Source organism: Pseudopipra pipra, chromosome W, assembly GCF_036250125.1.
Source record: "Pseudopipra pipra isolate bDixPip1 chromosome W, bDixPip1.hap1, whole genome shotgun sequence".
Classification (NCBI taxonomy): Eukaryota; Metazoa; Chordata; class Aves; order Passeriformes; family Pipridae; genus Pseudopipra; species Pseudopipra pipra.
In genome coordinates, this window is record NC_087580.1 from 8,579,633 (window position 1) to 8,717,387 (window position 137,755).

Below are 137,755 nucleotides of genomic sequence, written 5' to 3' on the forward strand. Positions count from 1 at the left end.
ATCCTGCACCACGTCTGGCCGCCATTTAACGCAGCCTGATTGGAGAATGTGATCGATGAAACGAGGCTATAATTTGGGTTACAAGGAAATAAAAGGTTTATTAATGCCAATCTTCTAACAGATTCCCCATTTATTTTTTAAAGGCTCTTACATCTCCAGAGCTGAGGAGCACAGACACAAATCCTATCCCTCCTTGTCTTCCTGTCAGAGCTGTTTCTCTGAGGGGATATAGTTGTGATTGTGGGAGGGGGTGAGGAAGCCTTGCTCTTCCCCAATCCCATCTTCTGGGGTGCCTTCTCGCTCTCTCTCATGCACTCAAACCACAAACGCTTCCCCCTGTTCGTGGCCCGCTCCCTCGCGGGCTACAGGAACCGCACTACTTAGGAGTCCTCACTCGCTTCGTTCTCAGAGAACGTCTCACACAGGCACACCCCAGGACCCCCTCCCAACCGCCAAGGGGGCTTGCAACACTCACCTCTCCCTAGATGAGTCTTCGCTCTTTGCGGCAGCACCACCCGGGGCACAGGAGCGGACCTCCCCAACCGGACAGACCCACAGCTGCCTCGCCCTTGATCAGCTGCCGCCCGCAAACCGAGCCTACCAAAATTACCTGTCCGAGCTCCTCCCTGAGCTGGATGTTGTCCAGACCCACATGTGGAGATTACAGAGATCTGCAGAAAACCTTCTTTTTGCTTGCTTGGCCTTAATAAATTGGTCGGTATGAAGAGTCTGAATAATAGAATCTCCCCAGGGCTGTCCAAAAATGGGACGGGGGCACCCTCCCCAGAGAGTGGTTCTACCACTCGGGTCTTCATCCGAGTCACGGCACCAATTGAGATCGATGAAACGAGACCATAATTCGGTTTGCAAGGTAAAAAAAAAATTATTAATGCCAACAAGCAAAAACGGCCAGCCGGGCGACTTGGAGGAAACCTCAGTTCCTGCCACAGTCCGTAAAAGGGAACAGAAACAGCACCGGTTATACCCTCTGTTGACACCTCCCCCCAAAGTCATGTCGTTGGTTCATTGGTGGGGGTCTCGCGGGCTGCCTTCTGCTTGGTTCCCTCTTCGCGGGCCAACCTGTGGTTGGTTCCTCCGTTCGCGGGCAGTCGCCGTTGCTGAGGGGTGTCCACCAATAATTTTAGTCATTAGTTTCTATGAGGCCGTGGTCCTGGAAATTTCCATGAGGATGACATCTGATCACCAGACTCCTCGTGGTTTGCCCCTCCATATTAGTCTTTATTAGTATGCTTGAGACAAACGTCTCCAAAAATACTAAGTCATTCTTGCGTTGTGTTCTGCAGCTTACAAAACTTGTGGTTAGGTATTTCACAACATGTTAACTTATGTGTCTAACAAAACAGTCAACATAATATAACAACTTAATTAACTCTTTTCTATTTTGATCAGCAAATTTCTTCAGGTCACTTATAACATGAATTTTCTATTCTTTTCACAATGCCCCCAACATAGGCCAAATCTGATATAATATTAATCCCTTCGTCTTTGAAAATTTCAAAGGCATGAACAACTGCTGACAATTCCACGATTTGAGGAGAACCTTGGGCTTTATGAATATTTTGTTGCCAATTGCCATTTTCTTGTCAGACGATTACAGCATTTCCAGTTCTCCCCGACACATTGGTAAACAATATTTTAGTATCTTTTATTGGTATGTCTGATGGCATAATTTTTAATTTGACAGGAATTGGGATCAACCTCTGTAAAAATTGGCATGCTGGGAGGTGGAATTTGATTTCTCCCGGGTAGCCCACGATGGCAATCTGGAAATTGGTGGAATTCTGCATCAGTTGTTCCAGCTGTTCGGAAGTCAGTGGAAGGTAAATGAAATCTGGCTCTTCCCCACTGAGTTCCGAACACCTGGTTTGTCCTTGAAAAATTAGTTTTCCAATCATTTCTGCTAGTGTAACAATGGTTTTTGAAAATTGATGCGGGAGGAATATCCACTCCCACAAACAGAAGTCTTCAGTGTCTGCAGAAAATTGGCCTAATATGGCCAGTGGCTGTGTTCCCCAACGACAGTCAAGGAAGATGGCAGTCCCTCCATGTTTCTGTTTCTTTGTCTCTCAGCTATCTTCTCGACTGTGGAAAGGGCTTTCTCTGTGTCAGGAGTTAGGGTTCTGGGGAAGGACAAGTCTGCATCTCCCTTAAGCAACTCAAATAGGGGGTGCAAATCACCAGTTGTGATCCCCAATACCGATTGGATCCAGTTGATCGCTCCTAATGGTTTTTGGAGGTCATTTAAATTTTGGACTTCCTTATTAATCACAATTGATTGAGGTTTGATGGATTTAGATATAATTTGGAGTCCGAGGTACCTCCAGGGTGCTTCCCTCTGTACCTTTTCAGGGGATACTTCCAATCCTTGGGAATTCAGAGCTGAAATTGTCGAATTGAAAGTCTTCTCTACCACCACTTCTGTTTTGGCGCAGATCAATACATCGTCCATATAATGGAAGATGATTGACTGCGGGAATTCCCGTCTGATAGGTTCCAGCACCTTTGCCGCAAACATTTGGCATAGTGTTGGGGAATTTTTCATCCCCTGGGGAAGCACCTTCCATTGGAACCTGCGGTGAGGTTCACAAGCGTTGATGGCTGGGACTGAGAACGCGAATTTGACCGAATCAGCCGGATTAAGGTAAATGTGGAAAAAGCAGTCCTTTATGTCAATTACCACTAGGGGCCATTCAGCAGGGAGCATAGATGGAGATGGCATTCCCTGCTGGAGGGCTCCCATCGGTTCCAGGACTTCGTTCACTTTGCGCAGGTCCTGGAGAAATCTCAGGAGCCTGAGGATTTTTGTATCACAAACACTGGAGTGTTCCAGGGACTGGTGGAAGACTCCCAGGTGTCCTTTGGCCAATTCTTGATTAACCAGATAATTTAGGATTTGCAGCTTCATTTTGGGTGGGGGCCACTGATCCACCCAAACAGGGGTTTCAGTTTTCCAGTTTAGTTTGGGCAGCTGCACCTGCTCAGTGACCCCCCCCTAAAAATTTTCTTTTGTCTTCAAACTTAACTGCCATTGTTCCATGGCGTCCCATCCCCACAGTGTTATCGGAATGTTCAATACAAACAGTTGAAAGGATGCAGGCCTGCCCTCCGGCCCGTACACCATAACAATTTCTTTACTCCTGACCGGGTGTTGTGAGCCTCCTACTCTGCTTACACGTGTGTCTGTGGACTGGGCCGGCCAACCGGACAGCAAGTCCTTTGCTGCCAGAATGGTTACGTCCGCCCCTGTGTCCAAAAGCCCTTCCACCTTAATTTTCTGGGGATGTCTTGGCTCTGGAAAATAAATTAAACATTTTAGGAGAGGTTGAGAAGACTTCACTGAGGTCACCCAATTGGCTTCCTTCAGAGTCTCACTCCTCCCCTCCTCGTCCTTGGGCATCACACCAGTCAGGGCGTCAGTGGAGATCATTTTAGCGACCGGGAACCGATCTTCCAGCTGTAGGGGCGGAAGTATGACAGGCAAACACACGGCAATGTTATCATTAGCAAGACCCGTCAGGAGAGGTGGAACCACCATGACACCTCTCGACACTGCCGAGAAATGGGACACTGTTAAATATGTCTCTTCTGGGTGAAGGTTTGCAGATGGCCTAACCCTGGCCAACTGCTCGTACGAACTGAGGTGGGTTGAGGGATGGACAACTGTTAAAATGATCCAGTCCAAGGGGGTGCACTGTTGCTTTATAGGGACTGGGACCGGTGGGGGCTCCTGTATTACGGGGTAACTGGGCGCGGTGTCGGGCGCAGGACGGAGCGCAGCTGAGGGGATGCTTTTGTCGTCGCTCCCCCCTGAGCGCTCTGCTCCCCGTTTCCCGAGTGCTCACAAGAGCACAGGCGGAGGTCCGGCAGCAAACTAAAGGTGACTTTTCTTTTCAGTCCCAGGAATTTTCTTGGGGGAAGGAACTCGCCGTTGATATTAGTTAACGATTCACAGCTGGAGGACCAATGGCGGCTGCCACGACCCGCGGGAAAAGGAATAGGATCGGGCACTGCGAATCAGGGTCTTGACACAGTAGAGGTCGAGGAGCAATGCCAATCTTTATTAGGGAAACAGTAACTTATATAGGGTAGACTCAAGGGCGGAGTTTGGGCTAAGGAGGAGCATAAGACTGGCAACTCAGGGATGAACATGATTGGGTAACTGGGTAAGGAGGGGAGGAGTTTAGGGTGTAACTGGGGAAATGGGCCAATGGCAACTACCTCTGCACTGCACCAAACATCAGCCAATGGCAGGCAGAGGAGTGGGAAAACAGGGTTAAGGCGGGAAAACTGTGAGGGGAAGAAGGAGACAATATGGAGGGTGGAATTTTAAAACAACAACTGGGGGTATACACAACCATATAACAGTATAACAATAAACTGGGGAAAACTGGGGATAACAAGGAAAACTGTCCAGTCCGGTATAAGGTCAAATCCAGTAAATATAAGTCCATTTTGGTGAGGTTGTGTCTTATTCGGGTTTGTAGATTTGTCTCCAGGTTTGAAACTGCTTCCACTTGTCAGTGTGTTCCCCAGCATCTCCCCCTTCCTTGTTTTGTTTCACAGCAGCGATGTTGGCGGTAATAGAAGACATCAGCGTCTTTCTTAAATAGAAAATCAAACAGGGTAAAACGGTACACAGTGAAATCAAGCCAAAAAGGGATATAAGGCATAAAATGACAAGTTTCCGGGACCAATTGGGTAAATTTGGTAGTTTCAGCCAATCGAAGAGGTTACCGAGCCCTTCGCTTTTGTCCTGATGAAGTTCTCGGACCAGGGCCTTTAGCTGGTTAATGCTTTGATGAATAGATTCGGCATGATCCGAGAAATTCATGCAGCACATCCCCTCAAATTCCTGGCACCCGTGACCGTGTGCCAGGAGAAGGAAATCTATAGCTGCTCGATTTTGCAAACTTACCTCTTTTAACTTCTGAGTATCCGCCAGCAGGCCCTCAATTGCTTGTGTTGTTGCGTTTGCCTCCTTGGTTAACCGGCACCCAAGGTGCGTGAGCAAGGAGAGAGCATGTGCTGTCCCTATCCCGGGGATAGGGAAGGATGCCCAGAAGTTTTTCACCCTGGACCAGATGTGAATGTTTGAGTCACAGTCCTCTGGGAAGGGCAGAGGAGTGGGCCAATACTGTGGCCTTCCAACATTCATATGTGGTGCAGGGAGAGAATTTTGGAGTAGAATTTGTGGGGGAGTACTTTTGGGTCTAGGCTGGGGTTTAGGGACTGCGGGTTTAGATCCAGGAAATCGAAGGGGTGCACCCATCGCAAATGAGAGGGACCTCTTAACTCGATTTTTTGAGAGGACAAATTGATTTTGCAACTGAAACTTCGCTGGGTTGAATAGAGCTAATTTTCCTACCGTGCAGGGACCCCCTTCCGGATAGGCCCGAATGCCAGGCCACGCCCGATCTCCGCACAGCAGGAAATACCCTTTTGGAAGTCGCATGTTTCTGGGCACATGCTCCGTTGGTATGGTGGTGGCCAACGAGTTATTGCACCACGGCGAAGTGGTCCCTCGGTAGATGGATCTATAGGCAGTCACGTTGTGGGGGGTGAACAAAACCGGCTGGGTATACCTATGGAAGATAACACAAGTCATAGTAGGTAAGGAACCGAGGAGGTCAATTTCTTGAAATGGGATGTCGACAAAGGTAAGTGCTGAGATTGCTTGTGCTAAGTTGGGGGAATTAAGTGGAAGGGGTCCTCTGACCCGAGTTTGAGATAGAAACATATCCCATTCAGCTGGAGTAATTGGGATTCCCACAAGGCATGTCCTGAATGGACTGCCTGCGCTGGTCAAGGCCAGGCACAAGGTGTCCGTGCCGGTGGCCTTGGCCAGCGTTACCCATAGATTTTCAGTGGGTTGACTCATCCACTCTCGCAGAGGTGTCATGCCTCAGAGAGGGATGAGTCCGAGGATGATGACGCTGGAGATCACAACGGAACGAAGTGGATACATGATGGTTCTTGCGCAGCTCAGTCATGGTGAATCTTTACTCTCTTGGCTGGGACCCACTTTGGCCCGTCTGGACCTGAAATACAGGCGTAGCCTTTCCCCCAGGTGATCAAGGGGAAAGGGCCCGTCCATGTTTCGGTTAGTGGGTCCCGGTACATGATCTTACCCTTCTGAGAGGTTACTGCGGTAGAACTTAATCCGAAATGGCGACCTGCTGGACTTCTGTTTGCGTGAGTGTCTTGTTCCTCCAGCATATTCAAAAAATTTAAAACATACATAATTTTATCTAATTTCTCTTGGGGGGACAGGCCAATACTCCCCCTTTTTTGTTTTTTTCAGCAAATTTTTAACATTTTGGTGGGCACGTTCCACTATACCCTCCCCCGTGGGATTGTGAGGGATCCCGGTGGTATGGTGTACTCCCCACTGTTCAAAGAACCGTTTCGTGTCCGCAGACACGTAGGAGGGCCCGTTGTCTGTTTTTATTTGCTTTGGGACACCCATCCTCGCGAATGCGGACAGAAAGTGTCTTTACATCACGGCTCTTCTCACCAACATGCGCAGTGGCTACGATCATTTTTGAGAAGGTGTCAATAGACACATGCACATATTTTAGTCTGCCAAATTCAGGGATGTGCGTGACATCTGATTGCCAGATTTCTAACGCCGAAAGACCTCTCGGATTGGTTCCTTCCGGGACGACTGGCGTGACAATCTGACAATCAGGGCACGTTTTCAAAATTTCCCTTGCTTGCGATAATTTGAGGCCAAATTGTTTTTGTAGCGACCGTGCATTCTGGTGGAAAAACTCGTGAGAAATTTTTGCTTGTTGGTGTAAATTGGGAGTAACCACCATACCTGCCAGATGGTCGGCAAGCTGGTTTCCCTCCGCCACAGGACCTGGTAGAGTGGTGTGTGACCTGGTGTGGACAATGAAGAAGCCAAATTGTCTGTTCTGGATTAAAAATAACAATTTAGTCAGCAATTCAAATAAATTCCGATTGCACACGTCTTTTAGATACGAATTTTCAATGCGCTTGACCACACCAACAACATAGGCCTAATCTGAGACTATATTAATTGGCTCACCACTAAAAATTTGGAAAGCTCGCACAACTGCTGAAAGTTCCACAATTTGGGGAGAACCTTGTACCTTATGTATATCATGTTGCCAATTATCACCGCATTGCCAGTTCTCCCAGAGCCATCGGTAAATATGGTTTTAGCATCTTTTATGGGTAGATCCGATTGAACAATTTTTAGCTTTAGCGGAATTTTGATTAATCTCTGGATAAATGGGCACGCCGGGAGGTGTAGCCAAATTTCTCCCGGGTAGCCCCCGATGGCAATTTGAAAATCGATGGAAGTTTGCAGCAGTTGTTCTAGGTGTTCGGAAGTCAGTGGGAGGTAAATAAAATCCGGCTACTCACCACTGAGTTCTAAACACCTAGTGCGGGCTTTAAATATTATCTTGCCAATCATTTCTGAGATGGTGGTGATCGTCTTACCGAATTGGTGCGGGAGGAATATCCACTCCCACAAGCAGAAGTCCTTTTTATGACCAGTAAACTGGCCTAGAAGGCCGAGAGGCTGTCTTTCTTCTCTTATAATTACCAAGGAGGATGGCAGTCCCTCCGTCCTCCTTATACGATTGTCTTTCAGATACCTTCTTTTCAACAGTGGATAGGGTCCTCATGGCATCTGGTGTTAAACGACGAGGGGAGGACAGATCAGCATCTCCTCGGAGCAGCTTGAACAGTGGGTGCAAATCATCGGTTGTGATCCCCAGCACAGGTCGGATCCAATTGATCGCACCCAGTAGTTTTTGGAGGTTGTTTAATGTCTGGACTCGTTTGTCAATCTCGATGGCCTGAGGCCTGATGGTTCTTTGTGTAATTTTGAGTCCAAGATACTTCCAAGGTGCTTCCCTTTAAACTTTCTCAGGGGATACTTCCAATCCTTTATCTTTTAGAGCCAAAATAGTTGAATTTAGGGTCTTATCTACTGCCAGTTGGGATTTGGCACATATCAACACATCATCCATATAATGGAAGATGATTGATTGCGGGTATTTCTGCCGAATTGGACGCAACACCTCTGCCACATACATCTGACAGAGTGTTGGGGAGTTTTTCATCCCCTGGGGGAGCACCTTCCACTGGAACCTGCGGTGGGGTTCGCAAGCGTTGATGGCAGGGACAGAAAATGCAAATCGGACCGAATCAGCCGAATTTAAATATATTTGAAAAAAGCAGTCCTTAATATCAATGACCACTAGGGGCCATTCAGCAGGGAGCATAGATGGAGATGACATTCCCTGCAGGAGGGCTCCCATTGGTTCCAGGACTTCATTTACTTTTCGCAGGTCCTGAAGAAATCTCCAGGAACCTGAGGATTTTTGGATGACAAACACTGGAGTGTTCCAGGGACTGGTGGAAGACTCCAGGTGTCCTTTGGCCAATTCCTGATTCACTAAATTGTTTAGAATCTGCAGCTTTTTGCGAGGTAGGGGCCACTGATCAACCCAAACTGGCACATCAGTTTTCCAGCTCAGTTTGGGGAGCTGCTTCACTTCAGTGACCCCACCTAAAAATTTTCTTCAGGAGACAGGGTTCTCAAAGAGAGCTCCCACTGCTCCATAGCGTCCCGTCCCCACAGTGTGATTGGTATATTCAAAATGTATGGTTGGAGGGATGCTGGTCTGCCCTCCGGCCCATAAACAGTGAGTACCTCCTTACTTCTGACCGGGTACTGGGTCCCCCCCACACCGCTAACTTGCACATAAGCTGTTTGTGCGGGCCACCCGTGCGGCCAGTCCCTGGAGGCAACGATGGTAACGTCCGCTCCCGTGTCCAAGAGACCTTCTGCTTTGACTCGCTGCGGATGTCTCGGCTGTGAATAATAGATTAAACAATAGAGGGCGAGAGGATTCAGCGGTAGTTGACCATAGGACTTCCTTGTTGTCCTTCCTCCTCTGCTCCTTGTCGAAGGACAGCGCACGCAGCAAGTCGTCCATAGAGATCATCTTGGCCACGGGAAAGCGGTCCTCCAGCTGCACAGGGGGGTTTGAACATATAAACAGACAGCGATGTTAGTGCCTGTAAGTCCAGTCAGAAGGGTAGGTACCACCATAATGCCCTTATCCGCTGCTGAGAAATGTGAAGTGACCAAGTAAGTAGCGTCAGGGTCAGCTGTTGTTGATGGTTCGACTCTGGCAAGTTGTTCATATGAGCTGAGGTGAAGGGAGGGGTGAACAGCCGACAGGATGACCCAGGGGAGTGGAGAACACTGACTCGCCACCGGGACCGGGTCAGGGAGCGGCCGCCGAATCACGGGGTAGCTGGACGCGATGGCTGGCGCAGAATCGAGCGCACGTGGGGGGCAACTTGTGTCATCGCACTCCCCCGAGCGCTCAGCTCCCCGTTTCCTGACGGCCCACACTCACATGACCGAAGGTCCGGCAGTGACGAGAAGGTCACTCGCTTTCGCAACCTAGGTGAACGGCGCGGAGGGAGAGGCTCTCCGTTGATATTTGTGAGGGATCGGCAACTGGAAGTCCAGTGCCGTCCCTTCCCGCACCTGCGACATAAAGTGTTGGGTAAGTCAGGGGTAGATTGAGAGAACTTCGGACAATGTTTTTTAAAGTGTCCCTTCTCCCCGCACTCGAAACAATGATTGGGACCAGAGAAAGCGTCAGCCATCAGACGTGCTTTATGGGAGTTCGATCCTATATTTTTGCACGCCTCTATCATGTCTAGTAGAGTGGGATCTTTTAGAAGCTTAAGTGCTTTTTGGCAGTCCTCATTAGCCTTTTCGATAACCAATTTATTAAACAATATTTCCTGGCATTCTTTCTGAGGAACTTGCCGGGCAATAGCCTCTTTCAACTGAGTTATAAATTCTGTGAATGGTTCTTTTACGCCCTGATTAATCGAGGTAAAGGAGGGGGTCGGCACATAAGCGTCGGCCACCTTCTTTATGGCCTCTAATGCCAATTCTTTAGATTTATCTAACAATTTAGGGTCTAATCGTGCTTGATCCCCTCTACGAGCGTAATCTCCCTCACCATAAAGCATGTCTGGCTTGCCATAGGGGGATACCTCGCCTCTCCATTCGGTCATTCACCCAGGTCACTACTCGCTTTTTCCGCTCCGCCTCAAAGACTGAGACCTGTACGGTTGTCAGTAATCCTCCCATCACCGCCCGTACATCGAATGGAATTAATGTGTACGCTGAGAAAAAGGACTCGAGTAACCCAGTGGTAAAGGGGGCGCCCAACCCATACTCCACGATAACTTTCTTTATGTCTTTTAACATGGGGTATGAAATTGGACGCCATTCTGGTGGTTTGCCCTCTTCATAATATACAGGAAAGGCCCTTAAGAACTCTGTGTCTTTGGTGGATGCTGCCTCTTCCCGGAAGGCTCTCCAGATATCCGGAGCGTCAGATGGTTCCTCCCAGGAGTGTGGCACCCAGTGATAATCGGAGTGGGGGTACTGGCAGGCGGAGTAGGCCTCGGTGGCCTGGGCCTTATGGGCGTGGCCATCTTGGCGGATGTTACCTTGGGCCTTTGCCCTTGCCCCGCCCACTGCACCCCGTGGTTTCCGGGAGGGAGAAGGTTCTGGGGAGGAGACTGGAGTGGCGGAAGTGGGCGTGGAGGAAGGCGTGTCTGGGGAGAGGCTCCATGCGCGCGTATACGGGGGCGGAGGCGGCGCTGTGGGTGGAGCTACGAGAGCCCGCCTCCGCTTTTCCCGCGTCGATTTTTCCCGCGAAACCCGGGGCCCCGCCTCCTCGACGCCATCTCGAGATCGACGCGATCCTTTTCTTCGCGCCCTCCCACCATCTTGGGACTCGCTGTCCGTCTCCCGCCCGCCATTTTGTGCGTTGGAGCCGATGTCCTTCTTTTCCCTCCCGCCATTTTGGTGGAAACTTGCAGTGTCCTTATCCGAGTGAAGAGTGTCCGTATCAGTATTTTTAGTGTCCTTGTCCGTGTCTGGTTTGTTCTCTTCTATTAACTTGGAGGATTCAGCGCCTTGGTTGTTATTGCTGATGTTCTTGTTCATCATCTGGTGCTGAAGCACCATCAGAACAAGCCTCCAGGCTATCAGCGCCTCCTTAGCAAGCCGGTCACCCTTGCCGCTCTCTCGCCATAGCTGGAATCCGATGGCTTGCCACTTATCAAATGTCGTGTTGTCATTAACTTGGTGACCATGACAGTCAAGCCATCTGGCGAGGGCTTTCGCTGATTTCTTATCCAGCGGGTGACCGTGTTCTATCACAAAGTCTTTGAGGCGGCGGTAGACAAATTTCTGGGAGGTGGAAAGTGTGAGCCCCATGATGTTAATTGGGTTTCTCACCACACTTCCGGATGTTATTCCTCCCTTTTTAGTTTTGATTACGGGGATGAGGTGTTGGGTGAGGGTGTTAGGGATGTCCCCTGCAGCTCACCTTTCCAGGCGTGCGACCCGTGCGACTCGATGGAAGTCCACAGCCGTCAGCTATGCAGAGGAGGGTCGGCGGGACGAGCTCCGCTCCTGGAGTCGTCTGAGCCCAGCAGCAGCACAGGAGTTCTCCTGATACAGGAGACCTCTACTGTGCCCCACGTTGGGCGCCACTTGCCACGACCCGCGGGAAAAGGAATAGGATCGGGCACTGCAAATCAGGGTCTTGACACAGTAGAGGTTGAGGAGCAATGCCAAACTTTATTAGGGAAACAGTAACTTATATAGGGTAGGTTTAGGGGTGGAGTCTGGGCTAGGGAGGAGCATAGGACTGACAACTCAGGGATGAATGTGATTGGGTAACTGGGTAAGGAGGGGAGGAGTTTAGGGTGTAACTGGGGAAATGGGCCAATGGCAGCTACCTCTGCACTGCACCAAACATCAGCCAATGGCAGGCAGAGGAGCGGGAAAACAGGGTTAAGGCGGGAAAACTGTGAGGGGAAGAAGGAGACAATATGGAGGATAATTTTAAAAACAACAACTGGGGGTACACACAATCATATAACAATATAGCAATAAACTGGGGAAAAGTGGGGTAAAACTGTCAAGTTCGGGGAATGTCACATCCAGTATAACAGTGTCCAATCCCGTATAAAAATGTCCATTTATGGGTCATAAATCTTTCTCCAAGCTTCATATTTTTGCCACTCCGTCTCTTCTCCTCTGATATAGATAAAATGAGGCTATAATTTCGATTGCAAGGTAAAAAGGTTTATTAATGCTAACAAGCAAAAGCGGCCAGCCGGGCGACCGGGGGAAACCCTTGCTCCACCACAGTCAGCAAAATGGGGAACCGAAACAGCAGCAATTATACCCTTGGTTGACACCACCCCCCCTGAGTCATGTCAGTAGTCCATTGGTTGGGGGTTCGCAAGCTGCTCCCTGTTTGGTTCCTCTTTCGCGGGCAGATCTGTGGTTGGTCCTTCTAATCCCGGGAGTCGGCCGTTGCTGAGGGGCTTCCACCAATGAGGTTAAAGTTATTAGTCTCTATGAGGTCGTGGTTCTGGAACTTTCCATAGGGTGATGTCATCTAGTCACAAGACTCCTCATGACTCCTCATGGCTTGCCCCTTTACATTAGTCCATATCAATATGCCTGTAACAAACAACTTCAAAAACACTGAATTACTCTGCGTTGTGTTCTGCAATAGTCAAATTTATGGTTAAGGATTCCATAATCACTCTACTCATAACTTTTAATAACATAACAACTTAATTAACCCATTTCTTGAACAGCAAATTTCCTTGGTTTACTTATAACATCCTCCAACAGTCCTCCTCATCTCCATGGTTTTCATTTTCAGTGTCAGAGAGATTGTTTTTATTTTCTCTGACTGAGTCTGGTGTAAATGACTCGTAAACTTCTGGAAGTAAAGCCAATTTATCCCCTTGTATTAAAGATTGAGTGGCCTGCCAGTTCTCTATCTCCTTTGAGCTAGAGAACTCTAACTGTTGCAATTCAGTTTCATCTGATGTTGTTACTAAGGGACTTGATGTTTCATCTGATTTGGCTACAAAAGGTTTCCAATCATTAGGATCAGTTTGAGTGGCTGTTGGTACATGCATAAGCCTCATCAACCAGCCCATTTTGTCAGTTTATGTAGTTTGTCCATCCAAGTGAGAGATGACAAGGTTAACAGTACCCCTCAATATCTGTCAACCTGTGCCCAACTTGAGCCCGTGGGCAAGGTTCTGGGTAAATAACTTCTGTAAGTTATTACCAAAAATTTGTATCACTTTCGTTTGATTACTCTCGCTGGGCAGTGACTCCAGACGATAGGGAGAGAGAGGCTTTAACCCCTCCTCCGAACTGGGGCCGAGGCCGACTTAGTTACCTGTGAAGGGCATCCAGCGGGACCACGAGGAGGTGCGACCACTGCGGCTGAGCCCAGTCAGTAACTCTGCTCCCACCTTAGGAGAGCGATAGTTACTCCGCCGTTTACCTGCACTTCACTGAATTTCTTCCCTTTGCCATGGAGAGCTCTGGGCAGAAATCCCAGCGCGTCAGCCCCCGCCGTGGGCCTTGGCGAGGCTTGGCTTTGATTAAACAGTCGGATTGCCCTGGTCCGCACCAGTTCCTGGTGCTGAGCCCTGGCCAAGGTCCCCTCTGGGGACCCTCCCCCACCTGAACCGTGGAGCTGATGTGTCCCCACCGGGCAGAGAGGGAACCCTCCAGACCCAGAGGGTCCACCCTGGGGTGGAGCTGGCACGAGTAAATTGGGATAATGAGTGATTGGTCACTCAGAAATCTGAACATGAAATAACACGTTCTTTAGAAGATCTGGTGAAGGAATTGTACTTTCAGTTAAATGAGGAGAAGGAAGAAGAGATGCAGGTAGAGGGGCTGCTGCTGGTGAGCACCGTGTTGGAAAGCTTCCCCCAGAGCTTTGGAATGCACATGAGAGAGAATCCGAGGGAAGAATTGCAGGGTGTAGAACCTGTGACTCAGACCTTCTGTGTTCAGTGGAGGAGTTTGGGAGATGGTGAATGAGTGTTAATCTGATAAAGAGCAAAACCTAACGTTTGCATTGACAGCTGATGACGAGGAAGTAACATTACGACCCTTAATTAAAACTGAAACCACAAACGATTGTCAGGGTCAGCAAACTGCTACTAAAATGGTGCCACTAAATGGTGCTACTAAAACGGCTACGGAGATGTGAAGGTCTGGCCATAAATGAGGTGAGATTGAAATCTGGCCAGTATTAAAGCAGTGGGATGCTGAGAGACCAGGTGTGCTTCCCGGGTAGCAAAGAGTTAAAATCACTGCAGTAAACAGAGCAAGTGGGATCTGCCAAACTGCTGAGGTGACTTTATGGCTCCTGGTTGAAAAGTGGAAATCTGGTAATCTTAACCCTAAAGGAAACACAGGGACTGTGCTCTCACAGTGCTGGGGTTTGCTGCAACACCAAACAGAATTTCTGAAGTTACAGCTAATTTGGCTCCACTGACAGCTGCAGCATTAAGTGTTGCAAACCCAGGAGCCACAGTAGCAGCACACCCGTGCTTCAGCCCTGGAGGAGTGGTCTCAGCCTTCCCTCCTAATTCTCCTCCCGGGCAGTTTATTACAGACAGTTGAATACCAATGCTTGGCCTTTAACAGCTGCTCTGCCAACCAGAGGGGACCCCCCTGAAAAATAGGGGAAGTTTGTGTTGTTTTCTCTTTCCAGGAAAGCCAGCACTGCCCCCACTGAAGATGAGAGGAAGGAGTTGCAAGCAGGGCAGCTGCCAGCGGATTTCCCCGAGAAGGCTCACAGCCAGCCAAGATGGGATAATCATTTTTCCCTTAGGCCCTTTGAACTTTGGTTACTTGCTGCTTGAGTAGCATCCTGCCAGACAAGACATTCATTCTTCTTTTTAAGGATTGGTCTATATTAGGCCAAATTTTCCCTTTCTTTTCCTAGGAACCTGCTGACAGGTGAGACCCAGCTGCCTGAAACCGATGGAACTTTTAACTGCCCCATAATTGCTTGTGCTGTCAGTTTATTAAAGTTTGTGATTTGTTTGTGTTTCCATGGCAAGCAACTTGTTGAGAACTAAAAATATTAGGAGGATTATATAAGACAAACCATTCTGTGTATTGCCAGTTTGATTTTTGCTAAGTTTATTTTGTCTTTTTACTAAAAAGAATGAGGTGGGGAAAGCTTTTGTCTTATGGACCTATAAGTTTGTCTCAGAAAACTCAATCAAATTTAGCCTGGGAGTTGGTACAAGAATTTATGCCTATTTGGAATCCTATAAATGTGTATTAACCTTCCCATTCTGCTTCAGAAGGATTTAGATTTATTATGATTTGGCTCAATTTTTCAGAGATGTTAATGAGTGAACTAAATAATCTTAACAGAAGAAAACATTACATGGAAATGGTTGAGTCCCCCTTCCTAAACCAGAATGAGGGACGGCCATGGACTGCAGAGGGGACATGGATAAAATACAGGAAGGTCTTTTACCAGCTCTCAAGACCTGTAACCAGTTTTGGAAACACTTGTATTCTCACTTGAACGTGTCTGATGTACTGTTGGGTTTCCTACCCTGTGTCCTAGGCAGGTTTTTTACTTTGCATCTCTCATTTATGCTAATCAATATGGTAACTCTAGTCCACTGTGCACCCCACATGCTTCTAAACTTTGGGTGCAATTTACTGTAGCAGCAATTGTAAAGGAATGTGATGAGGGGAATTTGCCCACTAAAATTAAAAAAATGAAAAAGGAAAAGCACCTGGGGATAATACAGTTAAATTTGAAGGGGAATTAATTTCATTTATGACCCCAACAGTAAAGCCACAGCTTTTTGTTTTGTGTCAGGACTAAATCACGGCAGAGCTCTCCCCTGTGCTCTGTCCCCTGAGAATGGAGCATAGGCCTGATGTAAAGATGTGCTTATATGAACACTCTTTTATATTTTGTATGAGGACTTTGTACACCAAAAGTTAATTTTTCATGGTGTGTAGAATTACCCAGTGGGGCAGGAACGTTGCCTAGAAATTCTTCCAACTCGATGTGGATGTGGCCAAGAGAGAACCCTGTTTTAAAGCCTCTGAACTGTATGAACACACCTCCTTACAAACCCAGTCACACTTGTTCTGGTGTGCAAAGGGAACCAATTTACTGGGAGACCTGGAGATGCCCTTTGAGTCTTGGCTGAAAAACACGTGTCTTATATGTGAGGTGTGTTTGTTGGGGATCCCCCTCGATGGGATTGAAAAATCAGAACTTGCTGTGGAATTCTGGGACTCATTTCAAGCCCCAGATGTACTTGAGAGACCCCTGGACTTGCAAGACAAGCAGCTCTGGTGCCCCACTTGGGTCAGCTTGGGGTGTTCCTGACTCCTCACTCTGCTCTGAGGTGGGGGTAGTGCTGCCATCCCTTTGCCCAAATCGTGTCTCTCCTTACCCGTGGGCAGGAAGGACAGGGCAGGAACTGAGTTGTCCTGAACAAAGCTGAGACTGGATCACTGACACACGTGCCCCAGATTATTATACAGTCAGGCAAAGGATAGATTTTCATCTTTGGGTATTTTTTACACCTCCTCTAGTTCTAACACACCACCAGTGGGCCTTGGAAAGTACCCCAGGGCAGGTGCATGCCCTCAGTAATTGGTCCAGGTGTGTGTTCAGAGAGCTGAACTTGGGAGTCCAGCAGGTGTCAAAACTGGCTTTACAAAATGGGTTGGCGTTAGATATGTTACTGTTAAAGGAACAGGGGGTGTGTGGAATGTTAAATCTTACTGAATGTTGTATTGCCATTCACAATGTAACAGCATCAATTGAAAAAACCTGAACCAAAACGAAAGCAATGGCTGATCCAACCTCAGAACTTTTGCAATCACTCCAACCCAAGGACTGGCTTCAAGGAACTGGCCCCAGTTCCTGGCTGATGTCCATGTTCTAATCCTTGGGACTGGCGGGGTGGGGGCAGTGGCTGATGAGGGTTGGGTTGATGGTTGCAATTGGATTTACATTTTTCATGATTGGAACAGCTGATGTCCGTGGTATGATTACTCTTGTTGTTGTTTCTGCTGTTTGTGTCTTTTCTGCTCTGTCTTGTCTACGTGCACATCACCCTGATGGAAAACCCGTGAACTGAGGAAAAGTCCCTGGCAGAGAGTGTTTGAGCCATGGGGTGGGGTAAGGACTTCAGTGCAGTTCCCTCTGTCCAAACCCTGTCAAAGCACAGAAGGAACTTGCTGTAAGAGAAGCCACTGCACAAAAAATCCCCCCTGTGCAGACTGTGAGAACTTGAGATGAGCCCAGAAGGGAGGAATGTGCAAGAGGAAAGAGCTCATGCCAGGCAGGTGGTGAGGCAGATCTGGGGAACCTCCTCCTTCCTGCATCTCAGCAAAAATTCCCCCTGTGGCAGCCTGGGGGAAAGGAAACAACTGCTCACACATGTGCCATCCCAAGTAATGGGAATGGGATCTGGGCCCCTTTTAAAGTCCAGGAGTTCAAGTAAGGCAGTAAAACTTAGGAGACTGATGTATCTCACCATACTCAGCCATAAGGTTCACATCTGCAGCGGACACTTTTATAGCATGGAGGCAAGAGGTACCTGCACTACCACTTCATGAGGTAAAGATGACTGACTGTAGTCAGGGGGGGGCTGTGGCAGGGGGGCCTACCCCGAGAAGGCCCAGAAGCCATCAGAAAATGCCCACAGTGCAGGCTCTCATGCAAGCTGGCTGTGGTGAGTTCTGGTGGTGCCACGGTGGTGGGTTTTGGTGTTGAATGAGGCTAAAACCAGCCTGGTTCACCAAACTCCAAACACATCCTGCTTTTTGAAGTTGGGTGTGGCAGATAAGCTGGTGGCTGGCCTGTAAATTTGTGACTAGCAGTCAATCACTTTATACTATAAAAGTCCAGTCCACTTCTCTGCAGTCAGGTTCTTCAAACATAGCCCTTCTTGGGGTGTATGTGTGGAGATTCCTCCCTTGGGCTGGGGACCCCCAAGGATACTCCTTGAGGTTGAGCAAAAGAGTTCTCCCCACAAGCGTTGGTATGGGTGAGTTACATCCAATCTCTACTTAATGATTATTTCCCTTCTGCTACCTTGAATATAATTGCTTCAGTAACTGCTTCAATAGAGTGCACTATCCTATCCTACCCTGTACTAGTAGTAGTCTTAGCCTTTATATTGTGTAGTAAATATGATTAAGATCTTCTCTCTGTTCACCTGTTGATTTGTCTGATCATTTGTATCAATAAATGATTCATTTTATAGAAATAGTCTCACTTTGTCATCATTCAAACCTGCAGGACAGAAGTGGTTCAATCCCACCTCTGTAATTCCTCAGATTTAAACCATTGACATGATCCGAGGCTAAGATTGGATCCAGGCACACCGAGACTCCTCTCTGAGAAGGACTTTAGAAAGCAAGGGGGTCCTTTGTGCCCCTTGTGACTCCCCAGCAGGGCTTCTGTAATCAATGTTGTCTGAGCCTTCCACTCCCACCCGTGACAGCGATCCGGGGGTGTCTCGGCCCTCCTGGTCTTGGAGCCAGAGGAGCTGCTCCCAGGGCTGCTCTCAGTGCTGCTCCTCGTGCAGAAGGAGCTGTGTCATGGCAGTGCCAGCCCTGAGGACGTGCTGCTTGTCCTGGAAAGGGAAAGGAGAGGCTCTGCTGGGAGGGCTGAAGGTCGGTCTGTCCTCCCTGCTGGGAGGGGTTTCCCTTTGCCTTCTGGCCTGCAGGAGAAGGGCTCCCTGGAGAGCAGAGAAAGCAGCATTTCCCCATGCTGGCCTCCCAGGCCTCCCTGCAGAAGGAGCCCAGGACTGGGCTGTGTCCCTCCAGGGAGCCCCCAGCCTCGGGCACGGTGCTGGCAGGCTCCTGGCTTGGGGTGCTTTGTCACCCAGACGGCCCTTCCCAGCCCCCCTCTCCTCACGTGCCACCAGGCACAGATGGACCCACGGACGTGGCCATCCCAGCTGTGGCCCAAGGCGTGGGAAGCAGCAGCTCTCTCCTCTCCTCCTGGCAGCCCAGCCAATTGACCAGCACGTAATGGAAGAGGGGGTAAATGTCTTCACAGAGCTGCACTTCCCGGCTGCCAGGGAAGGGGTGTTGCTCCTGGGTGACATATTGACCCCTTTGGACCATTGTTTCACAACTGTGCCAGGAGAAGAGAAAAGGGAACACTCGAGAGTCTGCAGTGAGGAAGGTTCCTTGCACCCTCCCCCAAGCCAAGCTTTCTGGGCAGTTCCAGGCTCAGCCCAGGACCAGCTCTGGATCCAAGCTCAGCCTGTGCCCTGAGGTATCTGGATTCAAACCCCTGGCTGTTTCTCTCCTCCTCCCCATTGCACCTTTTCCTCCTAAGTGGCTGTTCCCCTCCAGCCTCTTCCACTGCACCCCTGCACTTCCTCTCCCAATATTCACCCTTTTAACCCTAAAGCAAAGCCAGGGAACAAAGCCATGGGAAGGGACCCGGCAGTTCCTCCACCCCAGCACTGGGGAAGAGACCCTGCAGCTCCTCCACAGCAGCACTGCCACATCCTGCCCACAGAAACCTCCCAGGCTTCCCCCGCTCCTCCTGCTCACTCACAGCAGTTGGGGATCTCCAAAGCCTGACCTTGCAGCAGGCTGACACTCCCCATGTTCCCTCTGAGATCACAGGGAGGCATCCAAGGTCACTCCAGCCCCATCCCCGGGATCCCGGCCAAGGAGCCGACACTCAGCACTGCAGACGGGCACAGGATCCGGCCCCTCCACACCCGACTGGGCACAGCAGGGCGAGAGCGGCGTTCCCAGGAAGGGGATGCACCGGGGGCTGCGGAGAAGGCAGAGACAGGCACTGAGAGGAGTAGGGAGAGACACAGGAGGCTGGGGCTGTTCCCTGGCAAGGCTGGGGCTGCTGGGCCATGAGGGATGAGCTGGTGGGTGTGGGGAGAGCTGTCTTCCTAAGGGGACCCAGAGGAGCCCTTGAGGCAAATGAGGAGGACAGAGGGGGGCAGAGACCCTGCAGGTTTTTCCCAGCGGGTTCCCACCCTGCAGGAACTGGGATTGGGCTGGTAAGGCAGAGCAGCCGGCTGGCCCTGGCTCAGAGCAAGGAGGCACAGCAACTTCGTACCCCCAGTCCAACAGGGAGCTTTTGGGAAAGGGGAGGGATCTCCCCATGACCGCAGACCCCTGCCCAGACCAGGGGGCCGAGAGTGCCGTGCCGGAGCTGCGGCCACTTTGCCCAAGGTGAGGAGCACAGCCTCACCAGGGCCCTTCCCCGTGGCCTTCAGGTGGCTCTGGAGCTTGGACAGAGCACAGTGGGAGCAGGAGTGGGCCAGAGCCACCCAGATGTCACTCACAGCTGCCATCACATCATCTGTCACCCCCTGAACAAGCACCACGGGACAAGCTCGTGGCTTCCATTATCTGGTGGTTTGACACTGTAATGGAACTACAGTGCTATTTTTTCCTATCATGGGTCCTTTTTCCTGTCATGTACATGCTTTGCCCATGGAAATAGGGAAGGTCTCCTTCCCAGGATGAAGCCATCCCAAATGTCCCATTGCTCTGGTGGCAACTCATGGAAGTTGTTCATTTCTGCAGCTTTAGTTGCAAGCTGTTTCCTTCCACCTCTGCCTTGGGCTGCTGAGGCTGCACCAGCAGCTCCACTGTGCAGGGAACAGAGGCTCTTTGGCTCTTTGGTCCCTTAAGTCTCAGCTCATTTGCATCTTCCTCTGGAAACCACCCTCACAAAACCTCCTATTGATGCATAGATAGCACATAACAGTGACAATGGGAAGCTGATGTCCAGTTAAAAATTCAGACTTCCCGGAGCTGGGGACTGTCACTTCTTAACTTCATTTTACTACCCCTTGTTTCCCTCACCTGCTGGAACACTCTCAGCATGCTGTCTCTTATTATACCCAGAGCTATTCTGGGGTTAGGTTGCCAGCTTTTGGGCAAAGCTCTATTCTAACTGAGAAAGTTTTGGGTAGTCCCATTTCTGGAGAAAATTTATTTATTCTAGGATTCTATGATTGATGAGGGTTTCCTTTCTTCAGACCTTATAGGTTATGTCCTGACTTCCTTCTATTTCTTTTTTGGACCCAATGAATCCTGCTTTTTGCCAGCTGGGGTCCTATCTGTGCAGGTACTACTGAATATGGAACAGTTCTCCTCTAGTTGGGGGGGGGGGCTGTTTTGTTTTGTTTTGTTTTGTTTTGTTTTTTTAATTAATTTCTTAGCAGCTGTATCAGGGAGAGTTTGGAAGGAACAAAACCAATATTTATTAGCAAGAGGTGGCCAACAAAAGGAAAAAACCCAAGAGAGAGGAAGGAGGAAAAAAATAAGCCCTCAGTACAACTCCCCCAGTCCCCCAGGTGTTGTTTCTGAAGTTATCTCACCGCCCCAGAATGCCCAGAATTGCCCAGAGCAGAAGCTGCCATTTGGGACAGTCGGCAGGCTCACAAGGTCGCAGCGTCCCCGCAACAGGCAACGTTGTCCTTTCAGGTGAAGCTTGTGTCTGCCGAGCACGAGCCATCTGCTTTTTACCCAATTAATTGGTGAGGTCTGCCTGGGCAGGTGTGGCCAGCACTGCCTAGCCAGAGGCCTTCAGTCCCTCCCAACATTCTAGAAGTGGTGCCCCTTCTGCGCATGCGTGTGTCCTTTGGAATTCCCCCCACACTTGCACACTGTACTTCAGGGGGTCTTTTCTAAATGAGTCTGGGGGCATACTTCATCACCCTCCTCTTCACTTTCTTCTTCAAATGCCCTTGGAAGGCCATCAGCCAATAATAAGACACCAATTAATTGTAGTTTGTACAAAACGCCTCCTTCAAGGTCCAAGTTCCCGTTTCTCAGTGCTTGTTTTCTCCTAACTGGGCAGGAAAAGGAGAGACTGTCCCAGGTGGCTGGGCCAAAAACAGACCAAAAGTATCAACATCTAACACAACCCTGATACATCCGCAAAGAAAAAGGGAAATTTCTTCAGCCTGTTTGTGGTCCATTGTAGCGTCCCTCCCCTGAGAAAGCTGGTGCAGAACTTGTGGTCCTTCCAACACTTGGTGTTGTCACTGGGGCAAAGTGGGACAAGATGTGTTTGAAAGTTTCTTCCTGCCCTGCTGTGTGCTGCTTGTTGCCTGGTGGAGCAGCAGAGCAGAAATTCACTGTTGGCATCTGGCAAAGCAGCAGGAGAGAGCAGTTGTGAGGGGAAGGGGGGTGAGGTGTCTGCTCTTCAAGAGGGACAAGACAAAGGAGTTGAGGAATTGTTGGGAACTCTGGCCTGGCAGGCTTGGAGCGCTGGGTGGGCATTTCTTGAGAGCTGTGGTGGCCCCACTTCGTCCTGAGCCTCATTTGATGGCAGTGTGTCCAGAGGCAGCCCGGCTCCAGGCTGAAGCAAAAAGCCAGAGCGGGTGATGCGGGAGCTGCTCCAGCGCCTACCGCAGCCTGCGGCCCGGTGGGAGCGTCCCGGGCCCTGCCCCGGGGCGCCCTGAGGCGGGGCAGTGCCCACTCCTGCCGGCCGCCCTCACAAGGCCCAGGCCGCCTCCTTCCCACAAGGCCCAGCAGGGCCGCCCTCACACCTGGCCCGCCCTGCCCTGTCCCGCCCGGCCCCACCCTGCCCCGTGGCCTCTGTCACACCCCACGCTGACGTGCTGAGCCTTCCACCAGCCATTGTGACGCCACAGGCGCCAGTCGGGCACGGCTTTGTTGGTGCCCGCAGCCGGCGCCCAGAGCTGCTGTAGCCTCTCGGGGAGCAGCAGCACATCCCGCTCGGGGAGCATTGCGCGCCTGCATCGCCGTCTTGGCAGCTGCAGGCCACGACCACTGCGCAGGGCGACCTCGTCTGCCTTGTGCTTCATACCCTGTGCCCGTCCTTATTCTCGTCCCCTTTGTCACCCTCCCCCTAAACCTCGCCCTGTCCCATTCCTCATCCCCACTTGGCTCCCGGCAGCCCGCCGGGGCCTTCTTGCCCTTCCTGCTGCTGGGAGCTCCAAGCAGGGCCATGCCGTGGCTTCTGAGCAAGAAGCGACGGCAGTCGCCCTCCAGCAGCCCCAGTGGGCAGCCCTGGGCTGCCACCAGCTCCAGCAGCGCCTCCCAGCTCCGGGAGCAGGGGCTGGGCAGGCTGCACCGCGCGGCCGCCCGCGGTGACCTGGGCTGGCTGAGGCGCTGGCGCTGGTACGTCAAGGTAGTCGGCATCGACAGGCCAGACCAGGAGATGCGGTGAGTTCTGGGCCACGCTGATGGCACACCTTGGCTGCTCCTGAGCCAAGCTGCAGTAGTCCTCGGCAGCCCTCTCTTAGGGACAAGGCTTGAAAAGTGACATTTGCCCTGTCAGCTGGGACAGGGAACTCTTGAGCTTTTCACTGCTCGGAGCTGCCGGCCGGGCTCCAGCGCTGCTGCAAACGCGTGTTGCCCACCTGCCCCTTGGCCGTGCTCTCTCTGCAGGGCTGTTCTGCAGCTGCTCAGCCCTCACCTGTTCTCTTCTGCCCTCTGGCTCATCAGGGCAGGGTTGCAGCAGCAGCAGCAGCAGCAGCAGCAGCAGCAGGAGGAGCAGAGTCCAGGCAGGGTCCCCAGGGTGCTGGGTAGAGACACAGCTTGGGCTCGTCCTTTGTCTGTCTGGGTTAAGAGTGTCCGTTTAATTTTTAGGACACCTCTACATCTGGCTTCAGCCAATGGCCATGCAGATGTCGTCAGATATCTGCTAAGAAAGAACAGCCAGCCCAACCTCGCTGACAACTTCAAGAGAACAGCCCTGATGAAGGTGTGTGGAATGCCTTCTGAGCTTGGAGGTGGGGCTCAGTGCTGGGGTGTTAAAGGGGAGGTGTCTGGCAGGATTCCTTGCAGGGCAGGGCCATAGAAACACGCCTATTGCAATGGGCAGGGCACAGCCTCTGTTAGCTGATCTTTGAAGATGGTCTTCTATGGCAGCACTCAGGAGCTGAGGGAGTTGTGACAGAGGGGGATGGAAAAGTTGGAAGTCTTTCCCTTTTGGTGTGTTGTTGCCAGGCAGTCCAGCAGGAGCAGGAAGAATGTGTTGCTGTTCTGCTGGAACACGGTGCCGACCCCAATCTGGCAGACGCTGAGGGCAACACTGCCCTTCACCTGGCTGTCCTCTCTAAAAACACAGCTGTAGCAGGGCTGTTACTGGAGCATCATGCCAACAGTGATGCTCAGAACCAGGTAACCTTGGCACGTGGCTAAAGCTGCTCTTTCCAACAGCTGCAGAGCTTGTCTGTGTCTTTCTAATGGGGATTCTTTCTCCTTTTAGTGGGGATTTACCCCTTTCAAACTTGCAGCCTTGCAACAGCACGAGGAGATTCTGGAGTGCCTTGTGAACAAAGCAGCTGACAGGCCTGCTCAAGCCCAGGGGGAAAGGTGAGGGCTTTGTCAAAACAGCCCCCGGGTGTTCTGGGTAGTCTGCAAGTGTGACCCAGACGAGGGGCGTGGCAATGAGCTGGGAAAAAGAAGGAGCAGCCCCGTGGAAGCAGTTCCCCGTGGGACTGGTGAATGCAGGTCTGCCCTTGGCTGCTCTCGTACCTCAGGGGATCTCGTCCTTTGCCCGCTGAGGTCTGCAAGAAAGCCTTGTCTGTGGTGCCCTCCCCACACCCAGAGCCAGAGCCCCGGGGAAACTTGCCAGTAGCTCAGCAGCGTGGCTGCTCTGCAGGCCAGGGGGGTTTAAGGCACGGCAGAGTTGGGGCGTTCAGTGCTCTGAAGGGAAGCGTTGGGGGAAAGAGAAGCAACACTGTCCCAGGGGACACGAGGGGCTCCGAGCACAGAAGGAGAAAACTTCCTGCCATGGAGATGGTCAGGGGGTCGAAGGGCTTGCCCTGGGAGTTTGTGCAGCTGCATCTGGGGGCACTTTGAAGAGCAGTGCAAGGAGCCCTGAACAGCACGGCCTGAGCTGGTAGTTGAGGCTGCTTTAGGGAGGCCCCTTGGAAGAGAAATTCTCCAATGCTTCCATGGACTTGGCTTTGCGTTCCCGGAGCTTGTAGGAAAGGGGGGAAGAGCTGTTTTGGGAGCAAGCAGGGGAAAACTGATGCAGGATCATGTCGCTGAAAGTGTCGGAACGGCCAAAGCGACACGAAAAAAGGTTCCAGCAAAGTTTATTCCAAGAAAAAAGCAGGGACCGCCGGGGCTGCTGCGCAGCCCCTTAAGTACAGTTTTTGAACACACGTAATGCACACGGATAGGACAGTTCAAACTTTCACACCAGAATTCTTACAGCTAATAGGTGCATTTTCTAAACTCTACTTTCTCACAACAACTTTGCTCTTTCTCAAAACAGCCCGGTTCTTTCCCACAACAGTCCCGAGCACCTGCTCTTATTTTTCTCTCATGTTGATGTTCTTCCCAACTACTCTCATTCAAAACAGGTCCTTGTTCTCATGAGACAGTGTTCTCTGTTCCCACAGGACAGCTTCTTCAGGATGCATCAGTATGTTGTCAGGATCAGGGCCTCCATTTTCAGTCCTCTCTTTCAGTCCATCTCAGGGGTATACTTTGATCTGGTCAACATCTATTGCTTCGTCAGTATGTGCCAAGGTGCTGACAGACCCACTGTCACCCGTGACAATTCCCCCTTTTTTGTATTTGTGCGACAAAGATGGCCTTAACAGTCTGCTGCAGGGCCCTTTGCAACAGGCTGATCAAACAGGGCATCATTAATAGCACAACTACAATAATTACCAAAATCAGCAATCCTGTTTTTATGATGGATAACAGCCAACCAGACAAACCCCATTTACCAAACAACTTATTTAACCAATCCCATCCATCATCAATTTGTAATTTGCGGACACCTTCTTTCAAAAGCTGAATGCTTCTGTGTATGAATTCACTATAGTCCAACAAATTCATGCAACACATTCCTTCAAAATCTTGACACTCCTGTAAAGTACTTTTAAGTCTACACACATATATATCTACACAGTTTCTCTCTCTCACACCATCTCTTTTCAGTCATTCATTGGTGGCCACCTCAGTCACACTTCACTCACGCATAGCTGGAATTTCTATTATACTTTTACATTTTAATTACACACTTTACATTTTAAGTAGTTATTGGCTGTGTACTTCTCAGTGTGTCATCTTTGGCAGTCACGTCCAACAACCGTACCTGGCTTGAAAAGGAGTACATACAAGGAATATAAGGCCTAACAAGTTTAAATGAGATCTACTCCAATTTAGCATCTGTTTATGCACCTGCATGGTCTCTTTCCCCCCCTTTTTGTATTTTAAAATGTTCATTTGATGTGTAAAATGTTTTCTTGACAACAATTTGTCTTATAAGTGAGTTAGGAATCTCTGCATAATTTTCTTAGCTCTGGAAAACCAGCAAATTACATCACTTGTCCTTACAGTTTTTTAAAACTTCCTAAATTGTGGAGAATTAAACCAATGTCTGAGTTACATGAGTAATGTGTGATTGGCAGCAACACATGATTTCTGGCTATAGTCGGTACCTAGAAAAATGAATAAATAAATCACTATTACAGTCTGCTAATACAGCTTGAAATTCAGGGTCTTCTGTGAGAAGTCAGTCCAAGTTGTCTCCGATGTCTGGGATGTAATTGACTCTCAGCTCTTGTTCATCTGCTTCTTTTAGTTGTTCTTCACCTTTAATAAAAAACTCACAAATTTGTTATTAATAGTTCAGTCAGTTTTAAGTGGGTATCATGGGTAATTTTGCAGTTTTTCTTTGAAACTGAAGGCCTAGTGATGATTCTTTGCAGTATAATTCTCTCTGTAGGAGATAGGTTATATGGCTTGGTTTTATGAATTTTTTCCTGGAGCATTCTTCAATCCTGCTTCTCAAAGAACATTGGTTAGAACAATCACATGTAGTTTTTGCTCATCTTTTTAGGTCTCTAACTTCTGTATTTACTTTTATTTTGCTTTTATCATTTTGAGCAGCATTTTATCATGTTGTACTGCAGAAAAATTTCTCTCCTATTGTAAAGGAAAACACTGAATTTCAGGAAGGTCACTGTAACTTCAATAAAAGCAAATGGCAGCTTTCATTATGAAGAAACAATTGGCTGTTTAAAATCCCAGCATATGGAAATCTTTCAGAGGATGGGATTACTGATTTTTATAAGGTCTTAGTTGCATAATTGGATTAAATATAGTTTTGTATCTCTTACTTTTCCTTTATCAAGCCACGCATGGCTTGGGATTTTAACAGGATTCACAAATTCATAGGGCAGATTCCTGCCTCTCTGAATGTAAAAAATGAAACTGGAGAACAGTCATGTCCTTTTTAAAACTTAAGTAGTCTCACCCAGCCTCTGAAACGATATGATCAGCTAGGATTTATAAGCAGTCAATTCTGAATTTTTGCTGATATTTATATATTTTTCTGGGATATGCGTGAAAACTTTAAACATCTTATTTAAACAAAATAGGTGTAACAGTTTAACTTACATCGATGTATTTAAGGAGTTAACACTCTTAAAGTAGCTCTCAACTTTAGCAATTTACATAAAGCCACAGTAAAACTCACTCAGGCTGCTTTAAACTAAGGTTTTGCTCATAAGAGTATACCAGGGGATCCAGAATGCACACCTTGCAAAGCAGCAAAAGTTCTGGTTTAAGCTTGTCACCTGATAACGGGGACACACCTCTGCTGCTTAGCACAAGAGACTAGGACAGATGCAGTTTAAACTTGAAACACTGTCTGTTGTTAGGCAGTTTCCTGTATTATATCTTTAGAATTTATCTCTCCTTCCACAAAGGTGGAAACTTCCGGCTAGAAACAGTTTACTTATTTTTCCCTTTTTGCTCTGGCAAAAACTGCCCCTGTCAAATAAGATATTTTTGAGCTAGGTATTCCACCAAATAAGTCTACCTTAAAGCTTCTTCAACAATCTCAAAAAAGCTATCTGTAAAATACAGAAGCAACAAAAGAATGCTTACAGAGCTGTTTGAGCAGGGGGGGGAGAGGGAAGGTAGCGCAGCTGTGCTTAACAGCTCTGCCGGAGAACCGCTCCCCCCACATGCATTGGAATTTTCTTATCACAGACAGTTGTCAGCAGTTAATTTAAAAACTGTTTTTCTCCCTTACATTTATGTATGCATTCTAAAACAATTTTGGTTATTTTAATGAACAACTTCAGAAAACAGTTAGTGAGACTATGTTATGAAATTGTGAGACAATTTCTTTCTCCAATCAGAAGGTTACAAAGTTGCAATTTTTACAAACTAGGATATTTTCATCCTCCTCCCAGCTCTGAGTGAGTGAATAAAGTTTTTGCTTAGTTACCAAGCAACAGACCATCTCTATCATGTGAAATACACTCTGTTTCTTTCCCTGGCAAGGCTGAATCTTTTCAAGGGAAGGCTTTTTACTTTTCTTTTTTCCTTTTTCTCCGGGCAAAGAACTTTGTTTCTTCACATACACACACAGTAACAATAATATTGTGAGCTCACAAAAACACATTCAACAAACACTACAGTTAACACAAGAATTAACAGAAATATCAGAAGGCAGTTTTTTTGCCCCCCCTTTTCTTTCCAACCCCCAGTAGGGATCGTCGTCTTCAGGCTTCCATGACACCAAACTTGATTTGTTGCATATTTTTCTGTGTTTTATCTTACACACATTGTGAGACTGAAACAGCCAATTAGTACATGAACAAAAAATAAGTAACTCAGGCTGCGAAGAAGCAAGAAAAGGAGGTAGATGCTGACTCTTAAGTTCAAAGGCTTATACAGGGATGGGCTTTGCTGTCTTGTTTTCTGCCCAGCCCCCGTTGTTCTAATTTATCTCTGTCCCTCTCCATTCGCTTATATATCTTGATTTGGATTTCTTTTCTTAGTTGTTTTCTTGGTGGAGTTATCTGGTGGAAAAACTGCTTTTTCTGCAGCAGTGGCAATGGAGAGGGGGGGTCCTTACTTCTTTTCTGTCTCCGGGAGTGAATTATTAAATTTCTCTGCATTTTTTTTTTTTTTTGCTTGGAGGTGTAGTTCAAGGACAATTTGTTACATCGGCAACCTGCTTATCTTTCTGGGCAACTGTGTTTCAGAGTTTTAGTTCTTATATGAATTATTGCATAGATCGTTGCCTCCAATACTCTTCTAAATCTTTCAAAGTCTCACGGAGCAAGTGTTAGGCAAACACATGAAATGCAACTTAACGTAGTAGCTTCAAAGCCTTATTTTCAGTACTATAACAGCACACGTCGTAAATTAAATTCAGCAACCTTGACATTCTTTCGGTTAAGGAGGGATTTCCACGCAGATAGAACTACGCTTTCCTCCTTCGTTATGTGCTGTCCCATTGTTAAAAGATAGTCCCCGGTGGCACCCCCGTTAGCTTACCGAATGAGGGTCAAAAAGTTCAGGTCCGGACCATTTCGCGGGAACGCCCCCGCTCTCAAGCTTCACCGGGCTCCGTTCCCCCTGTGCTTCGCCCCACAGGTCCAATCTCTCTCTAGGAGAGAAAATCCTCTGCTCTTTCCCCCTCTAGGAGGGAAGTCACGGCAGCTCCACAATTGGAGATAAATCCGTCTTCAACGTTGCAATCACGTCGGGGTCACCAGATGTCGCTGAAAGTGTCGGAACGGCCAAAGCGACACGAAAAAAGGTTCCAGCAAAGTTTATTCCAAGAAAAAAGCAGGGACCGCCGGGGCTGCTGCGCAGCCCCTTAAGTACAGTTTTTGAACACACGTAATGCACACGGATAGGACAGTTCAAACTTTCACACCAGAATTCTTACAGCTAATAGGTGCATTTTCTAAACTCTACTTTCTCACAACAACTTTGCTCTTTCTCAAAACAGCCCGGTTCTTTCCCACAACAGTCCCGAGCACCTGCTCTTATTTTTCTCTCATGTTGATGTTCTTCCCAACTACTCTCATTCAAAACAGGTCCTTGTTCTCATGAGACAGTGTTCTCTGTTCCCACAGGACAGCTTCTTCAGGATGCATCAGTATGTTGTCAGGATCAGGGCCTCCATTTTCAGTCCTCTCTTTCAGTCCATCTCAGGGGTATACTTTGATCTGGTCAACATCTATTGCTTCGTCAGTATGTGCCAAGGTGCTGACAGACCCACTGTCACCCGTGACAATTCCCCCTTTTTTGTATTTGTGCGACAAAGATGGCCTTAACAGTCTGCTGCAGGGCCCTTTGCAACAGGCTGATCAAACAGGGCATCATTAATAGCACAACTACAATAATTACCAAAATCAGCAATCCTGTTTTTATGATGGATAACAGCCAACCAGACAAACCCCATTTACCAAACAACTTATTTAACCAATCCCATCCATCATCAATTTGTAATTTGCGGACACCTTCTTTCAAAAGCTGAATGCTTCTGTGTATGAATTCACTATAGTCCAACAAATTCATGCAACACATTCCTTCAAAATCTTGACACTCCTGTAAAGTACTTTTAAGTCTACACACATATATATCTACACAGTTTCTCTCTCTCACACCATCTCTTTTCAGTCATTCATTGGTGGCCACCTCAGTCACACTTCACTCACGCATAGCTGGAATTTCTATTATACTTTTACATTTTAATTACACACTTTACATTTTAAGTAGTTATTGGCTGTGTACTTCTCAGTGTGTCATCTTTGGCAGTCACGTCCAACAACTGTACCTGGCTTGAAAAGGAGTACATACAAGGAATATAAGGCCTAACAAGTTTAAATGAGATCTACTCCAATTTAGCATCTGTTTATGCACCTGCATGGTCTCTTTCCCCCCCTTTTTGTATTTTAAAATGTTCATTTGATGTGTAAAATGTTTTCTTGACAACAATTTGTCTTATAAGTGAGTTAGGAATCTCTGCATAATTTTCTTAGCTCTGGAAAACCAGCAAATTACATCACTTGTCCTTACAGTTTTTTAAAACTTCCTAAATTGTGGAGAATTAAACCAATGTCTGAGTTACATGAGTAATGTGTGATTGGCAGCAACACATGATTTCTGGCTATAGTCGGTACCTAGAAAAATGAATAAATAAATCACTATTACAGTCTGCTAATACAGCTTGAAATTCAGGGTCTTCTGTGAGAAGTCAGTCCAAGTTGTCTCCGATGTCTGGGATGTAATTGACTCTCAGCTCTTGTTCATCTGCTTCTTTTAGTTGTTCTTCACCTTTAATAAAAAACTCACAAATTTGTTATTAATAGTTCAGTCAGTTTTAAGTGGGTATCATGGGTAATTTTGCAGTTTTTCTTTGAAACTGAAGGCCTAGTGATGATTCTTTGCAGTATAATTCTCTCTGTAGGAGATAGGTTATATGGCTTGGTTTTATGAATTTTTTCCTGGAGCATTCTTCAATCCTGCTTCTCAAAGAACATTGGTTAGAACAATCACATGTAGTTTTTGCTCATCTTTTTAGGTCTCTAACTTCTGTATTTACTTTTATTTTGCTTTTATCATTTTGAGCAGCATTTTATCATGTTGTACTGCAGAAAAATTTCTCTCCTATTGTAAAGGAAAACACTGAATTTCAGGAAGGTCACTGTAACTTCAATAAAAGCAAATGGCAGCTTTCATTATGAAGAAACAATTGGCTGTTTAAAATCCCAGCATATGGAAATCTTTCAGAGGATGGGATTACTGATTTTTATAAGGTCTTAGTTGCATAATTGGATTAAATATAGTTTTGTATCTCTTACTTTTCCTTTATCAAGCCACGCATGGCTTGGGATTTTAACAGGATTCACAAATTCATAGGGCAGATTCCTGCCTCTCTGAATGTAAAAAATGAAACTGGAGAACAGTCATGTCCTTTTTAAAACTTAAGTAGTCTCACCCAGCCTCTGAAACGATATGATCAGCTAGGATTTATAAGCAGTCAATTCTGAATTTTTGCTGATATTTATATATTTTTCTGGGATATGCGTGAAAACTTTAAACATCTTATTTAAACAAAATAGGTGTAACAGTTTAACTTACATCGATGTATTTAAGGAGTTAACACTCTTAAAGTAGCTCTCAACTTTAGCAATTTACATAAAGCCACAGTAAAACTCACTCAGGCTGCTTTAAACTAAGGTTTTGCTCATAAGAGTATACCAGGGGATCCAGAATGCACACCTTGCAAAGCAGCAAAAGTTCTGGTTTAAGCTTGTCACCTGATAACGGGGACACACCTCTGCTGCTTAGCACAAGAGACTAGGACAGATGCAGTTTAAACTTGAAACACTGTCTGTTGTTAGGCAGTTTCCTGTATTATATCTTTAGAATTTATCTCTCCTTCCACAAAGGTGGAAACTTCCGGCTAGAAACAGTTTACTTATTTTTCCCTTTTTGCTCTGGCAAAAACTGCCCCTGTCAAATAAGATATTTTTGAGCTAGGTATTCCACCAAATAAGTCTACCTTAAAGCTTCTTCAACAATCTCAAAAAAGCTATCTGTAAAATACAGAAGCAACAAAAGAATGCTTACAGAGCTGTTTGAGCAGGGGGGGGAGAGGGAAGGTAGCGCAGCTGTGCTTAACAGCTCTGCCGGAGAACCGCTCCCCCCACATGCATTGGAATTTTCTTATCACAGACAGTTGTCAGCAGTTAATTTAAAAACTGTTTTTCTCCCTTACATTTATGTATGCATTCTAAAACAATTTTGGTTATTTTAATGAACAACTTCAGAAAACAGTTAGTGAGACTATGTTATGAAATTGTGAGACAATTTCTTTCTCCAATCAGAAGGTTACAAAGTTGCAATTTTTACAAACTAGGATATTTTCATCCTCCTCCCAGCTCTGAGTGAGTGAATAAAGTTTTTGCTTAGTTACCAAGCAACAGACCATCTCTATCATGTGAAATACACTCTGTTTCTTTCCCTGGCAAGGCTGAATCTTTTCAAGGGAAGGCTTTTTACTTTTCTTTTTTCCTTTTTCTCCGGGCAAAGAACTTTGTTTCTTCACATACACACACAGTAACAATAATATTGTGAGCTCACAAAAACACATTCAACAAACACTACAGTTAACACAAGAATTAACAGAAATATCAGAAGGCAGTTTTTTTGCCCCCCCTTTTCTTTCCAACCCCCAGTAGGGATCGTCGTCTTCAGGCTTCCATGACACCAAACTTGATTTGTTGCATATTTTTCTGTGTTTTATCTTACACACATTGTGAGACTGAAACAGCCAATTAGTACATGAACAAAAAATAAGTAACTCAGGCTGCGAAGAAGCAAGAAAAGGAGGTAGATGCTGACTCTTAAGTTCAAAGGCTTATACAGGGATGGGCTTTGCTGTCTTGTTTTCTGCCCAGCCCCCGTTGTTCTAATTTATCTCTGTCCCTCTCCATTCGCTTATATATCTTGATTTGGATTTCTTTTCTTAGTTGTTTTCTTGGTGGAGTTATCTGGTGGAAAAACTGCTTTTTCTGCAGCAGTGGCAATGGAGAGGGGGGGTCCTTACTTCTTTTCTGTCTCCGGGAGTGAATTATTAAATTTCTCTGCATTTTTTTTTTTTTTTGCTTGGAGGTGTAGTTCAAGGACAATTTGTTACATCGGCAACCTGCTTATCTTTCTGGGCAACTGTGTTTCAGAGTTTTAGTTCTTATATGAATTATTGCATAGATCGTTGCCTCCAATACTCTTCTAAATCTTTCAAAGTCTCACGGAGCAAGTGTTAGGCAAACACATGAAATGCAACTTAACGTAGTAGCTTCAAAGCCTTATTTTCAGTACTATAACAGCACACGTCGTAAATTAAATTCAGCAACCTTGACATTCTTTCGGTTAAGGAGGGATTTCCACGCAGATAGAACTACGCTTTCCTCCTTCGTTATGTGCTGTCCCATTGTTAAAAGATAGTCCCCGGTGGCACCCCCGTTAGCTTACCTAATGAGGGTCAAAAAGTTCAGGTCCGGACCATTTCGCGGGAACCCCCCCGCTCTCAAGCTTCACCGGGCTCCGTTCCCCCTGTGCTTCGCCCCACAGGTCCAATCTCTCTCTAGGAGAGAAAATCCTCTGCTCTTTCCCCCTCTAGGAGGGAAGTCACGGCAGCTCCACAATTGGAGATAAATCCGTCTTCAACGTTGCAATCACGTCGGGGTCACCAGATGTCGCTGAAAGTGTCGGAACGGCCAAAGCGACACGAAAAAAGGTTCCAGCAAAGTTTATTCCAAGAAAAAAGCAGGGACCGCCGGGGCTGCTGCGCAGCCCCTTAAGTACAGTTTTTGAACACACGTAATGCACACGGATAGGACAGTTCAAACTTTCACACCAGAATTCTTACAGCTAATAGGTGCATTTTCTAAACTCTACTTTCTCACAACAACTTTGCTCTTTCTCAAAACAGCCCGGTTCTTTCCCACAACAGTCCCGAGCACCTGCTCTTATTTTTCTCTCATGTTGATGTTCTTCCCAACTACTCTCATTCAAAACAGGTCCTTGTTCTCATGAGACAGTGTTCTCTGTTCCCACAGGACAGCTTCTTCAGGATGCATCAGTATGTTGTCAGGATCAGGGCCTCCATTTTCAGTCCTCTCTTTCAGTCCATCTCAGGGGTATACTTTGATCTGGTCAACATCTATTGCTTCGTCAGTATGTGCCAAGGTGCTGACAGACCCACTGTCACCCGTGACAGGATCAGACATGTTTCTGATGAAATTTTGCATGCTTTAGGACTGCTCTTGTGGTTACTGGAAGCCATGAGGCTCACCTGGAGGAAGATAATCTGCGCTTGCAGGAGGAGCTGGACAGGGCTGATGCGGAGGTATGGAAAGCCTGTCCCCACAGGGAGAAACCTGGGGGTGCCTGTTGCTTCCTCTCCATCATGAAAACGGACAAAACAGTGTTCATTGTGTTCATTGGGGAGTAGAAGTGAAGCTTTGAAGGGACTTGAATGGATTGCAGTTCTTTGGGCCGAGGGGATGCACACAGACATGCAGCACCTGAGTTCTTCAGCAGCAGCTGGCTCCTCTCTGGAAAAGCTCCCCTGACAACTGTGGATTCTTCCCGTGGTTTTACAGCTGCAGGAGGAGGAAGAAAAGCATCTTCAGTCTGAGCATTGTGTTCCTGACTTGAAGACTGCCTTGGATGCCAAGAAAAGAGAGGCAATAACTTCCTCCCAGGAACTGCAGGACCTCCTGGAAGAAGACGTGCAACAGTAAGAGAGTAACCCAGTGAAGCGAGGGGTCTGTGGCTTTGGGGGATTGGGTGGAAACAGGGGGAGAGTCAGTGGGATTTTGAAGGACACTTCTGCTGTGGCTTCTGTTCCTTAGCACAGTTTGTCTGGCATTGGATTTTCTGGTAATAAGAGCTGTATTTCTTCTTAAGCTTTGCCAGTGAGAACAGCAGATTGGAAGGCACTGTCCAGCAGCCAAGCGAGAGCGTTGAAGCCCTTCCGAGAGCCCTGCAAGCCTCTGCCTCAGTAAGCTGGTCCTAAATTTCCCTTTCTGTGACTCTTGAGCCTAGTTGCCTATTTCTGTGGGGCAATTGCCAGATGAAGTTTTCCTGGAGAGCCTGGGGAGCTCAGTTCCTGCCTTCTCCTCAGCAGAGGCTGCTCAGAAAGCAGCCTGGTCCTTTCCCCAGCTGCTACAAAAGCCCTGAGGGTATTTGGTGTGCTGGACACTGGAGGAATTCTTAGATTCTAAATGAGGAGTTTCATCATGAGTTCCAAGGGACCCAGAAGTATTGCTGCCAGAAGTGTCTCCCAAATTCTTAAGTAGGTCTAAAGTTTCTTCTTTCTGTGGGGGAATCTTTCAAGTGTTTCCTAGGCTGGTTTCCAGTAGATGATAAATACAGTTGCTGTGGCCACCTCCTGAGGAGATTTTCCCAGAATTCACTGTCTTTAGACCACGCTGATTTTCCTTTTCTTTTATTTTTCTGTGTCCAGGGTGGTGAACTTTCCCAGCAGCTGGACATGGAGCCTGGAACAGGCATGCAGCTCGAGGCCCCAAACCAGGCTTTGCAAGAAGAGCTGTCCACTCTGCTTGGGAAGTGTGAACAACTGGAGAAGAGCAAATGTCAGCTGCAAGAAGAGGTGACAAAACTCCACCACCATTTGGAGACTTTGGTGCTGGATGGCAGCCAAAGAGAACAGTGTACAGGAGAGGTGGCAGAAGGAGCTGACCAGGAAAGAAGTGCAAAGCTACAAGAGGTCAGCCTCGTTTTGCAGGTAAGTGAATTTCTCCCCAGTGTCCACAGGCTCTTCATTAGGAGCTTTGAAGCAGAGTGCTCATTTGGGCTTCTTTCCCACTGCAAAGAATTGTTTGCCCTGGTAGCTCCTGGGTTGTGCCTTGATTGCTGCTGGGAGTGAGGAGGCAGAGCCGCCTCTCTGAGTAAGGCTGGGCCCTTGGAACTGGGTGTGTGCAATTTTGTGCTGGGCAGAGCTCTCTTTTTCTTGTGGTGCTTGAAGGTGCACTGTCTCCTTCAGGCACAGGCAGCCCACCAGGCCCCACTAGGACAAACTGGAGACATTCATTGTGAATCCATGAGAATCCAGTTGGAAGAAAGAATTAAAAATCTGGAAAGGGAATTGGACATGATCAAAAACACCCAACAAGAGAGTGCTTCTCGTAAAGAAGCAACACAGGGAGAGATGGGGATGTACAAAGAGCTGTATGTGGAGGAAGTGAAAACCAGAAGATGCCTTGCCAAGAAACTGGAAAGGTAAGTCCATGCTTGTTTGGAGTGGTAATAAGAGAGTCCTTTTTCTTCCTGCATTTTCCTTGGGAATCCATCTTCTACATCTGGCCAGCATTATTGCCCTCCATTGGCCAACAGGGTCTGATGGAGTTGCCAAGACACTCTCTTTGATATTTGAAAAGTCGTGGCAGTCAGGGGAAGTCCCAGGTGAGGGGAAAAAGGGAAACCCACTGTGCCCATCTTTGAAAGGGGTAGAAAGGAGGGCCCTGGGAACTGCCAACCTGTCAGCCTGCCCTCTGTGCCTGGGGAGGTGATGGAAAAGATCCTTCTAGAAACTCTGTCAAGGCACGTGGATGACAGGGAGGTGATTGGAAGCACCAGCACAGCTTCCCCAAGGGCAAGTCCTGCTTGACCGACCTGGTGGCCTTCTAAGATGGAGTGACTGCCTCAGTGGACAAGGGCTGCCCATGTCATCTCCCTGTCATTCTGGAAAGCCTTTGACACAGTCCTCCACAACATCCTTCTCTCCAAAGTGGAGAGAGAAGGATTCAATGTGTGGACTGTTAGATGGATAAGAAATTGGGTGAACATTCCCATGCAGAGGTGGTGATCAATGGCTCAGAGTGCTGAGGGCCATCAGTGCTGAGTGGTGTCCCTCAGGGGTCTGGACTGGGCCCAGTGTTCTTTAACCTCTTCACTAATGATCCAGAGGAAGGGCTGGAGTGTGCCCTCAGCAAATTTGCAGCTGCCACCAAGCTGAGGGGTGTGGTTGGCACAGCTGATGCCATCCAGAGGGCCCTGGACCAGCTGGAGAAGTGGGCCCATGGCAATCTGCTGATGGTTTACCAAGAGCCAGTGCAAGCTGCTGGCCGTGGCTCAGGGCAGCCCCTGTATCAGTGCAGGCTGGGGGATGAAGAGGGGCAGAGCAGCCCTGCTGAGAAGCCCTTGGGCTGGAGGAGAGGCCGGACATGAGCCGGCGATGTGCGCTCGCAGCCCAGAGAGCCAATTGTGTCCTGGGCTGCGTCCAAGGCAGCGTGGCCAGCGGGTGGAGGGAGGGCATTCTGCCTCTGCTCTGCCCTTGGGAGAGCCCAGCTGGAGTGCTGCATCCAGCTCTGGGCTCCTCAGCACAGCAAGGACCTCCAGCTGTTGGACTGAGCCCAGAGGAGGCCACCAAGGTGCTTGGAAAGATGGAGCACCTCTGCTAGGAGAAAAGGCTGGGACAATTGCAACCCTTCAGCCTGGAAAAGAGAAGGCTTTGGGGTGACCTAATTGTGGCCTTTTGGGGTGAGAAGGGAGCCCACAAGAAGGATGAAGAGAGTGCATTTAAAAGAGCAGGTAGTGAGAGGACAAGGGGGAATGGCTTCAAATGGAAAGAGAGTAGGTTTAGATTTGATCCTGGGAAGAAATTGGTTGCTGTGAGGGTGGTGAGGAACTGCAACAGGTTGCCCAGGGAAGCTGTGGATGCCCCATGGCTGGAAGTGTTCAAGGCCAGGTTGGATGGGGTTGTGAACAAGCTGGTCTGGTGGAAGGTGTCCCTGCCCAGAGCAGGAGGCTTGGAACTGGATGATCTTTAAGGTCCCTGCCAAGCCAAGCCATTCTAGGCTTGGATGCTGTCTGTGCTGTTTCTGTGAGACTGTGGGGGAAAGGCTGGTTCTTCCTGTGTTTCATGGTTTTCTTCACTAATTTGCTGTGCAGGCTGGAAAAGCTTCTGAGGATAGAGAGCAGGAAACTCTGGGTTAATGAAGAGAAAGGAAGTCAGTCCCAGCTGGAAGAAATGAAGAAGAGATATTCTGAAAAGGTCAAGGAAGTTGAAAGATTCCAAAAAGAGGTGAGCTGCTCTATGGGTGGGGCTCTTTGGTTGTGGTGTTCCTTCTTTTGAAAGCTGGGAGATGCTTTCCCTCTATTTCTTGTCATGTGGATGTTTTTATTCGCTTGGCTGCATTTTGGATGTGATGGGCTTTTCTTAATGCTCCTCCTGCTGTTCCAGTGGGAGATGACTCGAACTAATCCAGAGGTAGTTCTCCTTGTGGGGAAAGATGGAAATGTTGAGGGCAAAGCAGTAGGTGTAAGGGCTGATGGAGGCCAGGCTGTCCTGCAGAGGAGGGGCAAGTCAGGAGTGGCAGCCAGCCTGGCAGGGTGCGTGAGCTGAGGGGCCAGGGAGCCGTCCCACAGGCCCTGAGCAAGAAGAGCAGAACAGGTCCCCTGAGAGTGAGTGGGGTCAGCCAAGAGTGCAGATCCCCCGGCTGGGCCTGAGGGATGGGCAGGTCTGCCGTCCTGGCAGGACATCACGTGCATGGGCTGAGAGCAGTGGGGCCCAGCTCAGGCCTGGCTGCAGCTGGAGGGAGGCTGTGACAGCGTCCTCTGGGTGTGCCAGATGAATTGCTGCCCTGGCAGAGAGGGGAGGAACAGCGCTGTCACTGGCAGGGCACCATCAGCCCCTGAGCCCTGTCTCAGGCACGAGCTGAGCAGGAGGCACTTGAGGTTTGGCTTTTCTCCACAGTGTTGTTGCTGCCCAGGGCCCAAGGAGGACAGGGGCCTCCCAGGGGAAAATCTGTCCCTTCTTGCTCACGGGGAGCTGTTTCAGCCCATCCTGTGGCGGGGAGCCAGAAGGACTGTTCCCAGCAGTGCTGTTGAGGCTGCTGTGCCTGTGCAGCAGTGGCACAGAACCTCTGATCCCTTCTCCGCTCGTCACTCGGATCCGTTGCTAAAGCGGCGTCTGTCAGAGCCACGCTTGGGTTTGAAGGCATCCCTGTAGAATGGCTTCCTGCCTTTGCAGTCATTCCTTTGGAGTCCAGAAGCTTGGAGCATTTTTGCATGAGGAACTCCAAAAGGCTGGGAAGCTGAGGAATCCCATGACAAATGGGATGGGAAAGCTGTTCTTGCTGGAAAAGAAAAGCCTGGTTGCACTTTGTGTCTAGTCCTGAGCCAGCAGATGATGAATAAAGTCTCCCTGGGCACCCCCTTTCGGGGATTTCCCAGAATTCACTGCCTTTACACCACGCTGAGTTCCTTTTTTGTTCTTTCTGTCTGCAGGTTGCTGAACTTTCCCAGCAGTTGGACAGGGAACATGAACAGTGCACGCAGCTGGAGGCCAAAAATCAGGCTTTGCAAGAAGAACTGTCTGCCCTGCGTGGGGAGTGCGAGAACCTGGCCATGGACAAATGCCAGCTGCAAGAAGAGCTGGCAAAACTCCACCATCATTTGGAGACCAACGTGGTGGATCGCAGCCAACTCGAACAGTGCAAAAGAGAGGTGGAAGAACAAGCAGACCAGGAAATAAGACAAAAACTCCAAGAAGTCAATGAGTTTTTGCAAGTAAGTGAATTTCTCCCCAGTGTCCACAGGCACTACGTAAACTTCTCTTGTGGCCATGGTGTTTGGTCTTTTTCTTTTGCTCCTGTATTCTGTGGGTTAGCTTCTGTCTTTGCTGAAGGCAGTGGCAGAAGGCAATCTGGTTGGGCAGGAGTGCTGTCATGGGTGTGGAATGTGGCGGCAGGTCCCTGATTCCAAAGGCTGCCCAAGGCAGGTTCCCACTTTGCAGTGCTTGGGGGGATCTCTGTGCGCTGCTCTGCTTCTCACTGCTCATCCTTGAATGGGTTTGGCAACTTGCAGCTGTCATGGCCAGACCTACAGGTGCTTTGTCCTTGTAGGGGGGAAGGTGCTCAGAAAAGGAGTCACTGAAATTCCAGGGATGGCAGGGAGGGGGTGGAGGTGGAGGTGGAAGCTCTTCTTGTGTTTGAAGAATCCTTTTGGACATGCCCTGTCCTACAGACCCAGTGTCTCTTCATTAGGAGCTTTGAAGCAGAGTGCTCATTTGGGCTTCTTTCCCACTGCAAAGAATTGTTTGCCCTGGTAGCTCCTGGGTTCTGCCTTGGTTGCTGCTGGGAGTGAGGAGGCAGAGCCTCCTCTCTGAGTAAGGCTGGGCCCTTGAAAGTGGGTGTGTGCAATTTTGTGCTGGGCAGAGCTCTCTTTTTCTTGTGGTGGTTGAAGGTGCACTGTCTCCTTCAGGCACAGGCAGCCCACCAGGACACCTTAGAAGAAATCAGAGCCAGTCATGTGGACTCACTGAAAAAACAGTTAGAAGACAGAATTAGAGATCTGGAACGTGCACTGGGAAGGACAAAAAGCAACCAAGCAGAAAGACCTTTTCAAAAGGAATCCACCCAGGCAGAAGTGGAAAAGTACAAAGAGCTGTATCTGGTGGAAGCCCAAACCAGAAAAAGCCTCGCCAAGAAACTGGAAAGGTAAGTCCCTGCTTTTTTGGACTGGTAAGAACAGACTCCTTTTTCCTCCTGCATTTTCCTTGGAAATCCCTTTTCTACATCTGGCCAGCGTCAGGTGTGAAAGCAGAATGTGGCATCTTTGTGGGGAAAGTTCCTTCAGAGCCTTCCCTTCCTCAGACCTGTCTTCCTTTCTCTTTAGAGTTCCAGCAGTAACCCCACAGCAGCACCACTATGGCATTATTGGTGTCTTTTCAAGTTGAGGTTGTTTTAGCAGGCAGTCTTTTTGCCAGTCTCTCCTCTCCTCATGCCGTGGGTGACAGAGAAGATGAATCTTGTGCCCTTTCCTGTTTGAATAAGGAGAGGCCTCTGGGAGAAGAGAGTTGGATTCTGTGAATCCAAAATAAGGCGGCTCTTTCTTGGCTTCTGTTTTGGCAGCGGGTCTGAGGGTTGAGCTTTCCTTGAGAAGGCCAGGGTAGGCCAGAGTTCTTCTGGAGGTGACACTGGCTGCTCCTTGCACTTGGTGTGATTTCTTAGAAACAGGCCCTGTGAACAAGCTCAGATCAAAGGATGTGCTGGTTTTGGACGCTCTTCATGCCCTTGGCTTTTAGAAGTCGAGTAGTAGCCAAGGCTGTGGAGGGGAACTTTGCAAAAGCCTTCCTGCCAAAGATGACTCTGTGTGTGCTTGTGAATGTTTCAGAGCTACTGAGAGACTTGCAGTGGCCAACACCAAGCTCTTTTTGGAGCGCCACAGAAGCAGATCTGCGGTCCCAAGCAGCGCTGTCAGCGGAGTTCTGGCTGCAAGTCCACTTCTGGATTCACCTGGCCTGGGACATCTTGGCATCAGTTTGGGACTGAGCAGAAGTCTGGCTCTCAGAACACCACCCAGACACCTGTGGTAAAGCCCAAGACTTCTGCTCATCAGGTTGGTACAGATTTTCCAGAGTGGTCAAAGGCCAAAAAGATTGAAATGGAAGCAATGAGCTGTGGAACTCCATTCTTTTCCAAGAGAAACTGTGGGCAAGAGCTCTGTGGCACAGGAACCTCCCACCTAAGTTCTACCCTAAATTTACACGTAGTAATCTTCTGTAGTCTGTGGGGTTTGGCAGGAAGCCAACTCCAACCGGCTACAGATGGTTTTGGTGTCAGAAGTGGGATTGTTTTGGTTCCTTTGGTTTTGTTGTGGGAACATTGTCTGGGAAAGCTGCCAAGAGCAGGTTTGTTTTGTCAGCATCCACCATTGTTTTGGGACACTCCTGGGAGAGCTGCCAAGAAGGATTTTGTTTATCTAAACATAGCTTTGTTTAGGAACAAGGAGAAAGAAAAATAATAACAATGGCCTTTTTACTAATTTTTTCCTGATTCTTGCTGGTTTTGTGCCTGTCCCAGGACATCCTCTAAGGGACCGTTCAGATGGATGGAACGAATTGCTTCCTTTCCTTAATTTCGATATCCACGGCCTAGTAGCCAGTTTCCTTAATGGTGGCCTTCAAGGTTTGGTAGCAAAGACTCCAAGATCAGCTCTAACCCATCCCTGCATTGTTCAACGACAATGATCCTAGTGGTGAAGGCAGCGAAAATGCTACTTAAAATTGGAGAGGTGGTGCTGCATTGGTCCCCTTGTTGTACGAAAGGAATCGCTGGAGCTTTGGGGACAAGAAGTGCCAACGGCCACGACAACTGTACACAGGCAACAGTATCGGAGGAACCGAGATGCTGTGACCCCCATCCATCCATCCAGTACATCCATGACATCATTGTGTGGGGGGACACAGCAGAAGAAGTTTTTGAGAAAGGACAGAAGATCATCCAGATTCTCCTCGAGGCCTGTTTTGCCATCAAGAAGAGTAAGGTCAAGGGACCTGCCCAAGAGATCCAGTTCCTCAGGGTGAAATGGCAAATGGACGACGCCAGATACCAACAGACGTCATCAACAAGATTGTAGCAATGGCTCCACCCACAAACAAGAAAGAAACCCAAGCTTTTCTGGGAGCCATTGGCTTCTGGAGGATGCACATCCCAGAGTACAGCCAGATGGTGAGCCCTCTTTACTTTGTGACCTGTGAAAAGAACAATTTCCAATGGGGTCCTGAACAACAACAAGCTTTCAGGCAGATCAAGCAAGAGATTGCACATGCCGTGGCTGTTGGAGCAGTCAGGACAGGACCAGAGGTAAAGAATGTGCTCTACTCTGCAGCTGGAGATAAAGGTCCCTCCTGGAGCCTCTGGCCAAAGGTGCCTGGTGAGACGTGAGGGCGACCACTGGGTTTCTGGAGCCGAAGCCACAGAGGTTCTGAGGCCAATTCCACCCCTGAGGAGAAGGAAATCTTAGCAGCCTATGAAGGCATACGAGCAGCTTCAGAGGTAATTGGTACCAAAGCACAGCTCTTCTTGGCACCCCAGATGGGACCCCAGCATGCAAAGTGTAACTAGATAAGGGAAAAAGGGGTAGGGTTTATCCATTTTAGGGAAAGGGTGGCCAAAAAGGAAATACTGCAATGCAACAAACTTTGGCCAATCAGGGAGCGGGGTCTAAGGATACAGACATCAAGGGGAGTTTTCATCAAACTTTCAGGGGACAAACAAGGGAAAAACTACAAGAAATGTTAAGACACAAACGTAAAACTCGAAAGGCATTGGGTCTGAACTTCTTGACAACTTCATCCAGGGCTTTCATCCTCTGGAGGGTCGCACATTTCTTGTTGTCTTCTCCAGCTTTCAGATTCAGCAATGTCCTCACTCCTGACAGACCAGGGTCCCCTTTCCAGAGTAATGGAGGAGCACCGTGATTTTTTAATCCAAAATTCCCGGATTTGAATGAAATGCTCTGGAAAGGCTCTGGAAATCATTGGGTGTTCAGTGAGTCTCTGGTTTCCCATCCCCTGCTTCAGATGTGAAAACATGTTCCTTGCAGTCGGAATGTAAACTCATCGACTCCATTAAACTTGAGCACTATATCCCATCATCCAGATCATCAATGGAGATGTTCACCAGGAATTGCTGATCACTGGCCTCCAGCTGGATGTTGCACTCCTGATCACCACCCCGGCCAGCAGATTTCAACCAGCCTGCTGTCTGCTCATCCAGCCCATACTTCATGGGCTTCTCTGTGAGGGAGCCCTGTCTGTGTCCACTAGTACACACATTCATTTGGATTTTAAACAATCAAACAGAAGTGAGAGTTTTAAGAGCAGAATTATTTTTCAAAGGGAAATAGAAGGGTAAGAGTTTTCAATTTTAATGATCATGTTTTACATGATGCTAATTGACATCTAGTAGAAATGAGAGAGCACCTTAAGAGACAAATCTACATTCTCTATTTATGCCTCTGAATTACAGGTATGGCTTTGATGGAACGAGTGCCTTCAAGCTCCACTGGCAGGCACTGTTTGAAAACTATTTGGGTGATTTTTGATAAGAAATGAAAGATGCAACAGCAGGAAGCCATTCAGCAATCCCTGACAAGGGAGGTCCACTGTCAATTGCTGGGAGGGCCCTCACCTGTTTCTTTTAATGGTGCTCCCAAATCCCACCCCTTGGGCCTCCCATCCCATCCTTTTTGGTCCCCTCAGGCATCTCCTCCCCAGGATCTGCTCTGTGTCCTACCCAGGGTCCCCAAACATCCTCCCACTGATCATTCCCAAAGCTTTTCTTTCCAGACCTTTGCCTTTCACCCAGGCCACTGCCCTGGTACCTCCCAAGACCATTCCTTGCCTCCCTCTCCACTCCCAACCATCTCCCAGTGCCCTCGTTTTTGTCCTCCTCCATCCTCCTCCTCCTGTCCCCACCAAGCCTCTCCCTTGCAGTCCCCATGTCCCTACACTTGAATTCCTTTCCCCTCCCCTGCATCCCACACAGGGCCCCTTCAACACCCCAATCCCAGTCCCGTGGGCTCCCCAGTTCCCCCCAGTTCAGCATCTTTGGGTCCCCTCCTACTCCCCCCACCCTCCCTGCAGGCCCTGAATTCCCCTGGCTCTCCTTGTCTCCATCCCCACCCTGGGCCCTGCAGGCCCAGGGGTTGGAGGTGAAACTGGGTGCAGTGGGAGCAGGGGGAGTAGAAGGGATTTTCCCCCTCAGACGGGGGCAGCCCTGGGCTGGGGGGGCTGGGGACACCCGTGTCCCTCCCCCAGCCCCACAGGGGCCAATCCTGCTTAAACCTTTGCTCTCCTTGCCCAGGCACTCTTGGCAGGAACCCAAAATGATCTGCGGGAGGTGAGTGGGCCGGGGGGACTGGAGGGCATCCAGTCTGGGAACTGGGGGACAATTTGTTCCCCCCATCCCTCACCTGGCACCGGGGACATCCCAGTGACCAGCCAGGGCTCCTGGTCTCTCTCCAGCTGCATTTAGTGGACGTTGGGATCCTGAAGATGGCTCAGGTGGGTACCAGGAGTTCTGCCCGAGTCAGGTCCTCCCCTCACATGGCCATGACACTCCCAATCCATCCCAGTCTGCCCCAGTATACCCCAGTGCACCTTCCCAATGATCCCATTTCTTCCCCCAGGCTCCCAATACATCCCACTGCACCCAGGGTGTCTCTGAGCCTGTCTTTGTCCCCAGCCCCCTGTGGTTGAGAAGGTGGTGGGTCTTGTTGGTGAGAAACGCGTGGCTGCATCCCTGGATGGCTGAGGTGAGCAGTGCCTGCAGGGAGAGGGGTCAGGACAAGGCCCCTCTCATGTTGCAGTGGACTTTGGGGGTGACATTTTGGGCTCTGTCTTTCAGGACTGGTGGTGACACCCGTGCCCTGTCCCCCTCCAGCACCATGAAGAGATGATCATCCCTGGAAGAACCCCCTGCTTTCCCTCAGAGCCCAGGGGCATTTTCCCTGAATGATCAATAAATCCCTTCAACAAAGCTACTCTGCTTGATCTTGTGTGTGTGTTCCCATCTCCATGTGTGTGTTCCCATCTCCATGTGTGTGTTCCCATCTCCATGTGTGTGTTCCCATAGAATCACCACTTCCCTGGGCAGCCCATTCCAATGGCTGATTACCCTCTTTGTAAAGAAATTCTTTCTAATATCCAACCTAAACCTCCCCTGGCACAGCTTAAGACCATGCCCTCTTGTCTTGCTGATGGTTGCCTGGGAAAAGAGACCAACCTCCACCTGGCTACACCCTCCTGTCAGGGAGTTGCAGAGAGTGAGGAGGTCTCCCGTGAGCCTCCTCTTTTCCAGGCTGAACAGCCCCAGCTCCCTCAGCCTCTCCTCACAGGACTTGTGCTTGAGTCCCTATCCCAGCCTTGTTGCTCTCCTCTGGACCTGCTCCAGGACCTCAATATCCTCCTGATCTGAGGGGCCCAGAACTGGACACAGCACTCCAGGGGCGGCCTCACCAGCACTGAGTCCAGGGGAAGAATCACTTCCTTGGACCTGCTGGCCACACTGTTCCTGAGCCAGGCCAGGATGCCATTGGCCTTCTTGGCCACCCGGGCACGCTCTGGCTCATGTTCAGCTTCCTGTCAATCCAAACCTCCAGGTCCCTTCCTGCCTGGCTGCTCTCCAGCCACTCTGTCCCCAGCCCAGGGTGCTGCAGGGGGTTGTTGTGGCCAAAGGGCAGGACCCGGCCCTTGGCCTGGTTGAACCTCATCCCGTTGGAATGAGCCCAACTCTCCAACCTATCCAGGTCCCTCCGCAGAGCCCTCCTGCCTTCCAGCTGATGGACACTCCCCCCCAGCTTGGTGTCATCTGCAAACTTGCTGATGATGGACTCAATCCCCTCATCTCATCATGGCCAGTCTTCACAAATGAAGATTTGGGAAAGGTCTCCACCCACATTTGTTACAAGCGTGCTGGTGATACAGGGCTTTGCAAATGCGGGTAAGGCCTTCGAGCCTGAGCAATGGATATTTTAGGTGAGACACAGTGTGCGCTGAACTGAGCCCACCCTTTAATCCTGAGGTTCATCTGCCGGGGCCGAGCGAGCTTGGACAGTGGCAGCGAGGTGCTCAGGATGTAGGTTTGTTCAGAGTGACCTTCTCTTAGATGGATGACCAGGTCGAGAGCAAAATGGCCTCAGAGCTTTTTCCAACACACACACCCCTTGCCTCCGTTAAGGCAGAAAGTGAAGTGCCACTTTCCAAGGAGAGGAGGGGAGAAAAAAGCCCCCCCCAGCCCCAGAGAGAGCTGTCAGGCTGGAATGTAGTTCTGCCAGCCAGCTCCTTTGGGTAGGTAATCACCCAAGGCAGAAAACTGTCCTCCCCATTCAACATCCCTCCCTCACAGGCAGCAGGGGAAAAAAAATTCCCGTCCGGGTTTTTAGAACAAGTAAACCCGTGACACTGGGGAACAAATCCCCCAGTGTATTTCCCCCATCTCTACACTGTCAACTCCTTTGAACACCAGGCTGGGCAGGGATTCTTACTGTCATTGGATCTCTGTGAACACAAACAGAGCTGTCCTTGGGGGCTGAATGACTGCAAAGGGTCATAAGTGAACATAGCAGTGAGGACTTGTGCTCCACATCCCAGCAGCTGTGCCACAGGGAACTGTGTTACTGGTAAATTTCATTGAATCTGGCCCAGTGCTACAGACAGAGCCCATTCATCCTAGGTTTGATCCTACTAATCATCCTAATAACCATCATCCTGGGTTTGCACCTACTAATTTTCTTCTCATCGAAACCCCCTTTCCATACTTGTTGGGTTTAACAGCCTTTGAAACACCTTGCAAAGCACAGTGACACAAAAGAGCTGGTTAATATTCAAGGATCACTTCCATCAAGCTCAAGAGAGTTTCATCCTAAAAAGCAGGAAATCAGGCAGAAATTCCAGGAGGTCTGCATGGATGGCTTGACAAGGAGCTTCTTGTTCAAACACAAAAAGGAAGCTTACAGAGAGTGGACGCAAAGAAAGAAAACAGAAATGTTATCTGGGCATGCAGGGATGAAGTTGATAAAGCCAAAGCCCAAATGGAACTGAATCAGGCCAGTGATGTCAGAGACAACAGGAAGGACTTCTTTAAGTCTGTAGGTGACAAAAGGAAAAGCAGGGAAAATGTGGGCCCATCTCTCAACAAGATGGGGCAGCTTGTTCCACAGGACAGGAAAAAAGCAGAAATACTGAATGTCTTCTTTGCCTATGTCTTTCCTGGCTTTTCCCAACCTTCAGGGATCGCGACAACTGTCTCTAGGAAACCCTGTTCCAGAACAGGCCTTGGACTAGAGCACCTTAGTCTTTCCGTGATTCTGTGCAGAGGGTGAGCAGTGGCCACCAGCAGAGCAGGGCCATACCCACAGTGCAGCCTGTGCCAAAGCACACACAGCATAGAGGGGCTCCTCCGCCAGAACCAACAGCAGTCGCCATCAAGACTCCAGGATGTGTCCTCGTTTTTTTCTGTTCCCCCTGCCGGCTTTGCTTCTCCCATTCCCCCATCCCAAGGCTGTCCCCTCTTCTTCCCTCTGCTTGCCTCTGGGACAGGTGGGGACCTGTCCAACTTTGGCAGAAAGGGCACGGCTGCCACAACTGTCCCGACATTTGAGGAGAACTGCTGCGTTTGGTGACAGAATTGGAGCTCTTTGGGCCTAGGTGGGAGGGATGAGGAGAGTCATATTTTTGAAGGCTTCTTATGGCTTTCTTCCCGGGCTGGGAGTTAAGACTTCTCTCTCTGCCCTTGGTCTGAGTGCAAATCAGTCCAGCAGACATCTTCAAGGCTGAAAGAGAAGCCAGGCCTGAAGGCCGAGCCAGAGCTGTCCTCTGCTCCCTTCAGCTCTGCTCACAGCTGCATCTTCAGCCTGTCCCAGAGGCCAGGCAAATGTGTGCCCTTCCTCCGGGAAGGCTTGAAGCACAGTGGTGTTAAGATCATGGCCTCCAGGTGAGCTATTGCTGCTACTCAGTTGCCAGACTCTTGCAGTGCTTTCGAGCCCTCCTCTTTGTGTTCTGGGCAGAAGATAGTGGGTGAGCTCCTGGTAGCCTTAAAACACAGGCAAATCCCTGATCCCGTGGGAAGCAGATCAGTTTGTAGCCCATAAAGAAAAAGGGAAATTTCTTCAGCCTGTTTGTGGTCCATTGTAGTGTCCCTCTGCTGAGAAAGCTGGTGCAGAACCTCTGATCTTTCAGTTGGTGTTGTCATCGAGACAAAGTGGGACAAGATGTGTTTGAAAGTTTCTTCCTGCCCTGCTGTGTGCTGCCTGTTGGCTGGTGGAGCAGCAGAGCAGAAATTCACTGTTGGCATCTGGCAAAGCAGCAGGAGAGAGCAGTTGTGAGGGGAAGGGGGGTGAGGTGTCTGCTCTTCAAGAGGGACAAGACAAAGGAGTTGGGGAATTGTCCTGGAACTCTGGCCTGGCGGGCTTGGAGCGCTGGGTGGGCATTTCTTGAGAGCTGTGGTGGCCCCACTTCGTCCTGAGCCTCATTTGATGGCAGTGTGTCCAGAGGCAGCCCGGCTCCAGGCTGAAGCAAAAAGCCAGAGCGGGTGATGCGGGAGCTGCTCCAGCGCCTACCGCAGCCTGCGGCCCGGTGGGAGCGTCCCGGGCCCTGCCCCGGGGCGCCCTGAGGCGGGGCAGTGCCCACTCCCGCCGGCCGCCCTCACAAGGCCCAGGCCGCCTCCTTCCCACAAGGCCCAGCAGGGCCGCCCTCACACCTGCCCCGCCCTGCCCTGTCCCGCCCGCCCCCACCCTGCCCCGTGGCCTCTGTCACACCCCACGCTGACATGCTGAGCCTTCCACCAGCCATTGTGACGCCACAGGCGCCAGTCGGGCACGGCTTTGTTGGTGCCCGCAGCCGGCGCCCAGAGCTGCTGTAGCCTCTCGGGGAGCAGCAGCACATCCCGCTCGGGGAGCATTGCGCGCCTGCATCGCCGTCTTGGCAGCTGCAGGCCACGACCACTGCGCAGGGCGACCTCGTCTGCCTTGTGCTTCATACCCTGTGCCCGTCCTTATTCTCGTCCCCTTTGTCACCCTCCCCCTAAACCCCACCCCGTCCCATTCCTCATCCCCACTTGGCTCCCGGCAGCCTGCCGGGGCCTTCTTGCCCTTCCTGCTGCTGGGAGCTCCAAGCAGGGCCATGCCGTGGCTTCTGAGCAAGAAGCGACGGCAGTCGCCCTCCAGCAGCCCCAGTGGGCAGCCCTGGGCTGCCACCAGCTCCAGCAGCGCCTCCCAGCTCCGGGAGCAGGGGCTGGGCAGGCTGCACCGCGCGGCCGCCCGCGGTGACCTGGGCTGGCTGAGGCGCTGGCGCTGGTACGTCAAGGTAGTCGGCATTGACAGGCCAGACCAGGAGATGCGGTGAGTTCTGGGCCACGCTGGTGGCACACCTTGGCTGCTCCTGAGCCAAGCTGCAGTAGTCCTCGGCAGCCCTCTCTTAGGGACAAGGCTTGAAAAGTGACATTTGCCCTGTCAGCTGGGACAGGGAACTCTTGAGCTTTTCACTGCTCGGAGCTGCCGGCCGGGCTCCAGCGCTGTTGCAAACGCGAGTTGCCCACCTGCCCCTTGGCCGTGCTCTCTCTGCAGGGCTGTTCTGCAGCTGCTCAGCCCTCACCTGTTCTCTTCTGCCCTCTGGCTCATCAGGGCAGGGTTGCAGCAGCAGCAGCAGCAGCAGCAGCAGCAGGAGCAGAGTCCGGGCAGGGTCCCCAGGGGGCTGGGTAGAGACACAGCTTGGGCTCGTCCTTTGTCTGTCTGGGTTAAGAGTGTCCGTTTAATTTTTAGGACACCTCTACATCTGGCTTCAGCCAATGGCCATGCAGATGTCGTCAGATATCTGCTAAGAAAGAACAGCCAGCCCAACCTCGCTGACAGCTTCAAGAGAACAGCCCTGATGAAGGTGTGTGGAATGCCTTCTGAGCTTGGAGGTGGGGCTCAGTGCTGGGGTGTTAAAGGGGAGGTGTCTGGCAGGATTCCTTGCAGGGCAGGGCCATAGAAACACGCCTATTGCAATGGGCAGGGCACAGCCTCTGTTAGCTGATCTTTGAAGATGGTCTTCTATGGCAGCACTCAGGAGCTGAGGGAGTTGTGACAGAGGGGGATGGAAAAGTTGGAAGCCTTTCCCTTTTGGTGTGTTGTTGCCAGGCAGTCCAGCAGGAGCAGGAAGAATGTGTTGCTGTTCTGCTGGAACACGGTGCCGACCCCAATCTGGCAGATGCTGACGGCAACACTGCCCTTCACCTGGCTGTCCTCTCTAAAAACACAGCTGTAGCAGGGCTGTTACTGGAGCATCATGCCAAGAGTGATGCTCAGAACCAGGTAACCTTGGCACGTGGCTAAAGCTGCTCTTTCCAACAGCTGCAGAGCTTGTCTGTGTCTTTCTAATGGAGATTCTTTCTCCTTTTAGTGGGGATTTACCCCCTTGAAACTTGCAGCCTTGCAACAGCACGAGGAGATTCTGGAGTGCCTTGTGAACAAAGCAGCTGACAGGCCTGCTCAAGCCCAGGGGGAAAGGTGAGGGCTTTGTCAAAACAGCCCCCGGGTGTTCTGGGTAGTCTGCAAGTGTGACCCAGACGAGGGGCGTGGCAATGAGCTGGGAAAAAGAAGGAGCAGCCCCGTGGAAGCAGTTCCCCGTGGGACTGGTAAATGCAGGTCTGCTCTTGGCTGCTCTCGTACCTCAGGGGCTCTTGTCCTTTGCCCGCTGAGGTCTGCAAGAAAGCCTTGTCTGTGGTGCCCTCCCCCCACCCAGAGCCAGAGCCCCGGGGAAACTTGCCAGTAGCTCAGCAGCGTGGCTGCTCTGCAGGCCAGGGGGGTTTGAGGCACGGCAGAGTTGGGGCGTTCAGTGCTCTGAAGGGAAGCGCTGGGGGAAAGAGAAGCAACACTGTCCCAGGGGACACGAGGGGCTCCGAGCACAGAAGGAGAAAACTTCCTGCCATGGAGATGGTCAGGGGGTCGAAGGGCTTGGCCTGGGAGTTTGTGCAGCCGCATCGGGGGGACTTGGAAGAGCAGTGCAAGGAGCCCTGAACAGCACGGCCTGAGCTGGTAGTTGAGGCTGCTTTAGGGAGGCCCCTTGGAAGAGAAATTCTCCAGTGCTTCCATGGACTTGGCTTTGCTTTCCCGGAGCTTGTAGGAAAGGGGGGAAGAGGTCTTTTGGGAGCAAGCAGGGGAAAAATGATGCAGGATAAGACATGTTTCCGATGAACTTTTGGATGCTTTAGGACTGCTCTTGTGGTTCCTGGAAGCCATGAGGCTCACCTGGAGGAAGATAATCTGCGCTTCCAGGAGGAGTTGGACAGGGCTGACGCAGAGGTATGGAAAGCCTGTCCCCACAGGGATAAACCTGGGGGTGCTTGTTGCTTCCTCTCCATCACAAAAAGGGACAAAACAGTATTCTGGGAGCCACTCTGACAGAGACCTAAGGAAGCGGCAGTTCCATCAGGCTTTGATCTGCCTCTGTCCCTCCGGCCCCCTGCCCCACAACCCGCCATGCTGAGGCAGAGCTGCCTCTCCTTAGGGTTTCACTCCTTACCGCTCAGGGGGGCAGGGGTTCCTCTCTTTCTGCTCCATTGGAGGTCTTCCTACTTTAAGAAGACTCCCCACGCAGCCCTGGCTCCATTCTCGACTCCAGGGCAGGTCTGTGGAGCAGTTCACCTGGCTGCCTTTGCTGAAATGGCAGTTATCAGCTCGTCAGTGATGCCACCCTTCCTGACCCCACCCCACTGAAGCAGAACTGCCTCTCCTCAGGCATCCACTGCTTCCTGCTCAGGGGCTGCTGGGCGCCTCTCTCTGCACTACAGTGCGGGTCTTTCCCACTGAAGAAAACTCCCCGTGCTGCCCTGGTGCAATCCTGGGCTCCAGAGCACGTGTGCCAGAGCACTTGGCCTCTGCCACTTGCCAGACGCCTTCCTTTAGGAAGATGAACTATTTCAGTGGTCTTTTCCTGGAGTAGCAAGCAAGGGAATACAGGAAGTGTCCCAGGTGACCAAAAAGGACGGAGGGGCAGTGTCGGTGCTTAGAAGCGTGCTGTAGGAAAGCAGTGGAGGGATAGGAGAGGCTGCTGTAAAAGAGGACAAAGGCCTACAGTTTGTGTTCATGGGGCAGTAGAAGTGAAGCTTTGAAGGGACTTGAGTGGATTGCAGTTCTTTGGGCAGAGGGGATGCACACAGACATGCAGCACCTGAGTTCTTCAGCAGCAGCTGGCTCCTCTCTGGAAAAGCTCCCCTGACAACTGTGGATTCTTCCCGTGATTTTACAGCTGCGGGAGGAGGAAGAAAAGCATCTTCAGTCTGAGCATTGCGTTTGTGACTTGAAGACTGCCTTGGATGACAAGGGAAGAGAAGCAATAACATCTTCCCAGAAACTGCAGGACCTCCCGTTGGCATCTTGCGAGACTAACATGACTGTAAAACAACTGGAAGAAGAGGCGCAAGAGTAAGAGAGTAACCCAGTGAAGCGAGGGCTCTGTGGCTTTGGGGGATTGGGTGGAAACAGGGGGAGAGTCAGTGGCATTTTGAAGGACACTTCTGCTGTGGCTTCTGTTCCTTAGCACAGTTTGTCTGGCATTGGATTTTCTGGTACTAAGAGCTGTATTTCTTCTTAAGCTTTGCAAGTGAAAAGAGCAGATTGGAAGGCACTGTCCAGCAGCCAAGAGAGAGCGTTGAAGCCCTTCCGAGAGCCCTGCAAGCCTCTGCCTCAGTAAGCTGGTGCTAAGTTTGCCTTTTTGTGACTCTTGAGCCTAGTTGCCTCTTTGTGTGGGGAAAGTGTCAGATGAAGTTTTCCTGGAGAGCCTGGGGAGCTCAGTTTCTGCCTTCTCCTCAGTAGAGGCTGCTCAGAAAGCAGCCTGGTCCTTTTGCCAGCTGCTACAAAAGCCCCGAGGGTATTTGGTGTGCTGGACACTGGAGGAATTCTTAGATTCTAAATGAGGAGTTTCATCCTGAGCTCCAAGGGAGCCGGAAGTATTGCTGCCAGGAGTGTCTCCCAAATTCTTAAGCAGGTCTAAAGTTTCTTCTTTCTGTCGGGGAATCTTTCAAGTGTTTTCTAGGCTGGTTTCCAGTAGAGGAGAGATACAGTTGCGATGGCCACCCCCTTGAGAAGTTTTCCCAGAATTCACTGCCTTTAGATGCCGCTGAGTTTCCTTTCCTGTTTTTTTTGTCCTGTGTCCAGGGTGGTGAACTTTCCCAGCAGCTGGACATGGAGCCTAGAAGAGGCATGCTGCTCGAGGCTCAAAAGCAGGCTTTGCAAGGAGAGCTGTCCAGTCTGCGTGGGAAGTGTGAAAACCTGGAGAAGAGCAAATGTCAGCTGCAAGAAGAGGTGGCAGAACTCGCTCATCATTTGGAGACTTTGGTGCTGGATGGCAGCCAAAGAGAAGAATGTAGAAGAGACGTGGAGGAACGAGCTGACCAGGAAAGAAGTCAAAAGGTACAAGACGTCAGCCTCGTTTTGCAAGTAAGTGAATTTCTCCCCAGCGTCCACAGGCACTACGTAAACTTCTGTTGTGGCCATGGGTTTTGGTGTTTTTCTTTTGCTCCTGTATTCTGTGGGTTAGCTTCTGTCTTTGCTGAAGGCAGTGGCAGAAGGCAATCTGGTTGGGCAGGAGTGCTGTCGTGGGTGTGTCATGTGCCGGCAGGTCCCTGAATGCAAAGGCTGCCCAAGGCAGATTCCCACTTTGCAGTGCTTGGGGGGTATCTCTGTGGGCTGCTCTGCTTCTCACTGCTCATCCTTGAATGAGTTTTGCAACTTGCAGCTGTCATGGCCAGACCTAGAGGGGCTGCTTTGTCCTTGTAGGGGGGGAAGGTGCTCCGAAAAGGAGTCACTTAAATGACAGGGGTGGGGGTGAGGGGGTGGACATGCTGCTGGGAGTGAGGAGGCAGAGCCACCTCTCTGAGTAAGGCTGGGCCCTTGAAACTGGGTGCGTGCAATTTTGTGCTGGGCAGAGCTCTCTTTTTCTTGTGGTGGTTGAAGGTGCACTGTCTCCTTCAGGCACAGGCCCGATTAGGACAAATCAGAGACAGTCATTGTGATTCCGTGAGAATCCAGTTGGAAGACAGAATTAGAGGCCTCGAAAGTGAATTGGACAGGGTAAAAAGAACCCAACAAGAGAGTGCTTCTCGTAAAGAAGCAACGCAGGCAGAAATGACGATGTACAAAGACCTGTATCTGGAGGAAGTGAAAACCAGAAGATGCCTAGCCAAGAAAGTGGAAAGGTAAGTCCCTGCTTTTTTTGGAGTGGTAATAAGAGACTCCTTTTTCTTCCTGCATTTTCCTTGGAAATCCATCTTCTCCATCTGGCCAGCATTATTGCCCTCCACTGGCCAGCAGGGTCTGATGGAGTTGCCAAGACATTCTCCTTGATATTTGAAAAGTCGTGGCAGTCAGGGGAAGTCCCAGGTGATGGGAAAAAGGGAAACTCACTGTGCCCATCTTTGAAAGGGGTGGAAAGGAGGGCCCTGGGAACTGCCAAGCTGAGTCCAGAGGAGGCCAGCAAGGTGGTTAGAAAGATGGAGCAGCTCTCCTCTGAGGAAAGGCTGGGCCAACTGCAATACTTCAGCCTGGAAAAGAGGAGGCTTTGGGGTGACCTACTGGTGGCCTTTCGGTGTGTGAAGGGAGCCCACAAGAAGGAGGAAGAGAGTGCATTTCAAAGAGCATGTGGGGAGAGGACAAGGGGGAATGGCTTCAAATGGCAAGAGAGTAGGTTTAGATTTGATCCTAGGAAGAGATTGGTCCCTGTGAGGGTGGTGAGGACCTGCAACAGGTTGCCCAGAGAAGCTGTGGATGCCCCATGGCTGGAAGTGTTCAAGGCCAGGTTGGATGGGGTTGTGAACAACCTGGTCTCGTGGAAGGTGTCCCTGGCCACAGCAGGAGGCTTGGAACGAGATGATCTTTAAGGTCCCTGCCAAGCCAAGCCATTCTAGGCTTGGATGCTGTCTGTGGCGTTTCTGTGAGACTGTGGGGGAAAGGCTGGTTGTTCCTGTGTTTCATGGGTTTCTTCACTGATTTGCTGTGCAGGCTGGAAAAGCTTCTGAGGATAGAGAGCAGGAAACTCCGGGTTAATGAAGAGAAAGGAAGTCAGTCCCAGCTGGAAGAAATGAAGAAGAGATATTCTGAAAAGGTCAAGGAAGTTGATAGATTCCAAAGAGAGGTGAGCTGCGCTCTGGGTAGGGCTCTTTGGTTGTGGTGTTCCTTCTTTGGAAAGCTGGGGGATGCTTTCCCTCTATTTCTTGTCATGTGGATGTTTTTATTCCCTTGGCTGCATTTTGGATGTGATGGGCTTTTCTTAATGCTCCTCCTGCTGTTCCAGTGGGAGATGACTCGAACTAATCCAGAGGTAGTTCTCCTTCTGGGGAAAGATGCAAATGTTGAGGGCAAAGCAGTAGGTGTAAGGGCTGATGGAGGCCAGGCTGTCCTGCAGAGGAGGGGCAAGCCAGGAGTGGCAGCCAGCCTGGCAGGGTGCGTGAGCTGAGGGGCCAGGGAGCCGTCCCACAGGCCCTGAGCAAGAAGAGCAGAACAGGTCCCCTGAGAGTGAGCGGGGTCAGCCAAGAGTGCAGATCCCCCGGCTGGGCCTGAGGGATGGGCAGGTCTGCCGTCCTGGCAGGACATCACGTGCATGGGCTGAGAGCAGTGGGGCCCAGCTCAGGCCTGGCTGCAGCTGGAGGGAGGCTGTGACAGCGTCCTCTGGGTGTGCCAGATGAATTGCTGCCCTGGCAGAGAGGGGAGGAACAGCACTGTCACTGGCAGGGCACCATCAGCCCCTGAGCCCTGTCTCAGGCACGAGCTGAGCAGGAGGCACTTGAGGTTTGGCTTTTCTCCACAGTGTTGTTGCTGCCCAGGGCCCAAGGAGGACAGGGGCCTCCCAGGGGAAAATCTGTCCCTTCTTGCTCACGGGGAGCTGTTTCAGCCCATCCTGTGGCGGGGAGCCAGAAGGACTGTTCCCAGCAGTGCTGTTGAGGCTGCTGTGCCTGTGCAGCAGTGGCACAGAACCTCTGATCCCTTCTCCGCTCGTCACTCGGATCCGTTGCTGAAGCGGCGTCTGTCAGAGCCACGCTTGGGTTTGAAGGCATCCCTGTAGAATGGCTTCCTGCCTTTGCAGTCATTCCTTTGGAGTCCAGAAGCTTGGAGCATTTTTGCATGAGGAACTCCAAAAGGCTGGGAAGCTGAGGAATCCTATGGCAGATGATGGGAAAGCTGTTCTTGCTGGAAAAGAAAAGCCTGGTTGCACTTTGTGTCTAGTCCTGAGCCAGCAGATGATGAATAAAGTCTCCCTGGGCACCCCCTTTTGGGGTTTTCCCAGAATTCACTGCCTTTACACCACGCTGAGTTTCTTTTTTTTATTTTCTGTCTGCAGGTTGCTGAACTTTCCCAGCAATTGGACAGGGAACGTGAACAGTGCACGCAGCTGGAGGCCAAAAACCAGGCTTTGCAAGAAGAGCTGTCTGCCCTGCGTGGGGAGTGCGAGAACCTGGCCATGGACAAATGCCAGCTGCAAGAAGAGCTGGCAAAACTCCACCATCATTTGGAGACCAACGTGGTGGATCGCAGCCAACTCGAACAGTGTAAAAGAGAGGTGGAAGAACAAGCAGACCAGGAAATAAGACAAAAACTCCAGGAAGTCAATGAGTTTTTGCAAGTAAGTGAATTTCTCCCCAGTGTCCACAGGCACTACGTAAACTTCTCTTGTGGCCATGGTGTTTGGTCTTTTCCTTTTGCTCCTGTATTCTGTGGGTTAGCTTCTGTCTTTGCTGAAGGCAGTGGCAGAAGGCAATGTGGTTGGGCAGGAGTGCTGTCATGGGTGTGGAATGTGGCGTCAGGTCCCTGAATCCAAAGGCTGCCCAAGGCAGATTCCCACTTTGCAGTGCTTGGGGGGATCTCTGTGCGCTGCTCTGCTTCTCACTGCTCATCCTTGAATGGGTTTGGCAACTTGCAGCTGTCATGGCCAGACCTACAGGTGCTGCTTTGTCCTTGTAGGGGGTGAAAGTGCTCAGAAAAGGAGTCACTGAAATTCCAGTGGTGTGGGTGAGGGGGTGGAGGTGGATGTGGAAGCTCTTCTTGTCTTTGAAGAATTCTTTTGGACATGCCCTGTCCTACAGACCCAGTGTCTCTTCATTAGGAGCTTTGAAGCAGAGTGCTCATTTGGGCTTCTTTCCCACTGCAAAGAATTGTTTGCCCTGGCAGCTCCTGGGTTCTGCCTTGATTGCTGCTGGGAGTGAGGAGGCAGAGCCACCTCTCTGAGTAAGGCTGGGCCCTTGGAACTGGGTGTGTGCAATTTTGTGCTGGGCAGAGCTCTCTTTTTCTTGTGGTGGTTGAAGGTGCACTGTCTCCTTCAGGCACAGGCAGCCCACCAGGACACCTTAGAAGAAATCAGAGCCAGTGATGTGGACTCACTGAAAAAACAGTTAGAAGACAGAATTAGAGATCTGGAACGTGCACTGGGAAGGACAAAAAGCAACCAAGCAGAAAGACCTTTTCAAAAGGAATCCACCCAGGCAGAAGTGGACAAGTACAAAGAGCTGTATCTGGTGGAAGCCCAAACCAGAAAAAGCCTCGCCAAGAAACTGGAAAGGTAAGTCCCTGCTTTTTTGGACTGGTAAGAACAGACTCCTTTTTCCTCCTGCATTTTCCTTGGAAATCCCTTTTCTACATCTGGCCAGCGTCAGGTGTGAAAGCAGAACGTGGCATCTTTGTGGGGAAAGTTCCTTCAGAGCCTTCCCTTCCTCAGACCTGTCTTCCTTTCTCTTTAGAGTTCCAGCAGTAACCCCACAGCAGCACCACTGTGGCATTATTGGTGTCTTTTCAAGTTGAGGTTGTTTTAGCAGGCAGTCTTTTTGCCAGTCTCTCCTCTCCTCATGCCGTGGGTGACAGAGAAGATGAATCTTGTGCCCTTTCCTGTTTGAATAAGGAGAGGCCTCTGGGAGAAGAGAGTTGGATTCTGTGAATCCAAAATAAGGCGGCTCTTTCTTGGCTTCTGTTTTGGCAGCGGGTCTGAGGGTTGAGCTTTCCTTGAGAAGGCCAGGGTAGGCCAGAGTTCTTCTGGAGGTGACACTGGCTGCTCCTTGCACTTGGTGTGATTTCTTAGAAACAGGCCCTGGGAACAAGCTCAGATCAAAGGATGTGCTGGTTTTGGACGCTCTTCATGCCCTTGGCTTTTAGAAGTCGAGTAGTAGCCAAGGCTGTGGAGGGGAACTTTGCGAAAGCCTTCCTGCCAGAGATGACTCTGTGTGTGCTTGTGAATGTTTCAGAGCTACTGAGAGACTTGCAGTGGCCAACACCAAGCTCTTTTTGGAGCGCCACAGAAGCAGATCTGCAGTCCCAAGCAGCGCTGTCAGCGGAGTTCTGGCTGCAAGTCCACTTCTGGATTCACCTGGCCTGGGACATGTTGGCATCAGTTTGGGACTGAGCAGAAGTCTGGCTCTCAGAACACCACCCAGACACCTGTGGTAAAGCCCAAGACTTCTGCTCATCAGGTTGGTACAGATTTTCCAGAGTGGTCAAAGGCCAAAAAGATTGAAATGGAAGCAATGAGCTGTGGAAGTCCATTCTTTTCCAAGAGAAACTGTGGGAAAGAGCTCTGTGGCACAGGAACCTCCCACCTAAGTTCTACCCTAAATTTACACGTAGTAATCTTCTGTAGTCTGTGGGGTTTGGCAGGAAGCCAACTCCAACCGGCTACAGATGGTTTTGGTGTCAGAAGTGGGATTGTTTTGGTTCCTTTGCTTTTGTTGTGGGAACATTGTCTGGGAAAGCTGCCAAGAGCAGGTTTGTTTGCAAACATCCCCCATTGTTTTGGGACACTCCTGGGAGAGCTGCCAAGGAGGATTTTGTTTATCTAAACATAGCTTTGTTTAGGAACAAGGAGAAAGAAAAATAATAACAATGGCCTTTTTACTAATTTTATTCCTGATTCTTGCTGGTTTTGTGCCTGTCCTAGGACATCCTGTAAGGGACCGTTCAGATGGATGGAACAAATTGCTTCCTTTCCTTAATTTCGACATCCACGGCCTAGTAGCCAGTTTCCTTAATGGTGGCCTTCAAGGTTTGGTAGCAAAGACTCCAAGATCAGCTCTAACCCATCCCTACATTGTTCAGCGACAATGATCCTAGTGGTGAAGGCAGCGAAAATGCTACTTAAAATTGGAGAGGTGGTGCTGCATTGGCCCCCTTGTTGTACGAAAGGAATCGCTGGAGCTTTGGGGACAAGAAGTGCCAACGGCCACGACAACTGTGCACAGGCAACAGTATCGGAGGAACCGAGATGCTGTGACCCCCATCCATCCATCCAGTACATCCATGACATCATTGTGTGGGGGGACACAGCAGAAGAAGTTTTCGAGAAAGGACAGAAGATCATCCAGATTCTCCTCGAGGCCGGTTTTGCCATCAAGAAGAGTAAGGTCAAGGGCCCTGCCCACGAGATCCAGTTCCTAGGGCTGAAATGGCAAATGGACGACACCAGATACCAACAGACGTCATCAACAAGATTGTAGCCATGGCTCCACCCACAAACAAGAAAGAAACCCAAGCTTTTCTGGGAGCCATTGGCTTCTGGAGGATGCACATCCCAGAGTACAGCCAGATGGTGAGCCCTCTTTACTTTGTGACCCGTAAAAAGAACAATTTCCAATGGGGTCCTGAGCAACAACAAGCTTTCAGGCAGATCAAGCAAGAGATTGCACATGCCGTGGCTGTTGGAGCAGTCAGGACAGGACCAGAGGTAAAGAATGTGCTCTACTCTGCAGCTGGAGATAAAGGTCCCTCCTGGAGCCTCTGGCCAAAGGTGCCTGGTGAGACGTGAGGGCGACCACTGGGTTTCTGGAGCCGAAGCTACAGAGGTTCTGAGGCCAATTCCACCCCTGAGGAGAAGGAAATCTTAGCAGCCTATGAAGGCCTACGAGCAGCTTCAGAGGTAATTGGTACCAAAGCACAGCTCTTCCTGGCACCCCAGATGGGACCCCAGCATGCAAAGTGTAACTAGATAAGGGAAAAAGGGGTAGGGTTTATCCATTTCAGGGAAAGGGTGGCCAAAAGGGAAATACTGCAATGCAGCAAACTTTGGCCAATCGGGGAGCGGGGTCTAAGGATACAGACATCAAGGGGAGTTTTCATCAAACAATTTCAGGGGACAAACAAGGGAAAAACTACAAGAAATGTTTAGACACAACCGTAAAACTCGAAAGGCATTGGGTCTGAACTTCTTGACAACTTCATCCAGGGCTTTCATCCTCTGGAGGGTCACACATTTCTTGTTGTCTTCTCCAGCTTTCAGATTCAGCAATGTCCTCACTCCCGACAGACCAGGGTCCCTTTCCAGAGTAATGGAGGAGCACCGTGATTTTTTAATCCAAAATTCCCGGATTTGAATGAAATGCTCTGGAAAGGCTCTGGAAATCATTGGGTGTTCACAGTGAGTCTCTGATTTCCCATCCCCTGCTTCAGATGTGAAAACATGTTCCTTGCAGTCGGAATGTAAACTCATCGACTCCATTAAACTTGAGCACTATATCCCATCATCCAGATCATCAATGAAGATGTTCACCAGGAATTGCTGATCACTGGCCTCCAGCTGGATGTTGCACTCCTGATCACCACCCTGGCCAGCAGATTTCAACCAGCCTGCTGTCTGCTCATCCAGCCCATACTTCATGGGCTTCTCTGTGAGGGAGCCCTGTCTGTGTCCACTAGTACACACATTCATTTTGATTTTAAACAATCAAACAGAAGTGACAGTTTTAAGAGCAGAATTATTTTTCAAAGGGAAATAGAAGGGTAAGAGTTTTCAATTTTAATGATCATGTTTTACATGATGCTAATTGACATCTAGTAGAAATGAGAGAGCACCTTAAGAGACAAATCTACATTCTCTATTTATGCCTCTGAATTACAGATATGGCTTTGATGGAACGAGTGCCTTCAAGCTCCACTGGCAGGCACTGTTTGAAAACTATTTGGGTGATTTTGGATAAGAAATGAAAGACGCAACAGCAGGAAGCCATTCAGCAATCCCTGACAAGGGAGGTCCACTGTCAATTGCTGGGAGGGCCCCCACCTGTTTCTTTCAATGGTGCTCCCAAATCCCACCCCTTGGGCCTCCCATCCCATCCTTTTTGGTCCCCTCAGGCATCTCCTCCCCAGGATCTGCTCAGTGTCCTACCCAGGGTCCCCAAACATCCTCCCACTGATCATTCCCAAAGCTTTTCTTTCCAGACCTTTGCCTTTCACCCAGGCCACTGCCCTGGTACCTCCCAAGACCATTCCTTGCCTCCCTCTCCACTCCCAACCATCTCCCAGTGCCCTCGTTTTTGTCCTCCTCCATCCTCCTCCTCCTGTCCCCACCAAGCCTCTCCCTTGCAGTCCCCATGTCCCTACACTTGAATTCCTTTCCCCTCCCCTGCATCCCACACAGGGCCCCTTCAACACCCCAATCCCAGTCCCGTGGGCTCCCCAGTTCCCCCCAGTTCAGCATCTTTGGGTCCCCTCCTACTCCCCCCACCCTCCCTGCAGGCCCTGAATTCCCCTGGCTCTCCTTGTCTCCATCCCCACCCTGGGCCCTGCAGGCACAGGGGTTGGAGGTGAAACTGGGTGCAGTGGGAGCGGGGGGAGCAGAAGGGATTTTCCCCCTCAGACGGGGGCAGCCCTGGGCTGGGGGGGCTGGGGACACCCGTGTCCCTCCCCCAGCCCCACAGGGGTCAATCCTGCTTAACCCTTTGCTCTCCTTGCCCAGGCACTCTTGGCAGGAACCCAAAATGATCTGCGGGAGGTGAGTGGGCCGGGGGGACTGGAGGGCATCCAGTCTGGGAACTGGGGGACACTTTGGTCCTCCCATCCCTCGCTGGCACCGGGGACATCCCAGTGACCAGCCAGGGCTCCTGGTCTCTCTCCAGCTGCATTTAGTGGACGTTGGGATCCTGAAGATGGCTCAGGTGGGTACCAGGAGTTCTGCCTGAGTCGGGTCCTCCCCTCACATGGCCATGACACTCCCAATCCATCCCAGTCTGCCCCAGTATACCCCAGTGCACCTTCCCAAGGATCCCATTTCTTCCCCCAGGCTCCCAATACATCCCACTGCACCCAGTTTGTCTCTGAGCCTGCCTTTGTCCCCAGCCCCCTGTGGTTGAGAAGGTGTTGGGTCCTGTTGGTGAGAAAGGCGTGGCTGCATCCCTGGATGTCTGAGGTGAGCAGTGCCTGCAGGGAGAGGGGTCAGGACAAGGCCCCTCTCATGTTGCAGTGGACTTTGGGGGTGACGTTTGGGGCTCTGTCTTTCAGGACTGGTGGTGACACCTGTGCCCTGTCCCCCTCCAGCACCATGAAGAGATGATCATCCCTGGAAGAACCCCCTGCTTTCCCTCAGAGCCCAGGGCCATTTTCCCTGAATGATCAATAAATCTCTTCAGCCAAGCCACTCTGCCTGATCTTGTGTGTGTGTTCCCAACTCCATGTCTGTGTTCCCATCTCCATGTGTGTGTTCCCATCTCCATGTGTGTGTTCTCATCTCCATGTGTGTGTTCCCATCTCCATGTGTGTGTTCCCATCTCCATGTGTGTGTTCCCATCTCCATGTGTGTGTTCTCATCTCCATGTGTGTGTTCCCATCTCCATGTGTGTGTTCCCATCTCCATGTGTGTGTTCCCATCTCCATGTGTGTGTTCCCATCTCCATGTGTACGTTCCCATCTCCATGTGTGTGTTCCCATCTCCATGTGTGTGTTCCCATCTCCATGTGTGTGTTCTCATCTCCATGTGTGTGTTCCCATCTCCATGGGTGTGTTCCCATCTCCATGTGTGTGTTCCCATCTCCATGTGTGTGTTCCCATCTCCGTGCCTGCATTCCCGTGTCACTGTCCCCTCCTTCTCCAGCCCCTGCACACCCGGAGCCTCTCTGGCCGCTCCCCTGCCATGAGCAGAGAGGCTCAGGGGGCTCCTGGGGGTCTCTGCACACGAGATCCCCTTCACCCCCTCCATGTGCATCCTGAGCAGTGCAGGTTGGGGCATCGTGGAATGTCCCTCCTGGGGGCTGGGACAGGCAGGGGGCACACGGGGCAGCCCCTGGAGCACCTGGACCTCCCCTGTGCTCTGGGAGGGATGGGAAAGGGGATCAAAGGAGCCAGCGGGTGTCAAATGCCCCCAGATGTCAAGGGCCAGGCTCGGGGCTGAAGGGATGGAGAGCAGCCCTGCATCCAAGGCCATGGGGATAGTGGGGGATGAAAAGCAGGATGGGAGCCAGCAATGGGAGCTCACAGCCCACAACCCCCCGTGTCCTGGGCTCATCCCACAGCGTGGGCAGCAGGGGAGGGGGGTTCTGCCCCTCTGCTCCACTCAGCTGAGACCCCCCCTGCAGTGCTGCCCCCAACTCTGGGGCTGCCTCAGGGTGTGGTTTTCTGTTGAGGAGGAAAAGGCAGGACTGAGTCAGGTCAGACTCTATTGGCAAAATGTGTCTCTCTTTTTAGGAAGACCTCTCTGCATCCCCCTCCCCTGAGCTCTGGGTTTTGCTGGCTGATGGGGGCTTTGAGAGCAGGGACCCTGTGACAGGCTCCCGAGGAATCCTCCTTGCTGTGAGAGGCAACTCGGAACACGGGGTGATCCGAGATTAAATGTGCCTGTGACACATCAAAGCGTTTCCAGCCCTGCTGTTCACAGTTTGCCCAACTGCAGAGCAGAGCTGAGGGGATTTGCTGTAGTTTTGTTACAGTTTCACTTGGAACATTTAGAAGTAAATTTGGATGGCTGAAATCCCTGACATTTCTAATGTTCTCCAAGTGAAATCTCGTGGGTCCTGGGAGGCAAAGGGATGGTCTCTCAGTGCAGAGAGAAGAACTACGCTGGCCATCACTCCTGTTCTCAGCCGCCCCTCGCTGGCAGCTTGGAGCTGAGGGAGGATCACACTAAGGAGCTCCCTTAAAAAGAGACAGGGCCTTTCTGGGAGCAGAGGAATCTGGGCTCAAAGGGCAGATTGACAGACTCCTTGTCTTTTCTCAGGGTGCCTGATTAGGATCCCCTCTTTCTTCTCCCAGACTGCTGCACAGAGGGATCATTGCAGCTGCCCAGAGCATTTCTATGGCTCTACCATCGAGGTGTCCTCTCCATGGGGATCCCAGATAGCACAGAGATACTATGGCAGAGCTGTGCCCTTCTGGAGGACACCCTGCAGGACACCCGGGGAAGCAGCTGAATGTCCTGAAGTTGCCTGGAAGGCACTTGGGCATTTTGCTCCCCCAGACACATCCCCACAGCAGCACCCAAAGGGTTTGTGTCTGGACAGGAACCTGCCACCCCAAAGCCCCTGCACTGCCTGAGAAAAGCCAATGGTGAGAAGAAGAACAGCCCAGACAACAGGGGATGGCAGGGACACGCCACAATGCGGCTGCCAAGGGAGGAGGGACACACAGAGAGAGATGGAAATGGGGACCTTGTCCTTGCCTGGGCTCTGGCTGCTGCAGGGCAATGCACAGCCCAGGGGCCATGGCCTGAGGGCACAGGCTCTGCTTAGGCTGGGAAAGGAGCCCAGGGAGGAGCTGCTCAGGTGTGGTGGTTTGGGCAAGGCCTTCCTTGGTGACCAGTTTGTAACCAAGGAAGGGTCCAGATTTAGCCAGTATTCCCTACGATTTTTACGTAAGCCAGACTATAAGAAGAAAGGAGGAGAGGCCTTCGCTCTCTTTCCTTCCGGCGGCCTGGAGGTGCAGGTTCCCTGCTGTTGATCTGCCGTGTTGGGGAGCGAGGCCTGGTTGGGCCTTGTTGACCTTGGGAGGCGGAGGTTGCCGGCGATCGGTCCAGAGTGACTCTCCGTTGTCCCAAGGAAAGTGTGAGATATTTCCTTGCTAACTCTTTTAGTTACTAGATCTCGGGCCACTAATTGGGAGATATATATATATATATATATTTTATTTTGGTTTTGTTCCTTTTCCCTTCCCCCTTCCCTTTCCCTTGGGAAATTGTATATATTTTAATTGTATATAAGTGTAACATAGGTGTAAATATATTTATATATCTCACTTGAGCTGTCTCTCTCTCCTTTCGGGTTTTTCTTGGTTGTTTTTCTCCCTCTTCTCCCTGAGGGTTGGGGGGGGCGGGAACTCTTGTGGTAGGGTTTGGAGACTTGGCAGGGAGCCAGCTTCAAACCATATCATCAGGGAAGGGGTCTGTGCCACAGGGACAGCAGGGAGGGGCCCACATCCCCCTGTCCAGCCCTTGTGGCAGCAGCTCCCTCTCCCTGCCTGCCTGTCTCTGGTGAGGAGCTGTTCCTGCCAGCAGCCCCTCCCTGTGCCCAGCTCAGCTCCCTGCCAGTGCTGCCAGAGCCATCCCCAGCCCAGTGCCCAGGGGCAGCTCTGCCTGGGCAGGGGCTGCAGAGCAGATCCCAGACCCCCTGCGGTGGCTGGGAAGGGGGAGGTGTTCTGGGGGGATGTGCTTCCTGAGAAGGGCCCCTGGAAATGGCAGGAGGTGGAGCTGAAGCTGTGAGGAGCCCTGAGCCTGCAGCTGAAGGGCCCTGCCCTGCCCAGCCCTGCCCTGAGGGGTCAGTCCTTCCACCCACCCCTTCTCCCTGCAGGGCCGTGGCAGCTCCTTGGCCGGGCTGAGAGCTGACCCTGGCAGGCAGCAGAGTCCCTGCCCCAGCACACAGAGCCCTGGGGGCAGGACCCTGCTCTGCACCACAGCCCTGGGCACCCCTGGCTGCACCCCCACCTTCCCACCCCACAGCCAGCCCTGGAACAGGGAACCTTCTTGCCCTGGGCCTCTGATGGGGCAGCAGCAAGTCCTGCTCTGCAGCAGCTTCTCCTGCTGCACCCCAGGAAATCCAGCAGAGCCATCCTGGCAGCTCCTGCCACTGCTGGCATTTGGCAGCTGGGAGAGACACTTGCAGGAACTCCCCTGCACTGCTCTGCAGCCAGAGCCTGACCCTGGCAAAGGGCTGGGAAGGTTCCTCCCCTGAGCAGCTCTGCCCTGTCCTCCCACCCCAGGATCCCTTGAACCTCCTGCTCCCTTCTCCTCTCTGCCCTTGCTGCCTGCAGCTCCTGCCCTGCTCTGCCATATGGCCACTTCCCCTGCACTGCAGCAACTGGGAGAGTCCTGCTGAGAGATCCTAGAAGCTGTGGGATGTGACAGCTTTAGGAGATGCCTTCAGGAAGGGAAGTTGAACTTTCCTGCAGCCAGAGAAATACTCATTCAAATCCCGTGAAGGTTTCTCCCACAGTGAGAGCTCAGTCACCTCCCAGCCCAGGCTGCCTCTCATCTCTCTGCCTTCTCTCCTGTGCCCTGGGTGCTGCAGGCAGTGCCCTCAGCCCTGCTGGGCTGTGCAGAGGAGCTGCTCCTGGGCAGAGCTTGCCAGGAGCTCCCTGTGTGCCAGGAGCCCGGCCCAGCTCAGCAGCACAGCAACAGCCCCAGGCAGCACTTCTGCCCTTCAGGGATCCCTCCAAGTGTCCCTGGGGCTCCAGGGGACCCTGCTGGGACACAGCTGAAGGAAATAATGATGTTCCTTCTCTCAGCTGGGCACAGACACTTCTTTCAGCAGGGTCATTTCTCCAAACAGACACTGAGTTAAATTCAAGATTCCCCTTTTCATGTCCCATCATTAGACAGGAAACCCAGACAGTGCCCAGGAGGGATCTCTTTCACCCCCACTGAGGGAAGGGACTCAGCTGAGTCAACAGAGGTGTCTCCTTGTGGCTCTGCAGACCTGGGGCCAGAAGGACACTCAGCTCCCTCCACAGCTCCCATGGGGTGGGATTCCTCCTGCCCCAGTTCAGGGGGCCCAAAACAGGCACCTGCAGGTGACTCCTGTTGGGGCAGATGACACTGCAGAGATAAGAAATTATCTTAGCCAGAAACCATGGAATTGAAACACAGACAAGGAAAGCTTCTTTACATATACCACCTGATATTTTTATACTATCTTTTAATTAAGCAGACTTGCTGTCTCCATGAAAATCCTTTTACCACCTTGTTTACCCCATCTCCTGTTGTAAATGTGATAAAGAAATAGCTGTTTATCTGTTTGAAGAAAAATATCTCCCTGTGCTTCCTGGACCCTCAACCTCAAATGTGAATACAATGTGTGTCCCCCCTTCCCTGAACCCTATATATAGCTAGAGTTGTGTCAAATTCAGCTTTGTACCCACAAAGTGGATCGTGCAATTATTTAAACCGTCTTAGACTCCTTGTCCCATCTCCTGTGGGAATGAATGAAGACCAAAGCCAGGAGTGACCTGCTGGGACACAAAGCCCTGGTCACTTCTGAGGGGCCAGAGGTGACCGAGATTCCTGCTGGGAACTGCAGGCTCCAATGGAGCAGTTCCTAGGCACAGGGCAGCAGCTGTGGGATCTTCTTGGAGGCTGCTGGGACATTGCTTTGGCCAACTTCAGTGGCAGAAGGTGCCCACATGTAGGACAGGGGAACCTGTCACTGTTCCTCCTGTCCAGGGCAGCCCACAGAGGTGCTCAGCTGACCAAATGCAGGGAGGGAGGTCTCTCTCCTGTTCTTTATCAGGGTATTTTCTACACATCCTTAGAGTACAATGGCAGTTGTCTCCTGGACATCCCTTCCTTGCTGAACATAATTCAGGGCAGCTGAACCTGAATTTAGTACCCAAAGAGGGGCCTGTAGTGCCAGGGGAGGTGCCAGGGCTCTGCAGCACAACTGCAGTACCTGCCCTGGACAGCACAGGGCCTGTGCAGGGACCCCGTCCCCATTCCCAGCAGTTGTGGGACAGGCACCACCCAGGGCTCCTCAGACACATTGGGGGCCTTTGGGGCAGGGAGTGAATCCCAGCCCTGCAGGGACATAAGGTCTGGCCCTTCTCTATCCAGCTGGTGCTGGGCAGTTCCTGAATACAAAGCACATCCCAGCAGGGTCTCCACTCCTGTGCATTCCCTTTTTGTGTGGTTTAACCCCAGTGAGCAGCCAAGTGCCACAGAACTGCTCACTCAGTCCCCCGACCTCCCCCTGCACTGACAGGGGGAGGAGAATCAAGAAAAGGCAAAACCCGTGGGTTGAGATAAGAAAAATGTAATAACTGAAACAAAGTAAAGTATGAAAATAACAGTAAGTGTAGTAACTAATAATAACTGTATTGAAAAGGGAGACAAAAGAAAGAGAGAGAGGAATAAAACCCCAGAGGAACAAGTGATGCTCAACATGATTGCTCACACACACTGCCCAGTGCCCCACACCCCAAGCAGTGATCTGCCCCTCCTGCACAACCCCTCCTCATGTATCCACTGGGAATGATGTTCTGTGGTGTGGAATATCCCTTTGGAATGTCCAGGTCGGCTGTCCTGGCCCTGCTCCCTCCCAGCTTCTTGTGCACCCGGCAGAGCACGGGAAGCTGGAAAGTCCTTGATTAGGGTAAGCACAACCAAACCATCAGTGTGTGATCAACATTGTTCTCCCATGGAACCCAAACCACAGCCCTGCACCAGCTACTAGGAAGAAAATGAACTCTCTACTTAGGAAGAAAATTAACTCTATCTCAGAATTAATCTGCAGTTAATCTATAGGAAGATTAACTCTATCTACTAGGAAGAACAGCCAAGACAAGGCTGGTGTCCACCCCTTATTCCACACCATTTACACCATGTCAGATCCCACACTTTCCAATACATTCCACCATCACCTTTCCTATCATTTGATATAAACCCACCGATCTCATTGCTTAGTCTATGAAAGTCTGTTGAGTTCATTTAGTCAGGATTTTAGGCTCCATCTGCCAAAATACTCTTTCAGGGCAGGAAAAATGCTGTCTGCTGTGGGCTTGTTGCCTCTTGCAGCCAGTTCTTGTTCCATCACCACTGTGCTTGTCTGGTCTCCTCCAAGCTCATTGTTCATTTCTCTCAGTGATTTTCACTGTAATACCCCTGACATGGCAAAGAGTGGCCACAGCAGTGAGAATGCAGTGTTGGATAGTTACCACCGTAATACACCTGAATTCCCTGGCTGTTCTCACCCAAAATCCAGTCCCTTTGAGGCACACACTGGATTTCCCATCTTTCCCTCCTTCCCCACCAAGCGCATCCGTGTCCTTGAGACACGTGAATCCCACGGGTGCACTTCCCTTTGCCTGAAGCAGGAATAACCCAGACTGTCTTCTCAGCATGTTTTTAATGTGCACTGCAGGAACTTTATCCCTTTCCATGGCACGTAAAAACTTGGATTGGACAGGGCCAGCCCGATTGGCACATCCCCCAGTGCTGAGTGACCAGGTGGCCTTTGCTAAATGTGCATCCCAGTGTTGGCAGGTCCCAGCACCCACTGCATCATTCCATCTTTCCTGGTGCATGGCAGGTGTGGTGGTTTTAGCACCATCAGGAAATTAAAATTCACATAAGTCACTCCCTTTCCCACGGCCCTTCTGGTGAGGGAGGGACAAAAAATGAGAGACTCTGGGTGGAGATAACAATTCACTAAAAGCACAGAGCAATGGAATAAGACACGCACAGTCACAACAGCAATATCAGCAGCAAAAGTATCCAGAAATAGAAGGTGTTTCACTCCCAAAAGGGGTCACCATGGGGCACACAGAGAAGATGTTGGGTGCTCCCCAAGTGACGTGTCCGTGCGGTGCCCCCGGACAAAGGCAATGCGGTGGGGGAGCTCCCAAGGGTAACGTGTCCAACCCCTCAGCCCAACAACAAGGAGAACCAAGGACAAGCCAAGCCCCGGGAGCTGGGTCGTCCCGGCCGTGTGGCGCAGCCGCTCCCTGGGCTCAGTCCCGCGCTGGCTCCTCTCTTCTCCTCCCAACCCGAGGGCTGAGGGGGCTGAGGCTGCCCCCCAACCGCCCCGTCCTGCTCAGAGCTTTGGTTCAGCACCACGGCCCGTCGTGGTTTCCCCTTTCAGCACCAAAGGTCCATCGTCCCAATCCGGGGAAAACATGAGGGGGAGCAGCAGGGCAGAGGACGGGGAGCAAAGGAGTGATGCTGACAGTCCCTGCCCTGCAGAGAGCGGGGCAGGATGGAGCAGTTGCGGTGCAGAGCCCTGGCTTTTCCTGCTGGAAGCACAGCCCTAGGGATGGCATGGATGGTACAGGATAAATAACTTGGTGACACCCACAAAGCGCTAAACTGCCCCCTCTGCTCCCTAACCAGGACACTGTGGTGACTGACCATGGCAATGGGAATGTGTGATGGTTGCCATGGTAACTGACCATAGCAATGGGAATGTGTGATGGTTGCCATGGTAACCAACCGTAGCAATGGGAATGTCTGATGGTTGCCATGGTAACTGACTGTAGTATGGGAATGTCTGATGGTTGCCATGGTAACTGACCATAGCGATGGGAATGTACGATGGTTGCCATGGTAGCTGACCGTGGCAAAGAAGAATGTGTGATGGTTTGCATGGTAACTGATGGTAACAATGGGAATGTATGGTGGTTGCCATGGTAACTGACCATAGCGATGGGAATGTCCGATGGTTGCCATGGTAACTGACCGTAGCAATGGGAGTGGATGATGATTTGCCATGGTAACTGACTGTAGCAGTTGGAAGTAGAATAGTTGCCATGGTAACCTACTGTAGCAACGGGAATGTTTGATGGTTGCCATGGTAACCAACCATAGAAATGGGACTGTCTGATGGTTGCCGTGGTAACTGACCATAGCAATGAGAATGTATGATGGTTTCCATGGTAACTGACTGTAGGAGTGGAATGTATGATGGTTGCCATGGTAACTGACTGTAGCAATGGGACTGTATGATGGTTGCCGTGGTAACTGACCATAGCAATGGGAATGTCTGATGGTTGCCATGGTAACTGACCGTAGTGACAGGAATGTCTGGTGGTTGCCATGGTAACTGACCATAGCAATGGGAATGTATGCTGGTTGCCATGGTAACTGACCATAGCAATGGGAATGTATGCTGGTTGCCATGGTAACTGACCATAGCAATGAGAATGTCTGATGGTTGCCATGGTAATTGACCATAGCAGTGTGAAGTATGACAGTTGCTATGGTAACCGACCGAAGTGACGGCAATGTCTTATGGTTTCCATAGCAATGGAAATGGTGGGAAACCATCACGTATGGTGACCGTAGCAATGGCAATGTGTGATGGTTGCCATGGTAACTGACCGTAGGAGTGGGAGCTGTGATAGTTGCCATGGTAACTGACCATAGTGATGGAAATGTGTGATGATTGTCATGGTAACTTACTGTAGCAATGGAATGTATGATGGTTGCCATGGTAACCGACCATAGCAGTGGGAGTGTATGATGGTTACCATAGTAACTGACATAGCAATGGGACTGTATGATGGTTGCCATGGTAACTGACTGTAGCAAAAGGAATGTGTGATGGTTGCCATTGTAACCGACCATAGCAATGAAAATCTCTGCTGTTTGCCATGGCAACTGACTGTAGCAAAGGCACTGTATGAGGGTTGCCATGGTAACCAACCATAGCACCGGGAATGTATGATGGTTGCCATGGTAACTGTTTGTAGCAATGGAAATGTGTGATGGTTGCCATGGTAACCAAGCACAGCAATGGGAATGTATGATGGTTGCCATGGTAACTGACCCTGGCAAGGGGGCTCAGTGGCGTTGCCCACGGCTTCCACTTCTGCAAATTGGCTTCATTCCCCTTCTCCTTCAGCAGCCTCAGCCACTCGTCGTGGGGGCCCCACACAGCAGCTTCCCAGCTCCGTGAGGTTCTGCAGCAGCCCAGGGTTCCTTTGGCCCCACAAGGTCCTGCAGTGTCCCCATGGCCTCTCGATTCCATGAGGCCCCACAGTGTCCCAGGGTCTCCCTGCTTCCATGAGTTTCCCCGGTGTCCCAGGTTTCCTTTGATTCCACGAGACCCAGATGTGAAGCAGTGGCCCCTTCATTCCACGAGGTTTTGCAGTGTCCCGATGGCTCCTTTCTGCCCTCAGGTTCTGCACAGTCTCAGGTTCCTCTGTTTTCAGGAGTTTCTGCAGTGTCCCGATGTCCTAGTTAGGACAGCTGAGAGCAGTTCATCACTGGATGGGTGTAACCCAAAACTGTGTATTCTATAGCCTTCCATGCCATTTCCCAGAAACTGTTATCAATAGAGCATTTACACCATCTGCACACAGAGCCTGACTCCTCAGGCTATAAACTAGGCATTAAGAGGCCTGCAAGATAGGAATATGTTCCTGTCCTCACACCCTTTTATGGAATACGCCGCTCTGAGGGAAGGACTGAGCATTCCTGCCTGAACTGGAGAATATATAAACTTGGAGTTTTGGAACCTTTTTTACCACTCGTGGGATCCAGAGGAAGACTGCAGCTCATCGCTCTCAACCAGCCTGAGACCACCACCCTCAGCTGGACTGCAATCACCACTCTTGACCAGACTGCACCAGCACTCTCACCAACAGGTTTTCCCCTCACCTTTTCCTTTGGACTCAGGGGGCCCAAAGAACACCACTCTGTTCATGCCCCAAGGTGCTGGGTTATATATTTGGGTTTTGTGGGTTAAAACCAATTGTTTGTCTGTATAATTGTACTTATTGTATTATTTTATTAAATTGTTATTCTGACTTATAATCTCTCTTTCGAGTTCATTTCCTATTTATTCTTGCTTTGGTTTTCTCCTTCTTTCATATGCTCTAGTTTTATGGAAGAAATTTGCTTGAACCACGCATCACCACAAAATTCCAACGTTTTACCTCAGGGAATATCTGGAGGAATATAAGAGTTGTCACCCTTTTTGCCACATCCCCTATCTGGATTTTTGCCCCTCTTGGGCACTGAACTTTTGTCCCCCTTGGGCATTTTCCTTTTGCTTCCCCCCATTCCCACATTTACGCATTGATGAGATTCCTCAGTCTTTCCCCGTGGACTCCTTTCCAGATTATGACATTTCCTTACCCTTTCTTCCCCTCTCGCCTGTCTCTGGACAGTCTCAGGAACCCAATGAACTGTCCCATTCTGGCCACAAATGAAGGGAGTTGATCACCAAACTTCAAAGCAGGGGCTTCCCTATCCCTTGCAGCTGCTGGGTTCTCTTGTTCCTCAGCAAACTATACAGATGCTTCAAAATGGGGGTCAAAGGCTGCTTCAAAATGGGGTCAAAGGCTGCATAAACAGTAACTTTCTACTCTACTGCTAAACCAATTAGGACTGTAGCACAAGTTTTGCAAGAACAGTCTTATTATTACTTATACCAGGCAGGAAGTTTCCAGCACAGGATGAATTGTCTTTGTTAGTCTCTTCTTTACCTTGTGGTTACTTCACATGTCCTTGGAGGGCTCTAAATTCTGGATTCCATGTGTCCAGATTTTAGTTCCCCCAGGATTTCTTCATTGAAGCTTCTCATGGTTAGTTTGGCAAAACATAAAGTTTCAGTGGTCTAATGATCAACTCTGACAGTAACTGTCTGTGAAAACAAGCCTGGCACCAAGCTGACTGAAGTGGGAAATTTCTTGAACGAGGTGTTTGTTCCCTCTTGAGCCTCCTTTTGCTACGAGGGGATTTCTCTGATGGTTCCCTGTTGGCTTCCATTACCCCAGGAGTCCCTGGCTCACCTCTGTGAGACATCAGCTGTGCTCCAGTGTGGCTGTTCCATCTCAGAGTCACCTCAGAGGGGCCCTCACGGGTACCTTGTCCCTCTAAGTTTTTCATGTTATCCCACAGATTTCCCGGAACAAGCCTGATCTTGTGCCCCTCCCCCATCATGTCCAGTTTAGAGCCCTGGGACACTGTGGAACCTCATGGAACCAAGGGGTCACTGTGACACCACAGGGCCTCATGGAACCCAAGGGACCCTGGGACACTGTGGGGGCTCATGGAACCAAAGGGATCCTGGGACACTGTCAGGAGCCTCGTGGTGCCCAGGGCTGAGGAATCCCGTGGGTGCAGGTGGCTCAGGGAGCAGCTGCAGTTGGAGCTGTGGGATGAGCTCTGGGTGAGGGGCCTCAGACCAAAGGCCGTGAGCTGCTGACCCTGGAGCAGCCAAGGGAGAGGACACTTGGAGACAGGGCAGGAGCCCAGGACTCAGCAGGAAGAGCAGTTTGTGTGCTTGGAGTGTGAGGAGATAAAACCCTATGGAGGTTTTTTTGGGGGTCCCTCCTTGAGGCACCAGCTCAGCCTGTATCTGTGTTTCTTCACAAGAAATAAATTGTTTTACTGTTTTTAAGATATCAGAGACTCGGCCACGGGAAACCTGGGGTGGAAGCAGTGAGGAAACCTGGTCTGACTGTGAGAGTGGGGGGTGTGGGGAGTCACAGGGGACCCGTCGGGTCACTGGAGCTGCTGCTGCTGGGAAGGGGCCTGAGTGTCAGCAGTGCCAGTCTGGGCTGGTGGGAGAGTGACTGCCAGGGAGTCCTGGGAATGGTGAGCCTGGGAAGTTCCCTTAAGAGTGTGAGGGGGATCTCGTGTGCAGAGACCCCCAGGAGCCCCCTGAGCCGCTCTGCTCATGGCAAGGATGCAGAGAAGGCAGAGTTACTGAACACCTTTGCACTGACAAGACCAGCCCTCAGGGATCTCTGGCCCGGGAGACCAGGCTATAGGAATGTTGGAAGGAAGATCTTGCCTTGCTAAGGAAGATTGGGTCAGAGAACACCTCCAAAAACTCTACCCCCACAAGTCCATGGGGCACTTGATGACCTCCTGTCACCAAGGGGACCCTGTGACACTGTGGGACCTCGTGGTTATCAGACTCCAAAATATTGTGTGCAACTACAGTTTCACAGAACTTCCCAAAGTACTGTGAAAAACTGTAGAGCCTGAGCGTGTTGGTCCAAACTATTCCCATCTCACCTGAAGATGTCCCTGTTAACAGAGGTCCTGTGTGTTCCCTCTGCTCTCTGGGCACTTGCATCCTTTGAGAGCTGCCCATCACTCTGGTAGCCAAGAGCACAGGGCGGGGGATCCCCTGGAGGGGGAGCAGAGACATCTTTCCTAGATCACCTTGCTCAGAGCCCCATCCAACCTGGCCTTGAATGTTTGCAGGGATGGGGCATCCACCACCTCCCTGCAAATGTGTTCCAGTGTTTCATTCTCATCATCAAATGTTTCTTCCCTCTCTCTAGTTTAAACCTCCCCTCTTTTAGTTTAATTCCCTCACTCCCTGTCCTACTGTGACAGGCCCTACAGAACCCTTTGACCACATGTCACTAAAAAGCTGCCTTGAAGTACTGGAAGGCCCCAAGGAGGTCTCCCCACAGGCTTTTCTTCTGCAGGCTGAAGAGCCCCCACTCTCTCAGCCTGTCTCCATTAGAGGTGCTGCAGCCCTGGGATGCCCTTGGTGGCCTCCTCTGGAAGTGCCCCAAGAGGTGCGTGTCTTTGCTGTGCTGAGGAGCCCATGGAGCTGCAGGAGATGCCAGGGCTGGCAGGGGAATCCCCCCAAGCCATTGCCATTGCGGGCGGGTGCGTTGCAGACAGCCAGAGGAGCCCAGAGCTGGGGGCAGCACTGCAGGAGGGGTCTCAGCTGAGCGGAGCAGAGGGGCAGAACCCCCCTCCCCTGCTGCCCACGCTGTGGGATGAGCCCAGGACACGGGGGGGTTGTGGGCTGTGAGCTCCCATTGCTGGCTCCCATCCTGCTTTTCATCCCCCACTATCCCATGGCCTTGGATGCAGGGCTGCTCTCCATCCCTTCAGCCCCGAGCCTGGCCCTTGAGATCTGGGGGCATTTGACACCCGCTGGCTCCTTTGATCCCCTTTCCCATCCCTCCCAGAGCCCAGAGAAGGACTGAGGGGCCTTGGCTGATTGTCCCTGACCCTCCCCTGCCCCGACACCAAGCTGTGCTCCTTGGGGACGGTGCTTGGACAGCCCCAGTCAGACCCTGTTTCCCGCTGTGCCCCCAAAGCAGTGGGTGCCCCAGGGGACGTGGGAACACACATGGACACGGGAAGGCACCTGTGGATGTGGGAACACACCCACCCAGACAGACACAGAGCATTTGTTTTGCTGCAGGGGTTTATTGATTCTTGCAGGGAAATTGCCAGGGCACCCAGGGGATCAGGGGGGTCCTCCAGGGATGATCATCTCCTCATGCCGCTGGAGGGGGCCAGGACACGGGTGTCACCACCACTTCCAGTCCTGAAAGACAGAGCCCAAAATGTCACCCATGATGTCCAATGGGACTCAAGAGGGGCCTTGTCCTGACCCCTCTCCCTGCAGGCACTGCTCACCTCAGACATCCAGGGATGCAGCCACACGTTTCTCACGAACAAGCCCCAGCACCTTCTCAACCACAGGGGGCTGGGGACAAAGCAGGGTTAGAGACACACTGGGCTGAACTGGGATGTACTGGGAGCCTGGGGCAAGCAATGGGGTCCTTGGGGAAGGTGCCTCTGGGCAGAAACGGGGTTCAGGAGCTTGTGTGGTCCTGCCCAGGAGCACTGGGGGGTCCTGGCAAAGAGGCACAGCTGGGGAGGGGCTGATCCTGGGGCATCTGCGGGGAGCCCTGTGGTGTCAGGGATTGGAATGCAACAGGGGCCCTCGGGAAGTGGGTTCCTGGGAAAATTCTGGGGGGCAGGGTGTTCTCTGGGGAGGCAGTAGAGTGCACTGGAGTGTGCTGGGTCAGACTGGGATGGCTGGGAGTGTCATGGCCATGTGAGGGGAGGACCCGACTCAGGCAGAACTCCTGGTACCCACCTGAGCCGTCTTCAGGATCCCAACTTCCACTAAATCCACCTGGAGAGAGACCAGGAGCCCTGGCTGGTCACTGGGATGTCCCCGGTGCCAGCGAGGGATGGGGGGACCAAAGTGTCCCCCAGTTCCCAGACTGGATGCCCTCCAGTCCCCCCGGCCCACTCACCTCCCGCAGATCATTTTGGGTTCCTGCCAAGAGTGCCTGGGCAAGGAGAGCAAAGGTTTAAGCAGGATTGGATCCTGTGGGGCTGGGGGAGGGACATGGGTGTCCCCAGCCCCCCAGCCCAGGGCTGCCCCCGTCTGAGGGGGAAAATCCCTTCTGCTCCCCCAGCCCCACTGCACCCAGTTTCACCTCCAACCCCTGTGCCTGCAGGGCCCAGGGTGGGGATGGAGACAAGGAGAGCCAGGGGAATTCAGGGCCTGCAGGGAGGGTGGGGGGAGGTTGGGGGGGACCCAAAGATGCTGAACTGGGGGGAACTGGGGAGCCCACGGGACTGGGATTGGGGTGTTGAAGGGGCCCTGTGTGGGATACAGGGGAGGGGAAAGGAATTCAAGTCTAGGGACATGGGGACTGCAAGGGAGAGGCTTGGTGGGGACAGGAGGAGGAGGATGGAGGAGGACAAAAACGTGGGCACTGGGAGATGGTTGGGAGTGGAGAGGGAGGCAAGGAATGGTCTTGGGAGGTACCAGGGCAGTGGCCTGGGTGAAAGGCAAAGGTCTGAGGGGAAGGATGGAAAGAAAAGCTTTGGGAATGATCAGTGGGAGGATGTTTGGGGACCCTGGGTAGGACACAGAGCAGATCCTGGGGAGATGCCTGAGGGGACCAAAAAGAATGGGATGGGAGGCCCAAGAGGTGGGATTTGGGAGCACCATTAAAAGAAAGAGGTGGGGGCCCTCCCAGCAATTGACAGTGGACCTCCCTTGTCAGGGACCTCCCTGGTCAGGTTCCCTGAGCATCTGGGGCTCTGGGCACAGGGAGATTTGCAGTGGAAGTGGAGTGAAGAGAGGCAATAGTGGGAGGGAGAAGCTCCAGTGCCCAGCACTGGAGGTCAGGGAGAGCAGAGGATCCTCTGGACTGGGAGAGGGAGAGGCCAGAGCAAGGATTTTTGGGATCACAGCCACGATTCCATCCTGCAGTAGAGCTTCTCTCCTGCAGGCAGGAGCATCCCCACCCCTGAGCCCATGGCCGTGGCATGGGGGCCTCACCTTGGCATCTGCCGGGGGGCTCAGCAGGATGGTGAAGAGCAGGGCCACGCTGAGCACAGCGACCTTCATCTTCCTCTGGGCCTGGGCAGCGCTGGCTGAGGCTGCACAAGGGCAGGAGCACATTTATCCCTGCCGGGACTCCTCCCTGCCCCCTCCCCGAGAGCCCCCGGGGCAAAGCCCGGCTGGGCACAGCCCCCAGCCCTGGCCACAAGCCCAGCCCTGGCACAGAGTCCATCCCGCCTGCGGCACCCATCCAGCCACCTTCCCCGGCATCCCTCCAGCTTCCTGCACGGGGCAGCTGCCCCTGGAAGGGCCCAGGCCCCTGGGGGTGCCAAGGGGGTGGGCAGGGAGCTGAAAGCAGCTGCATACCCTGTGGGGACAATCCCACACAACACAATCCATCCTCCAACAGCCCCCAAACCCTGATCCACTCATGTGCTCCTGCCCATCCCTTCCCAGAGCTTTCCCTCTGGGACACCCCAGAGCTGACCCAGGCCCCAGATCAGCATGTCTGTCCACAACTGTCCCTGTTCCCACTCCAGCCCCGTGGGGAAAGAAGGGGGCTGCCACTGAACATGATTTGGGAAAATCCCACCTCCTTAGGTGGGAGAACAATGGGGGACCTGGGCAGTGGGAACAGCCCCGTGACTGGGATCTCCAGGCACTGGAGGCACTGGGGAGCACTGGGCAATGTTGGGCACCTGGAGACAAGGGGAAGGCTTGGGGAATTGCTCCGATGTGTCAGATCCCAGATCCAGCCCACCCTATTTCCCAGCACTGCAGGCCCCAAATGGGTCCAGTCTCCAGCCCCAGAGCAGAGCCCAGGGGGGAAGATCCCCTGCCTTGTCCTGCCTTTGTCACACCCAGGGCCACCCACATCACCTGGGTCCCGCTCTGCAGAGCTGCCCCACACGGGGGGGTTCCAAGGGACCCCATCCCCAACAAGGCTCCGTGTCCAGCTCTGTCCCTGGCTGGGACTTGGCCACAGCTCCCCACAGGCCCTTGTCCCCACACAGTGTCTGTCCATGGCCCTGGGCCCACGCCAGCGCTGGCCCTGGGCAGGGTGTGGCCATGCAGGGGACAGGGTGAAGGGGCCCTTGTCCCCAGGCAGCCACTTGGAGCTAATTGGGCAAACAGAGCTCCCCTGCCAGCAGGAGGGGTGTTTGTCCCTCCCAGCACCTCTGATAAGCCCTGTTTGCCCATGGCCTGAGGCAGCAGGAAGCCATTCAGCAATCCCGGGGCTTTCCAGCCCTGTCTGATCTGGGCAGTCTGGGAATGGGGGAGGTCAAGGCAGCCTGGACACCTGGGCTCCCCTCAGGCCTGGCAGAGCAGGGCAGAGCTGGGGGCACGGGCAGGAGCAGGTCCTGGGGCACCCCACAGCCCTGGGGCTCCCTTGCTGCCCTCAGGACAGGCTGGAGCCCAGAGGTGGGGGCAGCGCCCAAAGCCTTGCTGAGCTCCAGGCACACAACACCCACAGCTCTGCTCTCCTCCTGCCAGCCAGCTGGGCCATCCTAGATGGCAATCAGGTGGGTCAACCCTTGGTGAATCCATGCTGACCACTCCTGATCCCCTTCCTGTCATCCACGTGCTCAGACGGCCTCCAGGATGAGCCATTCCAGCCCATTCCAGGGATGGAGGTGGGGCCAACTGGCCTGCAGCTCCCTGGGTCCTTCTTGCCCTTTTGGAAGAGTGGGATGACACTGGCTCTCATCCAGCCCTCAGGCCCCTCTCCTGACTGACACAGCCTTTCAAAGATCATCAGCAATGGCCTCCCTGTGGTGTCCAGCAGATCCCTCAGTGCTCCCAAATGCATCTGACAGGGCCCAGGGACTTGTGGATGCCAAGTTTGCCCAGGAGATCTCAACCCAGATCCCCCTTGACCACGGGAAAGTCTTTCTTCCACCATTTCTTTTCACTGCTCTCCTGGGTCAGAGATTCCTCAGGGCTGGTTTTCTATTCCAGAAGGGGCGACTCCACCGCTCCCCTTCCTGGCCTGCTTTGCCAAAACCCCTGGAGCCGTTCTTGACAACACTCCAACCCTGGAGCCATCCCACCATCTCTCTGGGAGATCCAGGGCTCCAACTGCACAGGATCTCCAAATCTCTGTGTTTGTTTCCCTACCTTGTGCTTTGCTCTCCAGGCACTTCACTGAGGTGTTGGAGAGGGTCTGTTTGCCAGGAGGGCTGCAAGAGGACACCCCCTTGTCAGGCCTTGGGGCCGCTCCCTGGGCTGCTGGACCTTCCTGGAAGTTTCCCCACTGGAGCCTTGTCTTGGTGCCTGGCTGGTCTCCAGAACTCTGCCCTTCCCATGTCTTTCCTAGTTGAAATCAGGTTGGCTCAGACACCTGTGTCCCATTTCTTGAGGTGGATCCTGTGTCTCCCAGTCCCCTGCTGATCTTCAAACAGGGTGCCATGGTTCCTCTGGAAACTCCTTCTGTCTGATATGTGCCACAGTCATTCAAGCTGTGCTTCCCAATCTCCATCCACTTCCAAATCCATCCAGCAGCCCATGGGACAGGAAAATAACGCTCTGTTTTAGTGCTCTGCCTACGAGGGTGTGAGAAGCACTTTTAGGAGTCCCGAGCTGGGGATCAAAGGGTCTGGTGGTGAAAACCTGTTTTGGGTTCTGAAGGCAGAGGAAGGTTTGCCTGATCCACAGGGAATCCCAGGTGTCCCTGGGTTTGTTCCCATGATGATACAGACGCCTGTCACGGCTTCAAAGAAGTAAAAACACCCTGAGAAGTGGTTCCTGAGAACTGTCAATGACTGTGATTGTTGTGTGACCTTCCGGGGCATTTGTTAAGGTTTCTCTCTTTCTGGGGCACTGTGGGGCCAGAACAGATCTATTGTGGGACAGCTGGGAAAACATTCCAGGCAAATGCCTTGACTATTTGCTCTGAAACTTGCCCAAGGAGGCGGCAGTGCCCAGGAAGATTTTCCTCTGGACTGTTTCTGCTTTGTGCCCCATTTGTTAGAGACCAGAGTGTGCCAGGGGGGGATTATTGCCCAGGTGCACATGTGCCATGACATCATTTGTGTGCTGAATTCATCTGGACAGGAATGAAGGAACTGCCCACAGGGTCATCACTGAGGAACACTGACGCAGGAGAGGCCCAGGCTGCCTTGGAGATGCCAGTCAGGGGGATGGCACTGGACACCAACTGAACATGTGCCAACAGCCTGGGGTTAACGAGCTGGGCAGGCTGGGAGGCTCCCAGGGCAGGTGGGTTGGCCAGTCAGCTGCAGGAGCTGAGTGGGAACCCCACTGCCTCCCTCGGGGCTGTGTCTCAGCACATGTCCCAGCGTTTAAGGATGTCTTCTCCTCTCCTGCTGACCACTGTCTCAGCCAGGAAGAGCTGAGCTTTTCCTGCTCCAGGGAAAGGCTGTTGGTGGCACAGCCCAAGTGTCACCCCGAGGTTCTGTCTGTGGGACTGGGACTTGGCCAGGAGGGAGTGGGAGGGGGAACCTCCCTGGAGACTGGAAGCTCAGGTCCAGAAACTGGAAGGAAAACCAAAGGCCAAAAGCATTTGTGCAGGAGAACTCCTGCTCCAGTGTCTGTTGGGCAGAGGAGAAGGGCTGGTCAGACTTTCGACCCTGCTCAAGGTACTTCTGCTTTGCAGTAACAAACCCCAGAAATCAATCCCCTGAGCAGGAACAGGGTCAGCCTGGCCTCAGAAAGGGGCCCTGAGGGTTCCTGGGATGTGTGGGATCAATGGCCTGGCACATCAGCCCCACGGGAACAGAAATCTCTGCTGGGCACTGGTGCAGAGTGAGCTCTGAAACAGCCCGTGACAAAGGGGCAGAATCCATCTTTTTCTCTGGAGGGACGGGAGGATCCCATGGAGTGTCTGTGTTGGAGGCTGAGGATGGTCTGACTGGGAAGGAGTGGCCAAAGCTCCCTGTTGGGACTGGCCTGGAGGCTCCGTTCATCCTTGGCAGAGAACAACTCCAGAGAGGGTCTGTCAGGGACCCCTCATGGAACCAGTGGGCTCTTGGCAGAGCTGCCTGGAGAAGGGAGAAGATTCAACAGCTGTTTCCCTTGCCTGGGCCCTCAGAAGAGACTTCCCTTGTGGGGATGCTGCAGGTCAAAGGGCACCCAATGTGCCAATTGCCACTCTGACAGATGGCCAAGGACAATATCACACCCACCGGGGCTTCCTGGTTCCCTTGCATGAGCTGTCAGTGACTGGAGAGCAAAGGATTGCTCAGGAAGGCTCACTTGCCCTTTAGCAGTCCCATCTGGCCAGTGCAAGAGTGTGATGGGGAGTGGAACCCTCCCTTGGGCTTTGAAAAGCATCTTCTGGGGGCACAGCCCCCTGAAAGGACTGAACCATGGAATGGGACTCATGAGGGCAGAGTGGGAAAGAGAAATGGCCTGCAGAGGAACAGGGAGGGCCAGGAGAGAGAATCTTGCCCCCTGGGCTCTGCTCTGGGGCTGGAGACTGGACCCATTTGGGGCCTGCAGTGCTGGGAAATGGGGTCGGCTGGATCTGGGATCTGACACATCGGAGCAATTCCCCAAGCCTTCCCCTTGTCTCCAGGTGCCAAACATTGCCCAGTGCTCCCCAGTGCCTCCAGTGCCTGGAGATCCCAGTCACGGGGCTGTTCCCACTGCCCAAGTCCCCCATTGTTCTCCCACCTAAGTTGGTGGAATTTTCTCAAATCATATTCAGTGGCAGCCCCCTTCTTTCCCCACAAGGCTGGAGTGGAACAGGGACAATTGTGGACAGACATGCTGATCTGGGGCCTGGGTCAGCTCTGGGGTGTCCCAGAGGGAAAGCTCTGGGAAGGGATGGGCAGGAGCACACGGGTGGATCAGGGTTTGGGGGCTGTTGGAGGATGGATTGTGTTGTGTGGGATTGTCCCCACAGGGTATGCAGCTGCTTTCAGCTCCCTGCCCACCCCCTTGGCACCCCCAGGGGCCTGGGCCCTTCCAGGGGCAGCTGCCCCGTGCAGGAAGCTGGAGGGATGCCGGGGAAGGTGGCTGGATGGGTGCCGCAGGCGGGATGGACTCTGTGCCAGGGCTGGGCTTGTGGCCAGGGCTGGGGGCTGTGCCCAGCCGGGCTTTGCCCCGGGGGCTCTCGGGGAGGGAGCAGGGAGGAGTCCCGGCAGGGATAAATGTGCTCCTGCCCTTGTGCAGCCTCAGCCAGCGCTGCCCAGGCCCAGAGGAAGATGAAGGTCGCTGTGCTCAGCGTGGCCCTGCTCTTCACCATCCTGCTGAGCCCCCCGGCAGATGCCAAGGTGAGGCCCCCATGCCACGGCCATGGGCTCAGGGATGGGCCCCTTCCCAATCCAGGGGCTCCCCCAGCACTCCCCAGCACCCACAGCCCCGGGCCAGGCCACTTTCTTCTGGCCACAATTCCCTCTCTCCTTCCCCTTCCCACAATTGAACTCCTGCTGCTGCAGCTCCGCTTCCTCACGGGATGCTTGCACCCGGCTCCGTCCTGGCACAGTCCCAACGCTTCCTGCTCTTTCTGACCCCAAATCCCACCTTTTTGGGCCTCCCCATCCCATCCTCTTGGTCCCCTGGGGCATCTCCCCACCATCTCCTCTCTTTCCCAGCCAAGGCAAAGGCCCAACCCAAACTGGGTGGAACTGGGCCAAGCCCCACTTGAGTCCAAGGAGGACAAACAGGCCCAAGCTCCACCCTGGGCTCAAGTGGGACAAGGCCTGGCCAGGCTGAACTGGCACCAACTGGGAAATGCCCTGCCATGGCCCCTTCCCAGGGCCTTTCCTCCAGGCTTTGCCCTCAATGCCTTGCCTTTCCCCCTGCACTGGTGTCCCCAACTTGCCTGGGAGCCGCAATCCCAAAGAGCCCCGCTCAGCCCGGGGGGCAGCCGGGGCTGGAGGGGGTGGGGACACCCGTGTCCCCCCCAGCCCCACAAGGCCAACCCCAACCAAGCCTTTGCTCTCCTCCTGCAGCCCATTTTTGAGGCCAGTGGTGAACTCTGCGAGTTGGTAAGTCTGGGAGTTGGGGGGCACCCAGTGTGGGAAGTGGGAGGCACTTTGGGCCCCCCATCCCTTCCTGGCACTGGGGACACCCCAGTGACCAGTGACGTCTCCTTGTCTCTCTACAGGCAGGCGTCATCGGCGGCCCGGTGGGTACCAGGGCTTGTGCTGGGCCCAGACCCTCCCCTCTGGTGGCCACCACCCTCCAGGCCATCTCAGTGCTCCCCAGTCCACCCCAGTGTGCACTGGGGAGGCCCTTCCTCAGGGCCCCCACTCTATTCCCACACACCCCAGTCCACCCCACCACACACACACAGGGCATCATTTCCACACCATTTCTTCCCTTCTTTCTCCTGTAATCCTTTCCCTTTCCCATTGCCCATGACACTCATGTCCAGAAATCCCCTTCCTTGACCCCTCAGTCCCAAAGACCCTCCCAGTCCCTTCCACTTTTCTCCCCTTCCCCATTTCTCCTGCCCCCACCCCTGCCCTGCTTCATTCCCTGGGTCCCCTCCACTGCAATCCCTTCCTCCTCACCCGCATCCCCCACCGTCCCATCCCTTCCACACCCCAATGTCCATCCTGTGGGATCCCCAATTCCCCCCACTTCACCCTCTTTGGGTCCCCTCCTCCTCCCCCCCACCCTCCCTGCAGGCCCTGAATTCCCCTGGCTCTCCTTGTCTCCATCCCCACCCTGGGCCCTGCAGGAACAGGGATCCCGGGGGAAACTGGGTGCACTGGGGCTGGGGGAGCAGAAGGGCTTTTCCCCCTCAGACCAGGGGCCAACCATGGGCTGGGGGGTCTGGGGACACCCGTGTCCCTCCCGCAGCCCCACAGGGGCCAATACTGCTTAAACCTTTGCTCTCCTTCCCCAGCCATCTGCGGGACAAGGAGGAGATGGATGTGTCCAGGTAAGTCCTGGAGTTGGGATGTCCCCAGTGTGGGAAACTGGGGGAAATATAGTCCCCCCATCCCTCCTGGGCCTGGGGACACCCCAATGACCAGTGACACCTCACACTCTCTCTACAGGGAGACATCAATATCCCTCCAGTGAGGAGGCCTAGGGTGGGTACCCTGAGTTCTGCTGGGCTCACACCCTCCGCTCTCATGGCCACAACCTCCCCCCCGGCATCCCAGTGTGTCCCAGTCCATCCCAGTGTGCCCCAGTCCACCCCAGTGTGTCTCTAACCCTGCCTTTGTCCCCAGCCTCCCAAAGTTGACCTGGGGAAGCTGCTGCACCAGTGACGCTCGGCTGCCTCTCTGCATGTCCAGGTGAGAAATATGGGAGGCTCCTCAGCCCCCCAAAGGAGCCTGGCAGGGCCCTGGGGGGTCCCTGAGCCCTCTGCAGTGGGCAGAGCTTGGGCACAGCAGAGGGACACGCAGGGGGCTGTCCCTGCTCCGTGTCCCGGGGCAGCTGGACAGAGCTGCCCCCAAGCCTTGCCTTGCACTGGGGGCTCTGCAGACCCCCAGGCTCACCGGGAGGGCAGGGAGGGGCTCGGGGAGGTGTCAGAGCATCCCGGGCTCAGGGGCTCTGGGGCCACATGGATCTCAGCATCCAATTCCCTTCTCCTGCCCCAGCTCCCTGCAGACACACGGGGTGTGGACAAGGCCCCTGCCATGTCCCTGTGGACACCGGGGGTGACGTTTGGGGCTCTGTCTTTCAGGACTGGAAGTGGTGGTGACACCCGTGTCCTGGCCCCCTCCAGCGGCATGAGGAGATGATCATCCCTGGAGGACCCCCCTGATCCCCTGGGTGCCCTGGCAATTCCCCTGCAAGAATCAATAAACCCCTGCAGCAAAACAAATGCTCTGTCTGTCTGTGTGTGTCTGGGTGGGTGTGTTCCCACATCCACGGGTGCCTTCCCGTGTCCATGTGTGTTCCCACGTCCCCTGGGGCACCCGGTGGTTTGGGGGCCAAGCGGGAAACAGGGTCTGACTGGGGCTGTCCAAGCACCGTCCCCAAGGAGCACAGCTTGGTGTCGGGGCAGGAGAGGGTCAGGGACAATCAGCCAAGGCCCCTCAGTCCTTCCCTGTGCTCTGGGAGGGATGGGAAAGGGGATCAAAGGAGCCAGCGGGTGTCAAATGCCCCCAGATCTCAAGGGCCAGGCTCGGGGCTGAAGGGATGGGGAGCAGCCCTGCATCCAAGGCCATGGGATAGTGGGGGATGAAAAGCAGGATGGGAGCCAGCAATGGGAGCTCACAGCCCACAACCCCCCGTGTCCTGGGCTCATCCCACAGCGTGGGCAGCAGGGGAGGGGGGTTCTGCCCCTCTGCTCTGCTCAGCTGAGACCCCTCCTGCAGTGCTGCCCCCAGCTCTGGGCTCCTCTGGCTGTCTGCAACGCACCCGCCCGCAATGGCAATGGCTTGGGGGGATTCCCCTGCCAGCCCTGGCATCTCCTGCAGCTCCATGGGCTCCTCAGCACAGCAAAGACACGCACCTCTTGGGGCACTTCCAGAGGAGGCCACCAAGGGCATCCCAGGGCTGCAGCACCTCTAATGGAGACAGGCTGAGAGAGTGGGGGCTCTTCAGCCTGCAGAAGAAAAGCCTGTGGGGAGACCTCCTTGGGGCCTTCCAGTGCTTCAAGGCAGCTTTTTAGAGACATGTGGGCAAAGGGTTCAGTAGGGCCTGTCACAATAGGACAGGGGGTGAGGGAGTTAAAGAGGGGAGGTTCAAACTAGAGAGATGGAAGAAACATTTGATGATGAGAATGAAACACTGGAACACATTTGCAGGGAGGTGGTGGATGCCCCATCCCTGCAAACATTCAAGGCCAGGTTGGATGGGGCTCTGAGCAAGGTGATCTAGGAAAGATGTCTCTGCTCCCCCTCCAGGGGATCCCCCGCCCTGTGCTCTTGGCTACCAGAGTGATGGGCAGCTCTCAAAGGATGCAAGTGCCCAGAGAGCAGAGGGAACACACAGGACCTCTGTTACCAGGGACATCTTCAGGTGAGAATAGTTTGGATCCAACTGCCGCTGCTCCCTGAGCCACCTGCACCCACGGGATTCCTCAACCCTGGGCACCACGAGGCTCCTGACAGTGTCCCAGGGTCCCTTTGGTTCCATGAGCCCCCACAGTGTCCCAGGGTCCCTTGGGTTCCATGAGCCCCCACAGTGTCCCAGGGTCCCTTTGGTTCCATGAGCCCCCACAGTGTCCCAGGGTCCCTTGGGTTCCATGAGCCCCCACAGTGTCTCAGGGTCCCTTGGGTTCCATGAGGCCCTGTGGTGTCCCAGTGGCCCCTTGGTTCCATGAGGTTCCACAGTGTCCCAGGGCTCTAAACAGGACCTGATGGGGGAGGGGCACAAGATCAGGCTTGTTCCGGGAAATCTGTGGAGGGACAAGGTACCCGTGAGGGCCCCTCTGAGGTGACTCTGAGATGGAGCAGCCACATCCTCCTCTGTGACATCACATCCATCCTGTGACATCAAACCTCTCCTGTGATATCATATCATCCCTCTGACATCACGTCCTCCCCTGTGATATCACATATCCCATTGACATCACGGGGAGGATGTGATGTCACATAAAGGATGTGATGTCACAGAGGAGCTGTTATGTTGCATATGATGCCAGAGAGGAGGATGTGATGTCATAGAGGAGATGTCATGCAATAGGAAGGAAGTGATGTCATAGTAGAGATGGGAGGTCACAGAGGAGGATGTGCTGTCACAAGGAGATGTGATGTCACAGTGCAGGACATGACATCACAGGGACAATGTGATGTCACAGAAAGGATGTGATGTCACCTGGAAGCTGTGATGTCATAAGGGTGGATGTGATGTCACATGAAGGATGTGATGTCACAGAGAAGATGTGATGTCACAGGGGGGGACGTGATGTCACAGGGGAGCTGTGTTGTCAAAGAGCAGGATGTGATGTCACAGGGGAGGACGTGATGTCACAGTGGGGGGATGTGATGTCACAGGAAGGATGTGATGTCATATGATGGATGTGACGTTGTAGAGGAGATGTGATGTCATGGGGAGGATGTGACATCACAGAGGAGGATGCGATGTCACAGGAATGATCTGATGTCATAGGAGATATGTGATGTCACAGGAAGGATGTGATGTCATAGGGGAGCTCTGATGTCACAGTGGAGCTGTGATGTAATAGGAGAGATGTGATGTCATATGATGGATGTGACATCATAGAGGAGGATGTGATGTCACAGGAAGGATGGGATGTCATAGGAGAGATGTGATATCATGGGGAGGATGTGATGTCACAGGAGAGCTGTGATTTCACAGAGGAGGATGTGATGTCACAGGGCAGGACGTGACATCACAGGGACAATATGATATCACAGGAGAGTTTGATGTCACAGGATAGATGTGATGTCATAGGAGAGATGTGATGTCACAGAGGAGAGTGTGATGTCACCGGAAGGATGTAATCTCATAGGGGAGTTGTGGTGTCACAGAGGGGGATGTGACATCATAGAGGAGCTGTGATGTCACAGAGGGGGATGTGATGTCACAGAGGGGGATGTGATGTCACAGGAGAGATGTGATGTCATGGGGAGGATGTGATGTCACAGAGGGGGATGTGATGTCACAGAGGAGGATGTGATGTCACAGAGGAGGATGTGCTGTCACAAGGAGATGTGATGTCACAGTGGGGGACATGACATCACAGGGACAATGTGATGTCACAGAAAGGATGTGATGTCACCTGGAAGCTGTGATGTCATAAGGGTAGATGTGATGTCACATGAAGGATGTGATGTCACAGAGAAGATGTGATGTCATAGGGGGGACGTGATGTCACAGGGGGGATGTGTTGTCAAAGAGCAGGATGCGATGTCACAGGGGAGGACGTGATGTCACAGTGGGGGATGTGATTTCACAAGGATGATGTGATGTCACAGGAAGGATGTGATGTCATAGAGGAGCTGTGATGTCACAGAAAGGATGTGATGTCACAAGAAAGATGTGATGTCTCAGAGGAGGATGTGATGTCACAGGGGAGGATGTGATGTCACAGGGACGATATGATATCACAGGAGAGGTTTGATGTCACAGGATGAATGTGATGTCATAGGAGAGATGCAATGTCACAGAGGAAGGTGTGATGTCACAGGGACAATGTGATGTCACAGAGGATGTGATAACACAGGGGCGATGTGATGTCACCAGAATGATCTGATGTCATAGGAGATATGTGATGTCACAAGAAGGATGTGATGTCATAGGGGAGCTGTGATGTCAGTGGAGCTGTGATGTAATAGGAAAGATGTGATGTCATCTGATGGATGTGACATCATAGAGGAGGAAGTGATGTCACAGGAAGGATGGGATGTCATAGGAGAGATGTGATAGCATGGGGAGGATGTGACATCATAGGAGAACTGTGATGTCACAGAGGAGGATTCGATGTCACAGAGGAGGATGCGATGTCACAGGGGAGTTGTGATGTCATATGATGGATGTGACATCATAGAGGAGACATGATGTCATGGGGATGATGTGATGTCACAGAGGAGGATGTGATGTCACCGGAAGGATGTGATCTCATAAGGGAGTTGTGGTGTCACAGAGGGGGATGTGACATCATAGAGGAGCTGTGATGTCACAGAGGGGGATGTGATGTCACAGGAGAGATGTGATGTCATGGGGAGGACGTGATGTCACAGAGGAGGATGTGATGTCACAGAGGAGGATGTGATGTCACAGAGGGGGATGTGATGTCACAGGAGAGATGTGATGTCACAGAGGAGGATGTGATGTCACAGAGGAGGATGTGATGTCACAGGAGAGATGTGATGTTATGGGGAGGATGTGATGTCACAGAGGAGGATGTGATGTCACATAGGAGGATGTGACGTCACAGAGGAGGATGTGATGTCACAGAGGAGGATGTGATGTCACAGAGGGGGATGTGATGTCACAGAGGGGGCTGTGATGTCACAGAGGGGGATGTGATGTCATGGGGAGGATGTGATGTCACAGAGGAGGATGTGATGTCACAGAGGAGGATGTGATGTCACAGAGCGGGATGTGATGTCTGTGGTACTTTAGTCTGGGCCTTCCTTCATGACCAGTCTGTAACCAAGGAAGTGCCCAGATTTCCCCGCTATTCCCCACCATTTTTACCTAAGCTGGGCTATAAGAAGAAAGGAGGAGAGGCCTTTGCCCTCTTTCCTTCCAGCTTTGGAGGTGCAGGTTCCCTGTGTGGAGTCTGTCGGGTTGGGGAGCGAGGCCTGGTAAGGCCCTGCCCACCTTGGCAGACGGAGGGTGCCGGGGTCGTTCCAGAGCCACTTTCTGTTGTCCCAAGGAGAGCAGTGGGATATCCTTTGCTAATTCTTTTAGTTGTTAGATCTTGGGATAGTGATCGTGTATATTTTTTGCTTTTGTTCCTTTTTTTCCTTCCCCTTCCCTTTCCCCTTTCCTTTTGAAATTGTACATATATTTCAATTGTATATAAGTGTAATATAAGTGTAAATATATTTATATTTATATATATATTGCTTCAGCTGCCTCTCTCTCATTTTAGTTCTCTTGGTTTTTTCTCTCTTCTCCCTTGGTTTTGGGGGGGGAGCTCTTGTGGTGAGGTTTGGAGACTTGGCAGGGAGCCAGCTTCAAACCACCTCAATGGGATTTGTTATTATTTGGGATTTGGGGTTTATTTGGCATTTGGGATTACATGGGTTTGGGAAGTACTGGGGATTTGGGGGTTATTTGGGATTTGGGAACATCTGGGATTTGCTATTATTTGGGACATGGGAATATATGGGATTGGGAATTCTTGGGGATTGGGGGTTTATTTGGGATTTAGGAATTATTGGGGATTTAGGGGTTTCTTTGGGATTTGGGAATATATGGGATTGGGAATTATTTGGGATTTAGGGGTTATCTGGGAACATCTGGGATTTGCTTTTATATGGGATTTGGAACTACATGGGATTGGGGATCATTGGTGATTTAGGGTTTACTTGGGATTTGGGGTTTATTTGGGATTTGGAACCACATGGGATTTGGGATTTGAGTTTGGGGACCATTTGTGATTTGGGATCATTTGGGACTATTTGGAATAATTTGGGACCGTTTGGGACCATTTGGGATAATTTGGGATTGATGGGAACCCATGGATATTATGGATTAATTAGAGATTGATGGGAACCCACGGATATTATGGATTAATTAGGGGTTAATGATTTACCCACAGCTATTATGGGCTAATTAATTATTAACATGAACCCCGGGCATTATGTGCTAATTAGGGGTAATTCTGGGGGATTTTGCCTCTAAAAACTCCAAAATTTGGCATCCAGAAGGTTTATTTTTGTCGTTTTAGAGGAGGTTTAAGGCAGAAAAGATGGAGGATTTGGCTCCGCCCTCTCTTAACTCCACCCCTCCCGAATTCTGGGGACACCTCCCAAAACTTCTGGGGGGGTTTGCCTCAAAAAACTCCAAAATTTGAGGCCCAAAATGTTTATTTTTGTGGTTTTAGAGGAGGTTTTAAGGGGGGCAGGGTCAAGAGGGGGCAGGGCTATATCTGACCTCCCCCCCGAATTTAAGAGACCCCTCCCAACCCCCCACCCCAAAAATTTGGGGTCTCCACCCCAAAATAAAAACAAATTTGGGGTCCAAAATGTTTATTTTTGTTGTTTTAGAAATTTAAGGGAGGGGAGGGGTGGGCGTGGTCTCGGTGGGCGTGGCCAATAAACATCTCCATGGCAACGGCTCCTGGTGGTTTTTTGGAGGGGTTTCCACCCCCCTCCCTCGACCCCCCCAGTTTTGGGGTTCCCCCCCATATTTTAGGGGAGCCCCTCCCCTACTTTAGGCCCCTCCTCCCCAGTTTTGGGACCCTCCCCGATTTTTGGGACCCCCTTTTGTTCTCCACCCAAATTTTGGGGTCCCCTCCCCCCAAACTCGGGGCCTCCCCCCCATCCCAACCCCCCAAATTTTGAGGTCTGCCCCTCCCCCCCATTGGGGGGACACTTGGGGGGAGGGGCTGGATCCGTCACATGAAGAGACCCCCTGGAATGAGAGAGGGAAAGGGGGGACATTGGGGGGACACTGGGGGGACACTGGGGGGACATTGAGGGGACATTGGGGGGACACTGGGGGGACACTGAGGGGACATTGGGGACACACTGGAGGGACGTTGGGGACACACTGGGGGGTCATTGGGGACACACTGGGGACACACTGGGGACACACTGGGGACATGGGGGGTCCCCACCTGTCACCTCCAGGGTGGCCCCGGTGACGTAGCCGCTGTCCCCCGACGCCAGGAAAGCCACCACGTCTGCCACGTCTGGGGGACACCGGGGGGGTGGTGGCACCTCCAAGTGTCCCCAAAGTGTCCCCAAAGTGTCCCCAACTCACCCTCAGGGTCCCCCAGTCGTCCCAGTGGCACCATCCCTGCGAACTGGAAGGGGGGGGAGACACACACACACACACGAGGGTCACCTCTGGTGTCACCTCCCCAATGTCCCCAATGTCCCCCCAATGTCCCCAATGTCCCCCCATGTCCCCAATGACCCCCAATGTCCCCAATGTCCCCCCAATGTCCCCAATGTCCCCCCAATGTCCCCAATGACCCCCAATGTCCCCCCAATGTCCCCAATGACCCCCAATGTCCCCCCAGTGTCCCCTCAATGTCCCCAGGAGGTGCCACCCCCCCGCTGTCACCTTGTCCAGCACTTTTGGGGGCACTTTGCCCGTCATGGGGGTGACGATAAATCCCGGCAGGACGGAATTGCAGCGGATCCCAAACCTTGGGAAGGGGATTTGGGGGGGTCAGAGGGGTCCCCCTGACCCGTGTCACCCCCCCACAGGGTGTCACCAACCCCCCCCTGGGTCACCAAACCCCCCAATCCAGTTTTCCCGCTGATTTCCCCCCAATTTTTCCCATTTCCCTCCAAATTCCCCCAATTTCCCCCCTTTTTCTCCATTTCCCAATTTTCCCCCCAGTTTTCCCCATTTCTTCCCCTTTTCCCCCCAATTTCCCTCCAAATTCCCCCAATCCCCCCCCCAATTTTTCCCCATTTCCCAATTTTCTCCCCAGTTTTCCCCAGTTCTTCCCCCTTTTCCCCCCAGTTCCCCAATTTTTCCATATTTCCCCCCAAATTCCCCCTTTTCTCTCCAATTTTTCCCCATTTCCCCCTTAAATTTTCCCAATTTCCCCCCAATTTCCCCCCATTTCTTCTTCCTTTCCCCCAGTTTCCCCCCAATTCCCCATTCCCCCTCAATTCCCCCCCAAATCCCCCAATTTTCCCCCAAATCCCCTCAATTTCCCCCCAAAATCCCCCAAATTTTCCCCCCAATCCCCCAACTTTCCCCATTTCCCCCCAAATTTCCCCACTTTCCCCCCAATTTTTCCCCCGAATTCCCCCCAAATCCCCCAATTTTCTCCCTTTCCCCTCCATTTTCCCTTGTCCCCTCCCAAATGTCCCCAGATGTCCCCCAATGTCCCCCAGTGTCCCCACCTGGCCACCTCCTTGGCCACGCTCCGGGTCAGCCCCTCCACCCCCCCCGTGGAGGCCGCGTAGTTGGTTTGGCCCAAATTCCCCACCTGGGGGGGAGGGGACAATGACAAAGGGGAGGGGACACCCCTGGGACCCCCCTCGGTGTCCCCAAAGCCCCCCAAAATTCGTGTTTCTGGGGGTTTTATCCCCAATTTTGGGGGGTTTATCCCCAGTTTTGGGCAGGGGGGAGGGGACAGTGACAAGTGACAATGACAAAGGGGGGGGGGGACATCCCTAGAACCCCCCTGGTGTCCCCAAATTCCCCCAAAATTGGCATTTTCAGGGGCTTTATCCCCATTTTTAGGGCTTTTACCCCCATTTCGGGGACACTGACGGTGACAAGTGACAATGACAGTGACAATGACAGTGACAAGTGACAGGGACAGTGACAAGTGACAATGACAGTGACAAGTGACAGGGACAGTGACAAGTGGGGGTCCCACCTTGGCCACCACGCTGCCCACGAGGACCAGGGAGGCCCCCCCGGGGTCCCCCAATGTCACCAGGGCCTTTGTCACCTCCTGTGTCACCAGGAACGTCCCCTGGGGGAGCAGCAGGGGGACATCAGGGGTGGCACAACCCCCCCAATGTCCCCCAATGTCCCCCCAATGTCCCCAATGTCCCCAATGTCCCCCAATGTCCCCCCAATGTCCCCAATGTCCCCCCAATGTCCCCAATGTCCCCAATGTCCCCCAATGTCCCCCCAATGTCCCCAATGTCCCCAATGTCCCCCAATGTCCCCCCAATGTCCCCACACTGTCCCCCCAATGTCCCCCAATGTCCCCCAATGTCCCCAATGTCCCCCCAATGTCCCCAATGTCCCCAATGTCCCCCCAATGTCCCCAATGTCCCCCCAATGTCCCCCCAATGTCCCCAGTGTCCCCTCTCACCTCCAGGTTCACCCCCAGCACTTCCCGGAATTCCCGCTCTCCCATCTCCAGGAACATCCGGTCGCGGGTGATCCCGGCACAGGACACCAGGACACGGGGGGGAACCCCAAAGTGCTCCTGGGGGGACATTTGGGGACATTGAGGGGTGATTTGGGGTGAACTGGGGAGGATTTGGGTCCATTTTGGGTGGATTTGGGTGGATTTGGGAATCCTGGGGTGGATTCAGGTTGGTTTTGGGCAGATTTGAGGGAGGTTTTCTTGGGATTTGGGTCCGTTTGGCTGCAATTTTCCAGGAACTTGGTGGGGATTTGATGGAAATTTGGGGAATTTGGGGGGAACTTGTGGGGATTTGGGAGTTTTGGGGGTGATTTTGGGGTGGATTTGGGTCTGGGTTGGGTGGATTTGGGAATTCTGGGGTGGATTTGGGTTAATTTAGGGCAGATTTGGGGTTTTTTTCCTGCAATTTGGGGGCATTTGGCTGCAATTTCCCAGGAATTTGGTAGGAATCGGATGGAATTTTGAGGAAATTTGTGAGTTTTGGGGAAATCACGGGGATTTGGGAGCTTTGGGGGTGATTTTGGGGTGGATTTGGGTCTAGTTTTGGGGATTTGGGAATTCTGGGGGGAATGCGAGGGAATTTGGGTCGATTTTGGAGGGAATTGTGGAGGTTTTCCTGCAATTTGGAGACGGCTGGCTGCGATTTTCCAGGAATTTGGTGGGAATCGGATGGAATTTTAGGGGAGTTTGTGGGAATTTGCAAGTTTTGGGGGAATTTGTGAGTTCTGGAGGTGATTTGAGGTGGATTTGGGTCTGGGTTGGGTGGATTTGTGGGGATTTGGGAATTCTGGGGGTGATTTGGGGTGATTTAGGGAGGATTTGGGTCGATTTTGGGTGGATTTGGGGGGGCTTTTCCTGCAATTTGGGGCCGTTTGGCTGCGATTTCCCAGGAATTTTGTGGGAATAGGAAGGAATTTGTGGGAATTTGTGAATTCTGGGAGTGATTTGGGGTGGATTTGGGAATTTTGAGGGCGACATTGCGCATATCGGGGGTCACTCAGGGACACTGCGGGACACTGGGGAGGGTGTGACACTATCGCGACATGTCACCGGTGGGGGGGAGGTGGCGGCGACATTACCTGCACCCCCCTCACCATCCCGGCGACGCTTTTGGGATCGGCCACATCCACCTGGAAAGCTCCGTGGTCGGGGGGGCAGTTCCGGGGGAGCCCTTTCGCTGTCGCCGCCGCCCCCGACATGTCGCGATCGGCCACGGCCACGCGCGCGCCCTCGCGGGCCAGGCGGCCGCTCACGGCGCGGCCGATGCCGCTGGCGCCCCCTGGCGGTTCGGAGGGCCAATGAATAACCGGGGTCATTGAGGGGTATGGGAACCGCCCCTGGCGCCCCCTGGCGACCCGGAGGACCAATGACTGCCCGAGGGCACCAGTGGGGACCACTTTAACCAGTGACCCCTCCCAGTGTCACCAATAACCCCCCCAGTGTCACCAGTGGGGTCTGTGACCCCTCCCAGTGTCCTCCCAGTGGCACCAGTGGGATCTAGTGTCACCAGTGACCTCCCCCAGTGTCACCAGAGGGGTCTGCGACCATCCCAGTATCACCAGTGACCCTCCTAGTATCACCAGGGTCACATTTAACCCCTCCCAGTGTCCTCCCAGTGGCACCAGTGGGATCTAGTGTCACCAGTGACCTCCCCCAGTGTCACCAGAGGGGTCTGCGACCATCCCAGTATCACCAGTGACCCTCCTAGTATCACCAGGGTCACCTTTAACCCCTCCCAGCGTCCCTCCCGGCGGTCTCCCCGCCCTAAGTTCCCCCCCACTCCTCCCCTGGTGGTCTCCCCTTCCCTCTCACCCCCAAAACTCCCCCAAATCCCCCCCAAAACCCACCCGTGACCAGCGCCACGACCCCCGCCAGTCGCCCCGCCGACCTCCCCAACATGGCGGCGCCGGAAGTGAAAACCGAGACAGGGGCGCGCACGCAGCGCCGCTCTGCCCGCACCAACTCTATCGTCAGTCCTCCAGCCGGAGTTTTTCGGCTTTGCCCGGGTTTTTTTCCCCCTTTTCCCTGATTTTTCCCCTCCCATAAACAACTGAATCCCATAAACACCTGAATCTCCTCGTGGCTGCCGGGGGTCCCCCAGCTCCGCTGTCGCCCCTCTCTGCTCTCCCCCCTCCGGGGGCCCTAAAAAAGGGGCTCGTCGCGTCCCCCCCGCCGGCACCGGGCTGACAATGGGGGCGGCGGGGCCTGACCCCGCAACACCGACCCCCACCGCGGGGGGGTCCCCGCATCCCCCCGCCCACCTCCCGCCTCTGCCGGGAACCCACCCCGGGATCCCCCCCAACAAAACCAAAACACCTCCCGGGGACCCCCCGAGGTCCCCCCGAGGGCCATTTGCGGCTCAGCCCCAAACATCCCCCCCAAACCCCCCCGCACACCCCCAACCCATCGCAGCCGAGCTCCCCCTCCCCGCCCACTCAGGGGGGCGATGCTCCTCCTCTTCCTCCTCCTTTGCCTCTGCCCGCTCCTCCTCCCCCCGCTCCATCCCCCGAGCCGGGAGCTCGAGGTGAGTTGGGGGCCCCGATGGCAAAGGGGCAGAGGGGAAGGAGAAGAGGGGCTGGGAGCCCCAAAGTGAGCGAGAGAGGGGGTGGGTCACTGCCAAAGCAGCGGGGGGCGACGGGCAAAGGGTGGGAGAGGGGAAGAAGGGGAGGTGGGAGAGCGGCAAAGGGGTTCCCGTGGGGGTCCCTTCGTGTCCCCACAGCTCGATCCCTGGAGAGGAGGGACCCCCGGGCCCCAGCGGCTGATGGGGGCCGGGATGTTTGTTGGGAATTCCCGGCAGGCCGAACAAAGGCCCCGGCCACGCGTCGGGAACTCTTTGATTGTCCCCAACAGTGGCGGGAGTTCCCCAATTCCCGCCCCCCAAAGTGGGGAGATGGGAGAGGGGGAAGCCTGGGAGTGTTTTTGGGGTGAGTGTTGGGGCTGTCGGGGGGCAGAGTGCTGGGGAAGGGGGTTTTGGGGGATGCCAGGGCCGAGGAAAGGGGAGTGCGGGGCTCTGGAGAGGTGGGATGGGGGGTCCAGGGAGATCCCCTGGCCAGGGGTCGGCGGTGTGGGGGAAAGGGAGGTCCTGAGGGTCGGGAGAATGGGCAGAAACCGGGGTTCAGGGGGTCCCCCCGTGTTCCAAAGAAAAGGGTCCTGTGGGTTGTGGAAAAGGCAGGCCTGGGGGTGCAGGGGGTAGCAGCGTGAAGGCAAAGCAGGGCCTGGGGGCTGGGAGAGGGGGGCTGGGCGGGAAAGGGGGATGCAGGGGGGTCTTAGGGCAGAATAAGGGGGTGCCAGGGGGTTCCTGTGGCCAGGAATGGGGGTTTGGGGGTGTCCCAGAGGGAAGGACAAAGGGGGGCTGTAGGGACTGGGAGAGGAGGCCCAGGGGGTCTCTCGGGTCCTTGTGTCCAGGAAAGGAGGGTGCAGGGGCCTCCAGTGTGAGGGAAAGGGGGTTCAGTGGGTGGGGAGAGCCGGGATGTGCAGGAAGGGCAGTTCAGGGGGTGCCGGGGGTTGAGGAAAGGAGGGGTTGGGGAGTGGGAAAGGCAGGAGTGGGGGTGGAGGGGGTGGCAGGGTGAAGGAGAAGGGAGGGTGTGGGGACTTGGAGAGGTGGGATGGCTGGGAAAGGGGGTGCAGGGGGGTCCTGGAGCTGAGGAAGGGGATGAGAGTCCCAGTGGTGGAGAGGAGGTGCAGGGGGGTCCTGATGGGCAGGAATGGAGGTCCAGGGAGTGCCAGGGTAAAGGAAAAGGGAGTCTGGGAGAGGCAGGATGGCCGGGAAAGGGGGTGCAGGGGGTTCTGGAGCTGGGGAAGTGGGTGCAGGGGGTGGTGGTCTGGATAAGGGGGTGCAGGGGGGATCTGATGTCCAGGAATGAGGCGTTCAGGGGGTCCCTGGGCCACTCTAGGACTGCCCTGCAGGATAAGGCAGGAATGGGGAAGTGGGGAGACAGGGAGATTTGGGGGTCAGGGTGGTCCCAGGGTCAAGGAAAGGGAGAAACGAGGAGAGCTGTGAGAACTGGGAAGGGGCTCCAGGGGGTCTCGGGGTCAAGGAAAAGGGGGCCTGGGGGTGAGGTGGGATGGCCAGGAATGGGGGGCCAGGGGTCCCAGGGTGAAGGAAACAAGAAGATCAAGGGACTGGGAGAGGTGAGATGGTGAGGAAAGTGGGAACAGAGGGGTCCTGGAGTCAAAGAAAGAAGGGTGTGGGATCTGGAAAACTGGGACTGGCCAGGCAGTGGGGGCTGCTGGGACCCCCGGAGTGGGGAGAGCGGAGAGGGGAGATCCCGGCACCGCAGGACCCCTGTCAGCCTGGAGGGAGGGCACCGCAGGACCCCTGTCAGCCTGGAGGGAGGGGGGAACCTGCAGAGAGGGGAGGGTTGGGAGTGCAGGAACCCTGAAATGGGGACACTGAAGTGGGGAGCCTGGAGAAGGGGGAGTGCTGGGACCCCCATGAACCCAGCCAGGGGGACCCCAGAGAAAGGGGAGCCCAGAGAAGGGGGACCCCTGGGATTTCTGGGACCCCCAGCAGCGTGGAGAGGGGGAGACCCCAGAGAGGTGGGACTCCTGAGAGCCCCAGCACCCCAAAGCAAAGAGTCAGGGGAGAAAGGACCCCTGAGGCCTCCAAAACCCCCCTCATCCCTAAGCAGGGGGACCCTGGAGAGGGGGAACTGCAGGACCCCCAGCAGCCCAGAGAAGGGGGTTCCTCAGAATACCAAAGTGGGAAGACCCCTGGGATTCCTGGGACCCTCAGCAGCCCAGAGAGGGTGGGACCCTGGAGAGGGGGGACCCCCAATACACGTGGGACCCCCAGCAGCTGAAAGAGGGGGGACCCCAGAACCCCAAAGTGAAGAGACTTGAGAGGGGGAACTCCTGGAAGGGTTTTTTTGGTCTGAGCCTTGGAGTTCTGGGGGTTTTTTTTTGAAACTTGATGTTTAGGAGGTTTTTATGGACACAAGGTGCCTGGTGACTTCTAGAGATGGACTTGGGCGGGAGGAACCCCCAACCCAACGCGCTCACCCCTTCTTTTCCCCCCTCATCAGGATTTCTCCTTCCCAAAGCTTGGCCAGATGAAGGAGGCTGCGAGGAAGAGGAAGATGCCACGGGCCCTCCAAGCAGGTGAGGAGGAAGTCAGTGCCCCTTTGCCCTGTCTTGTCCTGTATCTCCCAGCCCAGCATCGCCCCCGGCTGCAGGACAACCCCGCTGCCGCCGCCGTCCTGCCAGGGCCGGATTTGGGGGGATGTCCTTGGCCTTCCCTCTGGGCCGGAGGCAAATCCCCTCCCTGTCCTTCCTTCCACTCCTTGTTCCTTTTCCTTCCTTCTTCCTTCTCCTTGTTCCTTCCTCTCCTTCCTCATGTTTTTTCCTCTTTCTCCTTCTTCCTTCTCCTTCCTTTCTCTCCTTTCTCCTTTTTCTTTGTTCCGTCTTCTCCTTCCTTTCCATTATTCCTTGTCTCCTTGCTCCTTCCTTCTCTCAGGACCAGCGTGGCCAGCAGGACCAGGGCAGTGGTTCTTTCCCTGTACTTGGCACTGGTGAGGCCACACCTCGAGTGCTGTGTCCAGTTCTGGACTTTCTTCTTCTTTCCTTCTTGCTTCCTCTCCTTGTTGCTTTTTCTTCTTGTTCTTTCCCTTCTTATTCCTTCCTGTCCTTTTTCCTTCTCTTCCCTCCTTCCTCTCTGTCTTCCTTCTCCTCCCCTTCCCTCTGGGCCGGAGGCAAATCCCCTCCCTGTCCTTCCTTCCTGCCCCAGGCCCCGAGCTGAGGACGGAGGGCACGGAGGACAAATCCCCCCGGCAGACCCTGGTGGGAGAGGCCGTTTTGAAGGGCTCCACAGCGCAGGAAGGCAGTGGGGAGGAAAAGGGCAGGAGATCCCTCAGGAGGAGGGGCTCCAAAGCCAGCCCAGGGTGCTCTGAGGAGGAAAGACCCAACCTGTGCTGGGAAAGTGGCCGCAGCTTGAGCCACAGCTCTGAGCTGGTGGTCCCTGAGCAGCCTCCCAGCAGGGAGAAGCCCTTCAGGTGCTTGGAATGTGGGAAGAGCTTCAACAGCAGCTCTAAGCTCCTCGCCCACCAGCGTGTCCACACGGGGGAACGGCCCTATGAGTGTGAGGAATGTGGGAAGACCTTCCTCTATAGCTCCCACCTCCTCACCCACCGCCGGGTGCACACGGGGGAACGGCCCTACAAGTGCTTGGAATGCGGGAAGGGCTTCAGCGTCAGCTCCCGCCTGATCTGTCACCAGCAGATCCACACTGGGGAACGGGGGCCCCGACCCTACAAATGTGGGGAATGCAAGAAAAGCTTCACATACAATTCTCAACTTGTCACCCACCAGCGCATTCACACGGATGAGAGGCCCTTCTGCTGCACTGACTGCGGGAAGGGCTTCAAACACAACTTCACCCTCATCATCCACCAGCGCATCCATACAGGGGAGAGGCCCCACAAGTGTGGGGAGTGTGGGAAGAGCTTCAGGCAGAGCTCTGCCTTGACCACACACCAACGGACCCACCAGTAAGGGAAGCCCTGTGAGTGCCCCGACTGCGGGAAGAGCTTCATCTGCTGCTCCAAATCCATCACCTATTGGAGGACACACCTTGGGAACAGGCTTGGTGACCCACATTCCCAGTGACCCACCTTGGGAACAGGCTTGGTGACCCACAGTCCCAGTGACCCACGTTGGGAAGACCCCTGGCTGGTGGACTGTGGCAGGATAGTCCCAGCCTGGCCAGACCCAAGGTCCAATCAAGCTCATAATCAAGCTGTCACACAAGATCAACTGCTGGAGCCAGGCTGTTGTCTCGGTGTTAACTCTGCTCAAACCATCCTGGTTGGTCCAGCGTTGAACACACACCCTGCTGGTTGAAGTCTGAGTTGACAGATAAGCTGAGAGCTGGCCTGGAAAGGCGGGCCTGGCACTCAATCACTTTATCCTATAAAAAGTCCAGTCCCCTCTCATGCAGTCGGGTTCTTTCTGACAAAACCCTCCCTGGGGGGTGTGTGGAGATTCCTCCCTTGGCTGGGGATGCCCTCCAAGGTCACTCCTTGAGGCTGAGAGGAAGATCTCCCCACAGGCATTGGTCTGGGTGAGTTACATCAGATCTCTACTTAATAATTATTTCTGTTTTCCAGCTTTAATAGAACTGCTTCAATAAATGCTTTGTTCCAGTGCCCTGTCCTACTTTATGCTGTATTAGACTCTACTAGTAGACTTTTAGTGTTTGTATTGTTTTAGTGTTTCTGTTGTGCAGTAAATAGTTCTGATTAAGGGTTTTTTTCTGATCATTTGTATAAAGTACATCATTCATTTTATATAAATATTCTTGTTTTGCCATCATTAAAACCTGTGGGACAAAGTGGTTTAAGAGCTCTTTAATTCCTTTAAATTTAAACCGTGAACACAGTCCAGGGCTAAGAGAGGATTCAGCCGCACCCAAACCCTTCCCTGGGAAGGAGTTCAGAAAGCCAGGGAGTCCTTCCTGCACCTCCAGACTCTCCAGCAAGGCTTTGCTTTTTAAGACTTAGTCTGAGCCTTCCACTCTCCTGTGACGGGGTCTCCACATCCTCCTGGTTCCCCTTGTGTCGTGGTTTTACCCTGGCCAGATGCCAGGGGCCTGTTGAAACCACTCCACTACCCTCCTGTCTGAGTGTAAAGAGACTGGAATGTTTTGCTAAGGAGGATGAGTTATGAAGTAGACCGAACTCCTCTCTCTCAGCAATTGTAAATCCAAAATTAAGAGGCTCCAATCGAGGAAGTATGGAAAAAAGGAAGAGATAACAGCCCTTTATTAAAGGATATTTGTGTCTTGGCAAAACCAGCAAAAGAACACAAAACCAACTAAACAATAATCCTGTGCCCAAAAAGTCCTCTTCAAACAAAGGAAACAGTTTGATACTTCCCTGTGCTCTGGCGCAATTCCAATCCCGGTTGGCAGGAGCTGTTGGATCCCTGGAGGGGCGGGGCCTGCAGTGCTGGGTGTTGGCCAGCAGGGGGCGCTGTTGGATCCCTGGAGGGGCGGGGCCTGCAGTGCTGGGTGTTGGCCAGCAGGGGGCGCTGTTGGGCCCCGGATCGCAGCAAAAGCCGAAAATGGAGATTTTCCCCCAACGAGGAGGGGAAAAGGGGAAAGAAGGGCGGTTTCTTTCCCACTAAACTCACGCTGTCTGTGCCTGGCTGTGGTCAGGACTCCCCTTTTTTCGTTGGTGAGCACAAAACTCTCCGATGGAATCTGAGCAGATTGGGGCTGGAGACAGAGCAGCGTGCAGGCAAGCCGAGGCCGGAGAGCAGCCAGATGACCAGGTCGAGAGCAAAACGGCCTCAGAGCTTTTTCCAACACACACACCCCTTGCCTCCATTAAGGCAAAAAGTGAAGTGCCACTTTCCAAGGAGAGGAGGGGAGAAAAAAACTCCTCACGAGTGCCCCCCAGCCCCAGGGAGAGCTGTCAGGCTGGAATGTAGTTCTGCCAGCAAGCTCCTTTGGGTAGGTAATCACTCAAGGCAGAAAACTGTCCTCCCCATTCAACATCCCTCCCCCACAGGCAGCAGGGGAAAGAAAATTCCCGTTTGGTTTTTCAGAACAAGTAAACCCGTGACACTGGGGAACAAATCCCCCAATGTATTTCCCCCCATCTCTACAGAGAGTGGACGCAAAGAAAGAAAACAGAAATATTATCTGGGCATGCAGGGATGAAGTTGGTAAAGCCAAAGCCCAAATGGAACTGAATCAGGCCAGTGATGTCAGAGACAACAGGAAGGACTTCTTTAAGTCTGTAGCTGACAAAAGGAAAAGCAGGGAAAATGTGGGCCCATCTCTCAACAAGATGGGGGAGCTTGTTCCACAGGACAGGAAAAAAGCAGAAATACTGAATGTCTTCTTTGCCTACGTCTTTCCTGGCTTTTCCAGGAAAACTGGACTCTAGGAAACTGACTCTAGGAAACCCTGTTCCAGAACAGGCCTTGGACTAGAGCACCTTAGTCTTTCCGTGATTCTGTGCAGAGGGTGAGCAGTGGCCACCAGCAGAGCAGGGCCATACCCACAGTGCAGCCTGTGCCAAAGCACACACAGCATAGAGGGGCTCCTCCGCCAGAACCAACGGCAGTCGCCATCAAGACTCCAGGATGTGTCCTCGTTTTCTTCTGTTCCCCCTGCTGGCTTTGCTTCTCCCATTCCCCCATCCCAAGGCTGTCCCCTCTTCTTCCCTCTGCTTGCCTCTGGGACAGGTGGGGACCTGTCCAACTTTGGCAGAAAGGGCACGGCTGCCACAACTGTCCCGACATTTGAGGAGAACTGCTGCGTTTGGTGACAGAATTGGAGCTCTTTGGGCCTAGGTGGGAGGGATGAGGAGAGTCATATTTTTGAAGGCTTCTTATGGCTTTCTTCCCGGGCTGGGAGTTAAGACTTCTCTTTCTGCCCTTGCTCTGAGTGCAAATCAGTCCAGCAGACATCTTCAAGGCTGAAAGAGAAGCCAGGCCTGAAGGCCGAGCCAGAGCTGTCCTTTGCTCCCTTCAGCTCTGCTCACAGCTGCATCTTCAGCCTGTCCCAGAGGCCAGGCAAATGTGTGCCCTTCCTCTGGGAAGGCTTGAAGCACAGTGGTGTTAAGATCATGGCCTCCAGGTGAGCTATTGCTGCTACTCAGTTGCCAGACTCTTGCAGTGCTTTTGAGCCCTCCTCTTTGTGTTCTGGGCAGAAGATAGTGGGTGAGCTTCTGGTAGCCTTAAAACACAGGCAAATCCCTGATCCTGTGGGAAGCAGATCAGTTTGTAGCCTGTAAAGAAAAAGGGAAATTTCTTCAGCCTGTTTGTGGTCCATTGTAGCGTCCCTCCCCTGAGAAAGCTGGTGCAGAACTTGTGGTCCTTCACTTGGTGTTGTCATTGGGACAAAGTGGGACAAGATGTGTTTGAAAGTTTCTTCCTGCCCTGCTGTGTGCTGCCCGTTGGCTGGTGGAGCAGCAGAGCAGAAATTCACTGTTGGCATCGGGCAAAGCAGCAGGAGAGAGCAGTTGTGAGGGGAAGGGGGGTGAGGTGTCTGCTCTTCAAGAGGGACAAGACAAAGGAGTTGGGGAATTGTCCTGGAACTCTGGCCTGGCAGGCTTGGAGCGCTGGGTGGGCATTTCTTGAGAGCTGTGGTGGCCCCACTTCGTCCTGAGCCTCATTTGATGGCAGTGTGTCCAGAGGCAGCCCGGCTCCAGGCTGAAGCAAAAAGCCAGAGCGGGTGATGCGGGAGCTGCTCCAGCGCCTACCGCAGCCTGCGGCCCGGTGGGAGCGTCCCGGGCCCTGCCCCGGGGGCCCTGAGGCGGGGCAGTGCCCACTCCCGCCGGCCGCCCTCACAAGGCCCAGGCCGCCTCCTTCCCACAAGGCCCAGCAGGGCCGCCCTCACACCTGCCCCGCCCTGCCCTGTCCCGCCCGGCCCCACCCTGCCCCGTGGCCTCTGTCACACCCCACGCTGACGTGCTGAGCCTTCCACCAGCCATTGTGACGCCACAGGCGCCAGTCGGGCACGGCTTTGTTGGTGCCCGCAGCCGGCGCCCAGAGCTGCTGTAGCCTCTCGGGGAGCAGCAGCACATCCCGCTCGGGGAGCATTGCGCGCCTGCATCGCCGTCTTGGCAGTTGCAGGCCACGACCACTGCGCAGGGCGACCTCGTCTGCCTTGTGCTTCATACCCTGTGCCCGTCCTTATTCTCGTCCCCTTTGTCACCCTCCCCCTAAACCTCGCCCCGTCCCATTCCTCATCCCCACTTGGCTCCCGGCAGCCCGCCGGGGCCTTCTTGCCCTTCCTGCTGCTGGGAGCTCCAAGCAGGGCCATGCCGTGGCTTCTGAGCAAGGAGCGACGGCAGTCGCCCTCCAGCAGCCCCAGTGGGCAGCCCTGGGCTGCCACCAGCTCCAGCAGCGCCTCCCAGCTCCGGGAGCAGGGGCTGGGCAGGCTGCACCGCGCGGCCGCCCGCGGTGACCTGGGCTGGCTGAGGCGCTGGCGCTGGTACGTCAAGGTAGTCGGCATCGACAGGCCAGACCAGGAGATGCGGTGAGTTCTGGGCCACGCTGATGGCACACCTTGGCTGCTCCTGAGCCAAGCTGCAGTAGTCCTCGGCAGCCCTCTCTTAGGGACAAGGCTTGAAAAGTGACATTTGCCCTGTCAGCTGGGACAGGGAACTCTTGAGCTTTTCACTGCTCGGAGCTGCCGGCCGGGCTCCAGCGCTGCTGCAAACGCGTGTTGCCCACCTGCCCCTTGGCCGTGCTCTCTCTGCAGGGCTGTTCTGCAGCTGCTCAGCCCTCACCTGTTCTGCCCTCTGGCTCATCAGGGCAGGGTTGCAGCAGCAGCAGCAGCAGCAGCAGCAGCAGCAGGAGCAGAGTCCGGGCAGGGTCCCCAGGGTGCTGGGTACAGACACAGCTTGGGCTCGTCCTTTGTCTGTCTGGGTTAAGAGCGTCTGTTTAATTTTTAGGACACCTCTGCATCTGGCTTCAGCCAATGGCCATGCAGATGTCGTCAGATATCTGCTAAGAAAGAACAGCCAGCCCAACCTCACTGACAACTTCAAGAGAACAGCCCTGATGAAGGTGTGTGGAATGCCTTCTGAGCTTGGAGGTGGGGCTCAGTGCTGGGGTGTTAAAGGGGAGGTGTCTGGCAGGATTCCTTGCAGGGCAGGGCCATAGAAACACACCTATTGCAATGGGCAGGGCACAGCCTCTGTTAGCTGATCTTTGAAGATGGTCTTCTATGGCAGCACTCAGGAGCTGAGGGCGTTGTGAGAGAGGGGGATGGAAAAGTTGGAAGCCTTTCCCTTTTGGTGTGTTGTTGCCAGGCAGTCCAGCAGGAGCAGGAAGAATGTGTTGCTGTTCTGCTGGAACACGGTGCCGACCCCAATCTGGCAGACGCTGACGGCAACACTGCCCTTCACCTGGCTGTGCTCTCTAAAAACACAGCTGTAGCAGGGCTGTTACTGGAGCATCATGCCAACAGTGATGCTCAGAACCAGGTAACCTTGGCACGTGGCTAAAGCTGCTCTTTCCAACAGCTGCAGAGCTTGTCTGTGTCTTTCTAATGGGGATTCTTTCTCCTTTTAGTGGGGATTTACCCCCTTGAAACTTGCAGCCTTGCAACAGCATGAGGAGATTCTGGAGTGCCTTGTGAACAAAGCAGCTGACAGGCCTGCTCAAGGCCAGGGGGAAAGGTGAGGGCTTTGTCAAAACAGCCCCCGGGTGTTCTGGGTAGTCTGCAAGTGTGACCCAGGCGAGGGGCGTGGCAATGAGCTGGGAAAAAGAAGGAGCAGCCCCGTGGAAGCAGTTCCCCGTGGGACTGGTAAATGCAGGTCTGCCCTTGGCTGCTCTCGTACCTCAGGGGCTCTCGTCCTTTGCCCGCTGAGGTCTGCAAGAAAGCCTTGTCTGTGGTGCCCTCCCCACACCCAGAGCCAGAGCCCCGGGGAAACTTGCCAGTAGCTCAGCAGCGTGGCTGCTCTGCAGGCCAGGGGGGTTTGAGGCACGGCAGAGTTGGGGCGTTCAGTGCTCTGAAGGGAAGCGTTGGGGGAAAGAGAAGCAACACTGTCCCAGGGGACACGAGGGGCTCCGAGCACAGAAGGAGAAAACTTCCTGCCATGGAGATGGTCAGGGGGTCGAAGGGCTTGCCCTGGGAGTTTGTGCAGCCGCATCTGGGGGGACTTTGAAGAGCAGTGCAAGGAGCCCTGAACAGCATGGCCTGAGCTGGTAGCTGAGGCTGCTTTAGGGAGGCCCCTTGTAAGAGAAATTCTCCAGTGCTTCCATGGACTTGGCTTTGCTTTCCCGGAGCTTGTAGGAAAGGGGGGAAGAGCTGTTTTGGGAGCAAGCAGGGGAAAAATGGTGCAGGATCAGACATGTTTCCAATGAAATTTTGCATGCTTTAGGAGTGCTCTTGTGGTTCCTGGAAGCCATGGGGCTCACCTGGAGGAAGATAATCTGCGCTTGCAGGAGGAGCTGGACAGGGCTGGCGCGGAGGTATGGAAAGCCTGTCCCCACAGGGAGAAACCTGGGGGTGCCTGTTGCTTCCTATCCATCCTGAAAACGGACAAACCAGTGTTCACTGTGTTCATTGGGGAGTAGAAGTGAAGCTTTGAAGGGACTTGAATGGATTGCAGTTCTTTGGGCAGAGAGGATGCACACAGACATGCAGCACCTGAGTTCTTCAGCAGCAGCTGGCTCCTCTCTGGAAAAGCTCCCCTGACAACTGTGGATTCTTCCCGTGGTTTTACAGCTGCAGGAGGAGGAAGAAAAGCATCTTCAGTCTGAGCATTGTGTTCCTGACTTGAAGACTGCCTTGGATGCCAAGACAAGAGAGGCAATAACTTCCTCCCAGGAACTGCAGGACCTCCTGGAAGAAGACGCGCAAGAGTAAGAGAGTAACCCAGTGAAGTGAGGGGTCTGTGGCTTTGGGGGATTGGGTGGAAACAGGGGAGAGTCAGTGGGATTTTGAAGGACACTTCTGCTGTGGCTTCTGTTCCTTAGCACAGTTTGTCTGGCATTGGATTTTCTGGTAATAAGAGCTGTATTTCTTCTTAAGCTTTGCCAGTGAGAACAGCAGATTGGAAGGCACTGTCCAGCAGCCAAGAGAGAGCGTTGAAGCCCTTCCAAGAGCCCTGCAAGCCTCTGCCTCAGTAAGCTGGTCCTAAATTTGCCTTTCTGTGACTCTTGAGCCTAGTTGCCTATTTCTGTGGGGCAATTGTCAGATGAAGTTTTCCTGGAGAGCCTGGGGAGCTCAGTTTCTGCCTTCTCCTCAGCAGAGGCTGCTCAGAAAGCAGCCTGGTCCTTTCCCCAGCTGCTACAAAAGCCCTGAGGGTATTTGGTGTGCTGGACACTGGAGGAATTCTTAGATTCTAAATGAGGAGTTTCATCATGAGCTCCAAGGGACCCAGAAGTATTGCTGCCAGAAGTGTCTCCCAAATTCTTAAGTCGGTGTAAAGTTTCTTCTTTCTGTCGGGGAATCTTTCAAGTGTTTCCTAGGCTCCTTTCCAGTAGATGATAAATACAGTTGCCATGGCCACCCCCTTGAGAGGTTTTCCCAGAATTCACAGCCTTTAGATCACGCTGAGTTTCCTTTATTTTTTTTTTCTGTGCACAGGGTGGTGAACTTTCCCAGCAGCTGGACATGGAGCCTGGAACAGGCATGCAGCTCGAGGCCCTAAACCAGGCTTTGCAAGAAGAGCTGTCCACTCTGCTTGGGAAGTGTGAAACACTGGAGAAGAGCAAATGTCAGCTGCAAGAAGAGGTGACAAAACTCCACCACCATTTGGAGACTTTGGTGCTGGATGGCAGCCAAAGAGAACAGTGTACAGGAGAGGTGGCAGAAGGAGCTGACCAGGAAAGAAGTGCAAAGCTACAAGAGGTCAGCCTCGTTTTGCAGGTAAGTGAATTTCTCCCCAGTGTCCACAGGCTCTTCATTAGGAGCTTTGAAGCAGAGTGCTCATTTGGGCTTCTTTCCCACTGCAAAGAATTGTTTGCCCTGGTAGCTCCTGGGTTCTGCCTTGGTTGCTGCTGGGAGTGAGGAGGCAGAGCCGCCTCTCTGAGTAAGGCTGGGCCCTTGAAAGTGGGTGTGTGCAATTTTGTGCTGGGCAGAGCTCTCTTTTTCTTGTGGTGGTTGAAGGTGCACTGTCTCCTTCAGGCACAGGCAGCCCACCAGGCCCCACCAGGACGAACCAGAGACATTCATTGTGAATCCATGAGAATCCAGTTGGAAGAAAGGATTAGAAATCTGGAAAGGGAATTGGAGAGGGTCAAAAACACCCAACAAGAGAGTGCTTCTCATAAAGAAGCAACGCAGGGAGAGATGGAAAGGTACAAAGAGCTGTATGTGGAGGAAGTGAAAACCAGAAGATGCCTTGCCAAGAAACTGGAAAGGTAAGTCCATGCTTGTTTGGAGTGGTAATGAGAGACTCCTTTTTCTTCCTGCATTTTCCTTGGAAATCCATCTTCTCCATCTGGCCAGCATTATTGCCCTCCATTGGCCACCAGGGTCTGATGGAGTTGCCAAGACACTCTCCTTGATATTTGAAAAGTCGTGGCAGTCAGGGGAAGTCCCAGGTGAGGGGAAAAAGGGAACCCCACTGTGCCCATCTTTGAAAGGGGTAGAAAGGAGGGCCCTGGGAACTGCCAACCTGTCAGCCTGCCCTCTGTGCCTGGGGAGGTGATGGAAAAGATCCTTCTAGAAGCTCTGTCAAGGCACGTGGATGACAGGGAGGTGATTGGAAGCACCAGCACAGCTTCGCCAAGGGCAAGTGCTGCTTGACCGACCTGGTGGCCTTCTAAGATGGAGTGACTGCCTCAGTGGACAAGGGCTACCCATGTCATCTCCCTGTCATTCTGGAAAGCCTTTGACACAGTCCCCCACAACATCCTTCTCTCCAAAGTGGAGAGAGACAGACTGGATGTGTGGACTGCTAGATGGATAAGAAATTGGGTGAACAGTGCCATGCAGAGGTGGTGATCAATGGCTCAGAGTGCTGAGGGCCATCAGTGCCGAGTGGTGTCCCTCAGGGGTCTGGACTGGGCCCAGTGTTCTTTAATGTCTTCACTAATGATCCAGAGGAAGGGCTGGAGTGCGCCCTCAGCAAATTTGCAGCTGCCACCAAGCTGAGGGGTGTGGTTGACACAGCTGATGCCATCCAGAGGGCCCTGGACAAGCTGGAGAAGTGGGCCCATGGCAATCTGCTGATGGTTTACCAAGAGCCAGTGCAAGCTGCTGGCCGTGGCTCAGGGCAGCCCCTGTATCAGTGCAGGCTGGGGGGTGAAGAGGGGCAGAGCAGCCCTGCTGAGAAGCCCTTGGGCTGGAGGAGAGGCCGGACATGAGCCGGCGATGTGCGCTCGCAGCCCAGAGAGCCAATTGTGTCCTGGGCTGCGTCCAAGGCAGCGTGGCCAGCGGGTGGAGGGAGGGCATTCTGCCTCTCTGCTCTGCCCTTGGGAGAGCCCAGCTGGAGTGCTGCATCCAGCTCTGGGCTCCTCAGCACAGCAAGGACCTCCAGCTGTTGGACTGAGCCCAGAGGAGGCCACCAAGGGGCTTGGAAAGATGGAGCACCTCTGCTAGGAGGAAAGGCTGGGACAATTGCAACCCTTCAGCCTGGAAAAGAGAAGGCTTTGGGGTGACCTAATTGTGGCCTTTTGGGGTGTGAAGGGAGCCCACAAGAAGGATGAAGAGAGTGCATTTAAAAGAGCAGGTAGTGAGAGGACAAGGGGGAATGGCTTCAAATGGAAAGAGAGTAGGTTTAGATTTGATCCTGGGAAGAAATTGGTTGCTGTGAGGGTGGTGAGGAACTGCAACCGGTTGCCCAGAGAAGCTGTGGATGCCCCATGGCTGGATGTGTTCAAGGCCAGGTTGGATGGGGTTGTGAACAAGCTGGTCTGGTGGAAGGTGTCCCTGCCCAGAGCAGGAGGCTTGGAACTGGATGATCTTTAAGGTCCCTGCCAAGCCAAGCCATTCTAGGCTTGGATGCTGTCTGTGCTGTTTCTGTGAGACTGTGGGGGAAAGGCTGGTTCTTCCTGTGTTTCATGGGTTTCTTGACTAATTTGCTGTGCAGGCTGGAAAAGCTTCTGAGGATAGAGAGGAGGAAACTCCGGGTTAATGAAGAGATAGGAAGTCAGTCCCAGCTGGAAGAAATGAAGAAGAGATATTCTGAAAAGTTCAAGGAAGTTGATAGATTCCAAAGAGAGGTGAGCTGCGCTCTGGGTAGGGCTCTTTGGTTGTGGTGTTCCTTCTTTGGAAAGCTGGGGGATGCTTTCCCTCTATTTCTTGTCATGTGGATGTTTTTATTCGCTTGGCTGCATTTTGGATGTGATGGGCTTTTCTTAATGCTCCTCCTGCTGTTCCAGTGGGAGATGACTCGAACTAATCCGGGGTAGTTCTCCTTGTGGGGAAAGATGGAAATGTTGAGGGCAAAGCAGTAGGTGTAAGGGCTGATGGAGGCCAGGCTGTCCTGCAGAGGAGGGGCAAGCCAGGAGTGGCAGCCAGCCTGGCAGGGTGCGTGAGCTGAGGGCCAGGGAGCCGTCCCACAGGCCCTGAGCAAGAAGAGCAGAACAGGTCCCCTGAGAGTGAGCGGGGTCAGCCAAGAGTGCAGATCCCCCGGCTGGGCCTGAGGGATGGGCAGGTCTGCCGTCCTGGAAGGACATCACGTGCATGGGCTGAGAGCAGTGGGGCCCAGCTCAGGCCTGGCTGCAGCTGGAGGGAGGCTGTGACAGCGTCCTCTGGGTGTGCCAGATGAATTGCTGCCCTGGCAGAGAGGGGAGGAACAGCGCTGTCACTGGCAGGGCACCATCAGCCCCTGAGCCCTGTCTCAGGCACGAGCTGAGCAGGAGACACTTGAGGTTTGGCTTTTCTCCTCAGTGTTGTTGCTGCCCAAGGCCCAAGGAGGACAGGGGCCTCCCAGGGGAAAATCTGTCCCTTCTTGCTCACGGGGAGCTGTTTCAGCCCATCCTGTGGCGGGGAGCCAGAAGGACTGTTCCCAGCAGTGCTTTTGAGGCTGCTGTGCCTGTGCAGCAGTGGCACAGAACCTCTGATCCCTTCTCCGCTCGTCACTCGGATCCGTTGCTAAAGCGGCGTCTGTCAGAGCCACGCTTGGGTTTGAAGGCATCCCTGTAGAATGGCTTCCTGCCTTTGCAGTCATTCCTTTGGAGTCCAGAAGCGTGGAGCATTTTTGCATGAGGAACTCCAAAAGGCTGGGAAGCTGAGGAATCCTATGACAAATGATGGGAAAGCTGTTCTTGCTGGAAAAGAAAAGCCTGGTTGCACTTTGTGTCTAGTCCTGAGCCAGCAGATGATGAATAAAGTCTCTTGGGAACCCCCTTTTGGGGTTTTCCCAGAATTCACTGCCTTTACACCATGCTGAGCTCCTTTTTTGTTCTTTCTGTCTGCAGGTTGCTGAATTTTCCCAGCAGTTGGACAGGGAACGTGAACAGTGCACGCAGCTGGAGGCCAAAAATCAGGCTTTGCAAGAAGAGCTGTCTGCCCTGCGTGGGGAGTGCGAGAACCTGGCCATGGACAAATGCCAGCTGCAAGAAGAGCTGGCAAAACTCCACCATCATTTGGAGACCAACGTGGTGGATCGCAGCCAACTCGAACAGTGCAAAAGAGAGGTGGAAGAACAAGCAGACCAGGAAATAAGACAAAAACTCCAAGAAGTCAATGAGTTTTTGCAAGTAAGTGAATTTCTCCCCAGTGTCCACAGGCACTACGTAAACTTCTCTTGTGGCCATGGTGTTTGGTCTTTTTCTTTTCTCCTGTATTCTGTGGGTTAGCTTCTGTCTTTGCTGAAGGCAGTGGCAGAAGGCAATGTGGTTGGGCAGGAGTGCTGTCATGGGTGTGGAATGTGGCGGCAGGTCCCTGAATCCAAAGGCTGCCCAAGGCAGATTCCCACTTTGCAGTGCTTGGGGGGATCTCTGTGCGCTGCTCTGCTTCTCACTGCTCATCCTTGAATGGGTTTGGCAACTTGCAGCTGTCGTGGCCAGACCTACAGGTGCTGCTTTGTCCTTGTAGGGGGTGAAAGTGCTCAGAAAAGGAGTCACTGAAATTACAGGGGTGTGGGTGAGGGGGTGGAGGTGGGGGATGCTCTTCTTGTCTTTGAAGAATCCTTTTGGACATGCCCTGCCCTACAGACCCAGTGTCTCTTCATTAGTAGCTTTGAAGCAGAGTGCTCATTTGGGCTTCTTTCCCACTGCAAAGAATTGTTTGCCCTGGCAGCTCCTGGGTTCTGCCTGGGTTGCTGCTGGGAGTGAGGAGGCAGAGCCGCCTCTCTGAGTAAGGCTGGGCCCTTGGAACTGGGTGTGTGCAATTTTGTGCTGGGCAGAGCTCTCTTTTTCTTGTGGTGGTTGAAGGTGCACTGTCTCCTTCAGGCACAGGCAGCCCACCAGGACACCTTAGAAGAAATCAGAGCCAGTCATGTGGACTCACTGAAAAAACAATTAGAAGACAGAATTAGAGATCTGGAACGTGCACTGGGAAGGACAAAAAGCAACCAAGCAGAAAGACCTTTTCCAAAAGAATCCACCCAGGCAGAAGTGGACAAGTACAAAGAGCTGTATCTGGTGGAAGCCCAAAGAAGAAAAAGCCTCGCCAAGAAACTGGAAAGGTAAGTCCCTGCTTTTTTGGACTGGTAAGAACAGACTCCTTTTTCCTCCTGCATTTTCCTTGGAAATCCCTTTTCTACATCTGGCCAGCGTCAGGTGTGAAAGCAGAATGTGGCATCTTTGTGGGGAAAGTTCCTTCAGAGCCTTCCCTTCCTCAGACCTGTCTTCCTTTCTCTTTAGAGTTCCAGCAGTAACCCCACAGCAGCACCACTGTGGCATTATTGGTGTCTTTTCAAGTTGAGGTTGTTTTAGCAGGCAGTCTTTTTGCCAGTCTCTCCTCTCCTCATCCTGTGGGTGACAGAGAAGATGAATCTTGTGCCCTTTCCTGTTTGAATAAGGAGAGGCCTCTGGGAGAAGAGAGTTGGATTCTGTGAATCCAAAATAAGGCGGCTCTTTCTTGGCTTCTGTTTTGGCAGCGGGTCTGAGGGTTGAGCTTTCCTTGAGAAGGCCAGGGTAGGCCAGAGTTCTTCTGGAGGTGACACTGGCTGCTCCTTGCACTTGGTGTGATTTCTTAGAAACAGGCCCTGGGAACAAGCTCAGATCAAAGGATGTGCTTGTTTTGGACGCTCTTCATGCCCTTGGCTTTTAGAAGTCGAGTAGTAGCCAAGGCTGTGGAGGGGAACTTTGCAAAAGCCTTCCTGCCAGAGATGACTCTGTGTGTGCTTGTGAATGTTTCAGAGCTACTGAGAGACTTGCAGAGGCCAACACCAAGCTCTTTTTGGAGCGCCACAGAAGCAGATCTGCGGTCCCAAGCAGCGCTGTCAGCGGAGTTCTGGCTGCAAGTCCACTTCTGGATTCACCTGGCCTGGGACATCTTGGCATCAGTTTGGGACTGAGCAGAAGTCTGGCTCTCAGAACACCACCCAGACACCTGTGGTAAAGCCCAAGACTTCTGCTCATCAGATTGGTACAGATTTTCCAGAGTGGTCAAAGGCCAAAAAGATTGAAATGGAAGCAATGAGCTGTGGAACTCCATTCTTTTCCAAGAGAAACTGTGGGCAAGAGCTCTGTGGCACAGGAACCTCCCACCTAAGTTCTACCCTAAATTTACACGTAGTAATCTTCTGTAGTCTGTGGGGTTTGGCAGGAAGCCAACTCCAACCGGCTACAGATGGTTTTGGTGTCAGAAGTGGGATTGTTTTGGTTCCTTTGGTTTTGTTGTGGGAACATTGTCTGGGAAAGCTGCCAAGAGCAGGTTTGTTTGTAAACATCCACCATTGTTTTGGGACACTCCTGGGAGAGCTGCCAAGGAGGATTTTGTTTATCTAAACATAGCTTTGTTTAGGAACAAGGAGAAAGAAAAATAATAACAATGGCCTTTTTACTAACTTTTTTCCTGATTCTTGCTGGTTTTGTGCCTGTCCCAGGACATCCTGTAAGGGACCGTTCAGATGGATGGAACAAATTGCTTCCTTTCCTTAATTTCGACATCCACAGCCTAGTAGCCAGTTTCCTTAATGGTGGCCTTCAAGGTTTGGTAGCAAAGACTCCAAGATCAGCTCTAACCCATCCCTACATTGTTCAACGACAATGATCCTAGTGGTGAAGGCAGCGAAAATGCTACTTAAAATTGGAGAGGTGGTGCTGCATTGGCCCCCTTGTTGTACAAAAGGAATCGCTGGAGCTTTGGGGACAAGAAGTGCCAACGGCCACGACAACTGTACACAGGCAACAGTATCAGAGGAACCGAGGTGCTGTGACCCCCATCCATCCATCCAGTACATCCATGACATCATTGTGTGGGGGGACACAGCAGAAGAAGTTTTCGAGAAAGGACAGAAGATCATCCAGATTCTCCTCGAGGCTGGTTTTGCCATCAAGAAGAGTAAGGTCAAGGGCCCTGCCCAAGAGATCCAGTTCCTAGGGCTGAAATGGCAAATGGACGACACCAGATACCAACAGACGTCATCAACAAGATTGTAGCGATGGCTCCACCCACAAACAAGAAAGAAACCCAAGCTTTTCTGGGAGCCATTGGCTTCTGGAGGATGCACATCCCAGAGTACAGCCAGATGGTGAGCCCTCTTTACTTTGTGACCTGTGAAAAGAACAATTTCCAATGGGGTCCTGAACAACAACAAGCTTTCAGGCAGATCAAGCAAGAAATTGCACATGCCGTGGCTCTTGGAGCAGTCAGGACAGGACCAGAGGTAAAGAATGTGCTCTACTCTGCAGCTGGAGATAAAGGTCCCTCCTGGAGCCTCTGGCCAAAGGTGCCTGGTGAGACGTGAGGGCGACCACTGGGTTTCTGGAGCCGAAGCTACAGAGGTTCTGAGGCCAATTCCACCCCTGAGGAGAAGGAAATCTTAGCAGCCTATGAAGGCATACGAGCAGCTTCAGAGGTAATTGGTACCAAAGCACAGCTCTTCTTGGCACCCCAGATGGGACCCCAGCATGCAAAGTGTAACTAGATAAGGGAAAAAGGGGTAGGGTTTATCCATTTTAGGGAAAGGGTGACCAAAAGGGAAATACTGCAATGCAGCAAACTTTGGCCAATCGGGGAGCGGGGTCTAAGGATACAGACATCAAGGGGAGTTTTCATCAAACAATTTCAGGGGACAAACAAGGGAAAAACTACAAGAAATGTTAAGACACAACCGTAAAACTCGAAAGGCATTGGGTCTGAACTTCTTGACAACTTCATCCAGGGCTTTCATCCTCTGGAGGGTCACACATTTCTTGTTGTCTTCTCCAGCTTTCAGATTCAGCAATGTCCTCACTCCCAACAGACCAGGGTCCCTTTCCAGAGTAATGGAGGAGCACCGTGATTTTTTAATCCAAAATTCCCGGATTTGAATGAAATGCTCTGGAAAGGCTCTGGAAATCATTGGGTGTTCACAGTGAGTCTCTGATTTCCCATCCCCTGCTTCAGATGTGAAAACATGTTCCTTGCAGTCGGAATGTAAACTCATCAGCTCCATTAAACTTGAACACTATATCCCATCATCCAGATCATCAATGAAGATGTTCACCAGGAATTGCTGATCACTGGCCTCCAGCTGGATGTTGCACTCCTGATCACCACCCTGGCCAGCAGATTTCAACCAGCCTGCTGTCTGCTCATCCAGCCCATACTTCAAAGGCTTCTCTGTGAGGGAGCCCTGTCTGTGTCCACTAGTAACACATTCATTTTGATTTTAAAAAATCAAACAGAAGTGAGAGTTTTAAGAGCAGAATTATTTTTCAAAGGGAAATAGAAGGGTAAGAGTTTTTAATTTTAATGATCATGTTTTACATGGTACTAATGGACATCTAGTAGAAATGAGACAGCACCTTAAGAGACAAATCTACATTCTCTATTTATGCCTCTGAATTACAGGTATGGCTTTGATGGAACGAGTGCCTTCAAGCTCCACTGGCAGGCACTGTTTGAAAACTATTTGGGTGATTTTTGATAAGAAATGAAAGATGCAACAGCAGGAAGCCATTCAGCAATCCCTGACAAGGGAGGTCCACTGTCAATTGCTGGGAGGGCCCCCCCCTCTTTCTTTTAATGGTGCTCCCAAATCCCACCCCTTGGGCCTCCCATCCCATCCCATCCTTTTTGGTCCCCTCAGGCATCTCCTCCCCAGGATCTGCTCTGTGTCCTACCCAGGGTCCCCAAACATCCTCCCATTGATCATTCCCAAAGCTTTTCTTTCCATCTTTCCCCTCAGACCTTTGCCTTTCACCCAGGCCACTGCCCTGGTACCTCCCAAGACCATTCCTTGCCTCCCTCTCCACTCCCAACCATCTCCAAGTCCCCTCATTTTTGTCCTCCTCCATCCTCCTCCTCCTGTCCCCACCAAGCCTCTCCCTTGCAGTCCCCATGTCCCTACACTTGAATTCCTTTCCCCTCCCCTGTATCCCACACAGGGCCCCTCCAACACCCCAATCCCAGTCCCGTGGGCTCCCCAGTTCCCCCCAGTTCAGCATCTTTGGGTCCCCTCCTACTCCCCCCACCCTCCTGCAGGCCCTGAATTCCCCTGGCTCTCCTTGTCTCCATCCCCACCCTGGGCCCTGCAGGCACAGGGGTTGGAGGTGAAACTGGGTGCAGTGGGAGCAGGGGGAGCAGAAGGGATTTTCCCCCTTCAGACGGGGGCAGCCCTGGGCTGGGGGGGCTGGGGACACCCGTGTTCCTCCCCCAGCCCCACAGGGGCCAATCCTGCTTAACCCTTTTCTCTCCTTGCCCAGGCACTCTTGGCAGGAACCCAAAATGATCTGCGGGAGGTGAGTGGGCCGGGGGGACTGGAGGGCATCCAGTCTGGGAACTGGGGGACACTTTGGTCCCCCCATCCCTCGCTGGCACCGGGGACATCCCAGTGACCAGCCAGGGCTCCTGGTCTCTCTCCAGGTGGGTTTAGTGGACGTTGGGATCCTGAAGATGGCTCAGGTGGGTACCAGGAGTTCTGCCTGAGTCGGGTCCTCCCCTCACATGGCCATGACACTCCCAATCCATCCCAGTCTGCCCCAGTATACCCCAGTGCACCTTCCCAATGATCCCATTTCTTCCCCCAGGCTCCCAATACATCCCACTGCACCCAGGGTGTCTCTGAGCCTGTCTTTGTCCCCAGCCCCCTGTGGTTGAGAAGGTGCTGGGTCTTGTTGGTGAGAAAGGCGTGGCTGCATCCCTGGATGTCTGAGGTGAGCAGTGCCTGCAGGGAGAGGGGTCAGGACAAGGCCCCTCTCGTGTTGCAGTGGACTTTGGGGGTGACGTTTGGGGCTCTGTCTTTCAGGACTGGTGGTGACACCCGTGCCCTGTCCCCCTCCAGCACCATGAGGAGATGATCATCCCTGGAAGAACCCCCTGATTTCCCTCAGAGCCCAGGGCCATTTCCCCTGTATGATCAATAAATCCCTTCAGCAAAGCCACTCTCCTTGATCTTGTGTGTGTGTGTTCCCATCTCCATGTGTGTGTTCCCATCTCCATGTGTGTGTTCCCATCTCCATGTGTGTGTTCCCATCTCCATGGGTGTGTTCCCATCTCCATGTGTGTGTTCCCATCTCCATGTGTGTGTTTCCATCTCCATGGGTGTGTTCCCATCTCCATGTCTGTGTTCCCATCTCCATGTCTGTGTTCCCATCTCCATGGGTGTGTTCCCATCTCCGTGCCTGCGTTCCCGTGTCCCTGTCCCCTCCTTCTCCAGCCCCTGCACACCCAGTGCCTCTCTGGCCGCTCCCCTGCCATGAGCAGAGAGGCTCAGGGGGCTCCTGGGGGTCTCTGCACACAAGATCCCCTTCACCCCCTCCATGTGCATCCTGAGCAGTGCAGGTTGGGGCATCATGGAATGTCCCTGCTGGGGGCTGGGACAGGCAAGGGGCACACGGGGCAGCCCCTGGAGCACCTGGACCTCCCCTGTGCTCTGGGAGGGATGGGAAAGGGGATCAAAGGAGCCAGCGGGTGTCAAATGCCCCCAGATCTCAAGGGCCAGGCTCGGGGCTGAAGGGATGGGGAGCAGCCCTGCATCCAAGGCCATGGGGATAGTGGGGGATGAAAAGCAGGATGGGAGCCAGCAATGGGAGCTCACAGCCCACAACCCCCCGTGTCCTGGGCTCATCCCACAGCGTGGGCAGCAGGGGAGGGGGGTTCTGCCCCTCTGCTCCACTCAGCTGAGACCCCTCCTGCAGTGCTGCCTCCAGCTCTGAGCTACCTCAGGGTGTGGTTTTCTGTTGAGGAGGAAAAGGCAGGACTGAGTCAGGTCAGACTCTATTGGCAAAATGTGTCTCTCTTTTTAGGAAGACCTCTCTGCATCCCCCTCCCCTGAGCTCTGGGTTTTGCTGGCTGATGGGGGCTTTGAGAGCAGGGACCCTGTGACAGGCTCCCGAGGAATCCTCCTTGCTGTGAGAGGCAACTCGGAACACGGGGTGATCCGAGATTAAATGTGCCTGTGACACATCAAAGCCTGTGACACATCAAAGCGTTTCCAGCCCTGCTGTTCACAGTTTGCCCAACTGCAGAGCAGAGCTGAGGGGATTTGCTGTAGTTTTGTTACAGTTTCACTTGGCACATTTAGAAGTAAATTTGGATGGCTGAAATCCCTGACATTTCTAATGTTCTCCAAGTGAAATCTCGTGGGTCCTGGGAGGCAAAGGGATGGTCTCAGTGCAGAGAGAAGAACTACGCTGGCCATCACTCCTGTTCTCAGCCGCCCCTCGCTGGCAGCTTGGAGCTGAGGGAGGATCACACTAAGGAGCTCCCTTAAAAAGAGACAGGGCCTTTCTGGGAGCAGAGGAATCTGGGCTCAAAGGGCAGATTGACAGACTCCTTGTCTTTTCTCAGGGTGCCTGATTAGGATCTCCTCTTTCTTCTCCCAGACTGCTGCACAGAGGGATCATTGCAGCTGCCCAGAGCATTTCTATGGCTCTACCACCGAGGTGTCCTCTCCATGGGGATCCCAGACAGCACAGAGATACTATGGCAGAGCTGTGCCCTTCTGGAGGACACCCTGCAGGACACCCAGGGAAGCAGCTGAATGTCCTGAAGTTGCCTGGAGGGCACTTGGGCATTTTGCTCCCACAGACACATCCCCACAGCAGCACCCAAAGGGTTTGTGTCTGGACAGGAACCTGCCACCCCAAAGCCCCTGCACTGCCTGAGAAAAGCCAATGGTGAGAAGAAGAACAGCCCAGACAACAGGGGATGGCAGGGAAATGCCACAATGCGGCTGCCAAGGGAGGAGGGACACACAGAGAGAGATGGAAATGGGGGCCTTGTCCTTGCCTGGGCTCTGGCTGCTGCAGGGCAATGCACAGCCCAGGGGCCATGGCCTGAGGGCACAGGCTCTGCTTAGGCTGGGAAAGGAGCCCAGGGAGGAGCTGCTCAGGGAAGGGGTCTGTGCCACAGGGACAGCAGGGAGGGGCCCACATCCCCCTGCCCAGCCCTTGTGGCAGCAGCTCCCTGTCCCTGCCTGCCTGTCTCTGGGTGAGGAGCTGTTCCTGCCAGCAGCCCCTGCCTGTGCCCAGCTCAGCTCCCTGCCAGTGCTGCCAGAGCCATCCCCAGCCCAGTGCCCAGGGGCAGCTCTGCCTGGGCAGGGGCTGCAGAGCAGATCCCAGACCCCTGCGGTGGCTGGGAAGGGGGAGGTGTTCTGGGGGGATGTGCTTCCTGAGAAGGGCCCCTGGAAATGGCAGGAGGTGGAGCTGAAGCTGTGAGGAGCTCTGAGTCTGCAGCTGAAGGGCCCTGCCCTGCCCTGCCCAGCCCTGCCCGGCCCTGCCCGGCCCTGAGGGGTCACTCCTTCCACCCACCCCTTCTCCCCCAGCCCCGTGGCAGCTCCTTGGCCGGGCTGAGAGCTGCCCCTGGCAGGCAGCAGAGTCCCTGCCCCAGCACACAGAGCCCTGGGGCAGGACCCTGCTCTGCACCACAGCCCTGGGCACCCCTGGCTGCACCCCCACCTTCCCACCCCACAGCCAGCCCTGCCACAGGGAACCTTCTTGCCCTGGGCCTCTGAGGGGGCAGCAGCAAGTCCTGCTCTGCAGCAGCTTCTCCTGCTGCACCCCAGCAAATCCAGCAGAGCCATCCTGGCAGCTCCTGGCACTGGGGGCATTTGGCAGCTGGCACAGGCACTTGCAGGAACTCACCTGCACTGCTCTGCAGCCACAGCCTGACTGTGGCAAAGGGCTGGCAAGGTTCCTCCCCCGAGCAGCTCTGCCCTGTCCTCCCACCCCAGGATCCCTTGAACCTCCTGCTCCCTTCTCCTCTCTGCCCTTGCTGCCTGCAGCTCCTGTCCTGCTCTGCCATATGGCCACTTCCCCTGCACTGCAGCAACTGGGAGAGTCCTGCTGAAAGATCCTGGAAGCTGTGGGATGTGCCAGCTTTAGGAGATGCCTTCAGGAAGGGAAGTTGAACTTTCCTGCAGCCAGAGAAATATTCATTCAAATCCCGTGAAGGTTTCTCCCATAAGTGAGAGCTCAGTCCCCTCCCAGCCCAGGCTGCCTCTCATCTCTCTGCCTTCTCTCCTGTGCCCTGGGTGCTGCAGGCAGTGCCCTCAGCCCTGCTGGGCTGTGCAGAGGAGCTGCTCCTGGGCAGAGCTTGCCAGGAGCTCCCTGTGTGCCAGGAGCCCGGCCCAGCTCAGCAGCACAGCAACAGCCCAAGGTAGCACTTCTGCCCTTCAGGGATCCCTCCAAGTGTCCCTGGGGCTCCAGGGGACCCTGCTGGGACACAGCTGAAGGAAATAATGATGTTCCTTCTCTCAGCTGGGCACAGACACTTCTTTCAGCAGGGTCATTTCTCCAAACAGACACTGAGTTAAGTTCAAGAGTCCCCTTTTCATGTCCCATCATTAGACAGGAAACCCAGACAGTGCCCAGGAGGGATCTCCTTCACCTGCACTGAGGGAAGGGACTCAGCTGAGTCAACAGAGGTGTCTCCTTGTGGCTCTGCAGACCTGGGGCCAGAAGGACACTCAGCTCCCTCCACAGCCCCCATGGGGTGGGATTCCTCCTGCCCCAGTTCAGGGGGCCCAAAACAGGCACCTGCAGGTGACTCCTGTTGGGGCAGATGACACTGCAGAGATAAGAAATTATCTTAGCCAGAAACCATGGAATTTAAAGACAGACAAGGAAAGCTTCTTTACATATACCACCTGATATTTTTATACTATCTTTTAATTAAGCAGACTTGCTGTCTCCACGAAAATCCTTTTACCACCTTGTTTACCCCATCTCCTGTTGTAATTGTGATAAAGAAATATCTGTTTATCTGTTTGAAGAAAAATATCTCCCTGCGCTTCCTGGACCCTCAACCTCAAATGTGAATACAATGTATGTCCCCCCTTCCCTGAACCCTATATATAGCTAGAGTTGTGTCAAATTCAGCTTTGTACCCACAAAGTGGATCATGCAATTATTTAAACCGTCTTAGACTCCTTGTCCCACCTCCCGTGGGAATGAATGAAGACCAAAGCCAGGAGTGACCTGCTGGGACACAAATCCCTGGTCACTTCTGAGGGGCCAGAGGTGACCGAGATTCCTGCTGGGAACTGCAGGCTCCAATGGAGCAGTTCCTAGGCACAGGGCAGCAGCTGTGGGATCTTCTTGGAGGCTGCTGGGACATTGCTTTGGCCAACTTCAGTGGCAGAAGGGGCCCACATGTAGGACAGGGGAACCTGTCACTGTTCCTCCTGTCCAGGGCAGCCCACAGAGGTGCTCAGCTGACCAAATGCAGGGAGGGAGGTCTCTCTCCTGTTCTTTATCAGGGTATTTTCTACACATCCTTAGAGTACAATGGCAGTTGTCTCCTGGACATCCCTTCATTGCTGAACAAAATTCAGGGCATCTGAACCTGAATTTAGTACCCAAAGAGGGGCCTGTAGTGCCAGGGGAGGTGCCAGGGCTCTGCAGCACAAGGGCAGCAGCTGCCATGGACAGCACAGGGCCTGTGCAGGGACCCCGTCCCCATTCCCAGCAGTTGTGGGACAGGCACCACCCAGGGCTCCTCAGACACATTGGGTGCCTTTGGGGCAGGGAGTGAATCCCAGCCCTGCAGGGATATAAGGTCTGGCCCTTCTCTATCCAGCTGGTGCTGGGCAGTTCCTGAATACAAAGCACATCCCAGCAGGGTCTCCACTCCTGTGCATTCCCTTTTTGTGTGGTTTAACCCCAGTGAGCAGCCAAGTGCCACAGAACTGCTCACTCAGTCCCACGACCTCCCCCTGCACTGACAGGGGGAGGAGAATCAAGAAAAGGCAAAACCCGTGGGTTAAGAAAAATGTAATAACTGAAACAAAGTAAAGTATGAAAATAACAGTAAGTGTAGTAACTGTGATAATAACTGTATTGAAAAGGGAGACAGAAGAAAGAGAGAGAGGAATAAAACCCCAGAGGAACAAGTGATGCTCAGCATGATTGCTCACACACACTGCCCAGTGCCCCACACCCCAAGCAGTGATCTGCCCCTCCTGCACAACCCCTCCTCATGTATCCACTGGGAATGATGTTCTGTGGTGTGGAATATCCCTTTGGAATGTCCAGGTTGGCTGTCCTGGCCCTGCTCCCTCCCAGCTTCTTGTGCACCCGGCAGAGCACGGGAAGCTGGAAAGTCCTTGATGAGGGTAAGCACAACCAAACCATCAGTGTGTGATCAACATTGTTCTTTCATGGAATCCAAACCACAGCCCTGCACCAGGTATTAGGAAGAAAATTAACTCTCTGCTTAGGAAGAAAATTAACTCTATCTCAGAATTAATCTCTAGTTAATCTATAGGAAGATTAACTCTATCTCCTAGGAAGAACAGCCAAGACAAGGCTGGTGTCCACCTCTTATTCCACACCATTTACACAATGTCAGATCCCACACTTTCCAATACATTCCACCATCACCTTTCCTATCATTTGATAGAAACCCACAGATCTCATTGCTTAGTCTATGAAAGTCTGTTGAGTTCATTTAGTCCAGGATTTTAGGTTCCATCTGCCAAAATACTCTTTCAGGGCAGGAAAAATGCTGTCTGCTGTGAGATTGTTGCCTCTTGCAGCCAGTTCTTGTTCCATCACCGCTGTGCTTGTCTGGTCTCCTCCAAGCTCATTGTTCATTTCTCTCAGTGATTTTCACTGTAATACCCCTGACATGGCAAAGAGCGGCCACAGCAGTGAGAATGCAGTGTTAGAGAGTTACCACCATAACACAACTGAATTCCTTGGCTATTCTCACCCAAAATCCAGTCCCTTCGAGGCACACACTGGATTTCCCATCTTTCCCTCCTTCCCCACCAAGCGCATCCGTGTCCTTGAGACACGTGAATCCCACGGGTGCACTTCCCTTTGCCTGAAGCAGGAATAACCCAGACTGTCTTCTCAGCATGTTTTTAATGTGCACTACAGGAACTTTATCCCTTTCCATGGCACGTAAAAACTTGGACTGGACAGGGCCAGCCCGATTGGCACATCCCCCAGTGCTGAGTGACCAGGTGGCCTTTGCTAAAAGTGCATCCCAATGTTGGCAGGTCCCAGCACCCACTGCATCATTCCATCTTTCCTGGTGCATGGCAGGTGTGGTGGTTTTAGCACCATCAGGAAATTCAAATTCACATAAGTCACTCCCTTTCCCACGGCCCTTCTGGTGAGGGAGGGACAAAAAATGAGAGACTCTGGGTGGAGATAACAATTCACTAAAAGCACAGAGCAATGGAATAAGACACGCACAGTCACAACAGCAATATCAGCAGCAAAAGTATCCAGAAAGAGAAGGTGTTTCACTCCCAAAAGGGGGTCACCACGGGGCACACAGAGAAGATGCTGGGTGCTCCCCAAGCGACGTGTCCGTGCGGTGCCCCCGGACAAAGGCAATGGGGTGGGGGAGCTCCCAAGGGTAACGTGTCCAACCCCTCAGCGACAACAAGGAGAACCCAGGACAAGCCAAGCCCCGGGAGCTGGGTCGTCCTGGCCGTGTGGCGCAGCCGCTCCCTGGGCTCAGTCCCGCGCTGGCTCCTCTCTTCTCCTCCCAGCCCGAGGGCTGAGGGGGCTGAGGCTGCCCCCCAACCGCCCCGTCCTGCTCAGAGCTTTGGTTCAGCACCACGGCCCGTCGTGGTTTCCCCTTTCAGCACCAAAGGTCCATCGTCCCGATTTGGGGAAAACATGAGGGGGAGCAGCGGGGCAGAGGACGGGGAGCAAAGGAGTGATGCTGACAGTCCCTGCCCTGCAGAGAGCGGGGCAGGATGGAGCAGTTGCGGTGCAGAGCCCCGGCTTTTCCTGTTGGAAGCACAGCCCTAGGGATGGCACGGATGGTACAGGATAAATAACTTGGTGACACCCACAAAGCGCTAAACTGCCCCCTCTGCTCCCTAACCAGGACACTGTGGTGACTGACCATAGCAATGGGAATGTCTGATGGTTGCCATGGTAACCGACCATAGCAATGGGAATGTATGATGGTTGCCATGGTAATCAACTGTAGCAATTAGCATGTGTTATGGTTGCCATGGTAACTGCCCGTAGCAGTGGGAATGTTTGATGGTTGCCATGGTAAATGACCATAGCAATAGGTATGTATGATGGTTGCCATGGCAACCAACCCACACAATGGGAATGTATTCTGGTTGCCATGGTAACCAACCGCAGCAATGGGAATGCCTGATGGTTCCATGGTAACTGACCATAGCGATGGGAATGTACGATGGTTGCCATGGTAACTGACCATGGTTAAGAAGAATATGTGATGGTTTGCCATGGTAACTGACGGTAACAATGGGAATGTATGGTGGTTGCCATGGTAACTGACCGTAGCAATGGGAGTGGATGATGATTTGCCATGGTAACTGACTGTAGAAATTGGAAGTAGAACAGTTGCCATGGTAACCGACTGTAGCAACGGGAATGTTTGATGGTTGCCATGGTAACGGACTGTAGCAATGGAATGTGTGATGGTTGCCATCCCCACTGACCGTAGCAGTGGGAATGTTTCATGGTTGCCATGGTAACCAACCCTAGTGACATGAAGGTCTGATGGTTGCTGTGGTAACTGACCATAGCAATGAGAATGTATGATGGTTGCCATGGTAACTGACCGTTGCAATGGGAGTGTATGATGGTTGCCATGGTAACCGACCCTAGCAATCTCTCCTAGTTGCAAGAACCGGGACCAGTTTATCACTGTGTGGCTACAACCAAAACTGTGTATTCTACACCCTCTGTGGCATTTCTGATGGACTCTTAACAATGGATCCGTTGCAGCAGCTGCCCAGGGCCCACCTGACACCTCAGCCGACCAGCTGGCTGGGAAAGAACTGTGCAAGGAGTGGTCCTTTGTCTTCACACCCAGGATTCAGCGGGGATAACTCCCCTCGGGGAGGCATTAGCACCTTCACCCCCAGCCTGAGGGGTCATCTCTGCCAATGGGCTGCCTTGGACTGGCAGAACAGGCAGCTGCAACACCCAGACCATCACACACTCCAAAAATACCCCGGGACTCACAGAGTTAAATCATCCATTGGGAAACTCCCTGCCCTGGGGGAGGTGCTGCACATCCCCACCTGAACCTGAGCACATTTACTCTTGGGCTTTGGGGACTTCTGCTACCACTCGTGGGATGGAGAGGAGGACCAGAACTCCAACAGGACTGGGACTAGCACTCTCCACAGGACTGCCATCATTACCCCAACACAACTGCCACCATCATCTGCACCAACAGCTTTTCCTTTCCTTTTCCTTTGCACCCTGGGGGCCACGTGGTGCTCAGCACTGCTCTGTTCTTGTCCCAGGCTGCTGGCTTATACAGCTATTTTTGTGGGTTAAAACCAGTTTTCTCTGTACCATTGTATTTATTGTCATCTTCTCAGTAAATTGTAAGTCTGACTTGTAATCCCTCGGGTGGGTTCATTTCTCCCTCCGGTTTACTTTTAACCCAGCACACGATGGGAACGTACGATGGTTGCCATGGTAACTGACCGTGGCAAGGGGGCTCAGTGGCGTTGCCCACGGCTTCCACTTCTGCAAATTGGCTTCATTCACCTTCTCCTTCAGCAGCCTCAGCCACTCCTCGTGGGGGCCCCACACAGCAGCTTCCCAGCTCCGTGAGGTTCTGCAGCAGCCCAGGGTTCCTTTGGCCCCACAAGGTCCTGCAGTGTCCCCATGGCCCCTCGATTCCGTGAGGCTCCACAGTGTCCCAGGGTCTCCCTGCTTCCATGAGTTTCCCCAGTGTCCCAGGTTTCCTTTGATTCCACTAGACCCAGATGTGAAGCAGTGGCCCCTTCATTCCACGAGGTTTTGCAGTGTCCCCATGGCTCCTTTCTGCCGTCAGGTTCTGCACAGTCTCAGGTTCCTCTGCTTTCAGGAGTTTCCGCAGTGTCCCAATGGCCCCTTGATTCCAGGACGATCCCAAACTTCCAAGGCTTCCTTTGGTTCTAGGAAGCCCTGCATGTCCAAATGGCCCCTTGATGCCATGAGTTTTCACAGTGTCCCCATTTTCCCTTGGTTCCATGAGGACCTGCACTGTCACAACAGTCCCTTGATTCCATGAGGTTCCAGTCTCCCAGAGCTTCTTCATCTCCACGAGACTCCTCAGGGTCACAATGGTCCCTTGATTCTGTGAGATTCCACAGTGTCCCAGGATTCCTTTGCTTCCCTGGGCCCTGCAGAGTCACAATGGACTGTTGATTCCATGAGGTTCCACGGTGTCAAAACGGCCCCTTGATTCCGTGAGATTCCACAGCATCCCAAGATTCCTTTGGATCCACAAGGCCCAGCAGTGTCACAATGGCCCCTTGATTCCATGAGGTTCTTCAGTGGCACAATGGCCCTTTGTTTGTATGAGGTTCCACAGTGTCCAAGGATTCCTTTGGTTCCATGAAGCCCTGCAGTGTCACAAGGGGTTGTTGATTCCGTGCAATTCTGCAGGGTCACAAAGGCCACTTGGTTCCACGAGTTTCCTCAGTGTCCCAGGCTTCCCTTGGTTCCATCAGGTCCTGCAGGGTCACAGGCACCCCTTGGTCCCATGTGGTTTCCAGTGTCCCAGATTTCATTTTATTCCATGAGGCCCTGCAATGTCACAATGGCCACACAATTCCATCAGGTTCCCCAGTGTCACAATGGCCCATTGATTCCAGGAAGTTCCAAAATGTCCCAGGGTTTCTTTGCTTCCGTGAGGTCCCCCGTGTCACACTGGCCACTTGATTCCAGGAGATTCTGCAGTCTCCCAGGTTTCCTTCAGATCCATGAGGCCCTCCAGTGTCACAATGGCCCTTTGATTCCATGAAGTTCCACACTCTCCCAGAATTCCTCGGGTTCCATGAGCTTTGCAGGGTCTCAATAGGCCCTTGACTCCATGAGGTTCCAAACTGTCCCAGGGTTCCTTTGGTTCCAGGAGACCCTGAAGTGTCCCAACAGCTCCTTGATTCCCTGAGTTTCTCTGGTGTCACAATGGCCCCCTGGATTCCAACAAAGGCACCCTATCTAAATTTGTTCTTTGCAAACTGTCCTTGCTGCCACCTCCTGGCAGTGGCTTCATGGCCCCTGTCAGAGCCAGCCCTGTCCCTGCACTGACCCAGCTCTGCTGCCCCACAGATGCTGGAACAGGAAGGGAAGGCCCATGGTGGAGGGCAGTGCACTGGGACTCATCCTGGAAGGGACCTTGGGAGGTTTCTGGGCCAAACCAAAGAACAGCCAGTGCAGAAAGGGACACAGGGATGGGCAGTTTGTGTGCTCTGCCACCTCAGGGGGAGATGTAGAGCTACAGAGACACCCAGCCAATGTGGATCCCTCCAGGAGATGGTTCCCATGTCTCATCTAGGCAGTGGGTGCTCTGGTTTGATGTTCACTGGTGGTTACACCCACCCACACCCACACCAGTCTCACATGCACACACACCAGTCTCACCAGAGTCTGACCCCCCAGAGAACACAAGACCCCATCATTTGTGCTTCCCACTCCAGAAGGTGGCACTTGGACCTCCCTCCAAACCCAGAGCACAGAGTTCCCTTGTCCCAAACAGTTCTTGGCAATGGAGGGATGAAGCAAAAGGGACAGACTGTGGGGATCCCTTGCAGGACACGGCCACGGACGGGCACTGACCACTCACCTGTTGGCACATGACCAGCTCCTTTCATTCCCTTTTCCCTCTCTTTTCTCATGTTTGTTCCTGCCCAAACTACCTTGACCCCACCCTCTCTCCTCCCATGGTCCTTTCCTAGGCATGTCATGGTAAGTCTTGCATGGGCCCCAAACTCTCTCTCTGGCTGCCCATCACGAGTCTCAGACCCCGAGGCAGAACCCCCCAACCTCAGCTGGCAAGGTCACCTGGGAGGCTCTGCCATTGACCCTCCTGCTGAGTCTGACATGAAGAGCTGTTTGAATTTTCTTTAATTTTTTTTTACCTTTTGGGTTTTCAATTGTTTCTCAAAAACATAGCAATTCAAATCCCAGCAATGGCAACTCCTTCATTCTTATGGAAATGTTGGGGATTAAGTCAGACTTAAATGCTGACATGGGGTATGCAGGTAACTGCAGCCCTGTTCCAAAGGGTTTGGGGAGAGCAGAATCAATGAATCACAGAATGGTTTGGCTTCAAAGGGACATCAAAGAGCCTCTAATCCAACTCAGTTTCCATTAGCCAGGGACACCTTGTAAGGGGAGTACTTTTGAATTAGATGATCAATGGAGCATAGAGACGTGAGAACGGAATCATATTAGGATGTGAAACCAGCCAGAGTATGGTACAATGTAACTTCATGGCTCAAGCTAATTGTGAGGTCCATTGTGCTTTTTAGCAAGTCAACTTGATATCCCCTATTATCAGAGCTGAGTTCTTCCTTGGTTTTGCTACATATTGCAAGATAGATACATCTACCCTTGAAACACAATGGTAGAGGTCATACATAGGGGTGAGAAAGATGATGATGGGAGGAAGATTCTGTGGGCAGGGGTCGCTCGCCCCTTGCCCTACAAGTAGGGCATGCACAGACTGTTGCCATGAGGTGATGATCAGGCGGGGTTTGGCTGCCACTCAGGCATCACCTTATACTGGGTACTGGCCCTACGTGGTGCAATGTGGAACTGATAAAATGGGGTGTCAGGACTGCTGGGGTGAGCGATCCTCATCCTACCACCGAGACTGTGTTGCTCCGCGGGGACGCCCGCTAAGCACGGGCACCGACCAGCTGCTGCAGATCCTGACAGCCCTGGCCTGTCTGTGTGGGTAAGCACAGGTTATTGATAGGAAGCAACTGAGAGAACAAACTTTTTAATATCCTTTTAGTGCTCCTTTAATTCCCCTTTTATGTTTATAGTTTTTTTTCCTTTAGTTTCCCTTTTTACTAACCAATATTGGGTCATCCATAATATTGTGTTAAGATCCTTTTTTTTTGGTATTCCCTTTTTCACTAGTTAATACTGTATTAAATGCTGTTCGTAGTATTTGTTTTAATGCCACCCAATAAGGTAGTTACTTTGTATCCTTTATTAGGTTTTTAATTCCTCTTGCTAAGTTTATCATTATTACTTTTATTCTCACTGTAATAAAGATATTTTGTGTGTTTGAGCATTTTTTGACACTTGTCTTTATTCCGGACATGTATCCAAACGAACTGCTACAGGCTGCAGTTCATCGCTCTCAACCTCAGCTGGACTTCAATCACCGCTTCTGACCAGACTGCAGCAGCTCTCCCACCAGCAGGTTTTTCCCTTCTCCCTTTACTTTGGACTCAAGCGGGGCCCAGGGAACACCACTTTGTTCATGCCCCAGGGTACCAGGTTGTACATGTGGGTTTTGTGGGTTAGGACCAATTGTTTGTTTGTGTGATTGTGCTTGCTGTGTTGTTTTAATAAATTGTTATTCTGACTTGTGGTCTCTCCTTTGAGTTGAGTTCATTTCCCCTGCTGGTTGACTCTTAAACCAGCACATTTTTGGCGCCCAACGTGGGGCACAGAGAGAGAAGTCAGAATCACAATTTCATTTTAAGCATTTGTCTATTTGGATATAGAAACTCCCTGATCACCATGTTGTTTGATGCATTCACATGGATGTTGTATTTGAGCCTGTTCATATTTCCACAGATGGGGTATTATTTGCCTGTTTTGATGCTCTCCTTAAGACCAGGGAGAGGGATCCAAATTGCTTTATTAGTATATTATGTTTATGTCATTCTAACATCAGAAGCAATGAGTTTCATTGTAAATGTGTATTCAGTCCTGTTTGCCTGTCCTGGTTTGGGTTGCTACCTCTGGGGCCTTATTAAAAATCGCACCCAGCCCTTTGGGGGAACGGGGGGGATGGTTGTTTCCAGCCTCTCACCTCCTTCTTCCCCTTCAGACCTGCTACAACAGTTTTTGAAAATACTGAGTTCCCTTTTGATGTTAAGGACAGTATAATGTTATTGTTAGTGTTGCTCTGTCTGCTCTGTACTGTATACACCATGTTTAGGGTCAGAACAGGGCCTTCTAGGGAGGTTGTTTGGACACCTGCCCTGGGAACAGATAATGCTGAGTGGCACGGGAAGTGGGAGGACATCAGCCAGTATTTGGAGAAGTTTTCTCCTCCAATGATCTGGAAATTCACCCCTGAACAACTGCAGGATCCTGTTAGCCTGATAAGATTGGTGAAGGGAAAATGCTCTGGCAGCTCCAGAGATGGCCAGCTCACAGCAACCTGCTGGGCCCTGGCCACTGCCTACCGGACACTGCTTGACATGGTACAGCACTGTCAGGGGGAGGAGAGAAGGACCAAATCCGCAGGCACCACGTCCACCCAAACCACAGCTGAGTCAGAGGGAGAAAGAAATAAACCAACCGGCACCGTGTCCACACAAACCATCGAGGAGCCAGAAGAACAACCGAAACCAGTAGCAGTCGCCCCTGTCCATAAAAGGAAATCAAAGACTAAATCAGTCCGTATAGCAAATGAGGACGAAGAGGCAGGACCTTCACATCGACTGGAGGAGACAGAGCCAGAAATAATCACTCGGTCCCTATCCCTGGGTGAGCTACGTGAGCTCCGGAGAGAGTTCACACGACAGGCGAACGAGTCCATTCTGACCTGGCTGCTCCGAATCTGGGATGCCGCAGCTAACGATACAATCCTAGATGGGAGTGAAGCCAGACAGCTGGGATCCCTGTCTCGAGATGTAGTCATTGATCAGGGGATTGGAAGGAGGCAGGAAACTCTCAGCCTCTGGCGGCGACTGTTGTCCAGTGTGAGGGAGAGATACCTTTGCAAGGAGGACCTCCACGTACAGCAAGGACAGTGGAACATGATGGAACAAGGTATCCAGTGCTTAAGGGAGTTAGCTGTACTGGAGATAATCTTTTCAGAGGATGAAAGATTCCCTAAAAGTCCAGATGGCGTACAGTGCACCTCCCAGATGTGGTTAAAGTTTGCACGACTCGGGCCAGAAATGTATTCCCGCTACTTAGCAACGCTGCAATGGAGGGAAGGAGAGGACAAGGTGGGAGCATTGGTTAGTAAACTCAGGATTTATGAAGACACTGTCACCGCCCCATTACGAGCCCACGTCTCATCTGTGGAAACCAAACTGGCTGAACACGTCCGAAGCCTGGAAGAGAAAATTGAAGAGGGACACCGGAAGCTAAGAGAAGAAATTAAGGAAGGGATTTCCCATATCTCGCCAGGACAAACAAGAGTCTCTGCTATTAGGAGCCAGCGTTCCCCAGCTAAGGAGAAAAGGTACACTCCACGTGGCGATCTATGGTTTTACCTCCAGGAGCACGGAGAAGATATGAGGAAGTGGGATGGGAAACCCACCTCTTCCTTAGCAGCCCGGGTACATGAACTGAAAAGAGGAACAAATACCGTAAAGAATTCTTCAAGGGTAAATGTCGCTCCAGTCTCTCGTGGGCAAGACTCCAGACGGTACAGGAATGATGATACGTCTGATCCTCTTGAAGGGACCTCCAGGTCATACCCACAAGAAGAGCACAATGAGTACCATGACCAGGACTAGGGGTGCCCTGCCTCTAGCCAGGTAGAGGAGAGGGACAATCGAGTCTATTGGACAGTGTGGATTCGGTGGCCTGGCACATCAGAGCCACAAAGGTATAAGGCCTTAGTGGACACCGGCGCACAATGTACTTTAATGCCATCAAGATATGTAGAGGCAGAATCCATCTCCATTTCTGGGGTGACAGGAGGATCCCAACAGCTGACTGTACTGGAAGCTGAAGTGAGCCTGACTGGGAAGGAATGGCACAGACACCCCATCGTGACTGGCCCAGAGGCCCCGTGAATCCTTGGCATAGATTACCTGAGGAGTGGGTATTTCAAAGACCCCAAAGGACTTCGTTGGGCTTTTGGCATAGCTGCTGTGGAGACGGAGGAAATTAGACAGTTGAACACCTTGCCTGGTCTCTCAGAGGATCCCTCTGCTGTGGGACTGCTGAAGGTTGAAGAACAATCGGTACCGATAGCCACAGCAACAGTGCACCGTCGGCAATACCGCACCGACCGAGACTCTGTGGCCCCTATACATAAGATGATCCGTGAACTGGAGACCCAGGGGGTGGTCAGCAAGACTCGCTCACCCTTTAATAGCCCTATATGGCCAGTGCGTAAGTCCAGCGGAGAGTGGAGGCTGACGGTGGATTACCGTGGACTCAATGAAGTCACACCACCCCTGAGTGCTGCTGTGCCGGACATGCTGGAGCTCCAGTATGAGCTGGAGTCCAAGGAAGCCAAGTGGTATGCCACCATTGACATTGCCAATGCCTTTTTCTCCATTCCTTTGGCAACGGAGTGCAGGCCACAATTTGCTTTCACTTGGAGAGGTGTGCAGTACACCTGGAATCGACTGCCCCAGGGGTGGAAACACAGTCCCAGCATTTGCCATGGACTGATCCAGACCGCACTGGAAAAGGGTGAGGCTCCAGAGCACCTACAGTACATTGACGACATCATTGTATGGGGGAACACAGCGGGCGAAGTCTTCGAGAAAGGAGAAAAGATAATCCAGATTCTCCTAAGAGCCGGTTTTGCCATTAAACGGAGTAAGGTCAAGGGACCTGCTCAGGAAATTCAGTTCCTAGGAGTGAAGTGGCAAGATGGACGCCGCCTAATTCCAACGGAGGTGATTAACAAAATAGCAGCCATGTCCCCACCAACCAGCAAGAAGGAAACACAGGCTTTCCTAGGCGCTGTGGGCTTTTGGAGGACGCATATCCCCGAGTACAGTCAGATTGTAAGCCCTCTCTACCTTGTGACACGGAAGAAAAATGATTTCCAGTGGGGCCCCGAACAGCAACAAGCCTTTGAACAAATTAAACAGGAGATTGCCCATGCGGTAGCCCTTGGGCCAGTAAGGACAGGACAGGACGTGAAGAACGTGCTCTACACCGCAGCTGGGGAGAATGGCCCTTCTTGGAGCCTCTGGCAGAAAGTGCCTGGGGAGACCCGAGGACGACCGCTGGGATTCTGGAGTCGGGGATACAAGGGATCTGAAGCCAGCTATACACCAACTGAGAAAGAGATCCTGGCTGCCTATGAAGGAGTTCGAGCTGCCTCAGAAGTAATCGGCACCGAAGCGCAGCTCCTCCTGGCACCCCGACTACCAGTGCTGGGCTGGATGTTCAAGGGAAGAGTTCCTTCCACACATCATGCCACCGATGCCACGTGGAGTAAGTGGATCGCTCTGATCACGCAGCGAACCCGGATAGGGAATCCTAATCGCCCTGGGATTCTGGAAATTATCACCAATTGGCCCGAAGGTGAGAGTTTCGGACTATCCTCTGAAGAAGAGGAGGAGAAGGTGACACGGGCTGAGGAGGCCCCACCATATGACAAGCTACCAGCAGATGAAAGGCGATATGTGCTCTTCACGGATGGCTCCTGCCGCATTGTAGGGACAAACCGAAAATGGAAGGCAGCTGTATGGAGTCCCACACGGCGAGTTGCAGAAGCGACGGAAGGACAAGGTGGGTCAAGTCAGTTTGCAGAGCTTAAAGCCGTTCAGTTGGCTTTGGATATAGCTGAACGAGAGAAGTGGCCAAGACTCTATCTCTACACTGACTCATGGATGGTGGCCAATGCTCTGTGGGGATGGCTGGAGCGATGGAAAAAGGCCAACTGGCAGCGCCAAGGGAAACCCATCTGGGCGGCGGAGATGTGGCAGGACATTGCTGGCCGGGTAGAGAAGCTCAGTGTGAAGGTCCGTCACGTAGATGCTCATGTAGGCAAGAAACGGGCTAATGAGGAGCATCGTAACAACGAGCAGGCGGACCAAGCTGCCAGGATTAAAGTCTTTCAGGTAGATCTGGATTGGCAGCACAAAGGAGAATTATTTCTGGCTCGATGGGCCCATGACGCCTCCGGTCACCAGGGGAGAGATGCAACATACAGATGGGCTCGTGACCGAGGGGTGGACTTAACCAAGGACATTGTCTCACGGGTCATCCATGACTGTGAGACATGTGCTGCCATCAAGCAGGCCAAGCGGGTGAAGCCTCTATGGTATGGTGGACGGTGGTCGAAGTACAAGTATGGGGAAGCCTGGCAAGTTGACTACATCACGCTCCCCAAAACCCGCCAAGGCAAGCACTACGTACTGACCATGGTAGAAGGAAGTACTGGATGGTTGGAGACATATCCCGTGCCTCATGCCACTGCCCGGAATACCATCCTGGGCCTTGAAAAACAAGTCCTGTGGCGACACGGCACCCCGGAGAGGATTGAGTCTGATAATGGGACCCATTTCAAGAATGGCCTCGTGGACACCTGGGCCAGAGAGCACGGCATTGAGTGGGTGTATCATATCCCCTACCACGCACCAGCTGCTGGAAAAGTTGAGCGGTGCAACGGACTGCTGAAAACCACCCTGAAGGCACTGTGTGGGGAGACTCTCAAACACTGGGAGCTGCATTTAGCAAAGGCCACCTGGTTGGTCAACACCCGAGGCTCCATCAATCGAGCTGGCCCTGCCCAATCAGAACTTTTGCATACTGTAGATGGAGATAAAGTCCCCGTGGTACATATGAGGGGAATGTTAGGGAAGACTGTTTAGATTAGTCCCACCTCAAGCAAAGGCAAACCCATCCGTGGGATTGTTTTTGCTCAAGGACCTGGTTCCACCTGGTGGGTAATGCAAAAAGATGGGGAAACACGTTGTGTACCACAAGGGGACCTAATTCTGAGTGAGAATGGTCTGTAATGTTTCATTGTATATATAGATGTATATAGTTTTAAAGAGATATAGTTTTTAAAAGGGGGTTTAATTTGGGCATGACATGGATGGCATAGAATAAGGGGTGGATAATGTCCTAGTTAGGACAGCTGAGTTCATCATGGTATGGGTGTAACCTAAAACTGTGTATTCTATAGCCTTCCATGCCATTTCCCAGAAACTGTTGTCAATAGACTATTCGTACCCTCTGCCCATAAGAGCCTGACTCCTCGGGCTATAAACTAGGTGTTAAGAGGCCTGTGAGATAGGAGGATGCTCTTACCTTTTATGGCAATAGACTATTCGCACCCTCTGCCCATAAGAGCCTGACTCCTCAGGCTATAAACTAGGTGTTAAGAGGCCTGTGAGATAGGAGGATGCTCTTACCTTTTATGGAACTCCCTGAGGGAAGTACTGACCATTCCTGCCTGAACTGGAGAATATATAAACCTGGAGTTTCAGAACTTTTCAACCACTCGTGGGATCCAGAGGAAGACTGCAGCTCATCGCTCTCAACCTCAGCTGGACTGCAATCACCGCTTCTGACCAGACTGCAACAGCTCTCCCACCAGCAGGTTTTTTTTTCCCCTCTCCCTTTACTTTGGACTTAAGCGGGGCCCAAGGAACACCACTTTGTTCATGCCCCAAGGTACTGGGTTATACATTTGGGTTTTGTGGGTTAAGACCAATTGTTTGTTTGTATGATTGTACTTACTGTATTATTTTAATAAATTGTTATTCTGACTTTATAATCTCTCCTTTGAGTTGGGTTCAGTACCCCTGCTGGTTAACTCCTAAACCAGCACAGATGTCATATGATAGATGTTACGTCACAGGGGACCCTTGATGTCACAAAAGGAGCTGTGCTGTTATGGGGAGGTTGTAATGTCACAGAGGAGGATATGATGTCACAGGCATGATGTGATATCATAGGAAGGATGAGAATAATGTGATGTCAGAGGGGAGGATGTGATGTCATGGGGAGGACGCGACATCACAGAGGAGGATGTGATGTCATAGCAAGAATGTGAAGCATGTGATGTCACAGAGGAGGCTGTGATGTCACAGAGGAGGATTTTTTGTCACAGGGAGGATACGAAGGATGTGACGTCACAATGGAGGATGTGATGTCACAGGAAGGATGTGATGTCACAGGGAAGGATGTGCTGTCACAGGGGAGGATATGATGTCACAGGAAGGTTGTAAAGGATGTGATGTCACAAAGTAGGATGTGAGGTCATAGAGGAGGATGTGAAAGATGTGATGTCACAGAGGAAGATGTGATGTCACAGAGGAGGATGTGATGTCTCAGGAATGATATGATATCACAAAGGAGGATGTGATGTCACAGGAGACATTATGGATGTGATGTCACAATGGAGGATGTGATGTTACAGGTAGGATGTGATGTCAAATAGAAGGACGTGATATCACAGAGAAGGACGTGATGTCACTGGGAGGACAGTACGTCACAGCGGAGGATGAGACTGACAGGAAGGATGTGATT

At 52.5% G+C, this 137,755-nt stretch overlaps 4 protein-coding genes and 9 long non-coding RNA genes across 15 annotated transcripts; 12 read left to right on the forward strand and 1 right to left on the reverse strand.

Annotated features, from left to right (window-relative positions):
• Window positions 1-35,166: 35,166 nt before the first annotated feature.
• Window positions 35,167-36,357, forward strand: LOC135405874 (uncharacterized). Its single transcript, XR_010426060.1, has 3 exons — window positions 35,167-35,252; window positions 35,718-35,981; window positions 36,258-36,357. It is a non-coding gene; the product is annotated as an uncharacterized LOC135405874 (long non-coding RNA).
• A 16-nt stretch (window positions 36,358-36,373) lies between these two features.
• Window positions 36,374-61,245, forward strand: LOC135405835 (ankyrin repeat domain-containing protein 26-like). The gene is made up of 11 exons (XM_064640411.1): window positions 36,374-36,493; window positions 38,165-38,297; window positions 39,503-39,784; window positions 40,478-40,713; window positions 55,541-55,673; window positions 56,877-57,158; window positions 57,856-58,091; window positions 58,768-58,992; window positions 59,457-59,914; window positions 60,785-60,929; window positions 61,041-61,245. Exons 1-8 carry the CDS (start codon window positions 36,423-36,425, stop codon window positions 58,967-58,969), a joined length of 1,575 nt encoding a protein of 524 aa, XP_064496481.1. The 5' UTR covers window positions 36,374-36,422; the 3' UTR covers window positions 58,970-58,992; window positions 59,457-59,914; window positions 60,785-60,929; window positions 61,041-61,245.
• Window positions 43,553-45,496, forward strand: LOC135405859 (uncharacterized). 2 transcript variants are annotated; one of them, XR_010426043.1, is made up of 5 exons: window positions 43,553-43,910; window positions 44,029-44,901; window positions 45,027-45,065; window positions 45,191-45,316; window positions 45,409-45,496. It is a non-coding gene; the product is annotated as an uncharacterized LOC135405859 (long non-coding RNA). The 2 variants fall into 2 exon arrangements; XR_010426044.1 differs by having other exon boundaries at window positions 45,247-45,316.
• Window positions 50,622-51,838, forward strand: LOC135405863 (uncharacterized). Its single transcript, XR_010426049.1, has 3 exons — window positions 50,622-50,854; window positions 50,943-51,049; window positions 51,754-51,838. It is a non-coding gene; the product is annotated as an uncharacterized LOC135405863 (long non-coding RNA).
• A 22,937-nt stretch (window positions 61,246-84,182) lies between the features above and the next one.
• LOC135405895 (uncharacterized) lies at window positions 84,183-85,130 on the forward strand. Its single transcript, XR_010426080.1, has 3 exons — window positions 84,183-84,227; window positions 84,347-84,367; window positions 85,094-85,130. It is a non-coding gene; the product is annotated as an uncharacterized LOC135405895 (long non-coding RNA).
• A 92-nt stretch (window positions 85,131-85,222) lies between these two features.
• On the forward strand, window positions 85,223-86,023 carry LOC135405890 (uncharacterized). The gene is made up of 3 exons (XR_010426075.1): window positions 85,223-85,283; window positions 85,425-85,490; window positions 85,883-86,023. It is a non-coding gene; the product is annotated as an uncharacterized LOC135405890 (long non-coding RNA).
• Window positions 86,024-91,797: 5,774 nt separating this feature from the next.
• LOC135405837 (estradiol 17-beta-dehydrogenase 8-like) lies at window positions 91,798-96,583 on the reverse strand. Of its 2 annotated transcripts, XM_064640413.1 has the most exons (9): window positions 96,487-96,582; window positions 95,719-95,918; window positions 94,583-94,699; window positions 94,136-94,234; window positions 93,654-93,739; window positions 92,857-92,941; window positions 92,551-92,593; window positions 92,405-92,479; window positions 91,798-92,199 (listed from the first exon to the last, which is right to left on the reverse strand). In XM_064640413.1, the coding sequence occupies exons 1-9, from the start codon at window positions 96,536-96,538 to the stop codon at window positions 92,183-92,185; spliced, it is 774 nt and encodes a 257-aa protein (XP_064496483.1). In that variant the 5' UTR covers window positions 96,539-96,582; the 3' UTR covers window positions 91,798-92,182. The 2 variants fall into 2 exon arrangements, with proteins under 2 accessions (XP_064496483.1, XP_064496482.1); XM_064640412.1 differs by having other exon boundaries at window positions 92,183-92,479; window positions 96,487-96,583.
• On the forward strand, window positions 96,537-101,975 carry LOC135404833 (zinc finger protein 239-like). Its single transcript, XM_064639566.1, has 3 exons — window positions 96,537-96,608; window positions 99,664-99,739; window positions 100,170-101,975. The coding sequence occupies exons 1-3, from the start codon at window positions 96,537-96,539 to the stop codon at window positions 101,126-101,128; spliced, it is 1,107 nt and encodes a 368-aa protein (XP_064495636.1). The 3' UTR covers window positions 101,129-101,975.
• Window positions 101,976-105,222: 3,247 nt separating this feature from the next.
• Window positions 105,223-106,768, forward strand: LOC135405881 (uncharacterized). The gene is made up of 3 exons (XR_010426067.1): window positions 105,223-105,626; window positions 106,045-106,578; window positions 106,667-106,768. It is a non-coding gene; the product is annotated as an uncharacterized LOC135405881 (long non-coding RNA).
• Window positions 106,769-108,180: 1,412 nt separating this feature from the next.
• LOC135405875 (uncharacterized) lies at window positions 108,181-109,892 on the forward strand. The gene is made up of 3 exons (XR_010426061.1): window positions 108,181-108,225; window positions 108,690-108,971; window positions 109,230-109,892. It is a non-coding gene; the product is annotated as an uncharacterized LOC135405875 (long non-coding RNA).
• A 116-nt stretch (window positions 109,893-110,008) lies between these two features.
• Window positions 110,009-114,577, forward strand: LOC135404834 (ankyrin repeat domain-containing protein 26-like). The gene is made up of 6 exons (XM_064639567.1): window positions 110,009-110,024; window positions 110,121-110,256; window positions 111,139-111,271; window positions 112,472-112,753; window positions 113,447-113,682; window positions 114,359-114,577. The coding sequence occupies exons 1-6, from the start codon at window positions 110,009-110,011 to the stop codon at window positions 114,558-114,560; spliced, it is 1,005 nt and encodes a 334-aa protein (XP_064495637.1). The 3' UTR covers window positions 114,561-114,577.
• Window positions 114,578-116,806: 2,229 nt separating this feature from the next.
• On the forward strand, window positions 116,807-117,113 carry LOC135405891 (uncharacterized). The gene is made up of 2 exons (XR_010426076.1): window positions 116,807-116,881; window positions 117,000-117,113. It is a non-coding gene; the product is annotated as an uncharacterized LOC135405891 (long non-coding RNA).
• Window positions 117,114-117,847: 734 nt separating this feature from the next.
• Window positions 117,848-118,493, forward strand: LOC135405883 (uncharacterized). Its single transcript, XR_010426069.1, has 3 exons — window positions 117,848-118,052; window positions 118,178-118,303; window positions 118,396-118,493. It is a non-coding gene; the product is annotated as an uncharacterized LOC135405883 (long non-coding RNA).
• The last annotated feature ends 19,262 nt before the right edge of the window (window positions 118,494-137,755 follow it).

What these genes read in the sequence shown, in the direction of transcription:
- LOC135405835 (XM_064640411.1), top strand. Translation starts at nt 36,423, where the DNA reads ATGGGGATGTACAAAGAGCTGTATGTGGAGGAAGTGAAAACCAGAAGA. An exon ending in CTTGCCAAGAAACTGGAAAG is followed by an intron (nt 36,494 to 38,164) that starts GTAAGTCCATGC and finishes TTTGCTGTGCAG; the next exon opens with GCTGGAAAAGCTTCTGAGGA. An exon ending in AAGTCAATGAGTTTTTGCAA is followed by an intron (nt 39,785 to 40,477) that starts GTAAGTGAATTT and finishes TGTCTCCTTCAG; the next exon opens with GCACAGGCAGCCCACCAGGA.
- LOC135404833 (XM_064639566.1), top strand. Translation starts at nt 96,537, where the DNA reads ATGGCGGCGCCGGAAGTGAAAACCGAGACAGGGGCGCGCACGCAGCGC. An exon ending in CTGCCCGCACCAACTCTATC is followed by an intron (nt 96,609 to 99,663) that starts GTCAGTCCTCCA and finishes CCCCCTCATCAG; the next exon opens with GATTTCTCCTTCCCAAAGCT. An exon ending in GCCACGGGCCCTCCAAGCAG is followed by an intron (nt 99,740 to 100,169) that starts GTGAGGAGGAAG and finishes ACACCTCGAGTG; the next exon opens with CTGTGTCCAGTTCTGGACTT.
- LOC135405837 (XM_064640412.1), bottom strand. Translation starts at nt 96,538, where the DNA reads ATGTTGGGGAGGTCGGCGGGGCGACTGGCGGGGGTCGTGGCGCTGGTC. An exon ending in GGTCGTGGCGCTGGTCACGG is followed by an intron (nt 95,919 to 96,486) that starts GTGGGTTTTGGG and finishes CCGAACCGCCAG; the next exon opens with GGGGCGCCAGCGGCATCGGC. An exon ending in ACGACTGGGGGACCCTGAGG is followed by an intron (nt 92,480 to 92,550) that starts GTGAGTTGGGGA and finishes GGTGTCCCCCAG; the next exon opens with ACGTGGCAGACGTGGTGGCT.
- LOC135404834 (XM_064639567.1), top strand. An exon ending in GCCCTGGACAAGCTGGAGAA is followed by an intron (nt 110,257 to 111,138) that starts GTGGGCCCATGG and finishes TTTGCTGTGCAG; the next exon opens with GCTGGAAAAGCTTCTGAGGA. An exon ending in CTCGCCAAGAAACTGGAAAG is followed by an intron (nt 113,683 to 114,358) that starts GTAAGTCCCTGC and finishes TGAATGTTTCAG; the next exon opens with AGCTACTGAGAGACTTGCAG.